The 144,179-nt window shown below is 35.8% G+C and overlaps 4 protein-coding genes and 4 long non-coding RNA genes across 22 annotated transcripts in view; 4 read left to right on the top strand and 4 right to left on the bottom strand.

Annotated features, from left to right (window-relative positions):
- LOC147517269 (protein transport protein SEC24 A-like) overlaps positions 1-4,696 on the bottom strand; it is a 13,712-nt gene extending 9,016 nt beyond the window's left edge. Inside the window, exons 1-9 of the mRNA XM_086589579.1 lie at positions 4,619-4,696; positions 3,165-4,064; positions 2,908-3,046; positions 2,292-2,482; positions 1,652-1,759; positions 1,302-1,505; positions 888-1,119; positions 222-371; positions 1-105 (exon numbers count right to left, since the gene is read on the bottom strand). The exon at positions 1-105 is cut by the window's left edge and continues 52 nt beyond it. Coding sequence (XP_086445705.1) covers positions 1-105; positions 222-371; positions 888-1,119; positions 1,302-1,505; positions 1,652-1,759; positions 2,292-2,482; positions 2,908-3,046; positions 3,165-4,034 — 1,999 coding nt within the window. The 5' untranslated portion in view covers positions 4,035-4,064; positions 4,619-4,696. The remainder of the gene's footprint in view (positions 106-221; positions 372-887; positions 1,120-1,301; positions 1,506-1,651; positions 1,760-2,291; positions 2,483-2,907; positions 3,047-3,164; positions 4,065-4,618) is intronic.
- A 31,433-nt stretch (positions 4,697-36,129) lies between these two features.
- Positions 36,130-47,004, top strand: LOC147517268 (serine/threonine-protein kinase PBL27-like). The gene is made up of 5 exons (XM_086589578.1): positions 36,130-36,556; positions 37,039-37,238; positions 37,379-37,568; positions 44,484-44,875; positions 45,810-47,004. Exons 1-5 carry the CDS (start codon positions 36,415-36,417, stop codon positions 46,449-46,451), a joined length of 1,566 nt encoding a protein of 521 aa, XP_086445704.1. The 5' UTR covers positions 36,130-36,414; the 3' UTR covers positions 46,452-47,004.
- Positions 47,005-60,316: 13,312 nt separating this feature from the next.
- On the top strand, positions 60,317-61,707 carry LOC147517267 (uncharacterized). Of its 5 annotated transcripts, none has more exons than XR_015211411.1 (3): positions 60,317-60,412; positions 61,051-61,103; positions 61,205-61,707. It is a non-coding gene; the product is annotated as an uncharacterized LOC147517267 (long non-coding RNA). The 5 variants fall into 5 exon arrangements; XR_015211409.1 differs by lacking the exon at positions 60,317-60,412 and adding an exon at positions 60,419-60,743; XR_015211410.1 differs by having other exon boundaries at positions 61,051-61,707.
- A 6,607-nt stretch (positions 61,708-68,314) lies between these two features.
- Positions 68,315-71,119, bottom strand: LOC147517266 (uncharacterized). The gene is made up of 3 exons (XR_015213827.1): positions 71,015-71,119; positions 70,833-70,931; positions 68,315-68,344 (listed from the first exon to the last, which is right to left on the bottom strand). It is a non-coding gene; the product is annotated as an uncharacterized LOC147517266 (long non-coding RNA).
- Positions 71,120-91,952: 20,833 nt separating this feature from the next.
- Positions 91,953-95,627, top strand: LOC147517265 (uncharacterized). 8 transcript variants are annotated; one of them, XR_015211404.1, is made up of 4 exons: positions 91,953-92,494; positions 92,981-93,117; positions 93,429-93,999; positions 94,102-95,627. It is a non-coding gene; the product is annotated as an uncharacterized LOC147517265 (long non-coding RNA). The 8 variants fall into 8 exon arrangements; XR_015211403.1 differs by having other exon boundaries at positions 93,253-93,999; XR_015211405.1 differs by having other exon boundaries at positions 92,981-93,999; positions 94,102-94,209; positions 94,299-95,627.
- Positions 95,628-100,988: 5,361 nt separating this feature from the next.
- LOC147517264 (uncharacterized) lies at positions 100,989-107,470 on the top strand. 3 transcript variants are annotated; one of them, XR_015211396.1, is made up of 6 exons: positions 100,989-101,063; positions 104,060-104,153; positions 104,743-105,117; positions 106,251-106,345; positions 106,574-106,658; positions 107,197-107,470. It is a non-coding gene; the product is annotated as an uncharacterized LOC147517264 (long non-coding RNA). The 3 variants fall into 3 exon arrangements; XR_015211395.1 differs by having other exon boundaries at positions 102,485-104,153; XR_015211397.1 differs by having other exon boundaries at positions 100,999-101,063; positions 104,060-104,101.
- Positions 107,471-109,035: 1,565 nt separating this feature from the next.
- ABH1 (ARM repeat superfamily protein) lies at positions 109,036-125,694 on the bottom strand. 2 transcript variants are annotated; one of them, XM_086589576.1, is made up of 19 exons: positions 125,521-125,694; positions 125,378-125,437; positions 125,247-125,303; positions 125,090-125,161; positions 124,949-125,011; positions 124,661-124,837; positions 121,971-122,102; positions 120,312-120,378; positions 119,166-119,365; positions 118,936-119,006; positions 117,523-117,607; positions 115,898-115,966; positions 115,554-115,672; positions 114,219-114,357; positions 111,835-112,335; positions 110,677-110,976; positions 109,724-109,896; positions 109,532-109,646; positions 109,036-109,387 (listed from the first exon to the last, which is right to left on the bottom strand). In XM_086589576.1, the coding sequence occupies exons 1-19, from the start codon at positions 125,602-125,604 to the stop codon at positions 109,277-109,279; spliced, it is 2,595 nt and encodes an 864-aa protein (XP_086445702.1). In that variant the 5' UTR covers positions 125,605-125,694; the 3' UTR covers positions 109,036-109,276. The 2 variants fall into 2 exon arrangements, with proteins under 2 accessions (XP_086445702.1, XP_086445703.1); XM_086589577.1 differs by lacking the exon at positions 115,898-115,966.
- A 1,281-nt stretch (positions 125,695-126,975) lies between these two features.
- On the bottom strand, positions 126,976-128,781 carry LOC147517262 (S-adenosyl-L-methionine-dependent methyltransferase). The gene has a single exon (XM_086594663.1). The coding sequence runs from the start codon at positions 128,503-128,505 to the stop codon at positions 127,129-127,131; it is 1,377 nt and encodes a 458-aa protein (XP_086450789.1). The 5' UTR covers positions 128,506-128,781; the 3' UTR covers positions 126,976-127,128.
- Between the last annotated feature and the right edge of the window lie 15,398 nt (positions 128,782-144,179).

Raw genomic sequence — 144,179 nt, 5'->3', positions numbered from 1 at the left:
TAGATAATTGAGCTCCAAAAGCTTTATCACAGTCTACAGCAGGCAGTGCCAGTAAATCCATTGATCTTAACATTAAGTTCCCATGATAAGTGGAAAACCGCACCCCTGAAGGGGAGAAAAAAAAGATATGCTTGAGACAAATTTAGAATTAACAAATACTTTCATGTTAATCAAACAGTACAGTGCAGACTCTCTGCAAACTGGAAAGCTTGATTTATTACCTTTCCCACATCTTATACGCATTACAGCTTCCCATGCAGTTTCCCTTGTCAGATCCCTAGCTAACTCATATTTCAACTTCTCTCCATGAATGTTACTGTCAAAGCTCGGATAATAGTACACCTGACCACCAGTATATTTTACTAGAGTGCCTAAAAAGGAAAAATATATTAAAATTGTGAAACTCAATAATAAAGACAATATTAATAATTATATTAAATTTGGGCATCCAACTCAAATCCAATTGGTGATGAGTGGAGCATCCCCAGGATTTAATTTAATTCATGGCCTTAGATACCCGATATGGGATTATAAATTTCAAAACGCACTCTCACATGTGGTGCACCTTAAGCCAAAAGTTTGAACAATTTCTTTACATGGGTGACGTGGAGTACATGAGCCCTTTAGGCCAGAGAAATTGCCTGCTCTGACACCTTATTAAATTTAAGCATCCAACTCAAAACTAATTGGTAATGAGTGGAGCGGCCCCATGATTTATTTTAAAGCATCATTTTAGAAACTCGAGATTGGGATGATAAATGTCAACAAATAATAACAATAATAATCACAAATAAAACTAACAATAACAGTACTAATAACTCAAATTACAACAGCAATAATTATACTAATAATGGTGATAATAACAATAATCTACAGCACAAACATACCTAGGGAAGCTATATCGTTGTACTTGTCACTGAAGGCATATACATTAACACCAATTTGGAACTTGTTGAAATTCGCAGCCATTTGCTTGTAAAAGGGATCTTCCGGTATTCTTAATGTGTGCTCTTTATCTGTCCCATAAACACGAGGATCATCTCCACGTAATCGTAGCCGTCCAATACCAAGAGAAGGTAGGGTTGACTGAAAGATCAATAATTTTCCTCCAAGTTTTCTCTGTTATCAGAGAACACTCCAGATTAGCATACTGAATAAAAAGAAAACCAGATAGAGAGTTAAACAATCAAAACACTGCTTTTGAAAGTCACTAAATAAACTGGTACCTGTCACATTTATAAAGGGCAAAAAAGATCATAAGACAGCAAATAAGACAATTGTTCTTAGAGAAGGCAACGTACCACGACCACGAATGCCGCTTTAAGAGCTGGACCTAAAGCCGACTCCATATTCACATTTTTCTGGAACATGGAAGGCAAACTATCAAGGAACACTTCAACCGTTCTTCTTGATTCAGACAGGTTGACGAGGAGATCATCTGGCGAGGGTAAAAAAACATCATCCAAGTCTGATACCACCATCATTTGAGGCTGTGTTAAGGATGACTGGTACAGGAAAAATAAGACATCATTAAATTGCTACACTGGAGAACATGTTCTCATCCTGGTTGAAGCAACGGTTGACCCAAGTGAAACAGGGAACAATATATAGTAGTGCTTCCATAAGAACAGTCAATATGTAAATATCTTGCCTTCATATTATAAAAATGTAATGTGCTGTCAAAAGTCAAAAATCCAATCTGTGTTCTTGGAGATCCCGGCAGCTGATCCAAACAGGACCTAATGGTCATTGCCACAATCTGCAAAATGATGATCAACAAGAAGATAAGCTCAAGAGCACCACTACAAAACAAATGCTAACTGAACAAATATAATATAAACACAGTAATAGATAAATACAATCTTTCGATAGACTAATCAGGACCCCATGAACAAATACATACTACCTAACATCACCCACTCTATCCAAGCATCCAGTTTATATGCATAAGTCATTAACTTCACAAAGAGACCTTACAGAGTGCAACCAGCCAAATTTAACAGAATCCTTTTTTACACAAAAATCAGGACATAAATGGAACAATTTTTTTGGTTTATCTCAAACTCATTTAACTTTCATTCTAATGGTAGTTATCGGCAAAGGATGTGATATGATAAAAACATACCAAGCAACGATACGACTATTCTTCAGTTGATTTGAATATTTTCTCATCTAACAAATAATTAGTATTGGCTACACTCAGAAGTCAGAACGAAAGCAAATGTACAAAGGTATAGAATGAGAACTCTGAACTACAAACTTGTTATAATTCATTTGAGCAGAGCATTTACCTCAATCATACCACTTCTGACTGCAGTTATCGATACATCAATGAGGAAGAAATATAGCGGTGGCATTTGCTGGCGCACCATATACTCAGCTGGAGCAACAAAGTCTACACTACCCTTTGAAAGTTCCGGACGTTGATTCCAATCAATTCTTCTACAGTTTGCATCTAAGTGGGAAAAATATTCTCCAGGAACTGAACAAGGAAGTTCAAATTGATTAGCACTTGCATACTGCAGCAACAAACACAAAGGTCGGCTAGCTGACTCAAATTAATTACTATAAAGTGTTAATGAAGTGTGGTTGGGCCACTCTTTTGGAGGCCCCAACCCATATTACCAACCTCCCAGTGAGAGGAAAAGGAAATATGGACAATCACCAAGTAATTTCATAAAGTTTAGAATAACTCTTCCAGATATTTGTGTCAGGGGTCTCAAATGACTATATATATCCTTAAATGTAGATTTTGGACTATTAGGACTATGATGAAGTTATATTAGAACATAATGCCTCAAGCACCAGTACCAAACATGTTTATAAAAACTACTAACACCATATGAAAAGATGGAGCCAAAGCTACGTGATGGAAATGATAATATTGTACAAGAGAGGTCGGTATACCTTCATTAACGAAATCGCATAAGTTGCAGCGCCACTTTCTTCCTGCATCTACAAATGTCACATAGGGATTCACGTAGGTGCGGCATCCTTTGCATCTAATAATGCCCATGGATCCAAAATTAACTACAGGCACTTCCTCCTAAACGTAAGAAACAAAGAATTTCACAGGAAAAAGGAGTTAGATGAACAGTTAAACAAATAGGGAGAGTAACCGATTACAGGATCATTAGCCTATTTGGGTTCATAGTGTAACACACCCCATCAGGAGTTTCCGCAAGAGGATGAATGATAGCTCCAAGAGGCAAATGCCACCTAGAAAACAATGATTTGGAATTTGGAATTGCACTGGTTGTAAGCCGAAGAAATCTAGAATGACAGTTCAAGGGGTACATCTCACCAGAGGATTTTGGCTCCACGTCACCATCCAATGGCCTTGGCAATACTTTGTGGTCAACTCCAGGATCCATGGATCCTGGAACGGACCCAATAGATAGTGACTCAAAATCCTCAACTAATCCTTGAAGGGGACCTAAAGGCGGTCCACTAGGATGCTGCAATTGTTCCCTAGAACTCAGGCCCATGGGAGCTGAGAAGGGCATAGGCGGTGCATAACCTCTTTGGTGAGCAAGAAAAGTTGGAGTTTGCAGTGGTGGATATTGAGTAACTGTATCAGCTTCCATGTAGGGTACATTCATCGATGATGGCATAAGGTTTACATTTTGAGGTTGAAATCCCATTGGTACAGAAGGAATAGGGGGCTGTGGATAGAAAGCAGATGGACGCAGAGGGTAGGAAACAAATGGTGGCGGAGGTTGTTGACCTGAAGAAGGTAGAACAGTTGCAGTTGACACTGGGGATCCTGCAAAAGGTAAACCAGCTGATCTAGGTAATTCTGGGTCTGAGAACTGCTGATACAGGCCTACATCATTATAAGTAAAAGATGGCTGTGGAGGAGGCACATAAGGACCATTAAATATAGTTGGTGAAGCAGCTTTATAAATAAAGGATTCCTCACCAACCGCAGGGACAGAGGATGCAAGGGGCATGGTAGTTTGGGGAGTAGAAGGTATTCGTAGAAAGTTTGGGACTCCAGGCTTTTCATTTCCCATGAGTTCTATATTACTCATGATCTCCTTATTTAATCGCAAGAACAAAACCTGCACACACAATATGAAGAATTATGCAACTAATTATAACAAGGTGAATATAGAAACACACCATCATAATGTAAGCTCGGTATGCGACATTCAGTGCATGGGACTTGTCAGATTCCAGAAGTGGTACTCAACATGAAATTTAACAGGATGGCTTTCAACATATAAACAACGTACAAATTTTTATTCGTTTTGACACTGTATTAGTCAGCATACAGAGTCAGACATCGATCTTAGTGTATCAATTTTAAGTTACCCCAAACCACAATGCACAAGGCAGGACAGTAAACTTTAGATGTTTGTGAGAAAGGCAAACAACCTATAGAAGAACTTATAATGTTCAAACGTTTGAGCTTCCACTCTCAACTTAAAAAAAGGTAGGAAAAAAAAATCATGATCCTAGCTTAAGTACAATCTTTCACAATGCCGACATTAAGTTCAATATCTAACCACAAAAAGCAAAAGTTAGTTTCTTTGTCGTCAAGTTTTTAATCTACCAATGCAAATAATACAAGTTAACGTTCAAATTTTAATAAAGCAAGAAAAATATTAATAACCTGTGACGTTGAATGGATGTAAGAGGTTTTGGTGTTTGGAGTTATTTTAGATTCTTCTGTTTTTTTTTGTTGTTTTTTTTCCTTTTTCCGGAAATAACGTACGTACATTAAACTGACAACATTTCAGGTTTCGATTCGGGTACAAACTAACCCGATGTATCGTAAGTTCTAAACCGGGTTGAATTTGTTTGTGGACCCGCCCAGTTACAAAAGGCCTAAATCCATGGGATTCTTTCATGCAACCATTGGTAAGAGCAAGTCCAATGGGGGCTATATGGGCCGCTAAATGCAAATATAGCACCCCAACCACAAAAATGTCATTCCAATGGGGCTGCTAAAAGGGTATTAAATTCGGAAGGAGTCAAAAACCCAGCCAAAGTTAAGACCTTCCCTAACAACTGCTATAATAAGTTCAGGAGATGGACTGCATAGTTTCTGCCGTCCGTGTATTAAATTTCGACGGACGGCATAAACTGTGTCGTCCGTCCAAAAAATATTCAACTTAAGTTACAAAATAATGGACGGACAGCAGAAACTATGTCGTCCGTATCATTTAGCACTTCAAAACAGAAAACACGATTGGATTGGTTTTTTGATTTTGGGGTGCCAAATTTGGCTGGGCAAGCTAAAATGCTTATGTGGCACATTTTAGCAACTCTCCATTGGACTTGCTTTAAGAGCATTCCCAATAATACAAGTTGTTACCTTCCACCTAGGTGCCACACAGAACTATTTCCCCTCAAAGTAACATTGTTGGTGAGAAGCTACTCGACATTGCCCAATACAAGAGTAACTTTAAAATTCGGTCGGAATGTTTTATCCTGAGCGGAAAAACAAATTCTTGATGTTGCTAGCGGAAAAAAAAAATTCTTGGCGGAAGCGTTCTATGGTAGGATTGTTGCTGGTCTCGAGAGAGAGTTTGATTTATCTGCTCGCCAAAAGGCAGTCATAGGATGCTTGCCGTCGGAACACGCAAAAGATTTTTTACTTGCTATTCCGATGGAGGGACTTGGACAGCGTATGTCGCCGGCGGAGTATCGTTCTATTCTCCGGTACCATCTCATGATTTCTTTGTACTTTGACGGTGGTTTATGCCATGTTTGCAAAAAGAGTAGATTATTTGATGCTTTTGGGGATGATAATCAGTGGTTTTAGGTTTGTTCTTTTGAGTCCAAAGTCCGTAAATCGTCCGACTAGTCAAGTTACCTTACTCATGTGGATTGGTAGCATAGATCGAGTAAGGGATCGTCCAAACCTTATGACTAGGCAAAGTTCACAACTGAAATTACAGCTTAAAGAGATTTAGTGAGTAGGATTTTAGGTTATTTCTTATGTTGCTCAATTAAAACTTGGAATACAAATTAATGTAAAATTACAAATATTGATTTCTTAGTAAACTAAATATAGAGAGATACAGGAAGAAGGTTAATCATAATCATGCAAGGTCAGTTACAATTTTTTAGAGTACCTTATCACTACAGCTTTAATCCGTCTCGAGTTCATAGACAAACCCGAAACAACATCGAGTATCGATCCCTAGTAAGATACATTCATTTCTGAGTTCATCTCACTAGCATGAAGAGTTGAATTAACATTCCATGAAGATGTTGGATCATATCTAGCAAAAGTTTTTTGTGCATTAGATATCATTGTCCTCAATGGATCAGGACGTATATATCTCGCAATCAATATATGTTCCTGATAAACACATCGAAAAGCTCAAGAATATCATCTTTACCACATTGTGATGTGATTGCTTGGATGCATGGACCACCATCTTAGTTGAAGTCTTCTTTTCCATTATATAAGTGTGCTACAATAATAAAGTTAGCCCCAAACCAAACTACCTACGCAAATTCACGTACAAAGAAGAAATGGTTAAGTTTGATGTTTTAGAGTGTTGAAACATAGGTAGCAAGCATTATCGACGATAAAGCGATGAAAAGTAAGGTGGTCTGTTGTAGACACAACTCCAGCCATGCACTGCCATAGGAAAACTCTCCACTCATAAGGCAAGTTGTCCTTCCAAATTCTTGTGAAGCTATAATTTCCTCACCACATCCAAGATAAATTAAATGAAAACACCCTCCAATTGTTAAGGACAAAATCAACTAATTAAAATAAGTATTTATGATTTAACACAAAACCTTTTCTTATTCGTAAGCATGCATGTCCATGTCTCTTACTGCTATTTCATTCATTGTCACATCTTGGTCAATTTTTATTACATTTGTATTCACCTGAAACAAAGCACAATCCTTAAACCACTTAATTTTAATAATGATTTAAATTCATCAGGGTTGATAATAGAGTTTAAGAAGCGATAATTAATAAAATGAATGGGGTTGCTATAATACTTTTGCAAATTAAAAAAGTGTTGAAATCAAACAATTGAAATATTCAAATATAATCTCACTGTGCATGGTATGAGTTATTAAGAACTGCTAAGCATAATCACAATCACAATCACTAAATAGCAAAGTCTCCATATACAGTAAGGTTATATTGATGGCATTTGTAAAGGTTCTAATTGGGCGAACCTTTCGTGTGTAGGAAATTTGGGGAGAATAATGTTGTGACTGAGTTCGAAGGATCGAACTGCCTACGTATCCAGTTCTCTGACGAATTGGAATCAAGTCGAACGTAGTTCATTGTTTGGATTCTATGATTGAATTATCGATGGCGAACGGAGAAGATGAAGAGTGGAGAAAAAACATAGAATTCTCCTATTTGTTAGAGAGTGGAGAGGAAATATATAGAATTCTCTCCCCCCTTTGGTGCTACATTGGTTAATGACATTTAGTATTGTATTGATAGCTATTATTGCTCTATGCATGTATTCATGTTTATTTTGTAACCATTTGGTAACTCATGACTCTTGAGATGACCAATTGTAATGATTCAATAAGTTAGTCTCAAGATATGATCAATGTCAATGACACATGTCGCATATTGATGACAATATATGTCACGCCCCGAATTTCGACAAAATTCGGAAAAACATTATTTGTCCCCGACCCTTCGATATCCGAGGTGCGACGCACTCTCAACTCCCAAAAACCCATAAACAATTTAAAATATGCGGATAATTAAAAACCAATAAAAAGTTTAACTTATACAAAGGTCATCTTCATTACCAATATTCTCAAATACGATTAGGTTACAAATCCCTTTTCAACAACTCTTTAATTAAAATTACAAATGAAAATACAAATAATATTGCCTCAACTGAAAATCTATATCACCTTACGGGAAAACAAAACCTATCTTGAAATGCAACGCGAACGCAAATCACAAGCAGCAACCACTCTTCTTCAACACTAAACCTGTCAAAACTTATCAACTATGTTCATTGAATGAACACCCCCGATAAGCAAACATGCAAATCGGGTCAGCATTATAAACAATGCTGGTGTGAGTAGCTCTAAAAATACAACATATAATTATACAAATATATACTCAATCCCTAAGGCAGTTAGTTCCTCCACCGAGGCGTCTTAACTTTCAACGACTAATACATCCTTAAGCATAATAACTAAGGCGTGTAGTTCCTCCAATCGAGGCCTTTAACTTCCCACTAACCACACAACATACTATACGCAATAATAAATAAGGCATGTAGTTCCTCCATCGAGGCGCCTTAGATTCTAACTAAACAAATAACCAACCAAGCATGTTACCATAATTATATTATTTAAGACTTTCTTTGCGTGTCCCTAAAATCACGTCGTATCTATGTCTTACCTAGTTTCCCGACTACCACAATCGCAACCCCAACGCCCGACATGTACATCCACATGCCTCCCTTACATAATGAGCCACTCCGCGTGCGTAACCCACCTTCGAAATGATGCCGCACACCGTAAATCCTCACACGGAAGCCAAATCTATGTAAGCACCGCCACTATTCGGCATAAAATATTATGATCATCGTTCTATTTTTGCGAACGGAATATATCAAGCCACTATTAAATTTCACGATTGCCCAACACATGGGTCAATCACATCTTATATATACACCCAACACATGGGTCAATCATATCACATAAGCCCACACAAGGCAAATCTCATGAGTTGTGGTAGTCGTTCTAGGATTTTCGATTACGTAATTTATTCAGGTCATCATATGCTTTATGACTCATAAGCATTTCTACTATACCACGTGCGGGGTCAATTACCTTATTGCACTAAGCCACAATACATAGAAATATCTCGGTTACCTCATAACCATTTTCATTATTCTTTCACGTGCCAATATATTATTGCACTACACCACACTCCCGTAAGCAAATATTCACCAATACTATATTAGCATCTCACATATAAAATAATGGAGTGTATATACATTTTTCCATGATATTGCAGTAATATAACTATCTCAACATATTATATTATGTCACAATGCTTCAACGATCGCATACATTTTATTATAACGTTATTAGGAATATAATATCTCCTAACATCTCAATATCGTCGCGGTCAAAAATACATAACATCAAGGTCAAATCTTTCTTAGATATTGACAACCACATATATACTAGCTTCCACAGCATTTTATTATTATATGTGTCCATATAATATACACATAAAACGTATCACAAATAAACAGTCCACAGTCCACAGTCCACAATCAAAGCCCAATATATATATATATGCTTTACACACTACTCACGTCAAATCTAAATTAGATAATGACAAACCAAGTTATATAATATCGACAACATTTTATTTCTATATTTATCCATATAGTCCAATATGTGAAAAAACTAGAAAAGTCAACATTCACAGTCAACGGTCAAAGTCAAACATCAAAGTCAACGGTCAACGGTCAACGGTCAAAGGTCACCACCTCATGGTCAAGGTCAAACTCAACATGTCATGGTCAAAGTCAGACTGTCATCGTCAAAGTCAAAGGTGAAAGTCAACCGTCCATGGTCAAAGGTCAAAGTCAAACTGTCCAAGTCAAAGTCAAACTGTCAAAGTCAAACTGTCGTTTCCGTGTTCGACAAGTCCAGGGTCATAGCCATAGTTCATGGCTAAGGTCAAAGGTGTATGGCTCATGGGCTCATGGCCAAGGTCACGGTCCGGACCAATCGCCAAGCCGGACCTTAGAACCCTAAGTCTAAAACGATGAAAGACCCATCCATAGATCTATTTTAAGTCCAATGGACTGGTCCATGCAATATTAGACAACTGGCCCAAAACAGTTAAGGGTTCGGTCTAAAAATACAAATGAAACGGGCCATAGACTAATATTAGAACTGGTCCCAAAACTTAAGTTAAACTGGGCCCAAACTAGACTTAATTAAACTGGTTCAAAGATTACAAAACAAATAGAAAAGGGCCCAACCACTTAAATTAGATTTCGGCCCACACAAACTAAAACTGAAATTTCGGCCAACCACCATCGAAATTTCGGCCAAACAACTTAAACTCAATCGGGCCCAACCAAACAATCTAAACCGGCCCAAACAAAAATTAAAACATTTCGGCCCAAGGCCCAAAATCGAAATCCACTGTTCATCATCTCTCTCCACCTACAGCAGCCCAAATCCGGCCACCACCATCTCCGACCGTCCGCCCATTTTGACCAATCGGTTTTACTCCTTGTACAAACCCCTACAACTTTACTAAAAACGAAATCCCCATATCTTAAACCCCCTTTTTCTCCAAAACTAGATCTGGGAGATCTTACACGCCATTAATGCATGTTACAAGCTTTTCCCAAGCATTAACAGCCCTCACTCGACCGCCACTACCACCCAACATCATCAAACCACCCACAACAATATCAATTAATCAACAACACAATCAAACATATAAAAACGATTTCTTCGAGGATCGCCCGAAGGCCCGCCATTGATGGACCTTCAAGCTCAACTCCTCCCAACCCGCATACAACAATAATAGCCCAACACAACCAAACAAACCAATCCAAAAACGACCCAACCACGGCCATTAGTCTTGAAATGAAAGACCGACCAAACTTCCACTAACACCAATCTCCAAACCAACAATAACCCACCCAAAACAAAACAACAAGATAATAAAGGCAAGAAGATAGAGTCATGGGCATGCTTCCCATGAATGCCTCGTTCACGCTTCGACAGCTTTAAAACGCAATGTAAATCAACAGTTATCGGGTTTAACGGTTTAATTACCAATCCAAATTCAATAAAGTTTCATAAAACGGATGGCACGAAAGTCTAATACAACGGATAATGAATAGTATAAAACGAAAACAATATCGGCCGATGTGTGTAAACTACAAATCCGGTGAAATAGCAAAATAGCTACTCACCAATGCGAGCGAATCCCTACTTAATTCCTCCGAAGTCCGAGCCGTCATCCCACCCTCCGAAATTCAAATTTTCATCTCTGCCTCCATTTTTAATATAATATTATTCTCTGAACCCTATTTTCTAGAAAAAGTGTTTATATACTTGGGTCCGAAACCCAAGCCCAACGCAGACTCGGGCCCAAAACCAGGCCCACATATCCCGAGCCCAATCCGACGAATTTTGAAAATAAATAAATAATTAATTTAATTAATTAATAAATAAATAGAAAAATACGTATTTAAAATACGGGCGTTACAATATATGTCTCTCACACAGCCCCCTCTCGCTAGGTCGTGCTTTCTTAAGAACGATATAACGAAAGAAATAATTTGACACGTGTCCAAGTGGAACAGTGAGCGTGTTGGAGCTCATGTGAGCGTTCTGCTCTAGTGAACGTAGGTTTCGGACCCTTAGTGCTTAAGTAAGCGTTCTGCTCGAGTGAGCGTAGGTTCAGGTACCATTTAGTGCTTATATAAGCGTTCTGCTTCCGTCAACTAGGTCAAGGACCATTTAACGTTTATGTAAGCGTTCTGCTACAGTAGGTCAAGGGACCTTTTAGCGCTTATGTAAACGTTCTACTCTAGTAGGTCAAGGGACCTTTTAGCGCTTATGTAAGCGTTATGCTCCAGTAGGTCAAGATACATTTTAGCGCTTATGGAAGCATTTTGATCGAATGAGCATAGGTCAAAGGACCATTGGTGCTTAAGTAAATATTATGCACTAAGTTAATCCTAGAAGTATAGGTCATCAACTAATGAGAAGTGGTGACGCTATGTAGCGATTGAGCTCGAGTAAGCGTTATACTCAGATGGGTGTCGTGACCCGAGTGAGTCTGCATGCTCTAGTGAGCGTCCTGATTTGGAGATCACCGTCGATAGCTAGCCCCAGTTTATTTTTTAAGTTTTAATTTATCTGTAAAATGCGAGATGGTACGAAAGAGTTAGTACGAACTAACGATAGTAATTATGGAGATGCATAGAGCATTGAGCTCAAATAATTAGTGCATATCAATGGTACTAAAACTTGGAGCCATTGTGTCATCTGAGTCATAGCTCGACATGTGTAGATGGTTATGCCACAACTTAGAGTGTAATCGGCCTGCAATAGGTCGAGCTGTAGACATAGAAGTTAGCATTATTATCAAGGTCGATGTTTGATCAAACTCTTGTAAATTTGGAGGCCGATCTTTTTCCTATGTAGGTTACTCCTTATAAGAAAAATGGTGGAATGTCTGCTGCTGTGAGTCTAAATGATCAACATATCAATAGATCTAAGAGTCACCACCAAGTGCGTTCTCAATGTTGAGAAAGCAATAAGCCATTGTCTTGCCTAGAAAATACATTGGCAAGCTGTACCAGATTTAGCTTCACGAGACACGAATTTTCGAGTTCTCACTTCGGTTATAGATCAAGCTGTGATATATCAGGTTGTAGTCATAGAAATTAGTAGTACAATCGAATCAAGGTCGATAATTTAATAGAATGCTTGCACATTCAAAATCAGAAATCAATTGGACTTTGCATAGTTCGGAGTGTAAGTAACTCACGATCGGGTGTTCTTTTGGAGCTAGTGGCCGGTTCCCTTACTGTAACTTGCAGTTACATTTGAGCCCATGTAATAATTTGTTAAATAAACAAACTTCTAGTAGCCCCTGTCAGAATGTGATCAACGTGCTGGAGAGGTCGCTTATCAAGATTGATAGTTCAATATAATGTTTGCAATGGTTAAGAGACCTCTAATTTGGAGTGTAATTAATAAACCTGTAACAGGTTTAGTTACACAAGGCAAAAAGCAATAGCTATCACGAATTTTTGAGTTCGCACTAGGTGGAGAATCAACCAGGTCGATCAGTTCTCCAACCAGTTTGGTAGCAACCCTTAGTGGTATGCTGCTTCTATAAACCAAAATGTTATAAGTGCATGCCTACCTTTGGTTGATCGAGGTTGCTACTATTGTAGAAACACTTTCAAAAATGCTAGTGTCTGGATTAGTAAAATAATTAAATGTTCATGATGCATACCAAAGTGTTTGAGCTGACTTTAATAAGAGTCTGCAAGCTAATGCATGGGTTGAGTTGTGAACATCAGGTCGCATTCATCGGTAGTGTAGTACTCTAACTGATTGATTGACACACCTTATGAAGTGTTGACCTCAATGAATTGAAAGTTGAAATAAGAAAACTTATCTAGCAACATATCTAAAGTTGCCAATATCACGACCTCAGATGAACCAATAGTGGAAAATACTAAAAATCAGGTCGCCAATATTAAGTCGTCCCATCTGTAGACTTGATATGCAAATAGAGAATTGGTAACTTGTTAACTCGGAGTAGGATAAAGCTTTTGTAAATCTAGTAGCTAGTGATCTTAACACAACTGATATAGCCCCCAACTTGGATAGCGTCAAGTCGAGTGATCACGGGTCTTGATTGATTCTTGAAACGGTCTAATTTCTGGTTGACACCATAGGCATCAATGAATAATCTTTCTAATGATCTGCATAGGCATGTCCCGACTCTTTATAGTAGAATGTCATTTGATTGCATGCCTCAAGGCGTAATGAAACTAAAGAATGGGGGTGGACTCTGAAACTAACTGTGTGAACAAATCAATTTAATTGCAAGAACTCATTGATGAATGCAATGGGATATGTATAAGAAAACAGTCGTGCTCTTCTCGTGGAAGTAAAGGCTAGCTTTTTAGCGAACTGAAATGATGTCACAGCCCGAATTTCTAAACAATTACAAAGTGAATATTTGAAATATAAATATCTCAAACATCGCTATGTTCAATTGTCTAAAAACCCAGGCTATGACGGGGTGAATACAACACATGCCAAAATCGAAAACCCACATCATAAAGAATCAGCTTAATAACAAAAATCTCCAAAATTTCTCTTATTATCACTTTATTAAAAGACTATCTTCTGTCCAAAAACCATCAAAACAAACTCTAAGAATAAAAGGTCTTCAACATCATATTCTCATTCCATGATGAATATGAAACTACGTTATTACATACTTCCAAAAAGATTAGACCTAATAAAAATAAACTCCCGGAATGCTCCATAAACAAATCCAAATCAAAACGCCTTGGTTTCACTGCTTTCCACCTATGTTCCCAAGAACACACCCATGTTGCCAAAACAAAGCAAACATGGGTCAGCAAAATGGGATTTGCTGGTATGAGTAGACTAACCACATAAAAACAATGTCATACTTTAATTATCCAAGCAAACACTTTATATTTTCCCATAACTTAATCATTCTCAGCTTGAAGGCGAGTAGTTTAGGTCATTTCAACCAAAGATAGTTTATTCCCAAGCAAGACTTCCATTCTATTAACTCATTATAATAACCCATCTTAATTACTTAATAATTGAATTAAACCTCACCGATATCCACTTCAGTATAAGGGTAGGGCAGCGTCCATGCACAAAAGATTATTAAGTCTTACCCTCCTGCAAACGGAAGTTAGAAATTCTAAACAACATATGTAGATATCCTATAAGTATTCAAATGCAAGTCCAAGCACGCCCGCACCATCAAATCAATACAACTAACCCGCAAGGCGAATACCTTAGTTCATCTCTAGGGCAATCCAAACAATCTAGTCATTCATAGCACATTCAATGAATACCCGGGTCATTTATGGCACAGTCAATGAATACCCAATTATAACGCTAACGGGCCATTTATGGCACATTCAATAAATGCCCACCTATCACATGACATCTTCAGTCATAAGTCTCATTTTCAAAACTTGATGCGTGGAGAGATCTAAAAGGGTGCGGTAAATTTGTTTACTCATTATTGAACTTTATTGCAATATTATTTCAGAGAACGAAAGAGTATCTTGTTTCATGTATTTTTGGTTTACACGTTATTAATTATATTGATGTCTAAGTGTCATTGAGTCGTATATCATAAAAGACTGAAATATCACATAGTAGTTAATACACATACACACATATATATATAAAAGGTCTTAGCCTAAAGCCAAGCACGCTAACAGCCCTAGACTTATCCTAATAAACCGAATCATAATCCGAGTTAAAAGTCAAATTGGGTCAACTGGTCAAAGTCAACCCTGATCAACAGTCAAAGTCAACCTGTCAAGGGTCAACATTAGTCAACCAGTCCTAAACTCCTTTAACCCAAAAGCCCAAAGACTAAGGCCCAAAGTCTAAAACTTAAGCCCAAAAGTGAAATCTGAAATCTAAAACACTCAAGCCCAATACTGAGTTCGGCCCAAGCCCAACCACAAACAAAAATCGCACTGTTCATCTTCCTCTCTCTCCCACTCTCCAGCGCCTCCACCACCACAGCAGCCCCCATACCCACCACTCGCCACCACTATTGAACCCATCGGTTTTCATCCCCACGAAAAACCCAACCTACCCATACCATCAACTCTCGATTCCCTTATACTGTGAAAATCACGATCGATGCCATTAATGCTCTGCAAAAGCTCCCAACAGCACCCCAAACCATATACATCGACCCAACCATCAAACCTTTACTCCCTAAACATCAATCATCATTCAAGCATCAATCAAAAACCAAATTAATAAAAGTTCACATAATCTACTGGCGATTTCTTTGCGCCACCATTAACAGAGTTACAAAGCTTCAACAGCCCCTCTGCCAACCTCCATTACACAACCAAACCAACATTCAACCATCACAGTTCACCCAACCACCAATTCTACACCCGACATCACCCACAAACCAAACAATCACAGTTAATTCAAATAACAACGCATATATAATTACCTATGTCGACCACGACATTTACAGTAACCATTAATCAATTATTTACTCGCTTTCAATGGATCGGGGCAGGTTTCCCGGAGACAAAGTTTATTCTTCAATCCATAAACGAGATATAAACACACTTAACATTAAATTGAATACAGCACTAAAACCAGTACTAAAACTGAAACAAAACACAGTATGAGCACAAACCATTGTCAGCATCGTGAAATCAACAGTAAACGAGAAATTTAGAAAATCCATAATAAAATATCTACTCACTATTTGTAAACCGAACAGCTAGATTTCCGAAAGCAGAAAAACCCTGAAAGACCAAAGTCGGTTGTCACGCGAAGAAGACGGTCTTTCTCGTTCGAAACTTTTTCTTTTTACTCCTACACAGCAACCCCTCACTGATGTTACTCTCCTTTCTATTTTATTTTCTTTTCTTTTCTTTTATGGGTAAAAACTCTCTGTGTTTTTAAAAACTTCGTGAACTCCTTTTTGTTTTCAAACTCCCCTAAAAATAAGGAATGTGTCACACCCCGAATTTCGACAGAATTCGGAAAAACATTATTTGTCCCCGACTCTTCGATCTCCGAGGTGTGACGCACTCTCTACTCCCAAAAACCCATAAACAGTTTTAAAATATGCGGATAATAAAAACCAATAAAATTTTTAACTTAAACAACAGTCATCTTCATTACCAAAAACAATTTACAAATGAAAATGCAAATAACCTTATCTCAACCGAAAATCTATATCACCTCGAGGGAAAACAAAACTTATCATGAGATGAACGCTAACGCAAAACCACAAGCAAAGAACCGATCTTCTTCAACACTAAACCCAAAACTTATCAACTATGTTCATTGAATGAACACACCCGATAAGCAAACATGCATATCGGGTCAAGATTATAAAAATGCCGCGTGAGTAGCCCTAAAACAACATATACTTATACAAATATATACATAATCCATACGGCAGCTTAGTTCCTCCACCGGTACTTTTAACTTTCAAATCGACTAATACAACATCCTTAAATTCAATAACTAAGGCGTAGTTCCTTCCATCGAGGCGCTTTTAACTTCCCCTAACCACACAACAAACTATACTCATAATAAATAAGGCATGTAGTTCCTCCATCGAGGCTCCTTAGGTTCTAACTAAACTATAACCAGCCAAGCATATACAATCATCTATATAAAGATACGTCATTAACCAATATATTACCATAATTAGATTATTTCAGACTTTCTTTGCGTGTCCCTAAAATCACGTCGTATCTATGTCTTACCTAGTTTCCCTGGCTACCACAATCGCAACCCAACGAACATGTACATCCACATGCCTCCCTTTACATAATGAGCCACTCCGTGCGTAACCACCACCCGAAATGATGCCGCACACCGTAAATCCTCACACGGAAGCCAAATCTATGTAAGCACCGCCACTATTCTAAGATAAAATATTGCGATCATCGCTCTATTTTGCGAACGGAATAATCAAGCCACTATTCGCTACGCCCGGAGGGTCACCCGAAGGCCATTCAAATTTTAACCGAAACGCCGTAGGGTCAGCCCATTCATTCATTATTAACCAAACGCCCGGAAGGCCAATCATACGAGTTGTGGTAGTCGTTCTAGGATTTTCGTTATGTAATTTATTCGGTGTCATACATTAATGACTCATAAACATTTCTACTATATCAATGCGGGTCAATTACCTTATTGCACTAAGCCATAATATCTAGAAACATCTCAATTATATCTCATAGTCACTTTCGTTCTTTCACGTGCCAATATATTATTGCACAACGCCACACTCCCGTGGGCAAATATTCACCAATGCTATATTAGCATTTCACATATAAAATAATAGAGTGTATATACATTTCTCCAAGATATTGCATTAATATAAATATCCCAACATATGATATCATGTCATAATACTTCAACGTATCACATACATTTTTATTATACCGTATTAGGAATATAATGTCTCCTAACATCTCAATATCATCACGTGTCAAAAATACACAACATCAAGGTCAAATCTTTCTTAGATAATGACCACCAAATATATACTAGCTTCCACAGCATTTTATTACTATATGTGTCCATATAATATACACATAAAACGTAGTACAATTAAACAGTCAAAAAGTCTACAATCAAAGCCCAATATTTATATATTTTACACACTACTCACGTCAAATCTTAATTAGATAATGACCAACCAAGTTATACAATATCAATAATATTTTCTTACTATATATATCCATATGATCAAATATGTGAAAAAACTGGAAAAGTCAACGGTCAAAGTCAACGGTCAACGGTCAAAGTCAACGGTCAACGGTCAACGGTCAACACCTCATGGTCAAGGTCAAACTCAACATGTCATGGTCAAAGTCAAACTGTCCTGGTCAAAGTCAACATGTCATGGTCAAAGTCAATGTGTCCCGGTCAAAGTCAAACTGTCTGGTCAAAGTCAATGTGTCCTGGTCAAAGTCAATGTGTCCCTCGGTCAAAAGTCAAACTGTTTTAGGTGTTCGACAAGTTCATGGTCATAGCCATGGTTCATGGCTAAGGTCAAAGGTGCATGGCTCATGGGCTCATGGCTAAGGTCATGGTTCGGACCTAACCGCCAAGCCCAAACCTTATTACCCTAAGTCTAAATTGGAAGGCCCATGTAGATCTATTTTAAGTCCAATGGATGGTCCATGCAATATTAGAACGGGCCCAAAACAAATCAAGTGGTTCGGTCCAAAAATACAAATGAAACGGGCCATAGACTAATATTAGAACCGGTCCCAAAACTTAAGTTAAACCGGGTCCACAACTTAATATGAAACCGGTCCAAACCAAGGGTTAATCCGCCCAATAACTAACTAGTGTTTAGGCCCAAAACTGAAACCGAACGGGCCCCAACAACTAATTAGTTTGGCCCAAATCGAATAGAACTTCGCCCACAACTAACACTAAACCAAATTTCGGTCCAACCACCACCGAAATTTCGCCCAAACAAACAAATCGGTTTTGGCCCAAATAACTTAACTTGGTTCGCCCAACCAAAAACATAACCTCGGGCCCAAATAAACCAACCCAGCCCAAGCCCAACCCGACATCTACTGCTTCATCATCTCCCTCAATTCTCTCCTCCACCACCTTCAAATCCGCCACCACTATCTCACCCCCCTCACATCGGTTTGACTCCCCATCATAAACCAACCAACTTTAATTAAGGCAAACACCTCAAATGTTTAAATCTAGATTCCACCAAAACTAGATTCGAGATTTCGGATTGCCATTAAAGCATGCTCCAAGCTCCAATCGACACCCACTACCACCATTCATCGCCCCCAACCCAAACAACAACAATATCAACAAAAACGCTCAATCAGAAAGTTCTTCGCGGTGTTTGGTTTGGGCAAAGCCGCCATTGATGGATGGATTAAGTCAAGCTTCGCAGAGCCCCATCTACCGCCCCACCCACTACAATCAACACTAAACAACCAAGCAAACCCAAAACCCAAAATTTCAACCACCGATTCGCCACCGCCATTCTCGCGATCTTGAAGTTTCACTCAACCCCCAAACTCCCCACTACCACCGATACTCAACCACATCCACAATCCATTTAAACTCTAACATCACAAGATAACCAAAAAAGGAGTTTCAACAAGACCATCGACGATTTGTCCCTCGTGGCTTGGCGACGTCTGTCGAGATTCAACAACCGAACGGTTTCACTACTAACCCAAAAACACTATACCAATATTTAACATACCAATATTTAACTAGTTTAAACAAAATAACGAAACAGACAAAAAAAGAATGAACAATAAAACAATTTTTGTATACCGGTGTAGTAGAAAACTAACTACTCACTAGATGAATGACTCGACGAATCCTCCTAGCCCGATTAAATCAAGGCCTCAACGCTCCAAAAAACCAGTTTCTCTGCCTCCATTTTTAATATATTTTTATTCTCCAGAACCCTATTTTCTAGAAAAAGTGTTTATATACTTGGGTCCGAAACCCAAGCCCAACACCGACTCGGGCCCAAAACCAGGCCCACGTATCCCGAGTCCGTCCAAATTTTGAAAATAAATAATTAAATTAATTAATAAATAATTAAATATGTATTTTAAAAATACGGGCGTTACAGCTATACACATCTCAAAAGAATCTCGTCCCGAGATTCGGAAGCAAGGTAAGCTATACGAACAAAAAACGTTGGTTATTAACTTAGAACCTATACAAGAATGCACGTTGATTTAAACTTAAGCAAGATAACATGGATATTAATTATTTTAAATAATACCCGAGTATATATCCTCATGCCAGTACAAAACCTATTACAGTTTAACTGTCTATATTAAAACAACTTTTTACTGTCACTTAAATACAAGATAAATATATCATTACTCATAAGCATGCAGTTTCTTGACACGTAGCAAACTCTACGGAAAAATAATATTCTACTTAACTAATCAATAATATGGAGAAAGTTCATCCTTGCATAAAACATAATGAAGTTTTCATTATCATGCATAAAAGAACATTAGTGTCCTAGCACACTTAAAACAAAAATTACTCATGTCATTGATACTAAAATAAAACTTCATATTTAATTTAGTCATGCTCTCAGAAATATTAAATTTTAAAACAACCCCCCTTGAATCCTAATTCATGCTTGCAACTGGATCAAATATAGCACGTATTCAAAAAATCATTTTTCATATTCCTCTATCAAAATCATATAGACTGAAACAAAACAATTAAGAGTAAATACTCGAATATGCCAAAATCATGTGAAACTAATTTAACGATATTAATCAATCATATACGCACGGTAATAGTTCACCTATATATAATAATATAAAAATGTGTATACGCAAGTATACACATCTCAAAAAGAATACACGTGTATACGCAAGTATACACATCTCAAAAAGAACACACGTGTATACGCCAGTATACACATCTCAAAAAGAATAAACGTGTATACGCAAGTATACACATCTCAAAAAGAATACACGTGTATACACAAGTATACACGTCTCAAAAAGAATACACGTATATTTTATTATATTATTCAGTCTATTTCTAACTAATCACCTCTAACAGATTAATCTCTTATACTTCAAAATACTATTCATCCATTAAAGTGTACGAGTGAGGCGAGATAGTTCCTCCAACACCGAGGCAATTAGTTCCTTACTTAGTACGTCACAAAGCCATCAGATAATACAACTCATTCAATATAGATTAAATATCTTATTATTTATTGAAAAATAACATAACACTCAAATACAAAGTTCACAAACATGTTATTGCACTTAATCCATAATCCATGTGAAAATGAACACAAACAATAAATCAATATTACAACAGCACAGCTCATTTTGATCAAATCCGTTAATAATTAACATATTACACATATAGCCACTCCTCATATGATAAGGAAAAATAAAAGCATTTCATATGCACTCCACAAGTAACTAATATAAATATACACATTACACATACAAACAAATCAAGAAAAATATTGACTCTCTTTATTTCTATATCTCTTTCATTCTTTTCTTTGTAAAAACAAAACGACTAGCGGAAATAGTTTTGAAAATATTACTTCTTAAACACTACCCATAAACCACGATCCGAGAATCACCTAGACTCACCTAAGTCTAAGCTAACCAAATGCTCTGATACCAAACTGTCACACCCCGAATTTCGACAGAATTCGGAAAAACATTATTTGTCCCCGACTCTTCGATCTCCGAGGTGTGACGCACTCTCTACTCCCAAAAACCCATAAACAGTTTTAAAATATGCGGATAATAAAAACCAATAAAATTTTTAACTTAAACAACAGTCATCTTCATTACCAAAAACAATTTACAAATGAAAATGCAAATAACCTTATCTCAAACTGAAAAATCTATATCACCTCAAGGGAAAACAAAACTTATCATGAGATGCAACGCTTAACGAAAACCACAAGCAAAGAACCGATCTTCTTCAACACTAAACCCGGCTAAAACTTATCAACTATGTTCATTGAATGAACACACCCGATAAGCAAACATGCATATCGGTCAAAGATTATAAAAATGCCGGTGTGAGTAGCCCTAAAAACAACATATACTTATACAAATATATACATAATCCATACGGCGCTTAGTTCCTCCACCGAGGCCTTTAACTTTCAAATCGACTAATACAACATCCTTAAATTCAATAACTAAAGGCGGTAGTTCCTTCACCGGAGGCGCTTTAACTTCCCCTAACCACACAACAAACTATACTCATAATAAATAAGGCATGTAGTTCCTCCATCGAGGCTTTAGGTTCTAACTAAACTATAACCAGCCAAAGATATACAATCATCTATATAAAGATACGTCATTAACCAATATATTACCATAATTAGATTATTTCGGACTTTCTTTGGTGTCCCTAAAATCACGTCAGATCTATGTCTTTACCTAGTTTCCTGGCTACCACAATCGCAACCCAACGCCAACATGTACATCCACATGCCTCCCTTTACATAATGAGCCACTCCGTGCGTAACTACCACCCGAAATGGGATGCCGCGACACCGTAAATCCTCACACCACGAAGCCAAATCTATGTAAGCACCGCCACTATTCGGCATAAAATATTATGCGATCATCGTTCTATTTTTTATGAACGGAATAATCAAGCCACTATTCGGGTTCGCCAGGAGGGTCGCCCGAAGGCCATTCAAATTTAACTGAACGCCGTAAGGGGCGAAGCCATTCAGATTAACCAAACGCCGGAAGGGCCAATCACATGAGTTGTGGTAGTCGTTCTGGATTTTCGTTATGTAATTTATTCAGTGTCATACATTAATGACTCATAAACATTTCTACTATATCACGTGGGTCAATTACCTTATTGCACTAAGCCATAATATCTAGAAACATCTCAATTATATCTCATAGTCACTTTCGTTCTTTCACGTGCCAATATATTATTGCACAACAACCACACACCCCGTGTAAATATTCACCAATGCTATATTAGCATTTCACATATAAAATAATAGAGTGTATATACATTTCTCCAAGATATTGCATTAATATAAATATCCCAACATATGATATCATGTCATAATACTTCAACGTATCACATACATTTTTATTATACCGTATTAGGAATATAATGTCTCCTAACATCTCAATATCATCACGTGTCAAAAATACACAACATCAAGGTCAAATCTTTCTTAGATAATGACCACCAAATATATACTAGCTTCCACAGCATTTTATTACTATATGTGTCCATATAATATACACATAAAACGTGAACATGATTAAACAAACAAAAAGTCTACAATCAAAGCCCAATATTTATATATTTTACACACTACTCACGTCAAATCTTAATTAGATAATGACCAACCAAGTTATACAATATCAATAATATTTTCTTACTATATATATCCATATGATCAAATATGTGAAAACTGGAAAGTCAACGGTCAAAGTCAATCGGTCAACGGTCAAAAGTCAACGGTCAACGGTCAAAGGTCAACACCTCATGGTCAAGGTCAAACTCAACATGTCATGGTCAAAGTCAAACTGTCCCCGTCAAAGTCAACAGGTCATGGTCAAAGTCAATGTGTCCCGGTCAAAGTCAAACCGTCCCGGTCAAAGTCAATGTGTCCCGGTCAAAGTCAACGTGTCCCCGTCAAAGTCAAACTGCCGCTTTAGGTGTTCGACAAAGTTCATGGTCATAGCCATGGTTCATGGCTAAGGTCAAAGGTGCATGGCTCATGGGCTCATGGCTAAGGTCATGGTTCGGACCTAACCGCCAAGCCCAAACCTTATTACCCTAAGTCTAAACAAGGAAGGCCCATGTAGATCTATTTTAAGTCCAATGGACCATTCCATGCAATATTAGAAACGGGCCCAAAACAAAATTGTGGTTCGGTCCAAAAATACAAATGAAACGGGCCATAGACTAATATTAGAACCGGTCCCAAAACTTAAGTTAAACCGGTCCACAACTTAATATGAAACCGGTCCAAACCAAGGGTTAATCCGCCCAATAACTAACTAGTGTTTAGGCCCAAAAACTGAAACCGAATCGGGCCCCAACAACTAATTAGTTTGGCCCAAATCCGAATAGAACTTCGCCCACAACTAACACTAAACTGAAATTTCGGTCCAACCACCACCGAAATTTCGCCCAAACAAACAAATCGGTTTTGGCCCAAATAACTTAACTTGGTTCGCCCAACCAAAACATAACCTCGGGCCCAAATAAACCAACCCAGTGCCCAAGCCCAACCCGACATCTACTGTTCATCATCTCCCCAATTCTCCTCCCACCAAATTTCTTCAAATCCGCCACCACTATCTCACCTCCCCTCACATCGGTTTGACTCCCCATCATAAACCAACCAACTTTAATTAAGGCAAACACCTCAAATGTTTAAATCTAGATTCCACCAAAACTAGATCTCGAGATTTGGATGCCATTAAAGCATGCTCCAAGCTCCAATCGACCACCACTACCACCATTCATCGTCCCCTCAACCCAAACAACAACAATATCAACAAAAAAAACGTTCAACTGTATTCTATCAAGTGTTTTTGTTTTGGGCAAGCCGCCATTGATGGATAAAGTGCAAGCTTCGGCAGCTCCCATCTACCGCCTCACCCACTACAATCAACACTAAACAACCAAGCAAACCCAAAACCGGTTCAACCACCGATTCGCCACCGCCATTCTCGCATCTTGAAGTTTCACTCAACCCCCAAACTCCCCACTACCACCGACAGTTCAACCACATCCACAATCCATTTAAACTCTAACATCACGGTAGATAACCAAAAAAAGGAGTTTCAACAAGACCATCGGACGATTTGTCCCTCGTGGCTTGGCGACGTCTGTCGAGATTCAACAACCGAAACGGTTTCACTACTAACCCAAAACACTATACCAATATTTAACATACCAATATTTAACTAGTTTAAACAAAATAACGAAACAGACAAAAAGAATGAACAATAAAACAATTTTTGTATACCGTGTAGTAGAAAACTAACTACTCACTAGTATGAGATGAATTCGGCGAATCCTCCTAGCCCGATTAAATCAAGGCCCAACGCCCCAAAGAAACCAGTTTCTCTCTGCCTCCATTTTTAATATATTTTATTCTCCAGGAACCCTATTTTCTAGAAAAAGTGTTTATATACTTGGGTCCGAAACCCAAGCCCAACACCGACTCGGGCCCAAAACCAGGCCCACGTATCCCGAGTCCAGTCCGACGAATTTTGAAAATAAATAATTAAATTAATTAATAAATAATTAAATATGTATTTTAAAAATACGGGCGTTACAGAATGAAAGTTTATCTCTTAACACTACTGGGTTTTCTATCCTTACTAATATATATCCTATATTTTGTTTTATCTATTATCTATTATCTATTATTATTATTATTATTATTATTATTATTAGGAAAAATAAAAGATAAAACACGGGGTGTTATAAATGAGGTGTAATACATGAGGTATAACACATGAGTACATATAAAATGACTATTGTGACGCCACCGACAACATTAATATGCATATGTACTGTTAAAGATAACACATGCATATATACTAATTGTTCAAGATGATTTGTTAGATTAACTTCATAAGGCTAAAGTTATTTGAAATTATATATGTTGATTAGTGTGATGCCATATTATCAATCTATCCAGGAAAAGAAACATATGATAGTTCATGTCTTCATGTTGATCGACAATAACCTTGACTATTTATCAAGAAAAACAAACTTAGCTCATATTGGCGAGGACTTTTGTCTTGTAAATTAGCATTCCAACAATGTAAAGGTTCGTTTTTGACTCCCTTATCGAATCGAATGCAATGAAACTCGGTATACTTTGAGTTTGACCATGGTGTTTTCCTGTTACCATGCTTCGGGGGCTTGAGAAGAACGAATGAAGAGTTTGATTTTCTCAAGTAATTCGACTCGCAGACGACGCCAATGTAAAGGTTCTAATTGGGCGAACCTTACATATGTAGGAAATTTGGGGAGAATGATGTTGTGACTGTTCGAAGGATCGAACTACCTATGTATCCAGTTCTTTGACAAACTAGAATCAAGTCTAATATAGTTCATTGTTTGGATTCTATGATCGAATGATCAATGGCGAACGGAGAAGATAGAGAGTGGAGAATAAGCATAGAATTCTTCTCTTTGTTAGAGAGTGGAGAGAAAATATATATAATTATCTCCCCCCTTTAGTGCTTCATTGGTTAATGACATTTAGTATTGCATTGATAGCTATTATTGCTCTATGCATGCATTCATGTTCATTTTGTAACAATTTGGTAACTTATGACTCTTAAGATAGCAAATTGTAATGATCCAATAAGTTAGTCTCAAGATATGATCAATGGCAATGACACGTGTCGCAAATATATTGATGACAATATATGTCCCTCACAGCATTTTACTTCAACGAATACTCTTTTAGTAATGGATTCATCCTGTGATTTGTTTCAAAGGGTTTTGCTATTTATTGTAAAAGCACTTCGATTCAATGGACTACCATTAAGGCATTACATGAATCTTGATTATTTTGATGTTCATTATAAATTATTGTCATGATCCCTCAACCCTTCTAATCGCTCTTTCGGCAAATCATTTTTCAGTGCGCTATGTGGCTCAACTATGAAATGTTTAATTAGGGTTCATACATTCATACCAACTTCTGCCAATCAAAACCTCATTATCAAAACACTTTCTTTCTTTTACTCCTAAGTGCCAATTGACTTTAAAACCATTTATTTGTATTAATTCTTTCTCTTATTCCTACGTTGCAATCGACTCTAACCTAGCTATATATACCAAGTGCTAGTGCTTTTTGTTCTCTAAAGAATAAATCGACAGTTTATTTAAGTTATAGACGTTGGTAAGTAAGTACGTAAGAATGAAGATTAAACTTTAGAGATCGAGCACCTACTTACCAAAATTTTCCCACGCAACTATAACTATTGAGCCGTGAAAAGTTCCCACAAATCAAATACACACCACTATTTTAACAAAGTATCCACCAATGAATCACAAATCTATATAATGTCCATAGCAATCTCTTTCCTGCCCACCCATATTAAGACCTCACTAACAATCCAATCAACAACCACATAAATATAATTGAAACACAAAACAAATAATCGGATATAATAAAACACCTAATACTAATCAAAAGTCCTTAGTCCTTACGAACCCCTTCATCTACTGTATCAAAAAAAGTAATTATCGAACAAAAAAAAACTCAAACAAAGTGAAACCAAAGAAAATAAAATAATAATTATATAATACTGAAATGTACACTAAATGAAAGAGAAAAGAATAAGAGCCACAAAGGTATATATATATATATCAAAGGACTTGGTTGTAGATAATTGAAAGCAAAACAAAGTTTCTTAAAACAGACTCATCGAGACATTCTAACAATCACTTAGACCCAATTGAATTCAACACAAACCTATCATATGCGTGACAGTGAACACACCTTTGTGTCATAATAGCTGAAGAAGTATAGGGTTATACAAAAAAATCACTAAAGTAACGCAACACGTACTGTCAATGATCTATATGTCAAGTTTAGATGGTGCAATAATAATTACTAGCTAAGTAGCATACAATCTTTTCATAACTTTTTTAGTAGTCAGTATAGGAGAAGTGGAAGAAGAAGGAATCTTCACCTTGTAGAAGGCATTAACGGACATACAAATAGTCATATGAAAGTTGGAGAAGAGGAATATAAAAAGCAAAAAGATTTTTAATTCTTTTAGCTGCAGGTTTTTGTAGGGGTTTAGTGTTTTGTTCGATGTGATATTTTTTTTACTTCCTATTTAGTTGCCTAATTTCTCACAATAACCTTGCTGACGTGGACATCCTCAATGAGCTTGAGAGGGGACTTAATACCCCATATGACGTGGACAACTTCAATGAGTTTGAAAAGGGACTGCTATTATATATATAGAGCCACTCCTGAGCCACTCTCAAAACGTACAAGGCCATATCGTATCCTACGAGTTGAATTAAGGGTTGATATATTGTAGATATGATTTTTCCATCATGAATAACATGCCCACCAAATTTCGGCTCATTCAAATATGTCTAACCTAATAAAATGTTATTATGAAATCGGAAAATTCTGGACCGTTAGATAAATGGTCAAAATTGAACACTAGTTTTCACAAGGTTAGACATATCCAAATAGGATGAAATTTTGTGGGCATGCTATCCATTGTGAGAAGATCATATCCACAAAAAATCGGGTCTTAATTCCATTTGTAAATCGATGGAGTGGCTTGGAAGTCTCTCTCTCTCTCTCTCTCTCTCTCGATCTCTCTCTTCTCTCTCTCTCTCAGGTTCCGTTCACTACACTTTTTATATTATAGTTTATATCATACCCTATAATTTTACCTTGAATTATAACCTAGTTTTCTGTGGATGTGCTCAACTAACTATGAACATCACGTCTATAAAATTTCAACTCATTTAATAATATTTAACTATGTCCAAAGATGATTGAAAAATAAAAAAATTTGAGTCGTTAAAAAAAAGTTAAAGTTGATAACGATTTTTAACTAGGTTAGAGATTTCCAAATGAGATAAATTTTTATGAAGATGTTATCTATGGTTAGTAGATTATATATACAAAATTATTAGCACTTAACTCATACTAGCTTTCGAACCCATCCTACGAACGGGTACCGTTATATTAAATTATTCTAAAAAATATTTGAATAATGTAGATAGATCCATTTGTGAGATATGAATATTACATTGGTCACTTATCCAAATTTCTTACAACATGAAAATCACACTCCAAAAAATAATGATAATAATAACGCATTTTTATAAAAACCCTTTGAGTTCTTTTTGTTGTTTAATAATAGAAGTTTGATAAAATTTTTGTAAGAATGCCCAATGAGGTGAAATTCATATTAAATATACTTGAATAGCAAGTCATTCCCAATCATATACTTGTTAAAACATTTCCACTACACATAAAACAACAATGTTTTGAGGTTAGTTCAGTGCATTAGCATTTAATTTATGATTTTCCGTTAAATATTTTTTGAGATCAATTCATTGCATTTGTATCCAGTTTTTTATTTTCTGTTAATTCATCTTTGAGGTTAGTTCAATGCAATTACATCCAGTTTCTGATTTCCCATTTTTCAATTTTCGTTAATTATTCTTTGAGGTTAGTCCATAAATTTGCACTTAGTTTTGGATTGCGCGTTAATAACTCTATGAGGTTAGATCAATGCATTTGCATCTAATTTCTTATTTCAAGTTAATTATCATTTGAGTTTAATTAGTTCAATGCATTTGCATCCAGTTTCAAATTTTCCGTTAATTATTTTTTAGGTTAGTTTAATGCATTTGCATCTAGTTTTTTATTTCCAGTTAATTATTCTTTGACGTTAGTTTGATGCATTCGCATCCAGTTTTCGATTACACCTGAATGATTATTTGAGATTAGTTCCACGCATTGGCATCCTGTTTCCGATTTGTCGTTAATTATTCATTGAGGTTAGTTCCATTCATTTGCATCTAGTTTCTGATTTCCTGTTAATTATTCTTTAAAGTTACTTCCTTGCAATTGCATCCAGTTTTCAATTTTCCGTTAATTATTATTTGAGGTTAGTTTGATGCAATTGCATCCATTTTCCATTTTTTTTCTGTTAATTTTTCTTTGGGGTTAGTTTGATACAGTTTCATGTTGTTTTCGATTATCCATTAATTATTCTTTGAGGTTAGTTTGATGCATTTGTATCCAGTTTCTGAGTTCCCGTTAATTATTCTTTGAGGTTTATTGAATGCATTTGTATCCATTTTCCGATTGTCTGTCAATTATTTTTTGAGGTTAATTAGTTCAATGCACTTGTATCCAGTTCCTGGTTTCATGTTAATTATTCTTTGAGGTTAGTTCATTGCAGTGTTATATCCAGTTTTCGATTTCCTGTTAATTATTCTATGAGGTTAGTTCATTGCAGTGTTGCATCCAATTTCCAATTTATCGTTAATTATTCTTTGAGGTTAGTTCATTACATTTGCATCCAATTTTCAATTTTCAACCCACTAATTATTTTTTGAGATTAGCTCAATGCATTTGTATTAAGTTTCTTATTTTTCGTTAATTATTCTTTGAGGTTAGTCGATGCATTTGCATATGGTTTCCGATTTCTCATTAATTGTTCTTTGAGGTTAGTTAGCTGGATTTGCATCCAGTTTTCGATGTCATGTTAATTGTTCTTTGGTTCAGTGCAGTTGCATCCAGCTTCTAATTTCTCGTTAATTATTCTTTAAGGTTAGTTAAATTCATTTGGATCCAGTTTCCAATTTCACGTCAATTATTCTTTGAGGATAGTTTAATGCATTTGCATCCAATTTTCTATTTCCCGTTAATTATTTCTTTGAGGTTAGTTTATACAGTTGCATATAGTTTTTGATTTTCCGTTAATTATTCTTTGAGGTTAGTTCAATGCATTTTTATCCAGTTTTTTATTTCTCGTTAACTTTTCTTTGGCGTTAGTTCAATACAGTTACATCCAGTCTCCAATTTTATACTAATTATTCTTTGAAGTTAGTTCGATGCATTTGCATCAAATTTTCAATTTCCCGTTAATTATTCTTTTAGTTTAGTTCAATGCAATGTTGCATCCAATTTTCGATTTCCCGTTAACTATTCTCTGAGGTTTCTTCAATGCATTTGCATTAAGTTTATGATTTCCCATTAATATTCTTTGACGTTGGTGGTTCAATGCATTTACATTCAATTTTTCAATTTTGCATTAATAATTCTTTGAAATTAGTTCGATGCATTTACATCCAGTCTCATATTTCCAGTTACCCTTTAATTATTCTTTGAGGTTAGTTCATTGCAGTGTTGCATCCAGTCTCCGATTTCCTGTTAATTATTATTTGAGGTTAGTTTGATGCACTCACATTCATTTTCCGGTTACCCATTAATTTTTCTTTGAGGTTTGTTCAATGCAGTATTGCATCCATTTTCCTATTTCCTGTTAATTATTTTGAGTTAGTTCAATGCAATGTTGCATCCATTTTTCGATTTCTCTTTAATCATTCTTTGAGGTTAGTTCAATGTTGTTGCATCCAACTTGCGATTTCTCATTATTATCCTATTTCCCGTTAATTATTATTTAGGGTTGGTTCAATGCATTTGTGTCCAATTTTTTATTTTCTTATAATTATCAAAGTTGGTGTGTAACCAATATTATTTATCGTTATATACAGTCCTCAAAGCAAATAATAAAAATGTTCACCGTTTGCTAATTCATGTTAGCACGTAAAAAGCATGAGCACTGATATGTTATTGATTCAATGACCATTTTTCCAAAAAAACTCAGGTACTCATCTTCATGGTTTAATATTTGAAAACTATAAGAGACAAATGTGGAATGTGGTCTATGATAGAATACAAATAAATACTTAATTTACTAATAATGCAATTACAAAAAAAAAATCACTCTTAAAAACATAAAAATTTCAAAACAAACCTGTGATAAAAATTTCAATTTTGTTATATGAAAGAAATCTATTAATTAGAACCCTATCACAAATTAAAGTGAAGTAAAGCATAAGAAATAATCAAATTAACACTGAATCACAGCATCACTCTATATTAGAAATGAATTCAGACTGCAACACTAACAAAAACAAAAAGTTTGATAAGTTGCCTTTAAATATATATCAGCTACTCTGTAGAGTCCATCATCGATAACTCGAGCATAGTTAAGCAAGATTCAAATGATAGCAATGAATTTCCGTAGACCTAGATATGGATCAGGCGTAATTTCCGCTATAAGCATCAATGAGTTGTCCAACCTTCAAGACTGAGCCATGACTTGGAGAACCAAGACCTTCAAATTCATACCCAAAATGAGATGATTTTTAAGATTTTTCGTCTTCGATTTGTTGCAAAAGAAACCAAGTGCTAAGAAATCCTTCCTTTTGTAATTGTAAGTGGGACGAAAGTACCAATGAAGTAGCTTAAGGCTAACAAAAATATAGTAAAGCAACACATGTGAAAGAAAATCAACATTATATTAGATTAATAGCACACCTGAATCTAAGAACATACAAAACAATCAGGTTGGAAAATCAATCAAACGTACCCAACTGGGTCGAAAAACGCAGTACCGATTGATTTAACTTTAAGATACATTAAACATTAACTTGTGAACCGAAAAATCAGGGAAACCGACTCTCACAAAATTTAAGAAATATCAAATATATATGAATTATGTTGTGTGCCTGAACTTCAATTTTAAGAAAATAAATCCATATGAGCATATTACTTAACTATTATGGTACATGATCATGGAACCTTTTGGTTTCCCTCAAGTATTTATATTATCATGTATATTTACATCATTTTAGTTTAAGTATGCATTTGAAGAATGGTAGTTTGAACGGCACAAATGTTCCAACATAGACATATGTACAAAATAAAATTAGTGCGACAAAAAAATTTAGAAGTACAAATTCAAGTTTTGAATATATAGTCCAACAACTTCACAAAACACAACCTAACTCGGTTATATCGTATTAGATTTGCAAGGTTTACTTATTATTATTATTATTATTATTATTATTATTATATATATATATATATATACCCTAAAAAATAAGAAAACCTTATTTAGTCTACTAACTCACCTTCTGTTGAAGAATCTCCTATTTGTGTTTCCATGTAAGAATCTCTTATTTTTGGCAGCGCCACTGACACTCCTTGAGAAATTTATCTATTCCAAAATACCATCGGCATGCAAACTACTAATACACAAATCTTAAACATGTACAAAGTAATTCATTCTCACTTGAGTACACTACTAACACCAAGAACCCCATTCAAAATTTAAACAACGACCATGAACTTATCAGATTATGCAAATATAACCAAATAACAACCATGAAAGTAAGTTTGGATTACTTCAACTTCTGAAGATATTATGGATAGAATCATTGATGTCTACCCATGCACGAATTGGTCTAGAAATTAATTGGTCTTAGGAAATTAAGAGTGAAGAATAAAAAATAACAACCACATATTGAAACAAATAAAAACAATATAGAATATGGGGAAAAAACACTTGGTTATCAGATCCATCAATAAGTAACTATATTTACATCTTTAGGATGCACTGAAATTTTATTATTATGTCAAAAGAAGTTTATCCGTTAGTATGGATGGGGCATGCTAATAACTATAGAAAAAGGAAATATAAGTCTTAAACACATTATATAAAATACATCTAGTAGATGAGGATTAGGTGAGTGAAAATAGTTACTTGAAAAAAATTTATTGATCAAGAATTGCTCATATGAAAGAGAAGTTCAAAGCTCCAAAACTATACATGTAAGGTTTAAAGCTTTAGATCCACTTACTAACGTTTTTATGGAATATACTAAAATATGTGGATAGTATATAGATAGTGACGACTAAAATAAATAACTTAACCTTCTCCCTAGATGAGGAAGTAGACTGAGTTGATAAACAGTTAGGGTTGGTATATATACGTAAAATGTATGGTTTGTCAATCTTAGACCTGTATTACCTTTTCCCTTAACACTCCAAACTTTATGGTAAACACAAATCAAAAGAAAGAAAACTTTTGAAATCAGCACATACTGGGGAGGTAGAGAAAGAAGGCTTGTAGAAAGAAGACTTTTGAAATCAGCACAATAGTTGTAAATTGAAAAACTCTAGAATATGGGATAGTTAGAAGTTCAAGAATTAGGACTTTTAGTTCCTATTTAGTTTTTTTTTCTCGCAACTTGTTTCTCTAACTTTTTTATAAGCAATTTTTCTCCTAATTTGAATAGAGTCTGTCCTGTAATATTTATTATTCTTTATTTGGATGTGTATAGATTAGGAACAATAAACATAATTAATTAAGACTCTTGAAGAAGAGAGTCTCTACTGTAATATTTATTATTTTTTGTTTGGATGTGTATAGATTAGGAGACAATAAACATAATTAATTAGGACTCTTGAAAAGATATTTAGTATATAAAGGAAACATAATTAATTGGGACTCTTACTTACTATTTTTTTTCTCCTATTTTTTCTTAATCCTCTGCTTACGTGGACCACCCCAATGAGCCCGAAAAGAGACTGCTATTATATATCTATATCTTAATATTAAAGCTCCCGCAAGGGGTATTTTTCGAGCTCTATTAAAATTCCACGTCATCTTCTATTAAAACGAGAATTTCTCTCCTATTTGAAAAACGAGAATTTCTCTTCTATTATAACAAGAATTCTTCTCATATTAAAACAAATTCTAACACTTTTAATTAAAGCGGGAATCCTTCTCCTATTAAAATGAGAATTCCTCCCCTATTGAAAATTAAGCGAAAATCTAGCGTATCTAATTAAAACGGGAATCATTCTCCTATTAAAACATAATCTATCTTCCAATTGAAAAAACAGGTTTTTAAAACTTAATTTAAAACAATTTGTTATAAAATTAAAAATAGTTAGCGACTAAAACGGTAGTCCCAATTTTTTTTTTAAAATATAAATGTTTTCAAAAGATTCCACAAGGGGTATTTTTCGAGCTCTATTAAAATTCCACGCCATCTCCTATTAAAACGAGAATTTCTCTCCTATTTAACGAGAATTCCTTTTCTATTAAACAAATTCTAGCACTTCTAATTAAACCGGAAATCATTCTCCTATTAAAATGGGAATTCCTCCACCATTGAAAAGGGAAAATCTAGCATATCTAATTAAAATGTGAATTATTTTTTTTATTAAAACAAAGATCTCTCTCCCAATTGAAAAAACGGTTTTTTAAAACTTAATTAAAACGGGTTAGCGACTAAAACCGAAGTCCCAATTTTCTAAAAAAAATCTAAATATTTTCAAAAGAGCCAGTGCGTATGCACGGGCATACAAGCTAGTCTTAATATTAAAGCTCCCACAAGGAGTATTTTTCGAGCTCTATTAAAATTCCACATCATCATCTCCTATTAAAACGGGAATTTCTCTTCTATTATAACGAGAATTATTCTCATATTAAAACAAATTCTAACATTTTTAATTAAAGCGGGAATCCTTCTCCTATTAAAATGAGAATTCCTCTCTTATTGAAAATTAAGCGAAAATCTATCGTATCTAATTAAAATGGGAATCATTCTCCTATTAAAAACAGAAACTCTCTTCCAATTTAAAAAATGGGTTTTTAAAACTCCATCTAAAATAATTTGTTAGAAAATTAAAACGGTGTTTAATAAAAACGGTAGTCCCAATTTTCTAAAAAAATATAAATGTTTTCAAAAAGAGCGTCTATATACACGGACTACAAGCTATATCTATATTTTAATATTAAAGCTCCTACAAGGGGTATTTTTCGAGTTCTATTAAAATTCCACGTCATCTCCTATTAAAACAAGAATTTCTCTCATATTTGAAAAACGGAAATTTCTTTTCTATTATAACGAGAATTATTCTTCTATTAAAACAAATTCTAACACTTTTAATTAAAGCGGGAATCCTTCTCCTATTAAAATGAAAATTCCTCCCCTATTGAAAATTAAGCGAAAATCTAACGTATCTAATTAAAACGGGAATCATTCTCCTATTAAAACAGAATATCTATCCCAATTGAAAAAACGGGTTTTTAAAGCTTAATTAAAACTTCATTTAAAACAATTTGTTAGAAAATTAAAACGGGTTAGCAACTAAAACGGTAGTCCCAATTTTCTAAAAAAAATAAAAATATTTTTAAAAGAGCCGGTGCGTATGCACGGGCCTATAAGCTAGTATATATATAAATTGTTGGGGAATATGGTATAAAAAGTGTGGTAAACAAAATTGCTCATTTAAACAAAATCTAATGTAGTATAGTACTAATAAATTGTATATATACTATTGTCATTCCTTTCCTACTCTTATTATACCTATAGAGATTTAGGAGCCATGCTAGTCTTCCTCAACTCCTTAGTCAAAACTCGATTGAATGAATGTTCTATAATACATACTTGTATGATTCCTCAATGGTATTTACAAATACAGAATTTTATATAATCCTAGATCTTCTACGTACCATAGAAGATGACTCCAGCTCCTCTAAATACTATTCATGTTCACACACAACTGAAAACGCTACATATCAACATCAGTTAGTGTACTAGCCTGCATAGACTTTCCTTGTCTCCTACTCCACACTCTACTACAAACTCATTCTCTCTTCACAAATATTAAATTTTTTTACCTCTCCATTTTTTCAACTCAAAACTCTCTTTCTCTCTCTCATAATTATTATTATCAATTAATAAATAAAATTAAAACAAAAATATATATATATATATATAAAAAGACTAAATTTGTTCTTCTTTAGTCTTTACTTTTTCCCTTTATTTCAATCGGTCTTCTTCGATTTGTTGATCTGCTCTCAAAACCATGTTCATCTTCTTCTCTCTTATTTCCCTATACTCAATTCCCCAACACTGTTGTTGATCCATTTTTCAAACTGTTTACATGAATTAGCTTCGGCTTCAAATTCTAAGACATGGGGCGGGTTTAGAATGATGAAATAGTGAGTGGGTATACTAAAGATTGTTTTTTTATATATTATTTTTGAGATGGGTAAGTGTTTTCCTTGTTTTGGATCTTCTGTAAAAAAAAATGAGAAAAATAGTAAAGATAGTGGGAAGAAGAAAGAGTTTGTTAATAAAGATGGTTCTGTTGCTCAGTCTCATCACAATATCACTAAACTCAATTCAGGTAATTTTTTTTTACTTTTTATTACTGTTGAAATTTTTATATGGTATTGTATGTTTTCATTTGGACTAGATTGGAATTTATTGGGTTGTGATGTATTTTGTAAGTGATCTGATCTTTATGAAATTTATAGATTATGGTAATTAAGATGTTGAGAAGTGGATATTAGCTTAGATATTGTCACTTTGTTTGTTAGTTTAGGATGAGAAGGTGAAATTGTAACATGTAGGTGATCCATTGGTTACTGTATTTATGTAATGAGCAACTTGAGATGGGTCTTGGGTACACTTAACCATCTAGACTAACTTGGTAGTGTGTACATTCACCTCTGAAGAGGTGTCGAATTGGAGTCTTGTTCTTGCCACATGGAAACATGCGGAAGTGTATATATGCAATGCATAAGCTTCTGTTGTTATATTGGGAAATTTTCTTTGTTCCATCTTATACTTTCCCTTTTGTTGGAGCTGATCTAATTAGTGATGCAGACAAATCAAAACCTCGAAATGGTTCTGACTCTAAGAAGGAAACAGGAGGTTCGAAAGATGGTTCCACTGCACATATAGCTGCACAGACTTTTACATTTAGAGAACTTGCTGCTGCCACTAAAAATTTTAGGCCAGAGTGCCTTTTGGGTGAAGGAGGGTTTGGAAGGGTATACAAAGGTCGATTGGAGAGCACTGGACAGGTTAGTTGGGAGTACTGTATTTTCAACTCATGGGTTCTACATTTTGTAACATTCATCTTGATCAAGTTGAGGGTTGTTTCTGAGCCAATTTACTCCATCGGAATGTGTCATGTCTTATGTAGGACTAATTGTGTTTGCAGGTAGTTGCAGTAAAGCAGCTTGATAGGAATGGCCTTCAAGGAAACAGGGAGTTCCTGGTGGAGGTTCTTATGCTTAGCCTCTTACACCATCCTAACCTTGTAAACTTGATTGGTTACTGTGCTGATGGAGACCAGCGCCTTCTTGTTTACGAGTTCATGCCATTGGGATCATTGGAAGATCACTTGCATGGTTAGTTTATGAACCATTTATATGAAGTTGGTTAGCTTGTTCGATATGAGATACCTCTCTAAACCTATATCTGTATTCTCATGCATAAGATGTTCTTTTAGTAAGAGTTATTTTTGTGCAGCAGTGTTATAACCAAGTATGTGGTAACGATTCCCACAAGCTTTACCTAATACGTAATCATAACGTCATTAATTTACAAACAACGCTGAGTAAAAAATTATAATATCAAACGATGGCATTTTACTAAGGCATTAAGTAATGACGTGCTGACCTTCTTTATGGATTATGAATTGCTGGTTATAGTACCACTAGTTTTGATACGGTTCATGTCACTCTAATCCCCGAAAAGGAAGGCACCGAGGGATCTTAAGGATTATAGACCTATTGGTCTCGTTGGGTCTATCTTCAAAATTATTACCAAAGTGTGAGCTTCAAGGTTGAAGGGGGTAATGGGGGGCATTATCTCCAATTTTCAAAACACTTCCTTAAGAAAATGAGCTAGTCAATGCAAAGAGGAAAATGGGAGGAGACATGTTATTCAAAGTGGACTTCATGAAGGCATATGATCATGTTTCTTGGAACTTCCTTGACTTCGCGAGGGAAAAGATGGGCTTTGGAATAGTGTGGTGAAAATGGATAAGGGTGTGTATCTCGATGGATCCATTCTCTACACTAATAAGTGGTGTGCCACGTTGGTTTTTTTCAAAGTGTCCACAGGTTTAAGGCAAGGTGACCCACTTTCACCTTTGTTGTTCATCATTGGCACCAATTGGTAGTTTATGGTCTTCTCAATGGGTTCAAGGCTGCAAATAGGGAGGGTGCTATCTCCATCTCTTAGCTACAATTTGTGGATGATACAATGCTCTTTGCTAGTGCAATGGTTTAGAATCTCTTTGCTTGGATGATCTCTAGTTTGAAGATTAATTTGTCTAAATCCAAAATTTATGGCGTGGCGTAGGTGAATAATTTAGTGGATATAAGCAAATGTCTTGGAGTGTGAGGTGGAGACGTTACCTACAAGTTACTTGGGAGCTAAAAGTAGGTCAAAAGTTATTTGAGGAAAGGTGATTGAGAAAACTGCTTTAAGCCTTGTGGGATGGAAGACTAAGTGCCTATCTAAAGGTAGAAGGTGTACTCTGGTCGAATCCACTTTGAGTAACATTTCTAGCTATTTCTTTTTCTTTGTATCCAATTCATGTGGGGGTGGTGAAGAAGCTTGAGAAGTTATTTGAGGGATTTGTTTGGGGTAGTGGTGGGGAGAAGAGAAAAATTCATCTAGTCAAGTGGGATATTTCTCAATCTTCCATATGAACAAGGAGAGTTGCGGTGTAAACATCTTTTGTCTATGAATAAAGCATTGATGACGAAGTGGTTGTGGATGTATGGGAGGAAGACGAGCATTTGTGGAGAAAGGCAGTGGTGGATAAATACGATGAGGGGGCTAGTAAGAAGCTTACTAAGGAACTTACAAATCTGTATGGGGTCACACTTTGGAGGGGCTTCGGTGGAATGATTTTCTCAAAGATGTTGCTTTCACCAGTTACAGAGGAGTCTATCTCTCTTTGGGATGACATTTGGGTGCAAGAGACCACATTGTGGGAGCAATTTGGCGAAATGTATACGTTGGCCGCTAACAAGAATGCAAAGGTAGAGTGGAATATGATGTTAACAAGGGATTTGAATTACAAGGAGATTGATACTTATGAATCTTTTATGTCTACTATTTATCAAGAGAGGAGGAAGTTGGGGGGGATACGAGGAGATGGGTGTGGGACAATAAAGAGGCGTTCTTAATGAAGTCATTCTACCAAGTGTTCCAAGAAAGCTTGTATTGGAAAACCTAAGAAGAGAGGAGGTGATCCATAACTTTCCTTACAAGAAGATATGGATTCGCTTCCTTTTAGGGTGGCTTTCTTTTGTTGGCTTGCGTTTTTGGAGAGAATTAAAACCATAGATATCTTGAATAGAAGAGGTATGGAACTCCTAAATATTTGTTCTTTGTGCAAAGAGGAAGAGGATAGTGAGGATCCTATTCTTCTCACTTGTGTTTTCTCAAAGAAGGTATGGGAGCTTTTTTCTCGTCTTAAGGGTACCGACTAACATCAAGGTGGTGCTTAGTAGATAGATAATTTTGCTACTGCTTTCTAGCAAGGCCACATGGATTTTGTGGAAAGAGAGAAACACAAGTGTTTTTGAGGAAATGGAACGATATGTTCACAAGGTTGTGGAAGGAATTAAAGGATTAAAGAGGAGCTACATGATTGGGCATGCGCAAATCCTTGCAACCAAGGGGTGACCTATCAAGATTTTATTTGTGTTTGGGACACTCTTGTCTTGTAAAATGGGTTTGTAATTGGGGAGGTAAGTTTGGTAGTTGGTTTCTTGTAGTGTCTTACTACGAGAACCAGTCCTTGTATACTTTTGTAATTTTTGAAGCTCAATGAGTGAATGAATTCTGCCGATAAAAAAAAGTACCACTACGTTTATGGTGCAAAGTTCCTTTGTTAGTTTGCATTGTACTCAATCTGATACTTGTACACCATGAGAAAGGAGATAATTCAGTTGAACTCTGCTACTGGTTTCTTTTCTTTTTCTCCTTCGTATTTAGTTTTTTCAAGAGTTAATGCCATCCCTGTCCTTGAGGATTGCCGTATCTCTGATTTTAAGAGGACAGTTAATGGTAATCTTGGTTTGAATCTGACATTTTATTGCGGGTGATACTGAGCTGATAAGGAGATTGAACCCCATATCTTCTCTAAGGCCAGGTTCAAGCTGTAGAATTTGGACTGTTGCGAAGAACACCAAGGTTCCCTTCAAGGTTATTGCATTTTACTTTTTGTTCGCATCTTGCAGCACATCACCTATCCCTTATTTTCCTAGTAATTGTGCTTGGAGGTTCAAGATCTCGCCTCATGCCTTGGTGTGCTGGACAAGTTTAAATCTTCACCATTTTGATATCATGTAGGGCCAGGAATTTGTGTTGTTAACATGTTGGCCATTTCCTTTTGGACGAGGAATCTTATTTTAGAACTTATTGCATCTCTGTATATGCAATTGGACCTTGTTCAGTTGTACTCTCATCCACCTTCCTTTTAGTTTTGCATGTTTCTTGTTTTTTTCTGTCCATTCGTTAGGGCTAAGGAGGGTGTTTTCCTGTCTGTTGAAAGATCATTGGCATCTTGATCCCCGAGAAGCCACTCCTTGGAGGATAAATTTTGGTGATTCTTCATTTTGCTATTATAAAAGACCTATGGTTGGAGAGAAACGTTAAACACTTTGAGAGAAAATATCTCCCTTTGGAGGAGTTGATCTTTTTTATTGAGGGTGTTATTTTGCTTTAGTTGAATGTCTGTGATTAGTAGAAAACCTTTACTTTGGCATTTGGATAAGAATCATAATAGTTGTCGATTGGAAGATGTCAGGCACGAACTGTAGTACTTGTTTCTTAGATGTTGTTTTGTTGGGTGCCTCTACCCCCCCAAACACACATACCAAGGTTTTGTAGGATAACTCATCTAAGAAACTTGAATCATAGATCAACAATCAACTTGTGTTTGGTGAATTTTCTTGTTTTTACTTTTCTAAAATGGGTATTGCAGGTCTTTGGTCTATTGAGGTTGGATATGGGGTAAAGGAAACACCTAAGCTCAGCGGGGTTGGTGATATTTTAAGTAGCTGTTTAGTTTGAAGATAGAAGAGAACAAACTCAAAGTTTGGACATCTTAGTATACACTATACAGTGTTGACTATTGTAGATTATACATCACTTAAGAATGCAAATATTTTTTAAAAGAGAATGCAGAAAAGTCCATGAATTGAAGACTGCTCTTATTCTTATAAAGATACCAAAGTAACACTTAATTCATTTCTTTCAAAAAAATTTGATGAGGTCGCGAGGAACCAATTTACTGGAGGAAAATCAGGTATTGACAAACAAATTTTGATGATAAGAAATAAAAGATGAAAATTTAAAAACCTGAGCTCAATTTTCTTTAGAATAAATGAATAATACAAACATCAAGATAGGTTTTCTAAAGAAATCTAATCATTTTCTTCTCATTCAAATTGTTATCCCATCTTCAGTAATTTATTCATAGAACAAGGGGAGTGCAAAATATATAGAAAAGGTACTGGAAGTTGAGAGGATCAAGAGCCACCATTAGAGAGATCACATTGCTTTACCAAATTTATCAATGTTTAGATAAGAATCATAAGAGTTGTCGATTGGAAGCTGTCAGGCTCGAACCATAGTACTTGTTTCTTAGATGTTGTTTTGTTGTCATAAATGATCTTTGCAACTTGTCAGATTTTTAATAAGAGAGAAGAAGTGTTATTGTTTTGCTTTTCTACAAAAACCGGTTAGGCAAGTCACCCTGTTTTATTATACATGTGTCATGTTTAAGAGGGTAGTTGACAGATCCCTCAACTCCCCAGTGGTGATTCATTTTGACCTATAAAAAACTGAAAAAAGTTGTTGTTCTACATAGCAGAAAGCATATCTCCATCCTTTTAGTCTGAGGGAATCTATACTTGTCATTGGAAGACATCAGATTTACTTTTAATCTTCATAGCACTTTGTTCCTTGTATCCATATACTTAATTATGTTGTTTTTCTTTTTTCTTTATCATGGTGGGATCGTAACATGGTATTACCTCTTAGTTGAAAGCCACCTAAGATTTAGGAAGTGTATTTGGGAGGATAAAGATGGATTTACTGTGAAATCTTTTACTTGATCTTGGCCAAGGATATGATTTGCTAAATCTTGGGGCTACAAAGAGAGTTATGGGTTTCCCACATAAAAAGATTTGGAAAAGTTCTGTTCCATTTATAGTATCCTTCTTTTGTTGGCTAACTCACTTGGAAAGGATCAAAAGAATTGATTATCTTAACCGAAGGGGCATGAATCTTCCAAATCTTTGCTCTTTGTGCAAGGGGATGGAAGAAAGTATCGATCATCTTCTTGTGAATGTCCCACTAACTACAGATGTATGGAGTTTATTCTTATATTCATTCCATAGACCTTGGGACTCCCCATCAGATGTTAAGAGGCTTTCATGGAATGGATTGTGGGTCCATTGTCTAGCAAGGCCAAGTGGTTAGTGGATCATATTGTTAGTGTGATTGTTTGGACAATATGGAAAGAGATAAATTTGAGGATCCCCGAGCATAAAGGGAAAGAATTACACGAGACAGTGGAAGAGGAGAGGTGCTGTTTGATTTGGCAAATGCTTGTCCAAGCTTTCGGGGAGTGGAAAGTAATTTGTAAGTCAAGGGTTTAACTGAGTATGATCTAGTAGCATCTTGTTACCGAAAATCTTCTTTTGTAACTTGTGTGATTTTCTACTTTGGAGTTGAATGGATTGAATGTTCACTGGTAAAAAAAGTTGAAAGCCATGTAAGGTGAGATTTCAACAATTAACCCGATCCATGGGTTGGGATTTTCAAGTGGTGGTAATGGGTAACTCATGTATAGTTATGAACCATTAAAAGTGAAACTGCCTACTTTTGTTATATCGTTTTCATTTCATTTTCATTTGTCATTTATGCTAGTCCTTGGTAACTTGAGAGGATGGTAGGGGTTCGGTTCAAACTTCAAAGTTGGCAAACATTTCATAGTTTCATTGTCTGGGTACATTGGAAAAGTGTGGGGGACTGGTACTATTGGTTGCAAAAACCAATGTGGATATCCTAACTTTAGTTGGAGGCTTGGTACACCAAATACTTTTGATAGAATCATATGGATCTATGATGCACGGATACGGATACGGATACGGGTACTGATACGGTGACATTGGTATGGGGTACGATACAACTTTTTTGAAATATTAGGATACGGGTACGGCCTATGGGTACGGCTAATTAATATGAATATTTTAAAATATATGTTGAAAATCATGTTAGTAGTTCTTTGAGTAAAGTTAGTCAAGAATATGTGAAAAACTATTATAACACATGTCAAAGTCAATACAGCTTGAAGCCTCAAGAACAATTTACATTTTAATGTTGTAGAACTATCGGATCAGGACTATTTCAGGGATTCCAGTACCCTAGAAGTATCCTAAAAGTATCCAGTACCCGTATCGGTATCGTACCCGACCGATACGGGTGCAATGGCATTTTAGGAGTATCCGTGCATCATTAGATATGGGTAGATTGCGTGCGTTCAAGGCTCAGTATATAAATGAGTGAAATTAAATTTAGATTTGGGTGAAATGGAGTTGGAGTTTCGTAGGAAAGTTTGCTAAGTTACTATTTGCTTATGAGGTTTCATCGGTTCTTGCACAAAAAAGTCTCACTGTTTGAATTTTTTTTTCTGGTACTATGTATATAATAATATAATATAAGAGAAAGAAAGCAATGGAAGCATAGAAAGCCCAATTTTTTTTCAACTAAGTAAGAGAACAAAGAGAACAACAATTTCACTAACTGAAGACAATGGTCTGAGTTTTTTTATAGAGGAAAAAACATGCTGTGTAATATATTCAGTAGTACTTGTATTTTTCTGATCGTTAAAATGTTTGAGCGTTAAACTTATCTTACTAACGACTAGATTGTTATCCCTATGGGTATTCAGTCTTTGATCCGTCTGAAATTGGATTGCTTTAACGTCTAATGGAGTTAGTGTTACATAGATACAATTTGTATCTCTTGTTTGACTGGGAATGATGTCTTCAAGTGCCCCAAATAAATTTATGATTTTTTTTTTTCTTTTTTCTTGATCGGTAAAATGTGAAGTGTATATGTATAATCATAAACCCAAACTTTGTAGGATGAGATATCCCACTCAGATAAAGGGAAAGACAAACATATATATATACAAGTTAATCTATGTACTAATAAAATAGGGATCCCAATAAAATAATTACAAGTTTCTTGTTCATCTAGATTATTTAACTGATTCTTTCTATTTTCAGATCTTCCACCCAACAAGGAAGCTCTGGATTGGAATACAAGGATGAAGATTGCAGCTGGGGCAGCTAAGGGTTTGGAATACTTGCATGATAAAGCAAACCCTCCTGTAATTTACAGGGACTTCAAATCTTCAAACATCCTTCTAGATGAAGAATATCATCCAAAGCTCTCAGATTTTGGGCTTGCAAAGCTAGGTCCTGTTGGTGACAAGACCCATGTTTCCACAAGAGTAATGGGAACCTATGGGTATTGTGCTCCAGAATATGCCATGACTGGCCAACTTACCTTGAAATCTGATGTGTACAGTTTTGGTGTGGTCTTCCTAGAACTGATCACAGGGCGTAAGGCAATCGACAACACCCGCGCTCCTGGAGAGAATAACCTGGTTGCATGGGTAAAGTGGCGTCTTCCCTCTTTACTTCCCTTTTTATTCCATCACTTGTTTTGGGAAATGAATCTATTTAGATCTATATTAGTAAGCAACGTCTTCATAATTACTTGGTGTAACGAAAATTTTCTCTTTTGCTTAAATGCAACTCTCTTTTATAGAAATGGTTTTTGGTTCTAAAAGTTGCTGTTGATTATATAGTTTTTGTTCAGTAACTCCTGTGAAAGATAAGATAACATCTTATATCATCAGATTTATTTAAGATAGTTTGTATGTATAGTAGGTTCTATTCTTTAATAGATTAAAGATGTTTTTTGTAATTACCAAAAAAATTACATCAACTCTTTATTTCATTAACCATTAGCAAGAAGAAATTATTTAACGACCCCAAACCCATACACCCAAGACAGTCCCACCTAAATCAACCAGCAAAGATGTCCCCAGAACACGACAATCAAAACACCTAAACCTAAATTAGCTTGTGGCAGTTGTCATGTCCCTTTCAAATGCTCATAATCTCTGATCCGTTTTGCAGCTATGAATCTATTAAAAACTCTTGCGAAGATAGTAAACTTCGCAATCATTTACTTAATATGTAACTTTATAGTTGTATTTTAATGATACTTCCCAAAGAAGTTTTACTTTATTCTTAAGATTTCCTCCATGCCTTTTAAGTTTGTAAGTGTAATTAATGAGCAATGATGGAAAGAAGATATAAGTATTGTTATTTGGGTTATTCATCTACTCTTTCAAGAAGTTCTTCGTTGTTTTTCTAGAACTTGTGTCTGTTTCTTGCTCTGATATTGTTAAAATCCTATGAAGTCACTGCTTCAACATCAAGTACTTCACTTGTGCTGTTCTCTTGTTTGACCGAAGTATTTTATAACTGAATCAGCATTTTTTTTTCTTTGTTCCATTCTCTGGGATACAACTTTTACAGGCCCGACCACTTTTCAAGGACCGCCGGAAATTTCCAAAGATGGCTGATCCACTATTGCAGGGCCGTTATCCAATGCGTGGTCTTTACCAAGCTCTCGCTGTTGCAGCAATGTGTCTGCAAGAGCAAGCTGCTACCCGGCCTCTTATTGGTGACGTTGTAACTGCTCTCACATATCTAGCTTCTCAAACATACGACCCAAACGCAGCTGCTGCTCAAAATAACAAAGTGGGCCCATCTACCCCCAGGAGCAAGGATGGTCACAAAAGCAGCTTTGGAAGTGGATCAAATTACCAAGATGAGGTTGTGAGTGGTGGACGACGTGGATCACAGTCCCCTCATCAAGATTCTCCAAATTTTAGACACAAAGATCTTGTCCGAGGGGTAAGCTTTGGTGCAGAGGTTGGGAGAGGTGAAACCGGTGGTGGGTCTGGGAGGAAATTTGGGTTGAATGAGACTGAGAGGCAGGACTCACAGAAGAACAGTCCTGCTTATGCAGGAAGAGCAAGGGATACACCAAAGCATTTCAATCGTGATGTAGATAGAGAACGTGCTGTTGCAGAGGCCAAAGTATGGGGTGAAAATTGGAGAGAGCGAAAGCGTTCAAATACAATGGGTAGCTTCGATAGTACAAATGAGCCATGAGGTAACTGATTCTCATACCTAAATCACAATTCATCTTGCTCTTGGCCATCAGGAGAGAAATACTCTTCTATCTTTTCCATCCATCCTTTGTTGTAAGGAAGAAGAAATGGTTATGTCTTGGTTTCATCTTCATCTACAACCAGGGAATAAGGGAGTCCTCCACATAGAGTATTGTTGTTTGACCTACAATTCCCCACTGCTGATGCTCCAGTTAACATGAAAGATTATTGAAAGTGAACAGATTGAGAAGGGCCAGAGGGAATATAAATGTGATTCTAGACACCACGGATAGCCGAAAGCATACATGCCAGACTAGTGTTCAATCTGTATTTAGGCATTTTATTTTATTTTTTATCTTTTCACCACGACAGATAAGAAGTGGATGTTGGATGAGAATTGATTTTCCCCATAAGCTCTCATCGGGTGTATTTAGGTCCGGTTTGGGTGACTTATTGTTCTATATTTATGCTTGTTACAGTGTTCTGTGTATGATTCTGTGTATGATTCTCAGACTCGTGATTTTGGGTTTATACATAATATTCTTCCTTTGAAATTGGCTTCTCTATTGAGTTGTACTAGATTTTGGACCCGGGCATACGCTCGGAATCTATTAAATATTTTGTGTGCTGAAAAGGCTTTACAAAATGTCTCACACAAATTTTCGAATCAGAATATATTTTTATTAAAAATAAATAGAAATACGTTAATGACCAGCGATTATGGTGCATAATTACTTGGAAACTAAGGGATCAAATTGAGATAGTCTCTTCACTTTGTGGTTTATGATATTAATCTGTAATTTTCAAATAAAATTATTTTAAATTCTATCTAGGTTGTATAATAGTTTTCTTAGATTTATGGTGATTTAGCGGCAAATTTTCAAATAAGAATATATTTTTATTGAAAATAAATCGAAATACGTTAATGAGCAACGATTATAGTGCATAAATACTTGGAAACTAAGGGTTCAAATTGAAATAGCCTCTTCACATTGTGGTTTAGAATATTAATCCGTAATTTTCAAATAAAATTATCTTAAACTCGATCTAGGTTGTATAATAGTTTTATTAGATTTATGGTGATTTAGCGGTAAATCATCATCATTTGGCTTACGTAATGTGTACAGATCATTAAAACAGATTGATTGTTTCCATATCCTCAAAGAATACACTACTCCCACTTGAAAAGATTTTTCACATGAGCGTGTCCTACGAACGGGTGTCATTATATTAAATTATTCTAAAAAATATTAGCAACTATGCATAGCTATGAGATATGAAAATTATACTAATTACTCTATAAAAAGGAAGCACCAAGCCTTGATAAAACTTATCGACTTCTTTTTATTGTTAGGTTTAATAATAGAAGTTTGATTGAAGCTTTGTGAGAATGCCCAATATGACAAATATAATATTGAAGCTACTTGAATAGCAAGACATTCCCAATTACAATAAAAGAATTATAATAAACACTATTTAAAATGCAAAACTATATTTGTCAAGACATTTATTCCCTCTACATATAATACAAATATGTTTTAGGATTATTAGTTCAATGCATTTGCATCAAGTTTTTTATTTTCCATTAATTATTCTTTAATGTTAGTTTAATGTAGTACGTTGCATCCAATTTCCAATTTCTCATTAATTATTCTTTGAGTTTAGTTCAATGCAATTGCATCAAGTTTCTAATTTTCCGTTAATTATTATTTGAGGTTAGTTCAGTGCAATTGCATCCACTTATTTATGATTTCCTGTTAGTTATCCATTAAGGTTAATTCAGTACAGTTGCATCAAGTTTTCGATGTTTCGTTAATTAGTCTTTGAGATTAGTTAATTGCATTTGCATCCAGGTTCCAATCTCCTGTTAATTACTCTTTGATGTTAGTTCAATACATCTGCATCCAGTTTCTGATTTCCCGTTAATTGCTTTTCTAAGTTAGTTCGATAGTTTACAATTTGTTTGCATAGATGTAAGAGTCTGTTTTTATAAACTCACTTTCGTTTTGGGTTCCTAATTACTCGTAATTACTAATGTGAGAAGGCTAAAAAAAGTGGACATTTATGCTTTGAGGTCAGTGTGATACAGTTACATCCGACTTTCGATTTCTAGTTAACTATTTTTTTAGATTATTTCAATGCATTTGCATCCAATTTCTGATTTCCCGTTAGTTAATTTCTGATTTTAGTTTAATGCAGTTGCATCCAGTTTTTGGTTTTCCATTAATTATTTTTTGAGGTTAGTTCAATGCAGTTGCATCCAATTTCCGATTTTATGTTAATTGTTCTTTGAGGTTAGTTCAATGCATTTGTATCAAGTTTTTGATTTCTCGTTAATTATTTTTTGAGATTAGTTCAATGCAATTACATCAAATTTATAATTTACCGTTAATTACTCATTTAGGTTAGTTCAGTGCAGTTTCATTTATTTTTCAATGTTTCATTAATTAGTCTTTGAGATTAGTTCATTGCATTTAGATCTAGTTTCCGATTTTCTATTAATAACTCTTTAAGATTAGTCCAATACATCTGCATCTAGTTTATAATTATTTATGTTTTGAGGTTAGTTCGATACAATTATATCCGATTTCTGATTTCCCGCTAACTATTCTTTAAAGTTATTTCAATGCATTTGCATTTAGTTTCCGATTTCCCACCAATTATTCTATGAGGTTAGTTCAATACAGTTGCATTCGGTTTTTGATTTTATGTTAATTATTTTTTGAGTTAAATTCAATGCATTTGCATCCAGTTTTCGGTTTCCCATTAATTATTATTTGAGGTTTGTTTGATGTATTTGCATACCGTTTCCGATTTTCCGTTAAATATTTTTCAAAGATTTGCATCCAATTTATAATTTCCCGTTAGTTATTCTCTGTCATTAGTTTAATGCAATTTGCATAAAGTTTCCGATTTCCCATTAATTACTCATTGAGCTCAGTTATGTATTTGAATCTAGTTTTCGATTTTCTTATAATTATCCAATGTGGTGTGTAATACAAATTTCTACTGATCCATCTGTAGTGTCATTGCAAACATGACATAAAAAATAAATTATGCTTAATTTACTATGTGGGATCATCGAAGATTATCCAGTTCCCGATTTCCCGTTAATTATTCTTTAAATTATGCATGACTCATTATGTGAAATCTTCAAAGATTATCTACGAAAGGGTGCTGTTATATTAATTATTCTGAAAAATATTTGCAAATATGTAAAACTATTATATATTGATATTATATGGATCACTCAACCAAATTTCTTATAACGTGAAAATCTCACTCTCCATTAAAAAAAAAACATAACTCGCATTTGATAAAACTCTTCAACTTCATTTTGTTGTTTAATAATAGAAGTTTGATTGAAGTTTTATGAGATTGCCTAATAAGAAGAAGTTCATATATATTGAAGCTACTCGAATAGCAAGGAGTTCTCAATCATACGGAAAGACATAATATAAACATCATTTTAAATGCAAAACTATACTTATCGAGACATTCCCATAACATATAACCCAACTATATTTTGAGGTTAGTTCAATGCATTTGCATACAGTTTCTGATTTTCCGTTATTTATATTTTGAGGTTAGTTCAATGCAGTTGCATCCAATTTTCTATTCCTGTTATTTATTTTTTGAGATCAGTTCAATGCAGTTGCATCCAGTTTCTGATTTCTCGTTAATTATTCTTTTCGGTTAGTTCAATACATTTGCATCCAATTTCCTGTTAATTGTTCTTTGATGTTAGTTCAATGCATTTGCATCCAGTTTTTGATTTTTCGTTAATTATTATGTGAGATTAGTTTAATGCATTTGCATCCAGTTTCCAATTTTTCGTTTATTATTTGATAAAGTTGCATTTGCATAAAGTTTCTGATTTCCTGTTAATTATTGTTTGAGGTTAGTTCAATGAATTTGCAACTAGTTTCCAATTTTCCGTTAATTATTTCTTGAGGTTTTGCATCCAGTGTATTTTTTGAGATTAGTTCAATGCAATTGCATCTGGTTTCCGATTTCTCATTAATTATTTTTTAAGATTAGTTCCACGCATTTGCATTATGTTTCCAATTTATAATTAATTTTTTTTTAGGTTAGTTTAATGCAGTTGCATCTAGTTTCCGATTTCTTGTTAATTTAATCTTTGAGGGTTAGCTCAATGCATTTACATCCATTTTCCGATTTTTAGACAATTATTTTTTGATGTTAGTTTGATGTATTTGCATTCAAGTTTTGATTTTCCATTAATTATTATTTGAGGTTAGTTTAATGCAGTTGTATCCATATTTCGATTTTCTATTAATTACTTTTTAAGATTAGTTTAATGATTGCATTTGCATTCAGTTTCCGATTTTCCGTTAAATATTATTTGAGGTTAGTTCGATACATTTGCATCCAGTTTTCGGTTCCCCATTAATTGTTTTTTGACGCTAGTTTTATTCAGTATTATACATATTTTAAAATATTTGTCATTATTGTTTTGCCGTTATTATTATTTTTATTTTTATTTTCTATTATATATTTTATGATGTTATTTTTTGTATAATTGTTTTTAACTATGTTTTGATGCTGTGTTAAGGATATATTTGTAATAAGTTAGTGTTTTATCATAGACACTAAAATTGTATGATTTGTAATAGAGAATTAGTTTTTACAAATCACCTATTTTTTAGCAATTTTTTTTATTTGATCAAATATATAAGAATTAGAACACTAAAAGTGTTTGATTCGTAATAGGAAATTATTTTCTACAAATCATTTAATTTTTAGCAATTTTGTTTTTTATTTGATCAAATATATAAGAATTGGAAATACACTCAAACTCTCCAAAGAGGTTCCATATATGTGGAATTGTAGGCTATTAGAAGATACTATCTTTCATATTGCCACATAGGATAGAGAAAAGACTAATTATCATATTAGAGTGCCACATAGGAGAGAGAAAATCTTCTTTTAAAGATATCTGCTTTAGTATATAGATAGTAGATAAGGATATATCTCTATTACTAAGAGCATCTCTAGCTGGTGGTAATATCATCTCCAAATTTGAAGGCGAAATTTGAAGAAATTGGACACAAATTTTGACTAACTCTAGGTGGTCGCAAATGTCGGACGCAAATTTGATTGTAGGGTTTACCACGCGCGCCATTGGTAATGTCGCGCACCAATATTACTGTCGTGCGCCATTAGTACTGTCGCGCGACTTTACCAATGTCTCGTGCTATGATTGTTTAAATGTCGTGTGACAGTCGGACTATTGTCATTTCACACATTTGTTTTCAACATAGTTTCTCTAGTTCTAACAAAAAAATGGATTCCGATGACGAATATGTCTATAATAACCAAACAAGATGGAGTGGTGATGGTGAGGAAGATCAAAACAATGGTAATAGTGCACTGGTTTGGAGCAATCCCATGGGTGATCTAGATGATGAACCAGGAACTTCTGGAGCTGGAAACCAGGGAGTTGAGCCGGATGATCCATTGCTGCTTCAGTATCAGCAAGCCGATTTTGAATTTCTTGCTAAGCCTATGGATTTCAGCCATCTTAGACTGGTATCTAGGAGGTGGCATGATAACCATGTCTCAAGAGTTGTTCTTGAACAACATATATGTATTTTAATTTTATATATTAGCAGTAGTATTTAACTTTAGTAGTTAAATACGTACATTTTTATTTTTATTTTTTTAATTTAGTTTCATTTTGCGTACATCAGAGATGCGTTATGTATTGGGTTCGGTGCACTCCACGTGCGCTTAAGATGTGGCGGGATGATATTAAAAAAGTCGGTGCACTTGACCATGTTAGAGCTTGCAATTCTAGCGACTCCCTTCGGTCATCTAGTTAACATACTTTACAATAAGATTGATGTTCAGGGAGTTATCAATGGTTTAATTGAAATATGGTGGGATAGTATGTACACATACTTTTCACTTCCCTCAGGGAGAGTTGGGCTTCATTCCACTAGATTTTTGTATGATATCTAGTTTGAGTATAGGATTAGGTCATCCGTTGAGATGTAGCACTAAATTTCAAAGTTGTGCCCAAATGATGACTTTCTTCCCTTGTCTGATTGAGGAGTCATATGACAATGCTAGTGTTAAGATTTCTGGTATCAAGGCTGCATAGATTACACCGTTGACTAATGATATGATGGGTTGCAGTTTTTAATAAACTATTTTTCACTTGATTCTGATGATGGTCAAACACATGTTGATGAGTATGTATTTGATGGGCGTCTTGTTTCTTCCTTCTGGCTATTCCACGATTAACTTGGGGTATCTAGCCAACTTTGAGCACTTGCATGAGTTAGGCGGTATTGATTTTGGTGGAGCCATATACTGTAATTTGTTGCATTATTTAGATAAGGCTTCTCGACAGACTGGTGCTGTCACTAGTTGATAAGCACCCAAAACTGTAATATTAAACCCCGATAGACATAACATTTTGGTCGATTATGTGTTTAATAATCATGTAATAATTATATTTTCGTACTTTTGCAGGTTTCCGCAATTAAAATGAATATAATGATAAAACATGCATCAAAGTACGGGAATACTGGAATATTTGAAGTTTCCCACTCAACCCTCGTGAAGCCCAACAAAGCTTGACTAAAGCCGAAGTTTCCAAAAGAACAAAACCAGTGCAGAACGGGTCCACATATAAAGAAGCAGCAAACTTCCGAAGCTCAAATCGGATAAATCTAGATGCCGACATTGGCTAGTGAAGCTGCCATAGCGACCCGGGCGACGAACTCTGCGCAAGGACAGAAAGTCATAAAAACGCCAAAATCGACGCCGCCACTGGACATACTAAGTGGACCCATTCTGCGGGCCCAAAGGCATGACGAGTCAGCATAGGCATGTGGCAAGTGATGAGTTCAATTTGGTGCCACCTTGCAAGAGGAAAGACACGTACCAATTCAATGTTTGAATTGAATTGGGCTAAAAGACGAAAATAAAACATATAAAGACAAAACCTTATAAGCTAAAGGACAAACTTTAATTACCTAATTGAAAAGTTCAAAACTGATTAATTGTTAGGATTTCAATTAGGTAACAAACAAACCTGATTAATTGTTAGGATTTCACGTGAAGGGTCTTCCGCCTATATATATGAGGGGGTAGCCTTCATTATTTTCCCTTCAGCATTTTCATGATTTAGCATCCGCTTAGCTTTAGTTCGTTTTCTTTCAGTACTTACATTCTGTCATTTCCATTTCAGCAGCTTAAATACTGTAAGTTATTTTACCCTTAATAGCAGTCATTTCTTTTCTAGTGTAATTCCTGTCATGCATTTATTTACTTAATGTATACAGCAAGTTTTATTATTCCATCTATGACCATGAGCTAATCCCCCCCTTCAAGGGGAGGGTTATCTTTGCTTCGATGTGAAAATCGGATTGACTCTTTAATATTCTAGAATCACTACTTAGGATTTAGGCATAGATTAGACATCCGGTCCCAAAATGACCGAGATCGTACCAATTTGAGATCTTTGATGCTCGAGCAGGTCGTCGTGACCTAAAATGTCTGTAGCGACTCTGCAGTGTCGACGACTCTCCAATTTGTCCAGCTGATGTGAAATCGAGCCAGGAGCTGAAATAATATACCAGAGATGAGATATTAGTTAAACTCCTTATGCTAGTGCAATGCGACCTAGAGATGTGGGCATGCGCTAGGGATCAATACTCGACGTCGTCTCCGAACAAGAGAGGAATTAGAGATGTAGTGATGTAATAGTAAACTGTTGAAAAATGATTCTTGCATGAGCATGATTAACTCTCTCTCCCTGTTTCTCCATCTTTGTTTACCTATATCAAAATCACCGTAGTAATTTACATTAATTGCACTACCGTTAATTTAATTAAATCCAACTAAAAAACCTAAAATCTTACTCACCAAAAGTTGTAATTCCAGTTGTGAACCTTTTCCGAGCCCTAAGGTTTGGACGATCCCTTACTCGACCTATCCTACCAAACCCACGTGAGTAAGGTAACTTGACTAAAATGTACGACTATACGGACGTTGAACTTTGGACTTTGGACTTGGGTCTTTGGACTTCGGACTTTGGACTGTGGACCTCGGACTTAAGAAAATATGTAACTGAAATCAATAAACGTGCATTATGAAGGTTTTATCACTAGTCCCCAGCTGGGAGGGTCATTCTCTTAGAGGTATGGTTTTATGAGTATTTCCGTGTTGCAAATCCTATCCTAACAGAGTACACCAATGAGAGGCCTAGGCTCAGGGCTTGGCACGGACCTCGTCAAGCTCGTCTAACTAGTGAGATTAGTTATAACATAACTTCTGTCCGAACCCAGATCGAGCTTAGCACACAGGCTTCTATTGTTTGGAGGCCTTGGCGGACATTTGTGCACGTCGACGCGAATGATTGTAGATACACATTGTTCATTTCTCATAGGAGAATGATATTCACTTGCGGGAGTGATATGGAGTGGTATTTATGGGATAGATGTTACAGACAGCTCACACCATGCTCTGGTATCTTGATCTGCTAACCCATGTATCAGAGGCTAAGGACATGACCGTATATCAAGTCATCGAAAGAAACGTGGATTGGAGTTGACCAGTAGCTTCTGACCTAGTTACATTGCAGACTTATGAGCAGTATTACCGTTATTGGTTTAAGGCATCTATTGGTCATTTGCTCCCAACTATGGGTTGTATAGGCAACATTCATATGGTTAACATAATGGGTGTCAGACGTGAATATCAGATTGGCCAGCCATCATAGCTGACGTTTTAGCAGGGACCTGTACACACATTGTTCCAGCGCCAGATCCCCCTTAGTCAGAGTGGCCTTGGGTTTTCAGTTTGAGTGATCTGAGTGGCCAGATGATTTACCATCTTATTTCTTCTATTGATGGCACTTGCGTCGTACAGTTAGAGCCTGACCTTGGACATCTACATCTGGTAATTATTTTTATTGGTTTTGGTTTATTATTTTTGTTTATTATGAAAATATCATAAATTATTAATGAATAATTATTCCAGGATGAGCTACGCACGAGATATGAGACAAGCATTAGTGTAAATGATGGCATGCGCTCCTCAGTATTCGCTTACAGTGTTGAGAGAGAGAGACTTCTTTCCTAGGCTCATGTGGATTATGATAATTTGCAACGCTAGGTTGATGAGTTACAGGTTCAGCTTGATCACACTACTGTACATCATGAGAGTTCATCACATGGATAGACAGAGAGTTTAGCACAAGGACAGTCGAGGAGGAGTTCACGACAGAGGAAGAGTATGTAAGAAGTGAAGACTTGATAATTTATAATATTAAGTTTGTTGTATGACGATTATTATTATGTTGTGTGATTTAGAACGGTTCATTTGATCATTTTGATAAGTTCTAATTTACTTCCTTTGATCAATTTAATTTAGTAAATGAATTACAATTTTTATTAATAGAACGACAACTAATACATGATTGCAAAAACATAAAATAAAAATAAATAAATAAAAGATAATTATTACATATCACCCTTATTACATACTACTAGAGTTACTCTAGTTATCAAGTTAGTCATCATTGACTCCTTCGTCCTCGGAAGCTTCATTTGTACTACTTGATCCAGCCATTTTTTTCATATTTAACTACAATTGTTTCTTGTTTTAGCTCTAAAACCCTTCACGTACGAGGATTGAGTTTGTTGAGTGACATTGCCAACAACTTAGTCTTATTTAATTTTCCTCCTTTCTAATACGGAGTTTTTCTTGCTTAAAAAAAAAAAAAAAATTGTCTTCTCTTGCTTCAATTTCATCATAGTTTGAAATTGCCTATCTAGAATCTCTTCTCTATGTCTTCGACTTTCTTTAAAAGCATGAAGAAATTCATCCATATTTTTAGCAGTGGATGCAACATTACCCTCGACAGTAGAATCAATTTTCTTGTTCTTCTCAATTTATTTGCTCTGCTTCCTACCAATCGACCTCTCCAAAAAACCTTTGGTACTGCTAGGATCGTATTCCGAGTACAGTGAAGGTGAAGGGTTAGAGTGAGGCGTTGAAGGGGTTGATAATGAAGAATCGAAGCCTTCAAGATCTCTGGATCTTGCTTTCTTCTTTAGTCTTGGAGAAAGCGTTTCGTTGCGAAACTGAGTTCTTTGCCACTTTGGCGTATGTATAACACCCTGAGTTTTATTAATTATATTTTCCTAGTACAATAAATAATAATAATAATAAAAATGGATAAAGATTATAAAGAGATAGGGTAAAGAGGATAAACTCCATTCCCTATTTTCGGGGGGTTTTCAAATAAAAAAAAAATGGAAAACACGTAAGAGTTTATGGGGAGAGTTTAAACACAGAGGGAAAAAAAAAAGAGTTATACTGAGAGAGGAAAAGGAAGATTTTTTTTTTCTGATAGCTGATATCAGTGGGTAGCAGGAGCGTATCACGGGTGAGTAGTTAGTTTTTCTACTTCACCGGTATACAGAAACAATTTTATTTTCCAATGTTTTCACTCAGTTTACTGTTCATTCTTCTTCGTCCTGTGTCGTTATTGTTAAACTGGTTAAATATTAGTATATTGTTTTGTTATTATTGAAACTGTCGGAACTGGTGGAACTCTGAAAATGAAGTGCTGAAGCTTTATGGGCCTGTTAATGGCGGCGCGAGACCAAACTAACATTTGTACTATATATCGTTGAAACTGCTATACTGTTGTTGTGTGGGTTGTTTTTTTTTATTTGGTTGATGTCGGGGGTTTAGAGATGGATGTCGGGTTTAGAATCGGTGGTTGGGTGTTGTTGGGTTGAAATTGGGTGGGCTGTTGGAGCTTGAAAGGCCGTTAATGGTGGCCAGAGAAATCGCCCAGTAGCTTAGATTATTTGAACTTTGTTGTTGTGGTTTTGGTTGAGTACTGGAATGGATTATGGGTGATGGGGTAGTGTAGTGTGTGTGTGAGGGCTATTAATGGTGCTGTTAAAGCTCCCAAGCTTTGTTAATGGCGCCGACCGCGAATTTGGAGGAGTGGGGGAATCGGGTTATGATGGTATCGATAGATGATGATTTTTCATGAGGTTAAAACCGTTGGGTTTAGAGGGGCCAGATATGGGTGGTTGATGGTGGTTGGTCAGTGGAAGTGGTGGAGGAGAGGCTGCTAGTGAGGGAGGAAGACGACCTATTTGGTCGGTTGGGCTTGGGCCTAACATTAGTTAGTTGTTAGGCCGGATTCTATTATTTTTGGGTTGGGCCTAAATCTATTTTTTTGTTTTGGGCCGAAACCTATTAGTTTTGGGCCAGTTCTATTTTGGATGGGTGATGTCCATAGAACTTAAAATAAATCCAAGTGGGTCAGGTTATAAATCTATGGGCTTAAGTTTAGATTGGGCTTGGAAAAGACTAAACACTTTAGGCCTTAGTCTTTGGGTTTTTGGTTAGATGAGTTTAGGACTGGTTGACTGCTGTTGACCCTTGGTAGGTTGACTTTGACCAGTTGACCAAGTTTGACCTTTGACTCGACAAATGATTAAGTCTATTATGATAGGACTAGGGCTATTAGCGTGTTTGGCGTTAGGCTAAGACTTTATATATATACGTGTGTACGTGTATTAACCAATATGTGATATATCAGTCTTTTATGATATACGACGCTATGACACTTAGACATCAATCTATATTAATAACGCGTAAACAATAATACAAGAAACAATATACTCTTCTGTTCTCTAAAATAACATATGCAATAAAATTCAATAGTGTTCTTAACAAATTTACCACACCCTTTTAGAATATCTCCATGCCCCAAGTTTTGGAAATGAGATTTTATGACTGAAGATGTCATGTGATGGGTGGGTATTCATTGACTGTGCCATGAATGACCTAGGTATTCATTGAATGTGACGAGCATGACCTAAGGTACATAGGTACTAAAGGGTGGGTGTATAAGAAAAGTAATTAACTAATTAATAAGAGAAATTAATTTGATTGTGCGAGTGTTCTTGGGTTTACATTTGAATACCTATATGATATCTACATATGTTATATAAAATTTCTAACTTTCATTTGCAGGAGGGTAGGACTTAATAATATTTTGTGCAGGGACGCTGTCCTACCATTATACTGAAGTGGATATCGGTGAGATTTAATTCAATTATTAAGTAATTAAGGTGGGTTATTATAATGAGTTAATAGAATGGAAGTCTTGCTTGGGAAGAAACTATGCCGGTTGAAATGACGGAACTACCTGTCTTCTAAGCTGAGAATGATTAAGTTATGGAAAAATATAAAGTGATTGTTTGGATAATTAAAGTATGACATTGTATTTATGTTGTTAGTCTACTCATACCAGCAAATTCCATTTTGCTGACCCATGTTTGCTCTGTTTTGGCAACGTGAGTGTGTTTTTAGGAACATAGGTGGAAGACAGTGGAACCACGGCGTTTGATTTGGATTTGTTTCCTGGAGCAGTCTGTTACTTCTTTTATTAGGTCTGATCTTTTTGGAAGTATGTAATAACGTAGTTTCATATTCATATGACATGAGAATATGATATTGAAGACTTTTATTCTTAGAGTTTGTTTGATGTTTTATTGGGACGGAAGATAGCCTTTTTATAAAGTGAAAAAGAGAAATTTTTGAGATGTTTTGTTGTTAAGTTGATTCTTTTGATGATGTGGGTTTTCGGTTTTGGCATGAGTTGTATCCACCCCGTCATAGCCTAGGTTTTTAGACAATTGAACATAGTGATGTTTGAGATATTTATATTTCAAATATTCACTTTGTAATTGTTTAGAAATTTGGGCTATGACAGTATGTTTGACTAGATTATAACAATCTTGCCATATCCATGGTTCCCAGTAGTAGCCGCATAAGTTGTTGTCGTGTCTGTAAGCTACGTTTATAAAAAAAACAAAAACAAAAACAATATCAAGTAGTATATAATAAAAATATAAAAGAAAATTAAGTATAAATTAAACGAAGTATAAACGAATCTTACAATGTCTTTGCATTCCCACCCGCTTGGAGGTTGTTATTCAAGCTTTTCTTAGTATAGCATGATATTTGTTCAAGAATGGTAAAAGAATCGACCAACGTTGTGAGACTCCCTTCCATTTACAGTTGTGGTTAAAACCTTGAATTTCATTCATCCTAGCCATAATTCGTTCCCAATAAACTTGTCCCGATTGATCATTTTCTACTATAGGATCTTCTCCAATCTCAATTCACGCTCTAGTAAGAGCAATATTTTCTTCATTTGTCCAACTTGGACCCCTACTTTGTTTTGGTTGTGACATTGAGAGTGTTGTGTGTGAAATAGTTGAGTTATTTGATAAGAATGTTTGAGTTGAGTGTATGTAAAATGAATAAGAAAATGAGTGTAGATATATAGATGTAGAATTCGGGCCGTTTTTGCCCGTTTGAGTACGCAACAGTGGCAATAGCGCGCGACATTAGTAATGGCGCGTAGTGTTGGTCAAAGTTAAAAAAAAAATTTAGAACGACATTTGCAATGCTGCATCCGCATCCGAAATCCCAAATTTGTTTCTACAGATGCGGCTAGACAGGTGATATACGACCGAATTTGCTTTCACCTAGAGTTGGATTTCCGTGAAATTCCGAGTTTTAGAAGGAAATTACTACCCCCTTAGAGATGCTGTAAAAGTGTAAAGTAGCTTTTAAATTGGACCAGTATTTTTTTCTACAACTAAAATACTCTTGGTCAAATATTAAAAGGGGTTGGTTAAACGAACTCCAACAATCGTGACTCCAATCTAACGCCGCCTATTGACCGTTAGATCTTAAATAATCTACCGTACAAGATTTGTTCAATTTATTTGTCTAATATGAATAGGGGTGTTTTCGTCCCTTATTAGCAAGTTAAAGAAAAAAAAACCCACGACTCCCACTTCGTTTTCTTCCCAACTCTCACATTTTTCTCTCTGGACCAAACAAATTCTATCTCTTTTCCAACTTCTTCTTCTCCAGCACACGGTCCCTCTCTTTCTCTCTCTCCCTATCGCGCTCAATCTAGATAGAAAATAAAAAGTATATCTAACTTGTTGATGAGATATGGATCTTGAGATGAATTGAAATCTCAAGTGTTTTATCATTTGAGCTAAAGATCCCATTTTCGTTAACTTGAGAAAATGAGAGGATTAAATACCACATTTTAGTTGGCAACTTATAACCTGAATACAAATTCCAAAAAAGAAAAGAAAAAAGATCAACAATCCGTACCAATCAATCCATAGTATGAGTTAGACGAATTTGTCTGTTGAAGCCCTATTAGATTACGATTATGAGTTTCTCTACAGATTTACAGGTTTTTGTTTTATTTGTTTAAAAAAAAATTTTAATATCAGAAACGCCCCTTTATAATTGAATGAATAGATCAAATAGATCCGGTTCGTTGGATCTCGCATAATCTGACGGCCTCAATGTGGCGTTAGATTGGAGTCACGATTGTTGGAGTTCGTTTAACCAACCCCATATTAAAACAAAATAAATATTGAATGCTTTTAATACCGATTGACTCTCCACCAATTCTTAAATATGCTGGTTTTACATCGCTCAATTAAGTGACTTTTGTTATCGGTGTGTTTAATTTCTCTTTTCTTGTTTCATTTCAGAAAATTTAATCGTCGGTCTAAGTGACTGTAACGTTCAATTAGGAAGGATTATTGTATGTTTGATCATTCACGTTGATTAAATAGTCTTTGCGTTATCATTAGCCAAGTTTTATGATTTCAATTTCCAAATTAATTGTTTATCAATTAAATGTAGAGTTGGAAGACTCATTTCCGGCCAGACCAAACGCTGGATACCAGATACAAGAAGGCCATGGCATTTATGACAACCATAAGGAATTTGAGGAGTAAGCTCCCAGCCATGTTAACAACAACTTGTCAGTCATTCCAGCAGCGATTCTTGCCAGTATCTAGTGGAGAGCATACGTAGATTTCCTCCCCAGGACAAGTTTGCAGATGCAGGGTTTCAGAAAGTTCAATATGAAAATATGGTGGGTGGTGTGGTTGCCATTCATTCTGGTCTGAAGCTTTAGGCGGTGCACGTTGTGGCAGTAAGGGATTTCATCTGTTCACGTTTACTTTGAACTCTGCAGTACATCAAGTTAATATCTAGAATTCGTTTATTTTTCATTTTTACCGTCAAGTTTTGTATTCCTTTGCAGCACTAGGTGTCTAATTACTGGTGCGGTGACACTATTTTATATTATCTGTTGGGATTGAGAATAATGATAGGATAACAATATCTTCATTGTTGCCCAATTTTGTAAGTAGCTGGATATCTCATATTGTTAAATGACTTTCATTTGCACATATATTGACATCATCAGAAATCTCCTAGAAAATAAGTGTAATTGCACGAGGAATGTCTCTGGCGCTGTAATCTCTTACCATGGATAATTTTCATGTCAGAGGCAAAGCTCGTAAGCGGTAAGCAGAGAGGGTATTGGTGCATTAGAGTATTTTGTCGTTGGAGAAAATTTCCCTTGGAATTTTTGTAAGATGATTAAGGCAAGTGAAATGTAGAAGGGAACTTCCTATACTGTAAACTGAGATGAACGTGGTGAAAACTCGCTTGTGTGATCAAGTAAATCCCAAAGAGAACCATGAACTGTGTCTAGCCAGCTTCGCACCAAGGCAACTTACTCAACTAACGTACAAGCTGCAAAATAATCGAGAAGCAGCAGTTACAAAAGGAGATTAGATGAAGAACACCAAATATTTGTTTCACCCCCTTTACTGCAGTGGGAGGCTTGTTTCTCTTTGATATATGGTTGAGCAAAAGTTTGCATAAGTGTCAGAGAATTTATTTCACTGTAATTCTTTTTTAGTTGTATACTCTAACACGACAGGGTGGAAGGGATTCTAAACCTCCATGAAAACTTGTCCACGACAAAAAAATTCAATGTATCAGAGGTAATTTTTTTTGAAATAGTTGTAGTTGACTGTTTAATTTTAAGTCTTAATGCTCAATACATGTTTGGACTGTTGTATGCTTCATAGAGCTCAAGTTAAGATATTATTGATAATTTTAAAGCATATATTAGTGTTGGTCAAATCTTCATGGTATGATTGGGTTTGTTTAAAGTGTCTTTCGCTATAACGAGTATCTATTTGACTCTAGATTCGTCATGCAAGTGGAAGTTTCAGTTAGGATTTTTTAAGACTTTGTTACTACATCCATCCCCAAAGTTTCAAATATTTATGCTTTGACCTTGTCCTCTTTGCATTTTGTAGAGATCCACCAATTTTTAATCCACTTATTTATCGTTGACACACTCATGGCTATCTTTAGGCTAGAGCTGGAATAAGAACTGTTAGTCGGGGTTTTATTGTATATCAGTTTTTCCTTTAACTATGCTCTTGAATACATTTGTTAATGGTAGTTTGTGCACTAAAGGTTCACTACTTCTCGTTCCCACTACACCATGGTAGTTTTAATCAATCACCAATGCATTTTGGAACATATATATCTTTTGTGATTGTCAATTGGGCCATTATATGTGAATATAGCTAACGGTTGGAAATTTTGTAGATTCTTTTGTACAATTGCTTCAGGAAAATTTAAATATTCTAGAATGATAGTTTCATGTGCTGAAAACTTCATGCACATAATAAAATTTTGGGTTAGTTAGACTTACCCCATTACTAGTTGCAATTAGTGTTATCCTCCTATTTTCAAAAATATTAGTGATACCCCCTATTTGTAAGATCCAACGGTCATGTTTCTTCATCTGATATATCGTAGCAGTTGGATCTTGCAATTGGGGTGGGGGGTAAGTCTAACTAACCCTAAAATTTTTATTTACTGCATTTCAAAAGTGTCTATGTACTCTACAAAATTTGGTGTTGATTAACAATACCCTTGGAGGATTTGATGACTTCTGTGAATAGTCTAAGTTCTTTGGTACTAAGCATTTAAATGATATAGGTAATGGTTATTGTATTGCCGAAGTTGCTTATGCACAATCCTGTCGACTATAGTTTTATACACAACCGCGGATAGTCAATACATAGGGCTGAGATTTTGACCAAGACAGTTAACAATATAATCAGCATATCTTGGTATTAAATGACGAGCGTGATAACATATATAATCAACATATCTTAGTAAAACTGTCCTAAAATGCATTGTTTTTCCGAAACTATTGTAGTGTGCTCTCAAGAGCTTGCTCTCTTAAAGCATAAATGTCTTGCATAATTCGTTATTGCTTATCATTTTCCTTATTGCTAGAAGCCTAGAATGAAAGCGTAGACAATGTATTAAAAATAAAATAGTAAAACCCCTCATAGTTGTTATTATATGGTTGGGTTCTTCACTTTCAACTTCTCTTTACTCTGTTATTTGTTCCCAAATTATTTTTCCTAATCATTTTTTCTTTCCTCTGTAATAGTGTGCTAACACAATGAACGACGGAACTGGGAACACCAACAAAGTTGAGTAGCACAAGCGATGCACTTCCAATGTAGGTTCCTTTAGTAGGTTTGGTTTTTCTTCTAATGGGTTTTAAATAGGATAGATTGGTATTTGGGATTTTTGTTTTTGACTGCGTACTTGATCTCTGGGTTGCAATCTCTTTAAGTTTTCTAGATTTCTATTATGAGATTGACCAAGGTGTATCAAAGAAAAAATTGAGATATGATGATTTATCTCTTTTAGTGTATTAAATATCTAGACCCCTTGATTTAATTTGTACATGAACTGCTCACATGATTGAACGGTTTAATGGTAAATCACAGTCAAAATATTTCTTCTCATCACCACGTCATTTTCTAATCATAAAAAAAAACGGTGAACAAAAACTGGCCTGGACAAGCCTCGGGTTCCCACAATCTCAAAAGAGAATTTTGGTGCGGCTTGAAAAATAAACATTACGAAACCTTGAGAAACCCAACGAAAATTCTCATTATCAACTAAATAGGCTTAAGGCTATTTGAAATTTTAGAAGAATACATCATGGGTTGCCGCATCGCAGATCATCTTGGAGCGAAAAGTTACAAGGTATTAAGGTATTAGTTAGTTTTCAATCAATGAATTTGGTTTTGATTTCCATTCTTCTATTTTATTAGGTTTTTTTTTTATATTTTTTGCATTTTGTTTTTCTAGTGGTTTAATGTGTTAGTGTTTAGATATATTCCAATGCACTGCACTATCCACTACCTTCTTTAATTGCTACATGTGCTAATAAGAAACAATGGTGTATTTCAGTAAGCTTATGCAAGCTGAGGTTAAGTATAAACTTTTCTTAAAGCTTTCTTTTCACGGTGAATAGCATGATATTGAATTTTTATTTATTTATTTATTTTTCCTTCCAAAGGTTTATATAGGAGTTACGAGAATACATGCAGACCATGCATGTTATTATTTTTCCTGTTCAACAACGTGGGGTCATTTTATAATTATTTTCTCTTCTATGGTCGTCTATGGGTTACGACCCATAGTTCACAACCTCTAGCTCACAACTATATATTTTTTCATCAGTTCATGGAAAAACTGATGTACTTGAGCAGTGTTGTGAAGCAGCTTGCATGGGAATTGCAGAGTTGCAGAAGATGCTCAGGTATGTGCGTATTAATATCCATGTGATAGTAATTTATTGTTCCATGATAGCTTAAGAAGTAACTGTCCATAAAGAGATGATGACTTGGTGGTTGTTTCAGTAGGTGACATTACTATATGAATCACCAATAAAGATTCATATGAAACATGGGGACATTCTTATAAACCAAGGTTGAAATCAAACTTGCCGAACATAATCTAAGGATTTTCCAGGACCAAATTAGAGTTGTATGTAATTTATTGGGTTTTGGCTGATGATTAATAAGATTGTATCTAATAAATGCTTAATCTGACCTAGAGTTAAGCCTATCACTGTAGTTGTTCGTTATTAATCTTATAGCATGTACTTTTTGGCATACAGGATGATAAATATTTTGATTAATGGGCTCTTTCCTGGATTGTGTGTTAGATGAAGAACCCCCTTTTGATGACAAAAGCAGCTCCTTTGACTCGCACAACTAAAAAAATGACTTGTGATGACGGCTTTTAGCCGTCATGAAACAGGTTTAATGACATTTTTTCATTAAAAAAACTACCGTCATTATAGAGCCCGTCATAAAAGTTAACCAAAAGCGTCATAATTTTGATGACGGTTCTAGAGAAGCTGACATCAAAGCTCGAATTTAATATGACAAAAACTCATTTATAAACGTCATAACTGGATCCTTTTGCATGACATGTTTTACTTAACCGTCATAATTTATTAGAAAAAGTGTCAAAAAATAAACCTTCATTTATGACTGTTTTTATTTAAGTGTCATCCTGAGAAACAAAAGCGTCAAGAAATTAACACTAAAAACTGTCAAGAATTGGTATGCCACACGACAGTTCTTTGGAAGCCGTCATAACTCCTCTTTTTTTTTTTTTTTTTTTTTTTTCCTGTAAATCTGAAAATTCCTATAAACCAATACATTCCGACACCACCAATACATTCGATTACTTGATGTACTAGAGTCCATTACGGAAACAAGAATCATACTTTTATTACTAACATAAATCATTCCAAGAACTTGTTCATATTACATGATTTATTCACGGAGAAAAAAAAAAATTAAATAACTTAAGCACTTGATTCAAAATCAAGTCTCATAATCCAACAACAATGTAATTTACATAACCCATCCAACAAATAATTGCTAATCAACCGATCCATCTCAAACAAACTTAATTGAGCTACCGTGCTATCTCACTTATAACCTAAAAACAATATGAAGAAGAATGTGTTAGTTTGTTTAATAAGTAAACTAAAAATATAATCATATAACAACTTCTACACGATTATTAAAAATACACAAACAATGTGTTAGCACACTAAGTCAATAACTACTAAATGAAAGAGATACAATCAACTATATATGACAGAGAATCATATTGGTTAAGCCCCAAATAACGCATTACACCACCGTAGGATATATCCGATATGTACTAACTAGCCGAAGCACTAAAAGGTATAGGTGCTACCACTCGAAAAAGGGAACTCAATCGCTAAAGCAAAGAATATAGGCAAAACCCGGAGGATACTTAAACATGAACCTCATTCTCCTATCTTAGGCCTTTAGGTGGCATAAAAGCCTTGGAACGGCTGCCACCGATTCGACTCACCATTATTAGATTAGGCCTCTTTGTCTGTGCATTACCCTACTTCCTTAATCCAAATAGCCATAGGAGAAGCTGAGCTAGCTAACCTAAGTCCGTAGCTAAAGTTCTCAAACAAGAGTTCCATTCCCCTTACTCATATTGCAGGCAAATCTCGTTACTAGTAGTTCGGGTTAGACCACTTGCTCTTGGAGTCTAAGACTTCTAACTTTTTAGCCTCATTGGACTCAAGGACATATCAAAGATGAACTAACCGTAAGAAGGAAAAAAAAACCTAACTGGAGGCGAACTCTTTTTAGTGAAATACTGACCCGATACTAGAAGAGATAGAGTAAGGAATTTCCAATCGAAGCATTAGAAGAAAGGATGACTCACTCATAGGGATAGAGGCAATGAGAATGGTTCAATCTAAGACTAGCAAGTGAAAACAAGAAGCTTACAGGGCCTTATTACACTCACCGGGAAAGAAGGACGGAAAGGAAGCAAAGCAAGGAAAATGGACAAGAACTAGATCATTACCCATGAAGTGGCCATCTCCCTCCTGCTAAGAGTCCAATGGATCGAACCTAAGCCCACCAATCGCCTTGTTCACCCAATCGTTAGCCCTTCACTCCTTTTCTCGCTTCTAATTTTGCAAGGGCATCCTTTAGGGTCTGAACTTCAATCTCAAAGATTTACTGCTCTTACCGACTCTGCAGCTACCTTTGCCTTGAGATTCGGCTCTCGGAGTCCATTCCGTCATCATCATGAAAATGGAGGCCTTTTCTAACCCTTCCTTCTCCTGATCCAAACAACTCATTGACGGGCAATCAATACCGATTAATCAAAATGGGTTCTGTGATTTGTTAGATAGGCTAACATTGATACTGATATTTTTGTATGGGCTCGAGAATTGAAGAAAGATAAACACTCCTTATGTTTCAGACTTTCGGTACCCACAATCACGAGTTCTAAGGCATTAAAAAAATGAATGTAAAAATAAATCCAAAGACTATCCGTTCAGTTCAATGATCAATATAACATGGAAGAGCACGAATCAAAAAGATATTGACGTAGGGTCTCGCCTCCCGCCTAGATCAACCAAAGTTAAAGAGCTCTGCCATGTTCTTCTTGATGTTTTCTCTGAGTCTCTCAGGCCCTCTGACAAGTCTGTAATTTCCAGTACAATTCTCTTGCTTGGCTACCCCAGGACATGGAGGAAGAACTTACACAACCATATAAAATAATTGCCATAACATCATCAGCGGTATGGTACAAAGAATAGTGTGTAGGTAATGAAATAGTGTGAAAATAATTCATACTCTGGTAATGAAATAGTGTCGTGGCAAACATTAAAGTCTGAGGATGGAATTCCACATGGTCTTGACCTTAGCTCACACTTAAAGTAATCATTCATCCTCTATGCTATAGATTCATGATCCAACAGATCTCCACACAGAAAAAATATGTAAGCCAATCAATACCTTCCTTTACACAAGTATATTCCTCGAGTCTAAGGTCCGAGCATTACAATATTTGGCCATTTGGTGTGACCAACCACGACACTTTCCTTCATGATCGTAATCATCCGGGATTATATCAAATTAACAATAGATCATAAAACAACGTTCTTAGGAAAAACAAGGACATGAGAATCTTGTAACTTGTAAGACAGATTAGCAATAACAATTTATTACCCACCCTTCCAATAGGCGGACCATACGCTTTCCATCCGGCGTGGAACATAAACGCTCTTCAACTTTCCTGATTCATTCAACAAGAGAGGAAAACAAATTCAGTTCTAAATTGCTCATTAAATTTCCGAGAATGGTGTTTGGATCCAACTCAAGGTTTCAAGCTACCATACAATTGATTTAGAGGATGAGAGGCGAAAAAATCACTGGTTCAATGAGTGGTCAAAATCATGACACGACTCTTTTTCTCTAATATTATAATACACGCCAACTTTTCTGTTTGGTAAGAGGATTTTGGATTTTTTGGATAACAGTTCATGTTGGATGGGACGAGGCTTATAGGTGACTCTTTCATCCGATGCACACGTAAGTACAAAGATCGACTTTGAGACCTGATTCTCAAACATAGAAACCTTTCTCTAAACACACAAAAACTTTTAGTATTCATCAACTCTAACTTGGCCTAAGGCCTACACCTCATTTTATAATCTAACACAATTTTCAAAATAGAAATCTAACCTAAAACCAATTCTAATCAAAATAGAAACTGAAATTCATAATTAAAATAATCCAAAAATAGTAATAGCCTAAAAGACCTAAAAATGCTAATTAAACTCAAATTCTACAAAACCTTGAAAATCTGAATTAAAATAGTAACTAATCAATGACATTGAGGGTTTGTAAACCCTAGGATGCATAATAACCATCCTTCGTGATTAAGTGCCCCGGGAAGGATTTGAAAACCAATTGCTTGAAGTGGTTGAATGGCCTCAAACCAGATTCCCTTATAACAATGCCCTTTATTGCCACCTTGTTTCATCACACTGAAAGCATATTAAACGAACAATATCCAAATATTCAAGGTTTCACTAAACCAGAAACCAGAATCCAAAAATGATACACTGTATTATGTCCATCCAATCTTAAACAGACAAATAATTTTAAAACTAAGCAACAAAACCCGAGTGAATTATTTTCAATAGTGAAATAGATCCCAATACTAGATTCGGAAAATTCAGTCGGTTAGTTGTAATTCAGTCAATTCAAGAGGGCGGGATCTAACCCATTTCAAACTCAAATGATATTCCCATGAAATATCTTAGTCATTATACATGGATTTAATCAAGTGCGGAGCGAATGTTTTCTGGCCTCTAGGGGTGTCCAGATTGTCACATGTTCATCTGACTATCTCGTTTTTTCTTCTTCACACTCTCATTTCTTTGCCCAAACTCAAATCTCTCCTTTTCCTTCTACTCAATAACTCCTCTCTTTCTTTCTCTCCACTGCTGCGCAGTTATTCAAGTGATACTAGAAATTTGAATCCTCAGTTAACAAAACGTATCTAACAATTAAGGCATAAGCCACCAAAAACATGACCCTGGTTCAGTGACCTAAAATAAGATATAGTTAAGACATAAAACCAGTGGTTCTTATTTGTAGAGAGAAAGGGACCATTTACCCTTGTTGCTTAAGAAAAAACTTCAGTTGCTATAACATTTGAGCAAATATGAAATTTATCTTGAAAAAAGATTGATTTAGATCTGTAGTGGACTCACTCTCCTAACCTATGACATAGTTTATGTAAAATATTATTGCCTTTGCATTTATGGTTTCACATAATATACGCATTCACATGATCCTGAATACATCCAAAACATGCAGAGTTGCAGACTATATAAACAAAGAAATCAAGAATACACAAATCAAGCTAAAAATTTGAAAGCTCTACTGTATGGACAAATGCAACCTTCCACAATATTCATGTCTGCCCATTCTCTTGGAAACATCGAAAACATGCAAAACCAAACGTAAGGGACAAATAAGACCTCCCACTATACACATCTGCCTATACTCTTGTATACATCCCAAACATGCAGCCTACATAATAATTTCAAACTAGTAGCACATTAGAAATCAAGTTGATGGATTAAATATTGTAATTTTAAGGTAGGCAATAGCTGGTATTATTTGTATTACATTACTATTCATATGCCTTTAACGGCCTCAATATCTAGAAAATCATACATTCATCCATTCTGAAAATCACAGGAAATTGATGGGAGAAGAGCTTTCTGGTCTGAGTGTCAAAGAGTTACAAAATCTGGAGAACCAGTTGGAAATAACTCTACATGGTGTTCAAGCGAGAAGGTCCAAAATACTAGATCCCAACACTAATTACTCTTGAGTCTTCTTATTATCTCCTTACTGAGAGAAAAGGTATAGACCTTAACAAGGTTTTGATTCCGGCGGGACCAACTTTTGACAAATGAAATACAAGAACTAAACAAAAGGTCTCTCGAACAATAACTACTATTCCTCCCATTTTACTTGCATCGAGGGTACTTAGATGACTAATTTCTAATGAATTAGTTCTGGGAACCTCATTCACCAAGAAAACATGGAACTGCACAAGAAGGTAAACCCGATTAGTCAAGAAAACATGGAATTGTATAAGAAGGTACTGGTTTATGATTCCACAACCTAATACAAACTTCCTGTGTCCCACAAAAAGCGTTATGCATACTCATTTCATTCACTTATTGATTTCATGCACATACCTATGCCGAGATAAATTTCTCGATGTACTCGATAAACTCCAGCCGAATTTCAATAAGGTCCGCGCTTGCATATGTCCTAGTGTTAGCCAACTCCATTAGCTACATAAGTCAACAAAGAAATTACAATCATCTCTGTTCTTTTTATATACTTGCAATTAGTATGAGAAATAACAACTATTAACCTTTGTTTTAAGTGATTGATTAGGGTTCTTCATAAAGTGTCTCATGAACCGCATGACGTAATATCCACATTCAAAATCTCCCCGGTTGTTTAGGGCACTACACACCAACATCAAAAATTGTTGATCAACATTCGATCGATAATGGACTATAATTTACATTGTATATTCATGTAATGCTTATTTACCTGGACATGTTGCCATTTTGGTTCCACTCTCTTTCCTTCACCCAATGCTAGTGTTTTGATCCCACTAAAGAAGAATTTCAATATGTTAAAAGATGTAGGCATATATACGTATCATACAAACATTAAAAATAAAAGTAAAAATCAACTCACGTGTTCACCATCACTTTTAGGTTTATATTCGGTTCACGTCCAATTGAATCAAGATAATATACTTCTTTTGCACTTACGTCAATCATTACCAAGACCCAATGATTCCTAAAATCATATATAAAACAATAGCATCACAAAATAATATAAAACAAAATTAATGAGATCCAACAGATCTTAATTAACATAGCCAACATGTTTACCCTGGGTTGTAAAGAAGGAAAATAACTTGGTCTCTTTGTCTTGCCTGTAATCTATTCAAGACAAAACGGCTCATCTCTTTCTTATCAAAGATAACGGCTGAAATCAGCGGGATAGCAAAATCCAAACCTTTGTTGAGAACTTTCATATTTCTCAAACAAATATCTAAAAGGGAAAGTAAACATTAGTACATCTACACATCGAAGAGGAGTAATCAAACAACCCATCAATCAAAAATATTTGACACACCTGATATAAGCAATAATGCAATTGGCATTCAACAAATTCTTAGGTTGACAAACATCCATGATCTCATCTTTGGCGATAAAAAATTGCAACTCACGCTCAAAAACCCTAGTGTCCATTTGACTTATGTGATTTCCTTTCATTACACTTCCCACCAAAACCCCAAACTCTTTCAGAGTACATTCATCGAACTCATCACATTCAACTTCATCAGTCTAACAAAAAAAAACAACTCATAATAAGAATAAATAGTTATAGGAAAAAAAAGAATAAATAGTTATAGATATATGTAAAAAGTGTTAAATGTTTTACCATATTTTCAAGCAAAGACAAAGTCACGAGGCCAAGCCACATGGTACCCAACCGCACCTCCAACAGTGGTAATGTCATCATCAAAAATCGGTCTTGGCAAAATGGCAGTTGCAAAAATTGCACGTACAATTTGAACACGCACAAAACCTTCCCCCAATCTAACATCATTTATCATTTCATCTGCTCCTAACCCCTCAATTAGACTAGCATCAGCAACAACATTGCCTTTTGACTCCAAAATTAACTTACACATTGGAAACTACGACAAACATAGCGATAATAGTAAGTTTGGAGACAATAGGGTACTATAGTCACTAATTATGGACATTACACAGAGTTTACCTTCGTATTTCCTGATTTAGACTTAGAGATTGGCATGTCCTTTTTGGCTTCAAGAACCTTGTTATTGTCCTTCGAGCGAAATAGCTTAACAAGCATAATAATAATGTTTTTAATAATATGGTGAGTGTATAACCTTTAGTAAACATGTTAACATCAAGTACCTGCTCATTTCCCGACTTAGGTTTTGATATTGCATTATCGCAAAGTAGCACAAATTCACGGAGGCCAAGCCACAATGTAACCAACCGCTCCTCCGACAAATGGTAACATCATCATCAAGAATTGGTCTTGGCAAAATGGCAGTTGCTGAAATTGCACGATAATATGAACACGCATATTATCCTTCCCCCAATGTAACGTTATGGATCTTCTCGTCTAGTCCTAACCCCTCAATGAGACTAGCATCAAGAACAACATTGTCTTTTTTGACTCCAAAGCCAGCTTACACTTTTAATATCAATGACAAATATAACAATAATGATAAGTTCAAATATCCTAGAATACCATGATAACTCACTATAGAAATTACACAACATTTACACCACATTTTTCGATTTAGGTTTTGGGATTGCCACATCACATTTTGAGCCCATAGCCTAATAAACACACAATGAAAATCATACACTAATATTGATAGTACAACTATTTATTGTAGTTTACACTAAAATAACAAGTACCTGCTCATTTCCTAGAGTAGGTTTCACGAATCGACCACTTTGCATTTGGTTTTAACAACACTCTTGTTTTTCAAGCCCATAGCCTAACAAAAAATAAAAGTAAAATTGAACAATTATATACATAAAATAACATTTACGGTTTAAAACATTAAGTAACATATACCTGCTCCTTTCCATATTTAGGTTTTGAGATTGCCTCATTAAACTTTTTGATTTAGCACGCTCTTTGTCTACGCATTGGATAGTTTGAGTTATTAAATATAATTACCTATTTGCATTATATAATCACAAGCATAAAAATTTACCTGTTTGCACTTCTTTCTCACATTTGCTTCAAGTTCAATGTTAAGACATTCATAATTTGTCTTGTTGTTAGCACCATTAGATAGTTGGTCACCCAATGGGCTTGACATTCGCTTTCTTCCCTCATTTTTAGAACTGTTAGAAGCAACTTTCTCTAGTTCTGGCACGTTGGTGGTAATTCCTTGTATAATACCTAATGCCTCTAACTGTCTCACTCTTTCCTTTAACGCCTTGTTCTCATCTTCTTTCTTACGGATCCTGGATTCCATCTCTGCTCTATGTGCCTTCGACCCCTTCTTCGGGATATTGAAGTAAGTTGTTGGAGTGACATACTTACCTCCTGCTCTTACCCTTCCACAATGTTCTGGAGTCCCTAGTGCCTTCGCAAGAACATCATCGCTTCCTTGGGTTACTAATTTCCCATTAGCCTCTTCTTTTTTTAGTTGGTCCTGCACGTCAGTTGAACTTTTACTTAATTAAAGTGACAATCGGAACATAAAAGAAACTTAAGGGGGTCTTATACTCTATCAGTGTAATACCCCGTATAATTTTATACTATATTCTAAGTATTCACTGTTTGTATGACACTAAATAAAGTATGTATGAGCTTATTTACTGGTTTGGGCTATATTAAATTTGGCCCATGAGTTAGGGTGGACTTAAGTTTGCATAGTTGCTAAACATGAGAAGTGGTTTGACTTGGTATTTGAAAACTAGTTAAGAGTGTTGTGCGCGGGATAGTTTGTGAGAGAGAAAAGGAGTTAGTTACAAAGGATAAAAGAAACAAAGAAGAATACTTTGGACTCTATTCATTATTCTTTCAAAACAAATAAGTAAAGACTGGTGGGTGAAAAGAGGAAATTAGTGTGCTGATTCATTTCTAAGGGGAAGAGTAATATTGTTTTAGTTCATCTTTTATTCCAGGCAAGTGATATCTATAACCCTCTTTTGTTTCTAGAATAGGATCGATTATTGAGAATGGGTAGTATGATCAATATTGTATAACATTATTGTTCTAATAAATGGGTATCACATGTTTTAATTCTCATGAATACTATTGTAGAATTTATGTCATGCTATATATGAGAATCTTGTTCCTTTCAATGATTTCCCATGTCGATAAATAAGTGGTGTATTACTTGTTTCTTGTTGATAAACTATCCTTGTTTTATATGACAAAGCATATATTGTATTAACCCATATTATACCTTATACTCTTGGTAGTAGACTAGAATTGGGGATGACACTACTCGGTTTACCATGTGCTGGCTATTGTACAATACATGTGTATTATATACACGAACGTATTGTTGTTGCAAAGCTATTTGGTTATGAGTTGATTTCTCCCTTAGTCTTACTGTCAATACTATGTACACAACTTTCAGATGCAAGGTATTTGTTTAGTACGTTGGTATATCCTTCATTAATGTTAGATAATCCTACTTATATGTGTATGCGTCTTTATTTGGTGTTATGTATACATTTGAGATGATCTCCTATATTTTATACAATGGAAGTTTGTAGACTTCACTTGTTGGGCGCGTAGCTCACTCCTTGTTTTATATATTTTTCAGGTGAACGCTGACTTAATACGGAGTGACGAGTAGAGTATTAGTTAGCTGGTTCTTAGAATCTTAATTCTTTCAAGTTGTAATAAGTAGAGGACTCATTAAGTCTTAAACCTTATTTATTCAGTTATTGGTTGTAAACAACATTTAATTTCCTCCAATCGTAGATCTATTTGACCTAATGAAGCTAAGGATTTTGATTCTACCTTTGTAAATGCAAGTGTCATGTTGATTTGACTGTTCTGCATTTGCTCCAAGAAATCCGGATTGTCAGACCGGCCGGCTGATAGCTATATGGATTCTAGGGCGTTACAAATTTGGAATCAGAGCCCTAGGTTCAAGTGTCCTAGAGGCGATTAAAATAATGTCTTAAACTGAAACTTATAGTTGAGTGAGGACGGTAGCTTTTAGATTTGATATATATAGTTGACATGGACTTTGGAAATATTTATGAAGTTCCCACCTTTGGGCGCAAGTACTAATTTTCCTTTTAAGCTTTTAATTCCGTATGGCGCTGGGGAAGACGTCTTCAGGCGGGTTCAAGGTCGGGTGGTAGGACAGGACTCGGTATTGGTAGAGAGGCAAATCCTATCCCACCACCACCACCTACTATAGTCGAAGTCACTCGCTAATATGATTAGACTTTTAGAGCGGGAGCCGAATCAAACGGTTAACCGCAAAGACCGAGAGAGAGTGACTAGGTTGGAACCGGGAGTACAAAGGCGTTCAGGTTAATGCGGGTAGTTCCAACAGCGGGAGATGTAGCACTAAGAAGACCTCGATCGGAGGATTGGAGTAAACAGGTTGAGAGGTTTCTTAAGATGGATCCACCTAAGTTTGGTGGTACAACCGATCCAAGTGAGGCTGAGAATTGGAAAGAAGATATGGAAACCCTTTTCTCGGTTATGGGGTACACCGGAATACGAAAGCGAGGTTGGCCACTGTATGCTTAAGAGGTGATGCTTCTATCCGGTGGAAATCGGTGAGCAGAGTGATGAGCATCTTTACTCACCGACGAGAATTTAAGCCAAAGATTTGATTTATGATTTTTCCACAAAGCCTTAGATCGGCCAAAGACTAGAGAGTTTATGGCTTTGAGGCGGGTATGATGACGGTGTTTGAGTATGAAACTCAGTTTCACCGATTATCACGACTTCGCTAATCGGGTCTATCTAGATGAAGCCGAAAAAGCCGACAATTTGAGGAGGGTTTAGCTGATTACTTGAGGCCACTTGTGAAAACTTCGCGAACACAAAACACTTCGTGAGGTTATTGACACCGCTAGAATTTTGGAACAAGATCATATAGATCATCCAACAACTATAGACACTAATAAATATGAGGGTGGTGACAAAGGAAAGCAAGTTCAGCGGTACCATCAAGGACAACACCATCGAAAAGGCAGAAAAACAGGAGCATCATCATCGCTCATCGCTATCAAATCTTTGCTAATACAGAGGACGGGCCGCCATTCTATGGTCATTGCTATAATTGTGGAGACCAGGGCCATGTTGCTAGGGACTGCAAGAAACCCAAAGTCTTGCAAAAACATGGACCAGAATGGGCATAGACGAGAATGGAAATAGGCGAAATGGGCGAGGCGAACGGATATAGACGGCAGGGATTCCACGGTGGTAGATGCGGAGGTGGTCAACCCGACAAAGCTATTGAGCCAAAGAGGGGACAAGCGTATGCCTTAGCACCCAGGGAGCCGATTCCTGCCATACCGATGCAACAAGTAGCTAAACAAGGACGAAGCTTTTGCAGTTTTATCTAGAGATAACGGAGCAAAACGGAGCGATAATAGAAGGTATATTTTTAATCCATCGTAGACATGCGAGAATACTTTTTTCGATTCCGTGCTTCTCATTCGTTTATATCACATACTTTCATGCTTGGGTTGGCTATTGTTCCCGATATGCTAGTATTGCCTTTAGAGGTTATAACCCGTTAGGTGAGACTACTATACTTGACCGAAGTTTGTAGGCGCAGTGTTGTTCGATATGGATGATCTAGAATTACCTATTGACTTGATTGTATTATGCATGTATGACTTTGATGTGATATTGGGTATGGACTGGCTTTCAAGTTATCATGTGAAGTTAGATTTGCTACATGAAGATCGAGTATTGAGCTCCCCGGGCGAGCCGGTGGTCATTACAACAGATTAAAGGTAATGATTTAGTAGATGCTTTTTAGCTTTTTGGAGGATGGAGAGCATGGTGTTGGAGTGCCACCGGTTGACGATATTCCGTGGTGGCTGAGTTCTTGGATGTCTTCGAGACATTCCAGGTTTGCCCCTTCTAGGGAGATTGATTTTTGTATTGATCTAGTCCCGGTACTACTCCTATTGCTCGAACTCCTTATCGTATGGCACCTACCGAGTTGAGAGAGTTGAAGGCCCAAATCCAAGACTTGTTGAAACAGGGTTTTATACAACGTAGTATATCTCCTTAGGGTGCACCAGTTTTGTTTGTTAAGAAGAAAAAGATGGTTAAACCGGTTATGTATTGATTTTCGTGAGTTGAACAAAGTTACTATTCGTAATAGGTATCCTTTGCCTAGAATAGATGACTTGTTTGACTTGTTGAGGGGAGCCAAATGGTTTTCTAAGATTGATTTGCGGACAGGTTTCTAGCAGTACGGAAGACTAATAGTATAGATGACTTGTGTAGGCTTTATATTCGGGAGATAGTTAAACTTGCATGGGGTACCAAGATTCTATTGTTTTAACAGAGATAGCCAGTTTACTTCAAGGTTTTGGAAGAGCTTTCAGAAAGCGTTGGGCACCACTTTAGATTTAAGTACGGCTTTTCATCCACAGACTGACGGACAGACTGAGAGAGTGAACCAGATACTCGAAGATATGTTGAGAGCATGTATTCTCGACTTTAAGGGTGGTTGGGAGGACCATTTACCCTTAGCTGAGTTTGCCTACAACAATAGTTATCAAGCAACTATTGGTATGGCACCATTTGAAGCTTTGTATGCTATCTATGTCCTTTTTTGTAGTAGTGGTTGATGGTCAAGTGGGGCTGGTGGAGGGCTTCGTCTGGAAAAACTTTACTTCCTAAAGGGGCTAGTAGAAAACTCTTTGTTTGCTATAGCAGCACACAACCTACTACATGTTTGCTATATCTAATAATATTACTACACATTACACATAAGTACATATACTCAAATATCTATAAAAGGATATAAACAACTTACAATTTTTCTCGCCACTTCCCTCAGATCATCATCATAATATCCACCATTCTTGTCTTGACGAGCTAAAAGCCACAAATTAGCTCTATCATCCTCATCAAAAGATTCTCCCAACTCTTCTTTCTATTATAAAACATATAAATAGGAAGTCCAATTATTTGTAGAGTATATGTTACGTTCAATATATAAATTGATATTTAAAAGATTTGTGCAAGTACTTACCAATTTATCTTCTAGGCCAAAGATATCCAAGCCTCACGATTCGGTGGTTATACTTATTCATTTTCCTTCGTGCTGATTGTAATTTGCTTCTCTCCTTTCAAAAATGGTTTACATGCATTCTTAGTATATATATTTCACAAGTATTATGAATAAACACAACCAATTTACTGAAAATTCTATTCTAATAAAATTTATGATATACCTGGAACTCTCCCGTTAATCTCGATTTCACAAATGCATGCCAGTCGGGTTTCCTTATCTTATATTTTTTAGGTGGATTTGTAAACGCATCTTGATCATCTTTAAAAGGGAAGATAAACTTCTTCGTAAGCATATTCTTGAAGGTCCTCCAACGAACTCCAATTGATTTCAAAACTGCCTTCCTATACTTAACATCTATATTGAATCTAATCGAAAATAATGAACAAACAAAAAAAATCAAGATACAAGCATGATAAGAAACAAACCAAAAAAGGAATTATACAAGATATATTTACCAGAATGCCGACCCACAAAAGATTTAGAAGCTCCTCGGGTGCTTTTTTCCCATGTTTGAAAAGCACTTAAAGGAATTAGGGCTCATAAAAATCACCTTCCCAACCGAAAAGCTGGTTAAGACCTTTTGACCTATAGGCTTACCTTTTCCATTAAATTCAACAATAATTATTATGCCATCCCACTTACGAGACAAGGCATGCATTATGGTCGCACCTCCTCTCTCACTTAGTGCTTCAGGTGTCACTTAGTTCTTCTTCGCCTTCGAATGGACAACCTCTTACGGATCCATCATTGAACTATGAATAACATATGGTAGTAATTAGTACGTAAGATAAACCATATTATCCACATTCAAACCATATTATCTACATTCAAACCATATTATATAGAGTAGTAAACTGAATGCAATAGTAAATAGACGATTAAAATGAATAAATACAAGATGGACTAACCACTTTTAAAAAAAAATCAATCAATTTGAAATTATTAAAAACACTTAATAAAAAGTCTTACAACCAAAAATTGCAATAAAGAGGAAAAACAAACACTAGGTTTTAGAAGAATCATTCTCGACCCATATTCCCTCCACAGTCTTTACGTTGAGAAAATTGGTTGAGATTCATCATTCACATCAAATGAATCAACACTTGGCACGACTTCAGCTGAACCCTATCTCCAATATCCCCATCAAACACGCCATTACCAATATCGCTAACATTATAACATCTTTTAGGAGCTGTTAGAGCAATCGACCATTTAGGATCAAGTTGATCGGGAACATAAAAGACTTGCTTGGCTTGAGAGGCTAAGATAAAGGGATCAGATTTATGCCCAACTCTACCAAGATCCACTAGTGTGAAACCCGGATCATCGGTCTTTATGCCATTCCCAATCGTCAACCCAATCACACTTGAACACTTTGGAATGTGAAACTGAAAATAATCAAGAAGCCATATTTCAACGACAACACCATAGAAGGACATGTTGGAAAAGTCTGGATTTTTGTCCTTTGCACTTGCAACTTGCATTGCTCCCCGCCACCAAGCTTACACCACTATTTTGATTCACTTTCGTGAAGCATCATCGACCTTTTGTGGAAAACCGATAACCATTGATGACATAACTCTCATATTTCAATGCATGCATTCGAGGTCCCCTGAGCTATCCAAGTTAACACACTTGAGATTTTGTTATTCGAATGCTTCGCTCTTACTCAAACCTATATTATGTTTAAAGTTAGTAACCAAAGCACACAAAATTATTACTTAACAATAGTTTATCTTACCCTTCCTTTCAGCCAATCACTAAAAGTACGGATGTGTTCTTCTTGTAACCAAGTTGGTTTCTTTGAGGAACGGGGTGTTTTTTTTTAGGTACTCCATGTGCTCCCTATTAAGTTTTAGAATGAATTAGTTATAGAATTTCTAAGCCAATGGAATAATCAACACGGAAACACTTAAAGAAATTTACCCAATGTAAGGTTCAACAACTCTTGTGTTTAGCAAAAGACATAAAGATGTGCTTGCTCTAAGGCGATACCATCAACTGCAGTGGCAACCCCCCCTGGAGTGATTCCTTCCGAAGCATATCATCGGTGTGATTTTAGAGTTGGCGGGAACTCCAATTGGGTCCAAATCAGATAAGAATTCACTACAAAACTCAATTGCTTCCTCTGCAATATAATTTTCAGCCATGCAACCTTCTCGGGCGATTGCGATTTAGTACATAACCCTTCAACACACTCATATACCTAAGACATTATAAGACAAAAAGATAGGATGATTCTCCATTTTTCATACATTATAAAGACAAAAAAAAGTGGGATAAAGTTTTTTACCTCTCAAATGGGTACATCCATCGGAAGAAAACTGGACCACAAAGTTTAACCTCTCTAACGAGATGGACGATGAGATGAACCATGATGTCGAAGAACGGCGGTGGAAAGTATTTCTCCAACAAACATAGTGTGACGACGACATCCCTTTGAATTTTACTCAACTGCATCACATCTATTACTTTCGCACAAAGTGCATTAAAGAAGAAGCACAGTCTAATAATTGTATACCTCACATGTTTCGGCAAGACAGACCGTATTGCCACTTTGGAAAGCAATTGTTTGCATCAAAACATGGCAATCATGTGACTTCAGCCCTTGTAACTTCAAGTCTTCCATTGAAACACGTGTCTTGAAATTAGAAGAGTATCCTTCTGGGACTTTCATCTCATGCAATGTTTGGCAAACCCTATGTTTTTCAGCTCTAGACAATGTGTAACAAGGTTTGGGGGTAAGAATGTCCTAGTTTTACCAATCTTTGGTGCTAGTTCATCCTTTCCCATGTCCTCAAGGTCCGTGACGACCATTGACCGGTGTCCTTTGTTTTCGAGGGAATGTTAAGCAATGTACCAATAATCTTTCACACACATTCTTCTCAATGTGCATGACATCCAAAATGTGTCGACAAGCAAAACTCCCAATAGTCCATTCAAAAAACACCGACTTCTTCTTCCAACATTTCTTAACAACCGTCGACTCCATCATCAACCTGTTTTGACCTTGGTGTGGTTGACCTCTTTGCTTGTCCTCCTACACCTTGTCGCTTCCTTTTACCCACTCGCTTTACTGATTTTCCTCCTGTGACCTTTTTCCCCCCTTTTGGCATTACTGATTTGCTCAAACCTGTGTTCTTCACTTTTTTCCCCCAAGAGACTTTGATCATGCTAACCTTTGCTTTTACTTTATCACCATCCAACACTTCTGGCTGTAACTCAAACTCTTGCTTGCCATAAAAAGCCTTCCTTTGTTTTCTAAATGGGTGGTTCTTTGGGAGGAATCTTCTGGTGGCCATGTATACATTTTTACAAGAATGCTTTAATCTAAAACGAGCGTGTTTTTCACCACATACTGGGACAAGCATAATACCCTTTAACACAACAACCGGATAGATTACCAAACGCTGGGAAATCATTTATTGTCCATAATAACACAGATCTCAATGTGAAGGTTTCTTGTCGGTAAGCATCATAAACATCAACCCGATTATTCCATAGAACTTTTAAGTCATCAATCAAAGGCTGCAAGTACACATCTATATCGTTTCACGGTTTATCGTGGACTGATATTAACATAGTTAACATCATGAACTTTCGTTTCACGCGCCAACCAAGGTGGAAGGTTGTAAGTGATCAACATAACAGCCAACAACTGTACTTCTTCGCTCAAAGAACCATGTGGGTTGAATCCATCGTAGAAAGGGCTAGGCGAAGATTCCTCGAATCTGGCGCAAACTCGGCCACATAGCATCTACAGACTTCCATGCCGGAATCTGGCGGGTGACCGAAGTTTGTCATCAACTTCTCTTTCATTGGCATGCCATGTCAAATCCTCGGCAGTTTTTGCTGATCAAACATCTTTCCGAACCTCGGGATGGGTGGAAAGTACCACATAACTTTTATATGGGCACACCTTTGCTTGTCTCAGTCATATTCTTATTCTCTTTAAACCTTGACACTCCACAAGTAGGACATGTAGTGCGGTCCTTATTAGCATCACCTCTATATAGTATGCAATCATTAGGACATGCATGTATCTTTTCATACTTCATTCCATAAACGGACAACATCTTTTTCACCTTCCCCATTGAAGAGGGTAGTAAATTACCTTCAGGAAGCCCGTCTCCAAACAATTTCAATAACTCAGAAAAAGACTTATCAGACCACCCACCCTTCGCTTTTAGATTGTACAATTTCACCACCATTGATAACTTGGTATACTTGGAACACCCTTCATATAATGGTTTCTCAAAGATCATTGAGCAGTTTTCCAAACTCTCCGGGATCCCCCGGATATTGTTCAAGTCCGGCTTGTAGCAAGTTTTTGTGCTTTCGCTACATTGTGCGGAGTTTCCATCCCGTGAAGGAAGGCATCCTGTCTATCAAAACAAGGAGTTGCACTAAGAATTTTCTCCCCATGAAATACCCATCTTGTGTATTGCTTATCAATCCGTGATGGAAAAGGTGATTTCTAACCACCTTTTGACTTAACTTCGCAAAGATTGACCACGGTGCTCACATGGACATCTCATACAAGTCTCCTCGATTCTCTGGGGTTTGCAAATAAAAGAAAATTTGCAACCCCTTGAATATATTCATCGACAACCTATCCTTGGACATCCACGATTTGTCCATTTAGTATCTAATAAGTATGTGCGTGGCAAGAAGTTCCCCAAGACATCCAAACAGAGCACTCAATTTTGCTAAAAATATAAATAAATAAAAATGCAAATACATAAAGGAAATACCTTAGATGAATTTGGTTTGTACATGTGGCTTTGTTGGGGTTCAAGGCAGTTTTTCCTTTGATGGAAAGCTCACTACTAATTCTTGGAATTACTATTTTAGGTGTAGTTTCTTGGTTGGTCTAATAATTATAGTAGATATGGGTGTTATGCTGAAAAATTAGATGTGAATATGAGAAGTAGAAGTGCAGATTTCTTACTGTTTTACTAGAGTTGGAATAGTATTCATATATCAAGGTTAGAATTTCGATTTATTAAATTTGTCTAAAGAATTGCTACTTTGGCTTGTAGTTGAGCAATACGCACTTTTGGCTTGGTGAGTCTCAGAGGGAAGAAACGAGAACCCAACAAATTGTTGAATGTGGTTTTATTAAACTGCTTTCTTTTCATGAAATATTTTATGCAAGAGAATGACTTTATTGTTTCCAAGCCTAGCTGGTAATGTCCTTAGTCAAAATAGGATGTTGTATACATGCAAAATCCATTAATTAGTATATTATTTGTTACTTGAGTAGGTTTTGGTTGTTGCATACTTTGGTAAAGACTAAGGGTAGGTGGTGTACCAGTATTTCCTTGGCTACTTTAATGGTTTTTATCTTTTCTTTTCACTTTTTAATAAGCGGACGCTTTGTTTACCTTTTATATGTTAAAGTTAGTAATTTAGAATTCATTTCAGTTGTTAAGCTTTATGTTAAGTTCTTTGTTCAATCTGACAGCCTTTTTACACACAAGTAGGACACACACACGCATGTACACACAACAAAACGTTAAAGCACTCACACTAAAGACCATCATGTACAGTACTCTATATATCTCTTCTTAACATCACCACTATCTATTCATCTTCACACACAACACTTCATTTGTACTCTCTCGGTTCATACAAACATGGTGTTATCTATTGTTCTTCTAAAGCTTGTTGAATGGCTCTTGTATCAACTTTTAGCTAACTCGTGTTACCAAGGGCACCAATACTGATTTTTAGACAATACCAATTTTACCAAGGGCACCACACACTAACCACAAGACAAACGAGTCCTAGCATTAGGAGTGAAAAGAATAATCTTTTAAAATAATTTAATAATCAAAACACAATTTTTCTTTCTAATATTCAAAATCAAACAAGAAAGATTTATAAATTTTATTTTTAATTGAAGATACTCATTGATTTATTTATTTTATTTTAAAAAAATTAATTGAATTATAAAATTTATCAAAGTTTGGAGGAACCCCAACATGAAAACAAATAAACAGTCTCATAATAATTTACTTAATCAAATCTATAATATTTTCTCCACATTATTACAATTGAAATCAAAGCAAAACTTTTAACTTAATTTATTCAATCACTCATTTGAATATACTCAATCAAAGCAAAGCAATATGACATAACACGAACCCTACCCAACTCGACCCATCCCTAGTTCAAGATCAAACACAATTTATTCAAGCCTGTACGATGAGAATAATTAACAAATTAATAAATATCTAAAGTAAAAGGAGGTTAACTTGAGCTCACTTTAATCTTTCCAATGCATAAAAATCTTGTTTTTATTGGGGGCTTTGTTCTTATTAGGAGAGTTGTAAAATCTTGTAAGCAGCAAAATAGCCTTCGCCCAAACATTACGCAAATTAAGCTGATGCCATACTGTGATAACTCTCCTTGAACCATAGAAGAATTTCAGTCGGATTAGATGCAAGAGACCGTAAATCCAGTTCAGTCTTAAACTAACAATTTGGTGAGAGCATAACTTGAGGTCTTCTTGTTGATGTGTTCCGAAAATGGGACAAAGTACCATAACTGTGCTAAGGAACGCGGGAGATGGGAAGATGGGAAGAACTCAAGTTCGTTCCAAAATGGCAAAGATGGTCTAGTTCATTTTATCAGACACTACATCAGCTGAAAAGTTAAACGTATTTTTCAGCTTTTGAAATATAATTGTATTGGCTTATAAAAAAGAAGTACGTCTTCCGACTCAACGTACTTAATCAGGGGACATTCAGACCTAGGATCAAGTGACCTGTGTTTTTTTTTCTCGAAGGAGAAAACTTATGTGTTAAAAAGTTTGGACAAGTACCAAAAGCACTGCTATCAGTCATCCCACCTCCCACGAGGATTGTTTGAAAGATCTTTGAAATGGCAAATCAAATACATCTCTTCTAACCAAAAGACAAAGAAACCAAATATTTGGTCCAAGAAATGAGATTCCAATGTCCTTTTACACGTACCTCCCTCCCTTCAAAGGGACTCCTCTGCCAAAATCTAATCCAACCAACCAACACGTTTCAATGATTTAATATCATCTCGTTGGCCCATAACCTTCTTATCGTCACCTCCCCGAACTTTTAGTGCATCTCCTACCCCACATCATGTCTAGGTTTATGTTGGCTTCTGATTCCTTTCATGAATCAAGATCCTATACACTCTCGAGTTAGATAGGAACCTATCTATCAAGTGGCCTTACATACACACATTAAGCATAAATAGGCAAAAAGAATAGAAAAAAACAATATGAAGCCTAGGAATAATCTCACCAGCAGCAGCCGTATTGTCCGTAATAAGGTGCGGCGTTTTAATTGTAAAGGCTTCTGTGCTAGCTTGCTGGAGAGTCACACTTACAAGTTACATCCGTAATGACTATATCTCAACTCTTGAATTTGTTGTTTAGATGCGCAAACGACGAACTTATATATAATGTGACATATTGCTGATGATTTGGTGCTGTTTCTGATAGATATTGCAGCCATTATTTTGATTAGAGGTCTTGCATTTTCCTAAACCTTGATGAGATACGTACATAAATTTTGGTTTAGAGATACAAACCAAAGGTTTTGTATACTATGGTTCAGCCACAAAACTTATACTTCAGAGGTCCCAATTAGCCACAGCCCACAAGTGCTGAGAGAATATTGGAATGAAGTAGCAAGGAGCAACTCAACGTCTCAACCCCCAGGATTACTAGATCGGGGTCGTCGTATATTTGATCTCTACCGATCTTAAGAATTGTATCTTTCTATCTACATCAAACATCAAAGTATAAATGTAGATAGATAGAGGTGTCAGAATTTGGTACAGTGCACCTGGGAAGGAGAAGGGAAGGGGTACTTACCTATTTTTATGACAAGGGGGACTATTCTCAAGTATGTTATAACCCAATCCTAACTATCAATTACGATTTATATGAAAAAAATGTACTGTCACAATAAACAACAACCAGTAACACCAGAACATGCATAAACAACGGCCATGAGTCATTGTTTGAATTATGATCGGAAAAGAGGTGGGATGAAATTACAAAAATAAGTGCTCATGGCTGTGTTGAAATAACAAGTGTTAATAGCCTCAGACTGAGGTTCTCATTGAAAACAAAAAATTCAAATGCAATAACAAATATTTCTACAAACAATTTAAACAAGAAAAAAGAGATAAACAAAAAAAATACTTACTTTTAGATTTCAGAAACCTTTGTTGTAGTAGTAATCAGACTGATCCCTTCTAGCTCAAACAAGTTTAAACGCTAAAGCAGTGAAGAAGTGAGTGTGCAAGAGACCAATGAGATGAAGAAAAAAAAAGGGCGTAATTGTTAGGGTTTGCCTGGAAGGGGAAGAAGGATATATAGGGGGTAACCCTAACATCAATCCCTTAATATCCGGCGAGAGGGAAAAGTAATTGGGGTGAGCGGGGATCATCGAGGGGAATTTCTCATTATTGCTGTTTCGATAAGATTTTTTTTTTTGATTCGATAAGTTTTTTTTTTGATAAATTAAAGTTGTTTCCATAAGAGAGGAGTATATTGACGGTTTAAGAAGGTATATTGACGGTTTAAGAAGGTTCAATTCTTACTAGAGTCCATTGATTTTGGTATTCTTTTTTTCGGTTAACTTGTTGACGGTTTAATTGAAAGGAAAATGGACCAAATCTAGTGCCCAAAAAACTGTGAGAAGGTTGGCGGTTTATTCTATTGCTAATTTGATCATTGTAAGAAATAATATTATATTTTCTTGACACTTGTGTCATACCGACATAATATTACAACAGCCGTCATAAAATTATTATATTTTCTTGGCTTGTGGTTTATTCTATTGCTAATTTGATTGTTGTAAGAAATACTATTATATTTTCTTGACACTTGTGTCATACGACATAATATTACAACAACAGCCGTCATAAAATTATTATATTTTCTTGACGCTTGTGCCATACACGACATAATGTTACAACAGCCGTCATGAATTTATTATATTTTCTTGACGCTTGTGTCATACACGACATAATGTTGCGATAGCCGTCATAAATTTATTATAATTTCGTGACGCTTGTGTCATACACGACATAATGTTGCAATAGCCGTCATAAAAATATTACTAAAACACCTATCTTGACGGTTTTTAACAAAGCCGTCAAGATAGATAAAAAACAAGCGTCATAATATGTCATTTTTTTAGTAGTGTCGAAACGTCATTCATGAACTATTATATAGTCACTAAAAAAACAGGAAAACACATATCATTATTGGCTTTATTTATAAGGAAAGCTCAATTGTTTTGTAGGCCATCTTCTCTTTGCGGGGTTAAAGCTTTTAAGTATATGATTGTATTACTTTTTCTGTAGGTAAAATCAATCTTTTAATGTGAGGTACCATCTCACTTTTGTTCTAATAGTGATGAAAGAATAGTAGGAACGTATCTGTGATCTATGTAAAAGGCGATATCACAGATCAATCGTCTCTAGGAAGCCTAGGATTTGTTTTGGGTAATCAGTTAGTAATACATACTATTATATTATGTCATTATCATTAGATGTGTTCACAGGTTCACGTACCTGTACAATTAGTAAGTAGCTTCTGAACTTCTTTTAATGAAAGATGTAGTTTCTTAAGACGAAATATGACAAAAATTAAATTATTTTGTGGTATGTTGACCTTAATTTGAGTATAATGCATTTTTATTTTAATTTGTATTTTGAACTGCAGTGCAGTCAACAGCTTTTGAACGCTTAGCATTTTACATTTTGTGCTCTTATCTGGGTCGAGTTCATACCAACCGAAGTGTTTGGTACCTTTTTGGTACTTCACACTGATTTATTCATGTAGGCTAGCATATGACTTTTTTCCATCTAAGTTTGTTTCTTAACTATGATTACCGTGAGCAAGGTTGTGAGTAACCGTTTGGCTCATCAAATCTATTTTTATCACATTAATGCACATGAATGGTTGTATTTAATGGATTGAATGCTACATTTTTGCATGTTAGGCGTGATGGTGATTAATATATAAGGTAACCAAGGGAGCTCAACTGACGTCGCTGTTGAAGTGTTTGTGTGATTAATATAGATTAAACTGGCGGAAGTTTCAGCTTATCAAATCTACTTTTGAATTAAATAAAACAACTAAAACTAAAACAAATTTTTGTTTCTCTTTGAAATATTCTCAATAACACAACTCTCCAGAACCCTAATTACAAGCCTGTTATTTATATTAATCTTAAAAACTATAAACCAATAGTAACACGACACGTGTCAGCAACTAAAATATAATAACTAAACTAGTGGGCTCACAACCCATGGGCTTTAGCCATACTGATGTCTGTATCACTCTCCCCATGTTGAAGAAGCTTGTCCACAAGCTTGTTGACATAAAAACCCACCAATATGCAAAAGTTCTTCAAACTTGTATACGTCACCCTCTCGAGATTCTGAGGAATTCGACCTCAAATCTTTTCCAAATATCGGCTCAAACAAATAATGTGATACTACAATGTTGCTAGTACTCCTTTTTTGAAACACAGTGAATACTGGAAGTTACGAAGTATGCGTTGAAGTGTTTTGTGGCTGCGAGCAAAAACCTTCTCAAATTTGGTTAGAAAAGGATCAATATAACCACCACGTTGTGCTTGCTGAGTTGGATGAACAAGATCTTCATAGATCTGGTCAACAGGACGTCTTTGTTGCAATGGAAGGTGATGAATTTGCTGATTTCATTTGTTATCACGCTCAAAACATGACACAACGTGATTAAAAGGTTCACGAACTAATGGAGGAACCTCGACTGGATGGTCATGCTGGAGCCATTGTTCAACTTCGTTTACGGCTGCTTTTGCAACCGTATCGATAAGACACTGGGTGAGGAGTCGGTGACCAGCCCGAACATCAAAAGGGCCTTAATGGTTGGTAATGGTCCACGCAACCCGCTTCTAGCAAGGCGATATCGTGGGTCTTTGAATTATCTTGTAGTGTCTGCGCAGTCGCGATAATAGTGACCAAGGTAGGGGGTGAGAGTATTGTAGTCACAATATGTGCACCCACCACTTCAAGACCTTGCGACGCTGGAGCAGTCTGAAGACGAGAAACCTCTTGCTGTGGACAGAATGAGTGAGGTGCATATCCCAGATTCGGGTTTGGCGTATAAAGAGGAACATAATGATATTGACTAGGGTTCCAAGACTGATAATAAGGAGAACAACCCTGATACATCATCTGCTGCTGATAGAGATCTGGATAATAGCCGAATGGCATAGAAACTGGCGGTGTCTGAAAACTCTGAGAATGCGCTATTAATGGTGGAACCTGTGACGGCTACTGAAAAGGTAAACTAACTTCTGGAGAAACCCTAGAATTTTGTTGTTGGGCGGCTAGAAGTGCATTCAAGGTTTCTTGCATAGCTTCAAACTTGGCATTCAAATTCTGATAATTTTTTTTCTAGGTGTTCCATCTCTTGTTTCTTGATATACGACATAAAAATTAAAACTTTAATTTTGAAAGAAGACAAAGACAGAAAAATAATTTTCGAGTGAACAGTAACGCGATGAATAGTGTTCCCGATGAACAGTGTTTCGTGAACACTGCCGATGAACAGTAATACAAAAATTCAAACGAATAAGAAAAAGGAAAATTGGATTTTACTCAGGAACGATTCGTGCTCTGATACCAAATGATGTAGATTAAACTGGCGGAAGCTTCAGTTTATCAAATCTACTATTGAATTAAACAAAACAACTAAAACTAAAACAAATCTTTATCTCTCTGAAATATTCTCAATAATACAACTCTCCAGAACCCTAATTACAAGCCCGTTATTTATATTAATCCTAAAAACTATAAACCAATAGTAACACGACACGTGTCAACAACTAAAATAGAATAACTAAACTAGTGGGCTAACAACCCATGGGCTTTGACCATACTGATGTCTGTATAGTATTATACCCCCTCTAGATGAACAATTGACTAAAATCATTGAGGAGGATGCAAGAGGAACAATCTATGTAAGATTTTGATTAAGGAATGCAGGTAGGGGTCCGCCTAACCCCATAGCTATCATTCAAAAAAAAAAAAAAATAAATAACTAAACTAGTGGGCTAACAACCCATGGGCTTTGACCATACTGATGTCCGTATAGTATCAGTTAGTAATACATAATCTACTATATGATAGCCGAGTATTTAGGAACCCCCTCTCCACTGTCGAGTAGGCAATTTGTAATCTTCATAGTTGCTCAATTTCGAAATACCTCCCTCACAAAAATTAGAACAAACCCCATATTTATTAATAATTTAGAAAAGCCTCCCTAATAACACTTAAATTATATAATTATCCCTAATTTCCCTCACTAATATTAGAACAAGCTCTCTTTTATTAATAATTTAGAAAAACCTTTCTAATGTCACTTAAATAACATAATTATTTTCTATTGAAAAAATAGATGAGCTTTTTCTACATAATTACAATTACCAATTACAATTAGAATCCAAAAAAATCATGTTAACTATCGAACTCGAGGGACGGGTTTCAAGACTTTAAGAGTTTAAAAAAAAAAAAAAAAAAAACCAATGCGCAGCATGGTTTGTATACCTGTATTATATTATGTCATTATCATTAGATATGTTCACAGGTTCACGTACCTGTACAATTAGTAAGTAGCTTCTGAACTTCTTTCAATGAAAGATGTAGTTTCTTAAGACGAAATATGACAAAAATTAAATTATTTTGTGGTATGTTGACCTTAATTTGAGTATAATGCATTTTTATTTTAATTTGCATTTTGAACTGCAGTGCAGTCAACAGCTTTTGAACGCTTAGCATTTTACATTTTGTGCTCTTCTATGGGTCGAGTTCATACCAACCGAAGTGTTTGGTACCTTTTTGGTACTTCACACTGATTTATTCATGTAGGCTAGCATATGACTTTTTTCCATCTAAGTTTGTTTCTTAACTATGATTACAGTGTGCAAGGTTGTGAGTAACCGTTTGGCTCATCAAATCTATTTTTATCACATTAAGGCACATGGTTGGTTGTATTTAATGGATTGAATGTTACATTTTTGCATGTTAGGCGTGATGGTGATTAATATAAGGTACCCAAGGGAGCTCAACTGACGTCGCTGTTGAAGTGTCTGTGTAAAAGGTTTTCTAAGTTTGTTAATGTTCAATTGTAAATAGAAGAATGCATTGTACAACCATTCTTACTATATATTTGCTTACCCTTGAGTTAAACTTTTAGTCACTTCATTTGTTCACTCTGCGCCTAAACCATTTCTCTTTTTAAGAAGTGACTGTCTATTGAGTGATCATGACTTGGTCGTGGATTCAGTAGGTTACATTACCATAGTGAATCACCAATAAAGATGATTTATAAAATATTGGGACATTCTTATATACCAAGGTTGAAAGTAAACTTGCGGGTTAATTTGATATATATAAGAAAAATATTGTCATGCATCAATAGAATAACATATCTTATATATAAAGCGGATACCAGATTTCTCAATTAGTTCCCGTATTTCCGGTTTTACACCAAGGTTTTTAATGGGAAGGGTACCGGAAAGTTAGACAGCCACTTATTTTTTGTTCTTCATTGAAAGGGTACATTTGTAATTAGCCTGTCACCCGAAAAATAACCCAAACAGACGCACCGCTTCGAGCAGTTTACCAAAACTAGAAAAGCTAAACTGTTCGGTCATCTTCTCTAAACCAATCTCTTTCTCAACTCTCTATCTCTGCGCCTTTACATTTTTTTTCATAATTGATTGATGCATCAAAGAGGCGATTCTTTGAGATAAATCCGTTTCATGAAGAACTGCAAAGTGATTGTGATTCCGTTCCGGATGTCCCAGATGCAGTGCCTCTTCATAGCGAAATCGGAATAGACTCAAATCCGGGATTCTTGGGGTGGGATGGCAATATTTTCGATCGATAGGTGGGATAAGAATAGGATGACCATTGGAGCATGATAATGACCGCTTTTCTGAGTTGAAGTTCAAGTATTTTGACACTATTCATGTACGTTATGTGTGTTCTGAAAACTGGTATTTGTTTGCTGCTTCTGAGTTTGGGGATCGTTAATTATATCAGTTTAGGGGAATTGAAATTGATGTAGACGTTGAATCTTCTTCATCCACGTTTATGGAAACTGAGTAAGGTCTTACAAGATTTGACAGAAATTTCAAAGCCTTGAGTTTTAGGTTTATTTATCGAGTTTGGATTTGTTTGGTTTGATGTCTGTTGTTTATTTTTGCTATGTTGGATCTGCACTTTGATGGGGTTTAGTTGGGGATTTTGGATATCTTTTCTGTTTCAGCAGGTTTGCTCAGCATTGTTGTTTTCTTTAAGCATGTTTATAAAGTGAAGTGTGTGTACGAAATTTAGTATGTTTATTATGTATTTTAGAATGTTTATTATGTATGGAACAGATTCTAAACTTCATAGTGCATTAGTTAGTTGAAAATAAATAAATTGGAGTTTTAACACATTTATTTGTTTTTTCAGTGGATAGGCCAACACCCATGGATGTTGATGGTGTTATTGAATGCCCAAAGCTTAATTCTTTGAAGTCCGGGATAAGTGTTTTGAATGACTTTCCATGTGTCAGCATTCCTTGCAATGCCCATGATAGCCACTACTAGGTAATGTTACTTCTAAAAAAAACTTTTGAAACAGTACCAGTATCATCCACTAGAAATTTTCTCAATGGCTTCCCTTAGCTGAATGGTTGTACAACACCACTTATCATGGCTCTTCGAAAACCACTCCTTTTGAAGCTATATATGGACAACCGCCTCCTCATCTACTGAGCTATGCATCTGGATCAACAAAAGTTGCTCATGTGGAGGATGAACTTAAAATAAAGGATCAAAAACTCCGTATGCTAAAAGAAAATCTTCATCATGCCCAATCAAGAATGAAACAACAAGCTGACCAACATCGTTCTGAACAGGAATTTCAAGTTGGTGAATGGGTATATTTAAAGTTGCAGCCATATAGACAAAGTTCAGTTGTGCTGCGAGCTTCAATGAAACTCTCTCCCCGATTTTATGGACCATTTCAAGTTCTCGACAAGATTGGAAAGGTTGCTTACCGGCTGTCCTTACCTGCTTCAGCCAAAATTCACCCTGTCTTTCGTGTTTCCCTACTAAGAAGAAGTTGGGAACTCATGCAGTTCAAGTATCTAAACTCCCAAACATTACCGATGACAATGTTTTGCAAATTCAGCCACATGTTGTACTTAAACGGAGGATGGTAAAGAAGGGTACTCGTGCTGTTACAGAGGTTTTAGTTCAATGGGAAAATGCTCCAGTTGAAGATGCAACATGGGAGGTTTGGGAATAGCTTAAAGAGCGATTTCCACTCTTTCAACCTTGAGGACAAGGTGTTTCTAAATAAACTGAATACTGAAAATAGTTGTGTCAAATGCTATTCGTGAAGAAGCCACACAAGTTTTCATGGCAGGACATATTACCAAAACATGTTATGTATTAGCTTTAGCACTGTGCAGAAGAGGATGTCAGGTTGGTGCACTTATTACTTCTTTCAATGAATAATTTCTCACAATAGTTTGTCGTCTTTGTTATATCTTATATGAATCCATGGAACCTTCTCAATTGGAACAGATCATTGTGCCACTCCCCGATGAACTCAAAAGGCTAAAGTCGAAAATTCCTTTAGAGTTCCACGACTGTGTGATTCCTGCAAGCAGTGCCAATAGATATAAATGCAAGGTACTAGATTTTCTTTAAATGTTTTAGCACAAAATGCAAAATAATAGATGGAATCTTCTTTAGGCAATTTAACCAGTTTTGGTTCGCAGAAGAGGAAGGGGAAATTAATATGTTGGGGTCTCCAAAACCATAAAATGTCGTAGTTTGCCTATGACGATGCTGGACCAGCTCATTGACTTTGCTTCTAATGCTTGGGGAACTCTGTAAAGGCTGCCTGTCGCTAAAAATATCTCTACATATTTATTTTAAAGACTTACAGGTTTGTCAAAAAAGATAGGCATCTGGAGGAGTGACCAGAACCTTTCATTCTTCTTCTTTACCATTGTAATGGGAGAAGAAGAAATAGAAGAACAATTGGCCATGCACTGAGAAGATATACAGCTCGAGCAGTTTAACTCACAACGGCGATCAGGCATTTGCATGCACTTGATGCATCTCATTTGTGCAGCTGTTGCTGCAAGGTAAGCAAATTCTGTAGTCAAGAGACTTGCAAGATTTGCTATCAGTGTATTCATAGAAACCTTGATTGCAAGGGTAAGGCGTGCAAATGCCAGGTGAGACCGCCATGGGGAGAGAAGAGGGGAAACCAAGACCCAAGCAGACAGGATGAAAAGATTGCTCAGCAGCAAGCTCATATACCTTAACTTCGCTTGGGGCTGGGCTGCTCTTATTTACTTGAAACCACGAACAAATAACCCCATGATCAGACAATCTAATTCCACAGGCATGAAACCTCCCTCCTATAACAGAAACCATTGGTTCCTTGGGAACTAAGTCCACATTATTGCCTTCGCCTGTAGAGGGCACAACATAGATTGCTTCATCCAAAACCAAACTCCTTCCCCAACAAAACACTCTAGAATCCTTACCTTCTACAACTCCACAACAATTATAGGTCAGTCAGGATGGCTGTAATACGAGTTCACAGCATGCTGGCTTGGACATCACTTCTGATGGGGGATTTCAAAGGCATAATGCAGGCACTTCCACCACAGTTAATAGGTGTTCTAAAAGCAAAGACAAAGGCAAGGGCTATGTGGTAGTGGGTGGATCTGGAAAGTAACTGATGAATGACGATTGTACTGTTTTATCGCTCAAGATAATGTATGTCTAAGAGGTTCAGGGGGCTAGATCAGATAGGTGTGCCAATTTAGTTATTTTTTTTTCCTGATTGAAGGTGTTGTGTGGTACTGGTTAATTCAGTCTCATACTTAGTCCAGCAGTATCTATTTAGCTTGGAGCTTTTGCCTTCAATGCTCCTAATCCAGGACATAAAACTGCGACTATTAATGGAAGTAGTTCATGATTGATCAAGATCCAAGACATGTCTTAATGTAATTGGTATGTATTACTTTTCTATAATAAGATTTATAGTACAAGTGAAACACAATGATGCCGCTCTCTGTCTCTCTTCTCGCGCTTTCTAGCGCAAACACACACCAATACAGCAATAATAAAGTTGAACTTCTACTAACAATGATCGCCATTTTCTTTGATTTGCTGCCATGTATTTGAGATACACAAAGAAGATTTTGTTTAAATATTCAAATTTTTGTTTGTCTACGTTCTCCAGCACATGTCATCATGTCAACAGATCGATGTTGTGAAATACCAGAGCCAACGTCCTCAGTCAAATAAAAGCAATTATTCAAAACCACCTCACCCGTTCACGCTCAACGAGCGTGCCCAAAAGGCTATATATAAATCTATTTGTACATGAACCATGCACAATGGCTAGGACTGCAACAACTAAACCTATTTGGAGACAATCAATGTGTCACTAAAGCCTTAACTGGAGGAACTACTGTAGTCAATTGGGAGTGTCAAATTGTCAATTGGGTTAAACAAATGTAATTCAGCGATGCAACTAGCTAGCATCTATAATTTCTTCCTTTTGTCGACTCCATACAGATGGTTTGAAAAAAATCAACACTCCATCATTTGACTCATTCAATCTCCATACACATAAAATAAGATCCACATTATATTGAAAGCTTTTAAATTGTAAACTTGCCACATAGCCATCTTCTGAAAAACTATTATTTACACATTCAATTCACTTCATATATTATATCCGACTTAATAGATATATAGAACAAATATTAAAAGTGTCCAATGCATTTTTTCTAATTGCTTTCCAATGTGTTCGTTTCTAAATAATAATAATAATAATAATAAATTGCTTTTGTTATCTAGCTACAAATTCTCTCTTTCCAAGCTACATACTTATTTAAACTGACAAAAAAAAAAGAGTTGATGGATTCGCTAGATTATTTTGATGACAATGATAAAAAAAAATGTTATTCTTCTTGCATTTTTCTTTAGATATTTTATTCTCCAGTGTAGAATAACAATTATGTTGCACACCATGATATAATATTTTTATATCTTATAGGTAGTACACTCATATGAATCCAACAATGTTCCTCAATCACATATAAATGCTCGACAAGATAATTACACAACTAGCAGCACAAATGTTAACTTCATTAACATAATACCTATTTTTTTGGTAAATTATTTTGTGACATATATAGTAATAATTATATATTGACTAAATTACAGATGGTTAAATACCTATTCGAATATATTTATTCGCAACATGGCAGAGCAGCAAAAAACGAAACGAACAAAGAGTACAACTAGCGTATTGAAATGTTTTTTTTTCTTATTTAAGTTTTTTGTTAGACCTCAACCTGTATTATTCTAAAACATTTTACATAATCCATTCAAACAAATGTAATGTGTTAGTATTCTAATTTAATTATATGCGTTCATTCCTTTGATTTTCTCCACCCCAATTTTGTAGATGAGGTTTTTATTCAACATGACACCTCTGACATACAGAAGTTCTGTCTATTGCAAGCAATATTAGAGTTTTTAATATCAGTCCAACAATTTTTTTATTATGAAGAACACTAGCATTTTTCCCAATACCTATTTTTATGTTAAATTAGTTTGTGACATATGCACTAATAATTATATATTTACTAAATTACAGGTGGTTAAATGCCTCTTCGAATATATTTATTCGCAACATTACAGAGCACAAAAAATCGAATCGAACAAAGAATACACCTAGCGTATTAAAGTGTTTTTTTTTTCTTATTGAAGTTTCATTCAGACAAATTTAATATGTAATATTTTACATTTTACATAATTCTTTCCTTTCATTTTTTCCGCCCCATTTTTCATTCCTAGCACGTGCAACGCACGTGCCCGTTTGCTAGTAATATATAATGAAAACAAGAAATAAGAAATATAAGAAACAATTCATTATATATTAGCCAGGTTGATGATGATCAAACCAAGTCTCGAACTACTCTTTACCAAAAAGAAGTCTTGAACTCTTCTTCAGACATGCTCAGGAAGCTGGCAAGATCCGCTTTGGATTTCTCTACCGTCTCTACTGATATTGGCTTTGTAACTCTTGCAGCACATTTCTCGGGAGTATCATTCCATAGGCTTGTTGAAGGAATACCTTCATCGTTGTCTGTGCATAGCTGAGGATGAATCTCAAATTCATCATAACAATTACCAAATATTATGTCGTCGTCGGTGTAAAGACAGTGCTGATGGTACGACTGATTGGCTGGAATATCATTGCCAGGTTGAGGCGGATCAAACATAGACTTAAGCTCTTCACAAAAGTCACTGTCAAATTCCCTATTGGGCGTGTTCATTGGTTCTTCCGTAGTAAACTTCGTTGCACGTTCCTTCTGGATACAGTTCAACCGAGGAGTGCATGAACTTGTGTCGCCACATTTTGCGCATAGCTGAGAGTTTTCATACCTATTAGCTACGTCGGCATGAGCACATGGCTGATAGGTAGTAAACTCTTCATTAGACGTGCCCAAGACACTGGAAAATTCGGAGTTTGATGTCTCTGGTGGTGCTGTCTCTTTAGTATTTTCTGTTCCACAGTCCTCCAGAATTTCATTCAATAGACTTGTCAAAGAAGACCATGAACTCGTATCATCATCACTATCTTCGTCGATCAATATTGGACTTGACAAACTTTGACCATGGTCTTGTGCTGATGCCGATGGAGACGTATAAGAAGTTCTAGCGCGTTTTTTCTCTAGCTCGTACGAAATATCATTATAAAACATATGCTCTTCTTTGGCAGGACTAAAATCGAAATCAACTGGTAATGCTTCTTTCTTCTCTTGATTAAAGATCGTCATCTCTCCTTAATTTGTGTATCTTGACACAGAACTGATTGAGGTTAATGAATTTGATGGTTTTGAATAGGATTATTTATAAGAAGTCCAAATCCGATTCTCTGTAGTTATCATTTTTTGAGTATATTTCTAACTCCTAAATTCAAATGGTTTCTACTTTTGTGCGGCTTGTGCATTACCGCCCATGAAAGTATCACTTCTCTATATTCACAGTGTCTGTCCTGTCCTAGGTGGCACTCTCCTACGAGAGAATATGATGACCACATGTTTCTGTTTTCTTAGTGGAAAAACTCAATTATTAAAACCCTCTCAAACAGTCAAACCCTTCGCCACTTTACACTTAAAACTTCGCCAGGAAAAAAAAAACTTTGCACTTCTTAAAACTTCTCAGACACTGAAAGAATTTCTAGGTCACTCTGCTTTTCGTGAATACGATCTCTTATCCGGCAAAGTAAGAAAACTTCAATGAACAATACCTGCTAGGGTGAGATGCCATTGCTAACCAATAAATAATTTCTTATATTTGCATTATTTGTATATTTTAGCGAACTCGAATCAATCACCACCAAGAATTAAGACCTATTCCATCGAGGGGTTTGGCACAAAGGTAAGATCACCTCTTTATTTTCTTTTTACTACGTTGTTTGTTAATTTCAGTATCTTATCATGCGTTTGTTGTCAAGATTTTGATTCGATTATCTATTACTAATTAGTTATATTTCGTTCTCCATCCAAGTATCATGACTATATAGTTGGTTAGATCCACTATGTGGAATATGTTCTAACGTATATGACCTACGTACAATTGGTAATCTCTATTAACAAATTTCCAATTCCCACCAATCAGCTCCGTAATAGGATTGCAATTTATCCATACCTTCTCTTTCCTAGCACGAAACCACTGATGAAGGAATTTTTCTAAACTTGCTAAACATTCTACTGGAAAAATTAACGATTTTGTAACTGTGTTCGGGTATCATCGAACAGCGAGCTGTTTCCCAGGGGGAACACAAATGAACTCAAAGCAAAATTGTATTTAGCAACTCAACGCAAAATTGTATTGGTGCGGGTGGGTAAAGACTTTTTTTTTTTACTTTTTTACTCGATACTTCCATTGGATGTCCTTGGGCGTAGTGCACTGCACTTAGCGTACACTGTCACCCCGACTTCACATATTACGCTTGGAAGATCTTTTGCAAAGTGATCATTGGACTTAGCTCTAGAGTGGCCAAGTGTAACTCATATTGCGAATCCCATAATTGTTATACCACATTAACAGATGATAATAGTCTGTATAAATATAATATAAGACTTGGATTGTAGATAGATGTAAAGTCCTGAATTATTATTAAGGGTATTTTTATAAATTTCATATTAAATCTAGGGTCGTTTATGTAAATTGGTCGTCGGGTTTATATTTCAAACATACGTAACTTAAGGAAACTTAACTCCGACTCCTAAGCCCCGTTAGATAAGCAAATCTTATACGAAAATTTGACCAAAAATGTCGGTTAGCGGTTTTCTGCGTTCGAAGCTGGCACGAGTTAACAGCTTACACGCATGAGTGGGTTATTGTTATAGCCTGCGGTGAGATAGAATATAGAAGATTAAATTTAGCGGGATGGGCCGAAAAATAATCACGAGGTTAAGTCAAATTAGTTAGTGGTTAGAAGTCTAATTATGCCTTAAGCCTAATTTGGTCATATTGGGCTTGGGCCTAATTAGCTAAACAAGAAAAGAAAAAAAAAACCCCCGTATCGCACTAAACCAAAAACGCACGAAACAAAAAAAACCAAAAATCGGCCCAAACCAAAAATCGCACCCAACTTCTTCTTCTTCCCCAATTTCGCACCTCTTAAACCCTAGGAGAGAGAAACCTAAATTCTCCCCAGTTCCATCGATTCAACCCTCAATTCTTCACACTCAAACCTAGAAACACTAAACAGAAGTGGGAGAATTCAAAATCTCCTTGAAATTCGAAATACCAAAGCTTAAATCGAAGTGAAAGGTGAGTTATTTTCGCCTCAATTAAATAGTTTAAACTCGATGTCGATAACTTGTGATGTATTGATGAAAATATTGAACGGGGTGTGTATTATTTCGGGCAAGAGCTTGATTGGAGAAGCTAGAATGGATCAAACCGATAGAGAAGAAAGCTAGAGAAGCGATTTTTGTTGCCGACTTGGTAAGAATTTTGGTTATTCATTTCAATTCGAAAGCAATTCATGTTAATTTATAACCTGTTTAAGACTTGAATGAGTAATGAGTGAGGGATAAGGAACACCCCGATATTATTGTTAGATTTAATATGAATCGAGGGGCTGGATTGGTTGTAGTTGAAATTTGGACTTGGAATTGGGATGTGATAGGATTGGCGCCGATATGAGGGCCCGCCATGACCGAAATAGCCGTAGAGACCGTCCGAGTAACAAAGATGCGAAATGGCCTCAGAGCTCTAATAACGTAAGTTAGATGAAAATTTATCCGAAACCCAATTCTTAACGCCGAGATTTCTTCTGGCTTACACACTAGTTAAGAATTCCTCGTTGTTCGATCAATTCTAACAACCGACGATATATGTATATCTTTGTTATAGGAGTGAATTCGAGTTGATTCGGTTAAGCGGGCTCGATTTGGTTAAGTGGGCTTGAGGAGAAGGAGCTTACTAAGGTAGGAACCTACATACCAATATATAGCATGCTTATTTTCATGCATGATTTGAATTGCTTAAATTGGAAATAGATAGTTGCGTATCAACCATGCATGTATATATGATATTCATGTTTTGCACTGTATTTCCTCGCTATAAACTATATATATAGATAGCTTTCGTGTGAAATGGGTTTTGTAAAATCGGGGTAGCGGAGATTTGTTTTATTTGTTAAAAGAGTAAAACTGGTTTTGGGAAGGGTTCTCGTCTCTTGTCTTTGTAATGAGACAGAGAGATGGATTTTGTAATGCGGGTAAGGATTACCCGGTTGTTTGTAAATATGTGTGAGGTTCTGGATTGTCCCCGGGATAGAGTTTTGTTGTAATTTACGATGATTCGCCGTTTGGGAATCATCGGTTGTCATTTACTATGACTGGCCCGTTTGGGAGTCATAGGTTGTATGTGATCGATGGGGAATCCAGAACTCACACATACGTAACCAACAGCTTTTTAAAGAAAAAAACTAAATATGTATCTATAGTATTTGGAAATAACCGTAGAAATAACCGTATATATATATATATATATATATATATATATATATATATATATATATATATATATATTATATGCTTATCACGAGGAGATTTGGAAAAGAATTGGTGAATTCCTATAAAGAAGGAACTGCTTGTCGCATTTCCTGGAGGCGGCAGTTAAGCTCTAGATTCTAACTGTGGTGTACACCTTTCGAGGTTGTGGGCCACCTTTAAAGGGATGCATCACAGGATGTAGTCCGGGAATTCCTTTTCTACTTTTCCGGATAACCATGTTTGTATGTGTCACTTATTTGTATGGTGATTAGCTTGTGTGAGGTTACATGCTACCTCGATGAGGTTTAGGACGCCGGTGAGTGAGAGTTTAGTCCACTCCGGATATGTGTCGAGATCCCGAAAGCAGTCTGATCGTCGAATCCGGTTGACCACCGTAAGTTAGGTGACGTTCCATTATGGGGTCGTGGTCACAGGGCCCACCGAGCCCTAAAAGCTTTGGGAATTTTGTGTGTACGAACACAACAACGGCATTTCAGCTCCCTGCCGGTAAAATCAGGAAAACAACGGTGCATGGTTCACACTGGAAAGTCTTGAACCGAGATTGCCTTTGTGATTGGGGGTCGAAAATTACGGTCGCACTTCTCACCATTCTAATAGGATGCAAATGTGCCACAATAGTTGTATGATGATTGTGAAAAACTATATTTTGTATATCAATGAAGCATGTCGAGATGATTTCTGCTAGTTAGTGATGTATATATATAGTCACGATATTTAAATACTTTTATGAAAACCCTGCATGTTTTAAATGTTTTCTATAAGTAACTATTTATTGCCTATGTGCGTTTCTAATGGGCATAGTTGTTTGCTCATCCTACTTAACATTTCAGACGAGCCAGTTGCGGAGGAGGTTTTCCCTAACCCTAGTGATGACGGTTATGGTGATTTGGGAGGATTTCCTTATGCTTGACGAGGACAGAGTCAAGTTCATATTTTGGGTTGTATAGAGATAGTTTAGTCCATTCTTTTGTTGTATATATTGAGAGCTAGCTCATTTTGGATGTAATACCCGATGTATTGTAGTGTAGTTAATCTTAAACATTTTGGATCTGTATATGGGCATCACAGTTGTGTATAGGGTGAAGATTTGGTATATATATGGTTGTTGGAAGGGTATTATGAAATGTCCAGGTTTATGACAGGTTTTAGGGTTTACGAATGTCGATTAAACAAAGGAAACTCTGCCGAAATTTCGGTAGAATTGGGATGGGTGTCAGTCTCGCGATTCACTCCTCGTCCTCGGGATGTGTGTGTTGGGTCTCGGGGCGTGACAATAGATAAGAACAGATCAATATAATGTTGTCTTCTTCTTAAACCACCAAACTTATTACCCCTGTTTTCTGAGAACATATGCACAAGTAAGAAGTCTATCGTTGCTGGATAAACACACAAATGGAAATCTGTTAATATTTTGGGAACATCTTTCTTCTATAAGGGGTTGACAATAGACATTACCATGTTTGATATTCTCCAGTATGATGGTTGTCCAGGGATCTTCTAACCAACATTGGTTTACTCTGCTATGGCTGTCGTTGGATGTTTTGGCATAATTGTTCTTAGACCTTTACTAGATTGGAATCTATCAAGTATGCTATCCTTCTCTTTATCAATGCCAAGCTTGCTATTAACCACGATCATCGTTCTGCCTTTGCGTGTCTTGGGCAATCCGCTTCTTTGCCATTGAGAAAACTGCCACTGAGAAAGGTAGTCTAGAGTCTAGACCAGCAGCAAAATTTTTGACATGTACACGTAACTGGAGCTCCAGGAGTGTGAACTGTTAGTTTGACACTTGGAAGGAATATGGGAATGTGGATTGAAACGAATTCTAGAGTTCTGGAGATGATAGGTTCTTATCATGTCCATACTCTCAATGAGGACCTTTTATGAATATGGATATGGACAATTTGGGAAGAGAGGGGCAGCCTGTAGTGTAGTTGTATGTTTGGAAGTTAGTCATCCGTTGGAGGAGGAGGTTAGCATGTTCTTCTAAGGGATGTAGCCTCTGGGAAGGTGTTCTCCAAGAAATAGATGTTTATATTTAGGATATGCGATAAGTGGAATTCTGTTTTAAGGTTTTTTCTAATGAAATTTCTTTGTTAGTTTGTTAGTTTTACTTCTATTGGTCTTCTTCACTTTTGATTCATGCACCTGTTTTAAACAGTTATTGAGCACAAACACACTTATTACTCGATTGGATTGGTATACTTGATAATAATTATAGAAAACAATGTTTAATTTGATAATTCTCAGATGCAAGCTTAATTTGATTTCTATATGGACAAATTCCATGCATTAGGCCGCCATTGTTATCTTGATAATTAAATCATAGTTAAATCCTAAAGCTTTCTTTGATAATGACTTATAACAATAATAAGAATTTAAAATTTTTGTTTGTGTTCTTCCAGATTTGGGTTAGTTTGGAGATCGCTTCAAATCAATTAGGAGTTGTAAGTTTATGCCATTCGATTATTTGAACTATACTTTTTAGTCTTCGCAAAGGTAAAAATCTATACTTAAATGGCTTATCCTCTTGGAGTTCCGCTCTTTTAAGTATTATACGAAGATTTGCAATTGATGAAACCTTAAGTCACTACATTAAGGTTTATTCTTAAAAATGCTTTTTATGGATTTGATATAGATGGTGATGAGTATAGGCAATCGAGTCGTTGTTTGTTGTAGATTTGGTCATACTCACCCCATCGAATGACACGGTTAGTTATTGATTCATATATATCCATACTACAACGAAAATATGGGTTTATGTGTTATATTGCAGAAAAGATAATTGAAAATTGTTAGTGCATATGTGAAATTATATAAATGCAGTTATTAGTATTTCTTACTCCTAACCAAATATCCTCTAAATTTATGATAATGACTACACACCATGTGTATGGAGTAGCAGGGGAGGGGTAATTGCCATGTTTGACCAATGTATGAAATATTTGACACAGTCTTCTTATTACCATCTATTTACTTCTTGATTGAATGTTATTTATTCATTTACTTCTAGGTTACATAAAATTTTAGCCTACATTGTCAACAATCTGTTCATTATTCACTATTGTTTGTAACAAAACTTATATAGGACAATATCTTGGTACAAGATGATCATGGTCGTCAGGTGCTTCTATACGTGAACTGTTTGTAACAACGCTTGTTGGCTTGACTATAGACATTGTGACGCTAGCTATTTGGACGGCGTCTAATAATTGGTCATTGGGATGCAATGGTGTCCTTGGTGGATTTGTTGCAATCACCTCTGGATGCTTGGTGTTTGTCGATCCATTGGAAGCAACGCAACTTCATGGTGGTTGTGGTGCATGGGGTCTAATATTTACGGGCCCTTTTTGCCAAGGAGGAGTTTATAGTTAAAACTTATATTATGATGCAGGGATCGCGTCAATTTGGAGTGTTGTTTGAGATTACCTATTTGAGAAGTTTGATTCTAATGTGTGCACAGGTAATTAATAATTCGTTCTAAATAATCATCTTCTTTTATCTAATTTAATTATCTTCTCAATTTTGATGTTGCATTTTAGTTCTGTAATTATCATATTCTCTATCTCCTATTTTTAGAAGTTTTATGAGTCCTTAAGTCTGTTTTAAACATTAAAACTTAGAGTATCTTGACTTAGGAGGTTAAGTGGGGAATCAGGAGAACTAAATAAAGAAGTGTTCGTATACTAGAAAAACCTAAACATAGGTTTATAACGTTATTGTTTTATATTTGGAAACACAATCTCCGCAAATGAAATTGCACAAAGGTTTCGTTCTCAAGAATCAATCTTTCAAACTTCAAACCAAAGGATTTCATATTGATGATGGAGAACTATACACAAATTTGAAAGGTTTGAAACCAAGGAGGCATGCAAGAAAGTTTAGGAGCTATTATTTCATTATTTTCTATCTATCAAAAGTCTGGTGAAAGGTACATTTTATTTTTTAACTATCAAAAGTTTGCATTGATTCTCACTATTTAGAATTAACTACTTTTAGCTATTATTTTTAGTATTTTTTACTACTTAGTAAGATTAATTCTCCCCCAATACTATTTTTAATTGCAAACACATTGTTTATATTCTAATCTTTCGCCAGAAAATAACAGTGATTCCAAATTTTAATACTCCATGTGATTATTTTCAATACTACATCTGTAGTAGGGACTTTAAATTATTAGTTCGGTTAAATAGTTACTCTTGAAATAAAATTGTCCAATATATTGTTGTTTATTGGTGTTTTTTCAAATTGATGGGTAGTCAGGCATGTTGAAGCTTCCCTTTCATCTATTTGTAGATAGTTGTACGCACTTTTCAAAATAATTTGTTTACTTATCAACTAGCACTCTTAGAATAAGTGTGATATATATGTCTTTGTGTTGGGAGTGGCTTATATAAACCAATTTCAATGTTTACGTAAAACTGTGTTTTGGTTCATGTCAGCAATGAGGTTCTGTTTGCATTTAATGTTGGATTGCTATTTTTTTTTTTTTTTTTTTTTTTTTTTTTTTTTTTTTTTTTTTCACTATATCATCTATATGGTTTCCATGAGTAAAGTCTTGGTTTGATAAAATTAATATGTAGTAATTGCTTGCAGATGCGACAACAATTGCTAAAGGGAAATGCATTATTGGGCTATTAACACTGGATCCCAATTAAATTACGAGCTGAGTAAAAAATGTATATCCTCAGGTATGTACCACTAATCCACTAGAATGCAATGGTATTTAAAATGCTGAAGATCCAAGCTTAGGCAATCTCCATGTACTATTATGGGTGTTTATGTGCAATAGTTTTGTATTATCGCTTGGTGTTTTTTATGTCTTTATTAGTTCACCTCAAATTAGCTGTCTTTATTGCATATTTGCCAAAAAATTTATTGACCATTCAACAAATTTTCGAGTGCTATTCATTTTTCAGGTAAAAAGAAGATGTTCAAAATGAATAGCAATTCTTTCGCCGTTAAGATTCGCTATCATGTTTTTTGGGATCTAATGACTCTCAGGTAAGCGCCCCCCTCCCCCTATATTCTTGTGCATTGCCATCTTTACAATACTATTAAGCCCCTCCCCCTCTATATCCTTGAGCTCATCTCAAAAGAACTTTGTGCATTGCCATCTTTACAATACTATTAAGCCTATATAATAATAAGCATGCAATGCTAGAAGATTGATATGACAACATCATTTAACCTTTTACTAATTTTTTATTTATTTATTTATTTATTTTTATTTATTTTTAATTTTTTTTTTAGCTTTAGTGGTGTAAGGTTTATCAGTGAATAAATGTCTACCCTTTTTGCAAAGGGCAAATGATCTAGGAGAACCAAAGCTCATTCAAAATTTTGTTGAAGATCACGCGTATACTAGCTAATAGTTCATTCAATATGCCTATATTAAATGTATAACCGGCATGTTTTTTTTTCGGGTCTAACATGATATGCTTAATTGGGTCTGTTTTGATCGCCCTAATAATTATAATCAATATGCATAATCAATCTTATTGAAATAAATCAGTGTTTAAAGACAAAATTTTTATTGAAGCACAAGCTAGAGCTGATATAGGAAATATGGAGTAGCGCTTGACAATCAGGGACCACGAGAAGGTGTCAGGTTGATTGTTGGATATGAGAATGCTTATGTTAAACTGATTTATTTCAAAGGGGAGTGCTATATGATCACTTTTCCAAGTTCTATTATCATGGTCTATAAGGTTTTATTTTGATTTTACTTGGGTCTTTCAAAGTTGTTTTTATGAATGTGCTTGATGTATTCATAAAATGTGATTGTTAAAGGTGTTCTTAATAGGATGGACATGTTTATACTTTGATTTGATTGCTTCACTTTTTCCTTTTATGGGAAAGGTTTCATTTTTTTTTTGGGATATCTAAAAGAGAGCCCGGCCATGGCCATATGGCCGGGTAAGATATTCGTGATTGCTGACTTGTCTATTTGTTAATGTTGCCACATAGGATTTGGTTTTAGGAAGAACTCTCAAGTCTTAACAGAGCTGGAGAGGATTTCTAGCTCATATATGTATGCGCGAAACATCTATTTACACAATTATTTTCCAAGTCCAACAAGGTCAGAAAGTACTAACATTTAAAGTAAAAACAAACGTAATGTTGCAATTACTTGTCCAACAAGTAAATATCTCTAAACCGTGTTGCAGCCAATTACTTGTCGAATCCAGTCACACCATGTTTTAGTTACCAATGAATTTCTGTAAACTTTCGGATTATAACTGAGTTTATACATACTAGCCATTGAAGATGTTATATTATTGGAGGGCCGATGGAAGATAATGTGATGGAAAATTCCGTCTCGGCAATACTTTAAGTTAGTATGTGATACGGTACCTATGTTACATATGAGTGCAGAATCTGCCTTGACCCTTGTGGCCCGGCGTTCAAGGTTTGAGTTGTTTGAAGATTCAGCTCCGAGTGCAGCTATACTCGGCGCATATATGTCTTTTACAAACAAGCTAGTTTTAGTGTTATGGTTCATCATTGGGACGGATTTGACAGAGTTGTGAAGTCCAGTTCTGGCTGCCAACAATAATTGAGAAATAAGCCTAAAGAAGAAGCATCACATGCTTTTTGAGACAGGCACACACCATGCCTTTCCACCACGAAGTTTATGGAAGTAAAAAGTTTAGCACCTCTTGTTCTCTTTTTATAGGATAGCTGAGAACTTGGAAGCCCCGGAATTGGTAATATGAATTCAGATCTCCTATAAGGATTTCTTTGAACAATCACTGGACGTTTATCATTCTCTACTCTGAAGAATGAGAGGCGTGTATAAACGAAGGCGCATACTGATCTACTAGGTTACTGCAAAGCAGTGGGGAGTGAGCGGAGCTGCGGAGAGAGAGGGAAGGGTTGTTGAGGAGAGAGAGTTTTGGGTACAGTGGGGAGTGAGCAGAGCTGGAGAGAGAGAGAGGGAAGGGTTGTTGAGGAGAGGGAGAGTTTTGGGTGAGTTTGGCGAAGAGAGAGTGGAGAAACATGTGCCAAGTGACAATTAGTGAGACTGGAAGAAATTTGAAGCTTCTGGGGTTGTGGGAGAGGTTGGTCTTACTGTTTCGTTGGCGGGGTTCGACCCCCAAACCTCTAGCATTCCTTGCCGTGAACCTGAAACAAAATTTCTCCAGTGTTTTCTAAGAAAAAGGCCATATTGGCAAATATAATACAGGAATGAATAAAAAATTTTAAGTTGCACTACGGCCAGTAAAACTTCATCCAGCAAGGCAAACATAACTCCATCTTTTGCAGAAACCTACAACATTGTTAAAGGTGGTACTACCGTACTATTGGGTCAAATATACGCAGTCATTGCTTAGCTCCTACGCGCTAAAGCCAAATTGGACCAGATCCTATTAGAGAATTTTACTTCAACCACTGCGTTGTATTGAATAAATCATCTGCATTTGTTTTCATTTTTCCAATTTGAGCGCATTCCCCACAATAATCTCAGTCTGGTTATACAAGATCTAGAAGAGGCAGAGTGAAACTTTTCTTTTCTGTGTTAGTATTGGACATTTCTTGGAAAAGTTTTTGAGTACATCTTGGTAAAACCTAAAGGCACATGACTAGCATACAATACAGCTAGAAGAAAATTTGCTCAATCAAGCTTTAGTGATCTGACGGCGCAAACCACTATAAACTACTCGGCGGAAAAGCGGATGCACATCTTCTGTAAATACCTCAGCATCCAACTTCTCAATGTGGGTCCAAATCTGCAAGAAGTAACAAGGAGTGTGAAGTGATAGTTTAAGAAAAGTAATTGCTATTGTAAACAAAATTGAATGCAAGTGCTATGGCTCTAAACACATATCATACTGACATACTGTCAAAAATCAAATTGGAAAAGCAGAAGTCACCTCCGTAGCATATTGTCTTGAAAATGCTTTGACATAGCCAAGAGTCGATGAACACCATTGCTCTTTTTCTCCCATGTTGTAACCATTACTTGATCTTGCCCCATTTGTCCGAATGCTGAGAGAAAGAACAGAAATTATAGAAAGTACTGAAGAAAATATTAAAAATTGAATACAACTTAACAAGACTCAAACCTTCTTTTGGGCCTTCCACTGTCTCTATCTACTTCCATTTCTGATGGTTCCTCAGCATCAACAGCCATTCTGTCTATATGAGCGTAGCCTTGCAGTGTTCCATCAATGGATTCATGAGTAAGACGTTCGTTGAGCACAATTGAGAAGCTCTTGTACAAAGAGATGAACAATGCCTGCGGAGCACAATTTCTTATTCAGTTCATTGTCCAAGTCTTTTAGAATTGGAGAACCAATCTTTTGATTCCTATTTCCTACACACACAATCTTATTCAGTTCTTACCTTGACCTCCTCTCCCCAACCCCACACAAAAACATAATAATATAAAACAATAATACATATAATAAATAGAAGTAACGAAGTAAAACAATAATACATATAATAATAGAAGTAACGAAATAAAACATTGGAAATATGGCCTACTGAAATCAAATCAGTCACCGATACATAGAGCATATTATTCTTGCACCAATCTACTATTGCTAACAAAAATGCAGGTTAAGACACGATGAAGCTGCTAACTCCAACCATTTTCCCCTAGAAACTCATGATCACCCACCTTGTTTCCATCCAAGTCACACTGTGGGTCACACCAATCTAATCAAGGGGCAAAAGAGTTTCTCCCATGTCATGACAATTTGTCCTTTCTATATCGTTTCACTTGAGGGACATTTTGTATATGGTCACTCTTTTTTAGGGCAGTTTTGAGTTAAATCACTATTTTCGTTTAATTAAATTTAGTCACTCTCCGTCACCAAAAACTGTTAAGAGCTGTTGGTCAATGTATCTGACTTCAGTTCACACTTACTGATAACAAGTAGTAATAATATATACGTTCTCAGGAAAACAAATAGTAATAAACTATAGCAATAACAATAATACCTTAATAACAATAATCAAAATTAAAATTTCTTTTCTAACAATCTATCATAACCAGGAAAATTAAAGTACATACCTCATTTTCACTAATAGCTCGGGCAAGAAGAGCCTCCTTGGCTTCTAAAGAGTCCCGTACGGATACCTCCTCCTCCTTTGTTTTCTCAGCTTCCGATTTCAAGCGTTTGATCTTCACCGGATTATCTCCTATGACCGGCTCACCATCCACTAGTGCAAGCTGTGTTTCTGCCGCCTCTAACTCTTTTTGGGCCTTTAATGCAGACTCCTCAGCTGATGCTACACCTTTCATAATAGATGAAATTTCTTTCCGTAGATCTGATATGCGATTGTACGTCTTGTTGACTGCATTCCTGAGAATCTGTACATAGAGATATACCCCAAGAAAACTCTTAAAGACAATGGAAATAATGTAATAATGTCTGAATGCCATGGATTATTCTGGCACCCACATTTTACACTGTTTACAACCCAACCCCACGTGCAGAGACATAGTAATGACTTAATTCTTTGAGGATGATCTCATCATCATGAAGACCATCCTCAAATAAGATATACCCATTGTGAAATTTCTAACCATACCACATAAATTTGGTACCTAATCCATGGTAAAGTATAATCGTGTTGCAGGTAAAAGATCTATCAAAACCATTTGGTTTCTGGTGAGAATGGTGTTCATGATGCAGAGATCATCCTCACCAAAGTCACCAACATTTTCTAATTTTACCACAGGAATTCAAATTTGAAAAACATGGCCACTCTAGACAGACCATTTTATCATGAAGTGCATACCACATTTAATGTGGTTAGAAATATCAAAGCCAGCAGATAACTGGAGAGAAGATAATCCTCATCAAAGTAACTCAGATCATAAATCACCTCCACATTTGTCCCATGAAATGGTTTTCAAAAGGGCACATCTGAAGTGAGTGTCATAAACTCATAATTTTTTTTTTTTTTTTTATTGGCAAGCCTGTTTTAAATGAGATCAGTAACTCTTTGATGCTGGCGGGGTTCGATCCCCAGACCTCTGGTATCATCACCTAAAGGTTTTACCGACTTTGCTGGTCGGCACCTGCAGTAATAAGTGAGTTTTTACCTTCGTCTAATTGTTGAGGCACTAGTAAGTGGTAACTCACTCATAAACTCATAATAACCTGCACTGAACACCCGCACACACCACCCAGCCATAAACCTACAGGAAATAGTAACTGCGCACCTCCCATGGGCGATCAGATGAATGAAATTGCTGAACATTAGCTGGCGAGAAAACCCAGCGGACAATAGCTAAGTTTGAGATTAGACGGTAACCCATCATCCTGTCAATTGTTAGAGCCGTCATTTGAGCACTGTTGTTCCAGTATGCACTGACTTCTTCTATCAGCATCACCTGCTTATCTTGATCAGGACATAACTTGGCAATGACTTGGCCATATCTCTCCAAAACAGTAATTAAATGAGTAAAACTTTTGGACCCAATGTCAAGAAGGGTCTGAATGGTAACTTCAAGCGCAGTTTTTAAGCCATGAACAGGGATTACTTTTTCATCTATCCATGAAATAACCTCACGAGCCATTACCCTTCCCTTTACCATGCTTCCTAGATCAGTAGATAGTAGATGCTCTTCTGTTCTCTCTCGACCATCTTGTACACTAAACTTAAAGCTGTACCCAATCTTCGGTGGAAGAAGATCCTCCAACTCGGAGGCATTGTCAATGCTCTGCATGAACACATTATAAAAGAACAAATCATAATTACTTTGTTTGTCAAATAATAGAACTTTATTAGTACATAAATTATTAGGTGTTAGGCCCTGTTTGGTACAATAAAATGGTCCCAACAATAAAATCATGGGGATATGTATGCCAAATCCCTCCCATATCTTTGAAGTTAGTTGGTGGGTGCAACACTTGCCTCCTAACATAATAGTGCACACTTTTAAGAAAATACAAACCGGAGCGCCTCGAAACATTTATTATAGCATGTTATTTACCTATTGCTCCACTATCATTGCTCTATACCATAACTCAGTGATCTGTGGAATAATAAGTGTGCATGGTAAGAAATCCTCAGAAAGGTATTTAAATGGTCCATTTGACTAGTATTACACTGTTATTACTATAGTACTTGAATTGCCAGTCTCTTCCATTTCCTATTTTTCTGATGGCATACATGACCTTACAACAAGTCAATAAGACACCCTTTCATGAATCCCATGAATCAGATTATCATACACATCCAAATTTTAGAGTGCAAAGTAAATGCAGAGAACACAAAAACCGGTACACAAAGATGAGAACAAATAAGAAGCTTCATTATTCTTTCCATACCTAATAAATCCTAGTAAAAATTTAGATGGGACTGGCCACTTATTCTACATTCTTGTAAGGAATCGGCCAAAATATGCTTTCAGAAAGCAACAAAAACAGTATAACACCAATGAAAGTCATGCTTAAGAAGCAAATGCTTGTTATCATCTGAGACCTTAGACCCATGAAGCGCCCATTCAAGCTCTCAGCACTATCAGATTCATGTCATGCTAAACATAAGGCTTCCTTATAATATGGAAGTCACTAAACCACCATACAGTGCCATAGGCTAACCTAGTTTGTTTGCAAGCACTAAATGGGTGTTACTAAAACTAAAAATTTGGACGTATACTAAACAATTGTATTGTTTTACAATTAATATTAAAAATGTTAACTTGCATAATCACAATATAATGTCATCATACAGTTCCTATCTAATAACGTGTTTCTTTAATCTTAATATTTATTTTAATTATTTGTATATAGAACCTGATTAAATATTTGATTTAACGTATTTGCATCTAAGTTTTTTGAAGTAGCTGCCTGCGAGGTATGCAAAGTGTAACGACCCGCCCCATCCTACCACGTCGATATTGTCCCCACTTAGCCACTGCGAACTTCCGACAGTGTGGGGTTTTCGGACTCCGGACAGTAGCTTCCCAGGAGGTCACCCATCCTTAGACTACTCCTGCCCGAGCACGCTTAACTGTGGAGTTCTCACCAACCCCACAACCAAACGATCTAGAAAAGGCCTCGACGTTAGGAATTGGTGGATCAATTACTCATAGCCAAGATCTTTTGACAGCCGCTTAAGCGAAGTGGGATCACACCATGGCGCAACCATCACCCATACCCGGGCTAGGCGCCTTTCAATCATACCCCCTCCTCGGGCCTCGCCCAGGGGTATCACGCAAAGTGTTCTTGATCTCATGTGACAGCCCCACTTAGGTGCACAAATGAAAGCTCAAAGTGGGCACTTTTTTAACTAAGTAGTTCACCAAGCTATGGGGAAATATTTAACCAGGTGTGTCCAATGTTGCACAAAAACAGGTGATGGCATGGTGAAGTTAGAGGGAGAGTGGTCGTCAGTATATAAGCCATTTCACTGTAGCAAATCCCCTCAGTTGCATTATACACAAAGATGACAAACATTATTCACATCACGGCATTTAAATGCATATACACAAAAACAGGCCTATCTGTGGCATCTATATCCAATTTACATATGCTGATATGTTTCACAAGAAAATGCCATTAATTGGGAGAATTATTAAGTTAAAACATTCAGCCTTACTTGTTTGATTTTGTCCCAGTATGATAATCGCACTTCTCTCTCCAGTACCTCCTGAACAAAGACCCTCTGTGGAGCCCATCTTGGGAGGTCGAGCACACATGCCCATTCATTCCATGGCCAAAAAAATTGAAAATTTGACCTGCAAAAACCAGATGGTAGACATGAAAAATTATCGCAAAAAAAATGAAAATATTGAACTTGTTGAAACTATGTCAAATTCAATATATATGACAAACTCAGAACTCATCCTAGCGTCCACATAATATATGTGGGTCAAGCTCCATAACACCCAGAGGCAGAGGCAGAATTTTGGTGCATGTAGGTATTCGTAGAAACTTATTTTCCCCTTTCAGACAACAGTTTTCCGCAAGGTCCAAAAAATTGCCGAGTCCAATTTGAGTTTACTCGGCAATATCAAGCTCAAAGCAACAGTTCCACAACTTGTTATCACAGCTCGCCAAGTCAAAGAAGTAGACTCGAACAGATTAGGTTGAGCCATCTTGCCGCAAGTTTAAACCATGTATAATAATCTGATTGTATATTGTTTTATAAGCATTTGTTTGTACTTTCATTGTTGAAATTTTATTGCCAGTGACTTTTATCGAAAAATAAGTGAAAATGATGTATCATGCTTATAAATGAGATTGGTATATACTCTATACTCTGCAGGATACATCTTTATCAAGACCTAATAAAAGCTAAGGTTCACTGTGTTGTTTGCAACAACACTGGTAATAAAACAGTCACCATTGGCCAACATTGGATAACAGATGCCCTCTTCTGAAATAAGTCAGAAGTAAGAATATGTTATCAAACTAGTAACAGATGCTCATGAGGAAACTAGTAACATTCCTTTTGAGCACTTTGTGTGTAGATGGGAAGATATTTTGATTTGAGAACGGTGTTTTCTGTTTTTTGTGTACATTTGATGTTGTTCTTTCTTTTAGGTGGTTTTCAATGTAAGGATACCTCATCCTACTATTTCTATGTTTTTATATTTTTATATCAATGAAATATCTATTTACCGATAAAAAAAAAAAAAAAAAAGAATATGTTATCAAACGAAGAGAAATTTCAATCTTAACCAAAGGAAATATCAAGTCACTCGTTTTGTTGTGACTTGCTCTTTATCCTTAAACTCTAACTCTGATAAGATGGTTATTGTAATTTGCTCTTTGATCTGTGGTATAACCAAAGTGAAAAAATGTAATTGGGGACATGCCCCAGGTCCCAACAAAAGGCTGCGCCAGTGTTGACACCCCTAAATGACTTCCCTACCCAAAAGTAGAACAAAACAATGATTCAGTGGCTGATTTTTGTAGAGAGACAACTTACAAGTGATGCGAAAACCACAAGATGAGCCGTATGCGGCACTCCATATCCAGATCAGATATTCTGTCAAATAGAGCACGGACAGCTGCAGCTATGACTGCTGGAAAAGCGCCTGGAAGAGCCTGAAATTAAACTTTGAAGTTAAAAAGAAACATACCAGTAATTGTGAAAAAAGAATATGTATTCTTTTAAGATAGGTAAAGTGATTTTACTGAAAAGGTCTTCAATGGAATGGTACATTTATAAAGCAAATTGGGGCATCAGGAACATTCTTCATAAGCAAGTTTTGTGTCATGAATTAACGTGTAAAGAAAGTTGGAGAATATTTAGAGAAGTTTTTACTTTACCTTACAAAGGTCAATAATTACTAAAGTGTAATAGATAGGCTTGAATCGAGGCTGAGGTAGTAAAAGTAACTGCAAGAAGAGACAGAAAAAATATTTTCCAGATCATCACTAAATGTGACCAAGAAGCCTACATATTATAATAACAGAGCCTGAGAAACTTGTGAAGATCATTTCAGAAAAGACGTGTGAGATTCTCATTTCAAAATTAAAGAGTGGCCACTCGATCTTTAAAATGGTACCAGTCGGAGAGTCATTTTCAAAATTCAAAAGGTGGTCCTATTGGGCCAAGTGGGAGATTGTTGCATATTTCATGTGGCCCAATAGTATTGAATGTTTTCATAAAGCCGATTGGATAATATTGTTGCTAAGAGAATAAATGTTAAGGGCATCTATAAGGTGGTCTAGATTTGGCCCATTGTCCTATGAGATTATGGTTGGGTGGTAAAGCCCATGGATATAGTCCATAGAGAAGTGTGGAACCCCACCTAGGGAATCCATGATGGGTAAGAAACCCTAGGTCTATGTTATTATAAATATAGTGGTAAATCCACCTTTACCACATGTTCTTGAGCAGCCCCATTGTATGCATTGTTGGTAAAGAGAGGTGCAGATCCCCTAGCTTCGCTTATTGGATATTCTTTATTGTCATCTTGTTGGAGCAATAAAAGGTAAATACATATTTTACTATATTGTATTTGATCATTGCTTATGTCTTCTCGTTAGCATTTATAAATGGATCTAGACATCAAAGCATGACATATAAGCATATGATCAAATACAATATAGTCAAATATTTATGTGCCTTTGATTGCTCTAACAAGATGACAATAAAGAATATCCAATACGCTAAGCTAGGGGATCTGCCCCCATATTTAAGAAAACATGCAATACAATTGGGCCACATGATATCCAACAATCTCCCACTTGGCCCAAGAATACCACCTTTTGAATTTTGAAAACAACTCTCAGACATGATGTACCGTTTTAAAGATCGAGTGACCATTCTTTAATTTTGAAAAAACCCTTCTTGCTGTAGAGATTAAGGTAGTGCGAGAATCTCTCTCCTCATTATTAAAAAAGTGATCTATTTATTCCATTCCAAAAAGCCCATTGCACTGGGGAGCACTCTATTTTTCGTTTAACCTTAATGGATGAAGGCTGAATGTTTGGAGTATTACCCAATGCTTCCAACATGTTTTAAGCATCAAATCAACTAAGAAACTTAAAAAAAGGTAAAATAATCTGAGATGAAAATCGGTCCCCCGAATCACTGACAAATCAGCTAGAAACAAATTAATGGTGACGACTTAGTGCAGATATGTTTTTCATCTTGATTGAGATAATTTCTACGATTTGGCTGTGTATGAGCAATTGAACTAAACTTTTGACTGATCAAACACCAAATAAATATTTAAATCCCTATAAACAAAAGAATGTTTCATGCCCCCGACCAATAAGCGAAGTTCTTTGACTGCACTAAATCAAATTGATAAACTTGAGTATATCCAAATTAGTCATATGTAAACCCTACTAAAATATTTTGAATCCCAGAAGTTTGAACCATTGCTTAATACTTCTATCGCCGCAGTAATGACCATATAAAGTTCGTGGTCAGGAAAACATACCTGAGAAAAAATTGTCTCTGCCATAAGATACTCGTATCGAAAGGGGACAGGCAAACCAACCATGAATGAGGCACATTCTTTGCGACTATCTTTGCATGAAACAAGAAAATAAAAATAAGATCTCTTAAATCTCATCTTTCTGTCAGTAGAAAAGTGAGGATAGAAAATAGACCGACTCAGGTAGTTGTATACTAAAGTTACATATAATTGTATTGGACTTCGCAGAATTCAAGTGCATAAAACAGATAGATTCTCCCCATTGTGATTACTATTTGATTGCAGTGAAATTAAATAGAAAATAAAATAATTTATAAAACTTCATCAATTTATTGTGGAACAAACCCAAATGCTAGTAGATGTCTTGTTCCTTTACATCTACAAGGATTTTTTCAACCAACAAAACTCTAGAAGGTCATGGTCTAATGGGCTAGTATGAAATTCACTGAGAGCTTCCTCCACTTGTCAACAGCACCATTCCAAGCAGTATCAGCTTATGATAGAATGATGTACCACAAGCAGACCACTCGGCCAGGTACAGCACAGAACTAAGCCCTCGGATACCAAAGGCAATGCCAAACAAGATATTCATTAACATGGGAATATTTGCTATGTTTGCTTCTCTTTTTCATTTTCTTGCTCAGAAATATCTCAATATTGTTAAAAGCTTAGAGTCAGGTGTAAGAAAGAGACGCTAAAGAGGTATGTCCAAAGTAACATAATTGAATTGGCCACAACTTCAGACTTAAAGATTCCCAATACCCAAAGTAACATATTATCGTTGAGAGGCGTATTGCCGATTAGATTTAGAAGTCTTATAGCAAACTTGTTTATGACATCACAGGCTGATAATATCTAGAGACCGAGAACTTCAAACTCAAGTTGATTAAAATAGTCGGAGCTTACCCTGACCGGTGAAAGAAAGATTTTTTAAACTTTATCACGGAGAACCTAGGCCTACTAGTTTCTGTCCTAAGTCCGAACTGCCTTGCCTTCCTCTTACTTTGGTTCTGACTGTAAAATTTATGTTATATGATTATATGATGCTCAACCTACAAGGCTACAGGAAGTGCAACATAATGGAGACTATTATCAGCAAAAAGCCCGTTCTAACAAGGATCAACTAACTTGCTCAAAAGTTTCATCACTCAAAAGACAACAATTTCAACAAAGGATGCTTTTGCCTTACACTCCGCTTTTAACCATTGTAAGTAGTAGAATATTTCATTTTGTCTGGATAACCCAACATTAAGTGTAAAAAACATGTCTTAATATATTTATCACTCAATTTTCTTTTGTGTAATCATTAATTATTGCACAATTATAAGTGAATGATCCCTTCCCAGTACAAAAGCATCAAATATAACGAAAAAATAATACTAACTGTAAAACATAAGGCCAGTAATATTTACGAACCATCCATTGAAAAAGAGAAGCACATCCAGCAAATACTCTTCTACAATGAAGCGATCTATGGGTTGTATATCCTGCCATCCACAAAGGCATATACGAGGAAATTAGGATATAACCAATTGCACCCAACATAACCAAATATTTAAATAACAGCCATCACCAACATAAATGACTAAAAACTGACCAGGAAAATAGTTATAATAAATGACTAAAATGTTAATCAACTGAGCTACCTCAAGTTTGTTAGCAGGAAATATATTAAGCCTACGAAGCCTTTGAGGATACTTCAATTCAGCTTCATGCTTTTGTTTGCCGCAAGCGTTCCCAGAAAGGGTTGAAGGGGGTTCAGGTTGCTCAGGGCAGCTGATGGGACCCAAGTCATATGACTGTCCAGAAACAAGTTGGGCTTCAAATGAAAGGTGAGGTCTTGGAACTACAAAGAAATGAGTTAAAAGTAGAATAAAATCATATAACAACAGGAAGCATAGAGATGACCATGAACAGAACTAATATTCTAACTTCATTTGATTTGGGGGGGTGGGGGTTAAGCACATTTCCATTGTAATTAACGAAGAAATAGTTACGGAATAAGAAACTTCATATAGTGGTAGCACATCCACACCCAAAACAACCAACATAAAGCTATTACTTTGAGATTGGCTCAAAATGAATTAAAAGGGTGAAAGAGATATCATGCTTGGTGTATGTTATAATCTCAACCCTAAAATAACCAATCTCCTTTATGTTTCCATGTAATATATTCTAGGCATGGGCTGGCAGTTACTCTACAAAACCATTTTTGGTTCGTTAATCACCGTTTGCTACTCAGGATGTTAGGAGTCAGAATAGTTTGTTCGGGGCCACATGAGCAGACATTATATGAAACCATTTTCAATTAATTTATTATTGTAAGCAGATATTATCACGAAATATTTTGGTCAATAAAACGAGAATTTATCAAGACATAGTGTGATGGAGAGATTCCGACTACAAACCAGCATACAAATGTATCACATTATAACTATGGCTTCCCAATTGTAACAATATTTTCGAAACTCATCCTCAACAGTAGGATGATGAGAGACCCATGCCCAAATTAAATACTTCCCATTACAGATAATGTGGTCAAGATCGCAAAAATGTCCTCGAAGATACTTTGGTTTTTCTCAAATCGCCAGTTGCTACTCAGACGCCACAAGATGGGTCATTAAACTAAAATATTTTTGCAATAGTCAAATTCTATATTAGCAGGGAGGACTGTTGGGAGTAAATAATAAGAATTGTATTCTACAGTTGGGATCGCTACAGGAGGAAATAATAATAATTGGCTTAGACTAGTCGTATTCTACAACACTATAATCGTATATAACACAACATACCACTATCTGCCTTCCATCCTTTGCCGGACAAAACTTTAATACGGTCCCATAAATCTTCTAAGAAATCCTGGTAAGAAAAATTGTTCATGAACTAAAACATAAGGAAGCCGTGAAGCAAGTAGATTCAACACATTATATCTAACAAGGACACTTTGTTATATAAGAATCCTTCATGCGGTATCGATTGCCTCAACCACTTGAGGAGACAGCGTGTACATATAAGGCACTTCATATCTGTGTCATTGTGACGTAGGTCAATACAGTGGAAATGGTTAGACATTATCCACAAATTGTAGATTCAGACACTCGTGAATTTCCACTCTAAATCATCAAAAATAATGAGCATCATTAGTCTGGACATTCAAAGCTAATAAAGCAAGTCATCTAAAGAGACAACAGCTAACTCATTTGAACTCGAAGCAATTACCGATCAAAAAGAAAGAAAAAACTTACAATTCAATTTTGTATAATTATATACAAAAGCAATTAGTATTCCAATTCTTATTTAGCGTTCTATCACACATCTTTAGCGTTCTATCACTATTTGTAGTTTTTCTTCTAGTATCGATCTTGTATTTGTTTTTTCCCTTCTGTTGTATCTGAGTGGGATATCTCATCCTATGAAGTTTGTTAACATTATGATTATATATAAATACACATCTCATTTTACCGATCAAAAAAATAAAAAATCTTATTTAGTGCCACATTTTTAAAAGACAGCAATGAAATGTGTGTCTCAGTCAACACATGATAAAGTAGAAAATAAAATATTTGAATCCACAATAGCATAAACTGATAAACATACATCAACAAACAACACGATACAATCTCAAAACATCATATAAAACGTATGAGCATTATTTGTCTGGAATCAGGATGCATAAAACTAATAGAGTTGGTCATTTTCTCATCCATTAAAGCCAATTATGTACCGGCTTTCCAGATAGTTGCTACTTTCCTTGAGACTTGATAGCTGTGTTGCATGGGTACAGGACGAGTGTCTGGTTTGGACACGGGTACGACGATTTGGACACGGCGAGATTTAAGAATTAGGGTACTGTTTTGCTTGTGTCCGGGTGTCCGTGTCCGTATCCATGTCCGCACGACACGGGTACGCGATACAGAGGAAATTAGGGCGTGCCCATACAACAGAGCTTGATAGATGGATCACATTGTTACATCAGACTATCAGAGTCGCCGTTGGCCTCTAGTTGCTTATGCTCTAGAGTGATCAGTTTTGAGCACCAGGAACAATGCGACATCCAGGAAGAAACCAGCTATGGTGGAAAACATGAAACTCAGCACCATACCGTTATTTTACCTCTGGATTTCTCAAGACAATGAATATAGAGGTCACACTTTCACAACAGTTACGGTGTACTAAGGGTTAAGTATGTGAAGTGTAACTTAAGTTTTTTCCCATCCTCTACTGTGTATTCTTGTCTCTCACCCTCCTCTTTTTAAGCAATGAATATTGTGTCGACCATCATCAAAAACAACAAATTGAACGAAAAACGAAGTAATGCATACAAGAATATAATATAGATGAAATTCAACAAAACAGCGACAAAATCACTCTCAAAAGTGGCATGAGAAAGAATATTACAACAATGAATAAACATCCCCTATTACATCAGACTACTACAGTGAAAGATATACCTTTTCATCAACAGATTTCTTGCTCTCATCGGCAAACTCGAAAACAGAGAAACCAGTATCATAAACATGTTTTCTAATGCTCAAATAAGCCTCAATACCAACCATAACTCTCTCAATCTCCTCAGGAACTTGCTGCAGGAACATAAATCTTTGTTATCAAAAGAAGAAGCTCAACCAATTTAAAACATAATCATGAACATGTAAACTATTTGAGTAGTGACACCATAAGGGGTTCATTTTGAACTTACGGAAACGAAACTATAATGCAGAAGAGTTGTATTTGAATTTGTTTTGTGAATCCCAAAACAGATCCTTTCAACCTCCTACAGTTCCCCTACTATTATCCTTCCCATCATGAATGGTAACCATTCTATAAATCATATGATCTTCTCCCCCTTCTCAATATGCTTGACCAATAAAAACCATTTTTCTAATACCTAAGGATTGAAATGGGTCACATCAATTCAGATTTGGCTAGAGCCCTATTTGATCCCAATTCATTGGCGACCAATTACAATCCTATATAATAAAATAAAAGCACTCAAGCCATTTTAACTCGAGCTCGGACTAGGTGCAGATATGAATTGAACCATAAGTGAGATGATTTGTTCTGTACCAAGGCATCAAGTTTTCACCTGCAGGAAGGCTCCATTATAAAATGAAAAGGGTTTCTACATATACGGAAATTAAAATTTTAAATTAGATGGTTAATTTTGATTCAGTTGAATTTAGGCAGGGATCTATATATATATATATATATATATATATATATATATATATATATATCAAAGTCGTACGATTCTCGACTTGAATCGTACGACTCGAGTCGAGTCGTAATTCAAAAGATCAGAATCGTACCAACAAATCGTTAGTGATAGGAATCGGTCAAAAATCGGGATTCGAATCGCAAAATCGTAGGAATCGGAAATAATAACGATTCCTTCGATTCCAAAAAACAGGAACAGGTACAGATCAAGAGAAAAAAAAAAAGAAAAAAAAAAAAGAGAAGAGAAAATAGAAAGAACTTACTAGGTACGTTTTTCTTCACCTTCTTCTTCTAATTCTTCTTCTTCTTCTATTCTCATTTCCTTTTTTTTTTTTTTGGAGGTGTCTCCTCAATTTTTTTTTTTCTTGAGAACGAAGGGTTATTAGAGTTATGGACCTGGGGTTAGGTTGTTCAGGTCCATGATTAGAGTTATGGACGTGCGTTATTAGAGTTTTGGAGTTATGGACCTGGGTTAGGTCCAATCCAACTTAATAAGACTTGGGTCAGGTCCATATAACTTAAGCCCATATTCTATTTCGAAAATTAGACAAATTTCATCCATTTTCAACGAAATTTCAGTAATTTTTCATAAATTTTGACCATAGAATAGAGATTTGGGGATTTTTCTTAGGATTTCTACTTTCTTATACTCCAAACTCCAAGTGATTAGTAGTTTTCTTATGGTATATTCATATATGTAAAAAATTTACAACCCCTATATATATTATGCTTGAATCTTACGATTTACGACTCGATACGATTTACGATTCGGTAAAAATGGAAAACGATTCCCGTTTCGATTCAGGAGTTGACAACATTGTATATATATATATATATATATATATATTTTTTTTTTTTTTTTTAGTGAAAATTTTATTGATAATGATAACGAGTTTTACAAATAATTAGGACAAGCGTGCAACAAGCTGCGCCGCAAGTCATTTAAATTATTCAAGTTTTACAAATAATTATTCGAGTTTTTTTTTTTTTTTTTTTGTAAACCTGTTTTAAATGAGATTAGTAACTCTTTGATGCTGGCGGGGTTCGATCCCCAGACCTCTAGTATCATCACCCAAAGGTTTTACTGACTTTGCTGGTCGGCACCTATATCAGTGTATCTGACCTACGCGAACAAAGTTTCTATACCAAGATACACAATTGCACTCACAGGACTGCTCCACAACCAAAATTAGATGAAAGTGGTCCTACCTAGAAACAAAAGTAAAATTGAAATAAAGATGCCTACTGTTGATTCAGTTGGACCTACGCATGGTCACATGGATCATTCTATATCACTATATCTGACCCAGATTTGAGAAGAAAAATGTTCTTAAAAAACATAATAGATCTGTTTTATCATTTGGACATACAATATTTCTTATAGTTCGTTCCCATTTTTTCCATGGATTTAAAACCATCAAAATGCTTTCACTTCATAACAGACTTTTGGTCGAAACAAATGCATTTTATGCTATCAAATGAAAACCCATGCGGGTGGTGGGGGAATGAAGGACTGAGAAGACCAATAGCAATAGCATAAGAGAAGAAAATTAACATCTACAAACTTTTCTTTGACCAATTAAAGATAACAAGATATATACAATCCAGAAAAAAAATGACATGTCTTGCACATAAGAATCAGGTAACAAATTGGCATGTGTAAATTTGTATACACAGCCAAGCCAATTCGAACAGCACCTGTCCTACTCACTACCAGGCTGAAATACTGATCTTCCGAAACTTTGGAATGTTCCGCCTTTCCTAACAAAGAGGTTAACGTTTCTCGAATTTCATTCTAGCTATCCTCTAGAACAGCGTTAAAATCTGTTTCTTATTCTTAGATGAATAGTTTGACTCAATATAAATTAGGCAACAAGGTAAAAGTAAAGGTTTTAAGCTTTGAAAAAGAAAAAAAAAACAGTACCTCGATCAACTCTGCACCTCCCCAAGGAAGACAGGATAGAACACAAGTAACATAAAAATCAGCACGTGCTTGCCAAGAAGGATTTCCAGTTTCCTCATCTACAGTTGTGGCAGCTGATGACAAAAATGTTTCAAATAAGACCACTAGAGAAGCTGGTTGAAGGACTTTGCTACACATCTACAGATAATGCAATGTAAGCTGGTTAGAACCATAATATCTCAGAGAGCTAGTTATACAAAACACACACACACACACACACACACACACACACACACACACAATTCATACCAGAGCTGTTGAAAACCGCATCAAAATACGAATCTTGTCACAATCCTCTGAATCCAAAGCATCCTGCAAATTTAAAAGAAACACATAACTATCGAATAGCAAATAAAGACACAAAATAACTAATAATAACAACTAGCTCACCTGCAAATTGATTTGCGTAGCCTCCACTATTTGTTTAGCAAAATTCTCGTTTTCCAAACTCAACAAACCAACCTACAAACAATCAAATAATAATAATTATCAAACTACACATATAATATATGCCACGATAAAATAAAATAAAAAAATGAGACCCTACCATAGTTGCAAAGAAAGGAATCTTGTGAGGCAATTGTTCCGCGCATTGAAGTATAAACTGTAAACAATAAAAATACAAATATAAATTTCACAATTCTAATTAAACTTAAACACCAATAAATTATTACTTACAGATAAGATATCGTCGCGAGACTGATCAAGTTCACGTAAGAGTACACCGTAGCAAATTTCCTACAGTGGTAAAAAAAAAAAAACGTTAATAAAATTACGAGTTTAAAAAAAAAAAAAAAAATAAGGAAAGTGGGAATACTAACAATGTGTTCTTTAAAGTCATTATTTCCACCGTATTCGGTACATTTGTCACCGATACGGAGAAGAAGAGCTCTCCAACTACTCATATTAAATTATTATTATCTATATGAGTACACACAATAATGAGATTGAGATAGTGAGTATTAGGGTTCAGGGTTTTGAAATGAAGAGAGAGATTAGAATTTGGGTTTTAAAGGTTTATTTATTCTACATTTTGGATGGATCGTATCTTATCTAGCCCATGGGCCCAACCCATGTAAAATTCACGATAATTTCAATTTCTCAGACCCATTTGTTTCCTCAACCAATTAAACTGGAAATATTGTATCTCTAACATGATATATGTATTATGTGCAGAGTCCAGGTCGCAAATTTTCCACTGCCACTTTCTCCGATGAGAGGAAAAGTCTAGAAAGAACATAGATATTAACAAAAAAGAAACGCAACTCACCTTCAAAAAAAAATAAAAAAAAAGGTTCAGTGTCTCAGTCAATGAAAAGATTGTTATTAACTGAAAGCATAGTTATTTCAAAGTGTCAAAAACACTTTACTTGTGTAGCCTTATCATAGCTGCTTCCTTCTTTAGTGACACCTAAAACTGCAACTCGTTGTCGACATAGAGGCTTTCTTAGTTAAAAACTAAATCTCCATACTACTATGAAGCCAAGCTATGAAATAGGGCGCCAGTGATTGTTCAGTGGACCAGAAAAACAGTGATTGTTCAGTGGACCAGAAAAAATTGGTATAGCAGTTGAAAGTTCAAGATTTGAAGAGCGCTTTAAAGTGGAGCACATGTGCGTTGCAATCCAAGGAGTTCAAGTTGGTTTGTAAATTATACTGGATTCGAGGACATTACCTTGCCGGATTCAACAGTGAAACAAATTAAGTTCATGAAAATTTTGAACATCTGGCCTTGTTGGATACGTGAAGCTGGCATGCTGAAATTCAATCTCGCCCTTCAAATTTTCCAATGTATTCCCAGTCCCCAGTAATCCCAGAGTTGTCGCTGGGATCTATATTTGACTTCCTGTCAAGAATTGCAAAAACGGACATCACATCCCCGCCAGTATAGCCGTTCTTAATTATCATCAGGGAACCAAACCATGCTGCTAAACCATTGGTACAAAATATAATAAACATAACCATGCCAAGACCTATTCCTACAGCCAAGCCCTCTTGTACGCTTGACTTATAAGAAGTATCAAGAGACCTATTGTAGCGATTTATAGCTTGTCTTTCCCCTGTAAATGATGCAACCTGTGTGTTGACTATGTTACAAAATATTGATCATAACTTATTGAATAAAAATCTGAAGCAGTTATGTTAAGCCCATACCTATTCAAGGACGCCATGCAGTAGCAAATCTGTTTTCATCTAAGAAATTAAAGAAATAAAATACATCTTTGGTAGGGAAGAAGAGTGAAAAACATGCACGAGAATAAATTGCAAGGAGAAAATTACAGGAATCCAACTATAAAAGGAAGAGGATTACAAGATTTCATTATTCCAAAAAGACATGAATATAATGAGGTCAGAACATGTAGTAATTTCGTTACACAGAGATCAAATAGAAACTAAAAGAGTAGGTTTCAATGGTTTCATTACTTCAGTCATAGAGATCTAGGAGGTTTCTCCAATAATGCAGAAAGATAAACTTCATCCTTTGCTTTAGGAGAAATTACCCACTTGTGCTTTTTGTATCTGAACTGCAGAAACATGTACATGTAGTCATCCAGATCCTTCCTATTGCAAAAAAATCTGTCAATCCAGAGCAACCCTCCTGGTCTCAAAATCCGATCCCAATCAAACAAGATGAAGTCCATTAGTTGCATGTCGATCCAGCTATCCAAAAACCCAGTAGTATGAATCAAGTCCATTGTGTTATCGAAGAATGGAAGTCGTTGATTCAAAGTAACATATAGAGGAACAAGACCTCTAAGTGCAATCATCTCATTAAACGGGGCACCAAGGTTCAGAGCAGTTGTTATAATAGTCACATTTTTTTCTCTCATCCTTGCAGCAAAAGTACCAGTACCTACACCAAAATCCAGTCCTATCCTTATCTCACCTGGTTTGATTGTAAAAACATCACCAATAAGAAAATCTGCAGGAACTGAAGTGTAACTGACCCACTTAACGCTTTCCTTGTCCATTTCAAAACATCCAGTACATTTGGAATACCCTCGCTTAGGGTTCTTGCTAGATAGACATTCAAAGTTCCTGCACACGTAATTGCTCCATCGAACATTCCTATGATCTGGTATCTTCCATAATGACTCGTTAATCGAATAAGGCTTCTGATAAAGTTTGGACGCCCTAGTCAAGCACCGTCTCCGTGGCAAAGGATCACATCCGTTAATCATAAGCTTCTGCGCTAAATTCCAGTCATCTTTACAGTAAGAACCTATGTCATAATTCATATACTCATCCAATTCCTTCTTCATTAACACACAAGCATGCCCAATCGTGTTATAAATTTTCTCTGTTCCATATATATTCAGCTTCCCCAGTCTATTCTTCTTAGGAGTTATATACTTGCGAATCTCCTCAATCGAAAATGAATTAATCAACGGGTCTTCCATCATCGTCGCATTCTCAACCCCTTCAAATTTAGGAATCCGAATTTGTCTAAGAGAAATATGAGCACTATAAAGAGGCCTAATCACCTCCTCTTCTAAAAACTTCTTAGAAATACTCGCGTTTTTCTCCTTCTCCATCTTTTGTACCGTCAATTCAAGCTTCTTCTGCAAATTCGCCATCTTCAAAAGTACTTCTTCAAACCGATTACTCAGAGCTTTAAAATCAAACTTTTCTCCATAAACATCCTTAACGCCATAAAAATGACGACAAATATCATCATCACGCATGAAAAAACCCGCCGAGTAAAATCTAAAGAGACTAGTTAAACTTACTATTATAACTAACCCTCCTAAAAAAATCTGAAGCAGACCCATTATTCTAGAAACTCTACAACAGAATCTCCCCATACTTGATTATCAAGTAAACATAAAATTTACCAAGATGGAGAACTCGAATGAAACTGATCTGGCGAAGAAAGAAAAACTTTTTGAGGTTTGCTTGAAATATAATAGTCTCAAGTGCGAGCTGTGGATGCTTGAATAAGAAGCTTTTGAAACGTCGAAGCTTTATAAGATCGGTTGTTTGATTGGTTAGTTGAATATTAAGTGAAGGGATAAATGCTCGGTTCGAGTACAAGCTCGAAATCGTAAGGAGTAATGAAGGTTTTTTTAATGATACAAATGTGGAAAGAGTTGACTGAGAGTGTGGGTTAGGTTTTCCATCAGCGCCAAATGTGGACGTTTTCGAATTGTTTAAACTTTTAACTTTAAACATTAACCAAACTGGGTGTGGGGATTTTACTGCATTTGTTTCTCGAGTGTTCAAGTTTACTGCCGCGTAAAATCAAATAGTTGAGACTTCAGACTTCGGAAAAATAAAGAGGAAGGCCAGATATGGCGGTCTCACATCACGGGACCCAATGTTTTCAAAACCGAACCGGTGGCCGAACCATGGTTCCACTCGGTCAGACCGATTGATTCTTAGCAAATCTTTTAATAATTACAATAATAAAATGAATAAATACATGTTTTAATTCAATATTAATTGGTATTATATATCAAAATGAACTTTTTATATAAGAAACACATAGTAGCATGTTGGTTTGGAGTTTAGACTTTCTTGTTTAGGCACAGATCAGTAACTCTTTGATGCTGGCGGGGTTCGAGCCCTATACCTCTGGTATCATCACCCAAAGGTTTTACCGATTTTGTTTTCTTTAGCTGTGAAAGACATTACATTTCTGCCTTGCCAAGTTTTATGGAAATTATATTTTTGATTTCGTCCTTTTTTTTATTACAATTTTGCATTTTTTTTTTCTAAAAAGTAAGAAAAGTTTTAAAATTTTTAATCATTTTTGTAAGTACTAAAAATATTTTAATTGAGTGGTCTAATGTTAATTTTTCTATTTACTTAGTCAATTTTTATTGTGAACTATACATTCTCTCGATTTATTTTCTGAGTTCAGTGATAGCTGAGAACTTGCTTTAGTACATCAGGGGCGGCTATTAGGGAGCGACCAGGGGCCATGTTATAAGGGACCCAATATTTTTGTGGCAAGTAATATAGTAATATATGGAAGAAAAATTATGAGACGTATAAAATTCCTAAAATGTAGCATCTAAATCCTTGAATTGCTGTGATTTATGAGTCAGAATTTGTTCACCAGCACTTTGGCTGGTAGAAACTACTAGCGCTCCCAGTGTAGAGGTGTAAAACGGGTCGGGCTGGGCCAGCCCGACCCTCAAACCATGAAGCCCGTATGATTTGAGGGGCAGGCATATGAGGGCCAATGCTAAAATTGTGAAGCCCTAACCCTCACCTCAACCCTCTATTTAGAGAATTGAGGGTCGGGCCAGAGGGTTGGGTTTGAGGGTCGAGATAGAGGGTTGAGTTCGATTACTCTCTTTAACTCTTTATTTAAAGTATAATCTTGTTAAATTGTTACGTGATAAATTAATTATCACGTTTAAATAATAAGTTTTCTCAATCTTGACTTTGGTTAATGTACTTAATTAATAATTTAACTAAAATTTATAAGATAATAAAATTCAAAAGTTTCGTTCTTATGTTTGATGTGCTGATGTATTACATGAATCAATAAGAAATGTATATGAGACCAAAAATATGATGTGGTGTTGTAGGTTGTAGAATAACTTGTGTTTGATTAGTTGAAGTTGATTAAAAACTTCATTACCATATATCAAGGATCATATCGCATCACTCTGATTTATATTTTATTCTTGTTTATATATGGTGAAGTGACCCGGGTTCATATCCCGACAAGGGAACAATTTGTTAGTTTGAACTAGATTTTTCATGTAACTTTGGAGGAGCCTACACAAAGCACTAACTTATGTAAAACATATTTTTCATTTTGCTATTTAATTTATACAATTACATACTTTTTAACAAAATATAAATGAAATTACATATAAAAGTTGTGAGGACTTTAATGTGGGCCTTGTGAGGGCCTTTGAGGGTCGCCTTCATGCTTTCAAATCTAGGCCCTTACCCTCCCTTCAGAACGTGAGGGTCGGGCGGGGCCGACCTTCAAATTACATGAGGGCTTAAATTTGAGGGCTTTTTTGCCCCATGGGCCGGGCCGAGCGGGCTGAGGGCTTGAAGGCCTTTTTTACACCCTACCCCAGTGGACCACGTGTCCAGCCAACAGCTATTGATAATCCGTAAAAACACTACTATATTACTCTAACTTTATTCTTACGGTATCAATTATTTATTTCCTACTCTCACATATATATTCATGCAATATATAGAGTACGGAATCGTTCTACTCTTAAACTAGCAAGACATAAGTGAATTCAATTAATCAAACACAAGGAAACAATGGTGAGAACAATGAGAGTAGTGTTGTGATTTATTTAAACTAAAACAAATTATAAATTTAACTAATTTAACTAATTTAACTAAGCAATTAAAAGGTGAATTTAATGAATTGGAAGAACATAGAGGAGGGAAATTCCACCATGCAATTCGATTGGCTATTAGTTAGTCATCGAATCGAATATTAATCTTTAGTGAATACCAAGTCCTCTCGAATCAAAGTTCCATTAGCATGAGAGTTTAGCTCCACCACAAATCTCTTTGATGGTGGCTCTAAACTCTAGTTCATCATTATGATGTTTATCTCTAAACACTCATAATAATTAATTTGAAATTCTATTCTAAATAACAACTATTCTAACAAGCAATCATCCTCACATGGCTTATTTAACCTCTTCTAATTGAGTTTTTAGCCTAGTTTCATTGGATTCATTGACAATAAACAATAATAGGAAGACATAATTAAATTAAACTAAACCTGATTAAAATAAACTTGAAATAAACTTGATTAAACGAATAGAACAAATTGTCTAAGAATCAACATGAATTAAAACTGAAATTAAAACTAATGTAGAACTAAGATTATGAATAACTAATTATAAATTTAAGACAAACTAAATCTATGAATCAAATATTGAATTAGAAGCTAAAACTTGAAATACAAACTAATTATTGATTCTAAAAAGTAAATCTTGTTCTAAACACTAATTTGATGCTAATTAACTAGATCTAAAACTAACTATTGGTACTAGACTAAGTAAAACTAATTAAAAACTAAGTAACTTAAGAGCTAAGCTTTTGTCTCTTGATATGGAGGAGACAAGATCCACAAATTCGTGCATGGGTTGAGGAGCCATGTTTTGGGCTGAAAAATCGAGCCCAAAACCTCATTTCCACAAAGGGGTTTTCAGCTAGAAATGACTTCAACAACCTTTTCATCCATTTCTGCTTCTCTGATTGGGTCAAGGCTTAGACCATTGGAAATCTCTTTCCGAGCCGGTCGTTTTGATGTAGGGTAGGCCCAATTCCGAGGTCTGAGTCCAAAGATACGGCTTTCGAAAGTTCTCACGACTTTTTATCTTACTTGTTTAAATGCGCGTTGACTTTGACTTTTCAGCTTTGACCGGGTTTTAAAAGGCTTTTTCTCCTTGAATCTTGGCCTTTTATCATAGAAACTTCTTAAGAACCAACCCTTGCTCCTTTATCTCAAAAAGGGCATTTACTCGCATACATATTCGACTCCAATGCTTGAAATACATAAGAACACGATAACAATACTAACTGTTACTTATTAATCACATAATTGGTCAAAAGCAATATTGTTAAAGGGGTTAAAACTACAATTTTGGGCTCTTATCAAACCACCCCCAAACAGCATTTTGCTTGTCATCAAGCAAATATGAGAAATTAGAATAAGTGACCAAAAATGGAGTTCTAACTAATCTCGTTTCGCCGAGTGCGATTGCATTGACCATATGCAACAAGGCCTTAAACCACTAGGAATTCCCTAGTGGACAAGTTATAGCCTCGTGAGAGTTTTCCAGTGAAGGTACACACAAACTTCATCTATACTACAACGACTAAGAAATAAAACTATTGTTTCCTTATTTATGTCTCAATGATCTATACATCTCACTAGTATTTAAACAAGAATGATCATTCTAAAACTTAAACTAATACATGCATAATAATCAAATCATCTTAAGATAAACAACTATACAATGAACTATGATATGAAATGCAATGGCAGGTCCGTTTCTGAAACTTTTGGGTAGCGTGCCTAATTAGGTTCTCACAAGGAATGTGTCAAAACACATAACACTCTGATTTTTCCACTCAAGTTTGCTAACTCCAGTGTGCAGTGGGCACACGTTTCCTCACAATCTCAATGACAATCCAAGAAAGCTGAGGTCGATCAAACACATCTACCACTTACTATCACACCAACCTATTCCTAATTGAGCTAGAGGTCTTTATTAGGTGATACGGGGCGTAGGTATTGGTTAAAGAATGACAGAAATGGATATTCAAAAAGATAAGTATGAGAAAATAGGGTCTTCATATTATGTAACTAGAGAAAACCTTGTTCTTTTGCTTCTACACTTTGTTTCCATCCGTAGCCTTTTTATTTTGGCTTTTTGACTCATTTTATTCTATTTTTGGAGTTTTTATTTTTATTTTATTTTCTTTGGATGGAAACTTATTTTCTTTTTCTTTTTATTTATTTATTTATTTTTTATGAAGCAACTAACTAATTTTTGTTTACACAGGTTTTTCTCTTTTCTTTTCTTCACTCATCCTATTTCTCAGACTTATCTAGATAGGTAGGCTGATTTTATTTTTTATTTTGTTTTATTGAGTAAAGGATTTGTAGTTTGTGAAAAGGCTAATGAAAGGCTCCGTGGGGCAACTAGCGGATAATAAATTTCATATAGATGTGAATTTCTAGCTATATCGATCCAAAGAGGGCCTAAATTCTCGCTTAGGATATGGTGTGGTGTTCAAGCAAGTGGATGTGCGATTTCTTTACTCGAAATTTACTTCTCCCTTGTGTCATCACTCAGATATTTCACTCTTATGAGGCTTTTAGGCTAGATGTTCACAGGATATGTATTAAGTACTCTAACCTAGGTCTCAGAAAAATACTGCCAAGCACAATCAAATATGCTCATAAAAGATGTTCATGAAAAGATGCAATAACTATTACCTATATATTAATCTATGTTTCAAAAATTAAATCCTAATTCAAGTACTACGTGAGATTTCTAGACTAATATCATCATGGAGAAGGGAACAATACTATTATCACTAAGTGCCTAGTATAAATAATATTTATGATTTTTAATTTTTTATAAAGAAAAGTGCGTAATTTACATCCTAAAAGTGTCTAATATTTGCAAATGTTTCTATCCCACCCCCAAACAATCGAACGCTTTGTTCTCAAAGTGTAAAGAGATAAGGAAAGAATTTATCATAGAAACGTGGCAAAAATTGGCAGTACCTGTAATAGAAATATTGTAAAGATGATATGATAACATGAAGCACAATTAAACTGTTACGTACTAACTAACACAAACTCTACTGGAGCAAACATGACAGGCAAAGGGTGGCAAAAAGATTTGAAATGAAATACCAAAATATGCCACCCCCAAACAAAATTGGAAAACTCTTTTTAAGTTTGAAAATGTTTGTTTGGCCTATACTCCAGAAAGGTGGTATGTTACAAAAAAATATATGGGTCTTTTTAAGTCAGATTCCCTAGACTTAATGTGATATATATGTATTAGCATGCAGTTTACCATACATCAATAATCTAAATAATTGTGGATCTTTCCATAAATAGTTAACACGTAATGCACCACCAAATAGAATTAAGTACCAAGATTTTCTATGGCATGGCTTAGTAGAATGGGAGTGAATTCTGATGGATCTAGAACCTAATCGAGCATAAAGTTTTTTCTTTTTCTTTGAACGAAAAGGCGTCTAAGTGAATGATCGTGAGAAAATGGATGTTTGTGGAAGATATGTAGGGTATGGATAAGTTTTAGATTGAAGGAATGGAAAAAATGAGTGCGTAGTTTTAGCATAAAACTTATTGGTGGCATGGGTTGGTATTAGCACACATCTGAAAATGAAGGTATCAGGTGGCTCTTTAGGTAGTTCTTGAGAGGGTGGATCATCACAAACTCTTAGAAACTCATCGAATTCCTCATTTAGGTTGTTCACATCCATATAATTATGGTATTCATCTCCATCTTTGAGGAATTCATCTATCTCGTCTATTGTGAGGTTTACTCCATCTCTTGTAGTGTCGGAAGGCAGGGTGGAAAATTCTTTCGCTAGTTCAGTTATGTTCAAGGAGTCAAAATTGTGATCTTTGTCTTCTTCCATAAGAGGGGTATCTACTAGTGTGGGGACAAGATCGTCGGAAGCAGTAATATGATATACAAAACTCTCAATAGACTTAACTTCACCTTCTACAGGAAAACCTAGTTGTCTCTGCTTTTGTCTAAACATGTTAACTTCCACAGAAAGATTTCCAAAAGAAAGAGTCATTGAGCCATCCCGACAATTGATTTAGGCATTGGCGGTTGCCAAAAAAGGACGCCCTAAAATGATGGGAATGGAATCATGAGCAACTTCTGTGTCGAGAATAACAAAGTCGGCTGGATAGTAAAAATCCTGAACTTTAACGAGAATGTTTTCAACTACACCCCTGGGATACTTAATAGAACGATCGACTAACCGCAAAGTCATTTTGGTTGGTTGAAGTTTTGTTAGACCTAGTTGTTTATATAAATAAAAGGGGAGTAAGTTAACACTCGCTCCCGTGTCTAATAAAGCAGTTTGTTATGAAGGTATCACCTAAGGTGCATTATCTGATGGGATCTACCGTGGTCCTTGTACTTAACAATTCCGTTATGTTCAGATAAAGAGGAATATTGTTCAGTTAAGAAGGCTTCATTGGGTATGTTGGTTTTCCTCTTCTTGGTGCACAACTCTTTTAGAAACTTAGCGTGTCCAGGTAGACTTTTTATAGCATCTAGAAAAGGTAGGTTTATAGTCAAATTTTTAAACACTTCCCTAATCTCATCAAAATTCTCGTCCTTTTTAAACACAACTAGTCTCTGGGGATATGGTGGTTTATCGCTATATTTAGCAGAAGGGTTAAAAATATTATTAGTCTTTGCTTTATCTCTAGCCGTTTTCCATCTAGGTGTCCATATTGGAACCTCTACAGGTGTAGGGTCTTCAATTTCTATTATTGGGTCTTGTAATGTTTTCCACTTTTGGTTGTGGTTTAACCGGGTAATTTCTACTAGTTGTAGGGTCTTTGGTTTCTATTATAGTATTTGGTATGGTATCATTTTTAGTTTCTTGGGTGATCTTTAGGCATAGTCACTTGGTTATCAACTACTCGAACGAAGGGTAGTGACTGCCTGTAGGTCCCCTTGGTTTATATTACCATTACAGTGAATACTGTTTATTTCAAAGGCAGTGTTTGTTGACTTAGGATTAGGCATTGCTTGACCTGAAAATACGCCGGTTTGGTTATTATTTTGGTTAGAAGACATGTCAATAACCTTTTGGCACAAAGACTGCATCATTTGCATCGTTTGTTTCATCATATTAGAGTTTTGATCATGCTGATCTTTCATTAAGTTAGTGTTTTGTTGCATAATTTGATTTTGTTTCTCCAACAAGGTCACTACTACTTTGTCTGTAGATGGTTGGACTGGAATTAAAGCTTGTTGAGTGTTCATGTCTTGATGTTGATAGTTGTGGGTCATGGGCACTAAACCTCTATTCTGGTCACCTAAGTTTCCTTGTCCTTGATATTGAGTTAACTGGTTAAAGTGTGATGGTTGTGGTGGTGGTTGTGTATAGACAAGAGGACAATAGAAGTCGGAATGCTCAAGACTAAAACAGACATTACAACGAATAGAATTAATCTTCATGACTGGAGTGGGTTATTGTTAAACAGATAGGGCATCTACTTTTTTTAGTGAGGGCATCGATAAGAGTTTTAAGCTCAGGATCATTTTTAACCTCAAAAGAAGAAGGAGTGGAGCGGGAAGATTCGTTACCTCCCCAATTGTTGTTCCTCTTAGATTGATCTTCTAAGAATTTATAAGCCTCCAAGGCTCCTTTACTAAGAAAACTACCCCCAGTCATGATATCTAGAACCTCCTTATGACGATGTAAAAGCCCCTTGAAGAAGGCATAGACAAGCGTGTCTTTCGCAAGATTATGATGCGGGCATTCAATGAGAAGATCAGTGAAACGATTCCAGGCCTCTGAAAAGGATTTATGAGGATTCTGGCAGAAGAAATGAATCTTTTGAAGCATTTCATTTGTCTTCAGTGGTGGGTAAAATTGTTCCATGAACAATTGAACAAGATTAGCCTATGAGTCCATAGAGTTTGGCGTTTGGGCAGTTAACCAAGACGCCGCCTTGTCGGCTAGGGTGAATGGAAACACTCTAAATTTAACTTGATCCAGACTTACGCTAGGATGATGGAATGTAGTGAGAACTTATTCTATCCTACGCATATGCTGGTAAGGCTTCTCGTGGTCGAAACCATGAAAAACCAGTAACAAGTTAAATATATTAGGGGGAATTCGAAAATCCCCCACTAGGTCTGCAAGAACGATGTATGACTTAGGGCCATCGTTTAGGGCTTTATAAAAATCAGAGAGAGGAGTCTCTTGTTCTTTAGCCATTGATGTAGGTGTAGTGTGTGAAATTCTAAATAGGCGTGTGGTATTTATGTCTACGAAAAACAAGCTTGATTATACTAGAATTGAAACTCTTCTGACAGAAGAGGCGAGGAGTGGAAGAAGGAGTACCTTAATGCCTCCTTGCTATGCGTATGAATAGCATCTTGTATACGCAATCTCAGTGTATTGAGGAAGTTAGAAACACCGAATAACTTGAAGAAATGGAAGTTTGAACTAACCTGTGAAAATTGGGCTGCTCCAGAAGAGGGCGCGGGGTGCTCTTAGAATTTGCCTGTGAAGGGCGCAGGTCGTGCTCATGCCTAAGGCAATTTTCAGTGAGTTGAGCATGGGGGGCGCTTAGAATTTGCCTGTGAAGGGCGTAGGTCGCGCTCGTGCCTGAGGCGATTTCCAGTGAGTTGAGCGCGGGGGGCGCTCATAATTTGCTTGACACGGGCGGAGGTCGCGCTCTTGCCTTTGGCAATGTCCAGTAAGTTTAACGTACTCTAAAAAATTTGAAATTTTTACAGTAGTTTGATAAGACGTCTATTCAGTAGCCTGTAAAATTTCAGATCAATCGGAGCTATGAAAGTCATTTTACTGCCCTTCAAAGTTTGTGAAACAGTTTTTGGACACAATACAAACAACCGAATGGTTAACCAATCAAAACAGAGCCAAAAATCGCCAAAATTTTAATGGAGACTCTTGACAAATCCTACTTGTTTATGTAAAATATTTAGAGCAATTGGAGTGCTACAAACCTTCTTTATTGGCTGGTGTTCCAGAAATTAAGTGTTTGCAAAACAGCGGAAACACACTGAAAACAATCTACTAGTTAGGTGGTCAAAACAAATCCAAAACTCGTCAAATTTTTACTGAAAACTCTTGACTTATGATAGATCCTCCTGTAAAAAATTTAGAATTTTTAGAACTTCCTAAGTAACCTTACTCGACAGTTTTTCCCGACACTTACGGTGTGAAAGCTAAATTACAGCAGTGTAAAGATTGTAATAGTTCATTAGGTAAAACAACTAGGAAAAATCTGAAAATATTTCAGTAAATCAATAACACCTTTATGATTATGGCTGCAAAATTTCCGAATTTTTTGAAATTTAACAGTACCTTTACTGCAGTATTCTTCACTGTGATTCTGTAGGCTCAAGGGAGGGCGGACGCGCTCTGAACAAGGCAAAAGGGATGGCGTGCGCCCTTGTGCTTAAAACAGTGAACAGTAACGAAAATATGAGAAAAAAAAAATGAAAAATGAAAAGGGTGGGTGGGTAGAGAATGGGAGATTGCCCCTTGGATTCAAGCAATTGAATTCTTGTCTTGAATGAGATTAAGGTGGCAGCGGCGCCATTTGATAACCCGTAAAAACACGACTAGATTACTTTAACTTTATTCTTACAGTATCAATTATTTATTTCCTACTCTCACATATATATATATTCATGCAATATATAGAGTACGGAATCGTTCCACTCTTAAACTAGCAAGACATAAGTGAATTCAATTAATCAAATACAAGGAAACAATGGTGAAAACAATGAGAGTAGTATTATGATTTAGTTAAACTAAAACTAATTATAAATTAAACTAATTTAACTAAGTAATTAAAAGGTGAATTTAATGAATTGGAAGAACATAGAGGAGGGAAATTCCACCATGCAATTCGATTGGCTATTAGTTAGTCATCGAATCAAATATTAATCCCTAGTGAATACCAAGTCTTCTCGAATCAAGGTTCCACTAGTATGAGAGTTTAGCTCCACCGCAAATCTCTTTGATGGTGGCTCTAAACTCTAGTTCATCATTATGAGGTTTATCTCTAAACACTCATAATAATGAACTTGAAATTCTATTCTAAATAACAACTATTCTAACAAGCAATCATCCTCACATGACTTCTTTAACCTCCTCTAATGGAGTTTTTAGCCTAGTTTCATTGGATTCATTGACAATAAACAATAATAGGAAGACATAATTAAACTAAACTAAACTTGATTAAAATAAACTTGAAATAAACTTGATTAAACGAATAGAACAAATAGTCTAAGAATCAACATGAATTAAAACTGAAATTAAAACTAATGTAGAACTAAGATTATGAATAACTAATTATAAATTTAAGACAAACTAAATCTATGAATCAAATATTGAATTAGAAACTAAAACTTGAAATACAAACTAATTATTGATTCTAAAAAGTAAATCTTGTTCTAAACACTAATTTGATGCTAATTAACTAGATCTAAAACTAACTATTAGATCTAGACTAAGTAAAACTATTAAAAACTAAGTAACTTAAGAGCTAAGCTTTTGTCTCTTGATATGGAGGAGACAAGATCCACAAATTCGTGCATAGGCTGAGGAGCCATGTTTTGGGCCGAAAAATCGAGCCCAAAACCTCATTACTTCAGTCCACAAAGGGGTTTTCAACAGGAAATTACTTCAACAGCCTTTTCATCTACTTCTACTTCTCTGATTGGGTCAAGGCTTAGACCATTGGAAAGCTCTTTCCGAACCGGTTGTTTTGACGTAAGGTAGGCCCAATTCCGAGGTCTGAGTTCAAAGATACGGTCAGAAGTTCTGTTGACTTTTGTACATTGTTTCTGCCCGCGTTGACTTTGACTTTTCAGCTTTGACCGAGCTTTAAAAAAGCTTTTTCTCCTTGAATCTTGGCCTTTTATCATAAAAATTCTTAGCAACCAACCCTTGCTCCTTTATCTCGCAAAAGGGGAACATTTCTGCACATATTCGACTCCAATGCCTGAAAAACATAAGAACACGATAACAATACTAACTCTTACTTATTAATCACATAATTGGTCAAAAACAATATTGTTAAAGGGGTTATAACTACAGTTTTGGGCTCTTATCAGCTATCATTAATTTTTTTTTCCTTTTTCTTTTATTTTAACAAATCAATTAGCTAATAATTGAAATAAAAAGAAAAATCAATTTTCCCTAAGAATCTTTCCTACCATTCTTTGTTCTGACTTCTTTCTCTCTCTTCGTTCCTCTTTTTCGTGGTTTAAAACCAAAATAAAACAGCAAAAAAAAAAAAAGACTTTTGACTGCGTAGATAATGTTAATTGATGAAAAATAAGAGAATGTGAAGTTGTTATGGAAATTTGAAATGTTGAATTGATTGATGAGCAACAATGGCAAGTACCACAAAAAAAGGGTTCGAAGCCATTAAAATTAGCTTAATAATAATTTACTTGAAGTTGTTTGAACTACAATTTTATTGAAAGTTCCATTGGGAAGCTTAGCAAATGAGGTATGTACATGCAATCTATTTATACAAACTAGCAATTATGCACCTGCCTTGCACATGGATAACAATAAAACTTATTGAAGAGTATTATGCTAACGTAATTCCGGTTTCTAAAACATAGCCACATAGGGATTAAAGAATAATTGCTTCATCTAAATTTGAATACGAAAAGATACAACAATTACTCCCACCATAGTCATGAGGAAAGGGAAAAAAATAATATGTAAAAGCTTCAACAAAATAACCAATCCTCAAGAGTAGACATGGGATTCTTCACTACAACTCGTGATTTTGAAGGATCTAGAAAACAAACAAAGTGTGGATTCGATACCATCTTCTTCAGATTCTGAAGCTCATCAAATATGTATTCAACTATTTGTGTACATAGGTCATTGCTAACTGGTGGAGAAATGAAACATATATTGATCTTAAACCGCTTGGACCAATTAGGGGCATGACAGATTTAGACCAAAGTGTGTTATCAGATTGCCTAAACCATGATAACTACAGATCTTTAATGTTTAAGCACCATGGTGACCCTACAACTTTCATGATTCATGTACAACAACAAATGAAGACAAAAGAAGAAAAGATTAAAGTGTTAAGGATTAACATTAAGATGAGCATTTTTCATAGTTTCCAAACCACCAATAGGTGTGAATATCCATTGTGGGTGAGTTGGTGTTTCACTACTTTACTCGAAGTTCTTGGCTTACACTTCAAACATGGTACATCTTCAAGCATAAAGAAATTCCATGAATTCATTTACGAGGGAAAAAAAGTCCATGAAATATCTGACTCTTTTCTTCAAAAAAATCTTGTTGGCTTTTCCCGGTCATCTTCTTCATCTCTATAGAATATTAGTGCATACTTAAATACAGTTAGATGCTGATCTCTACAACCCCCTGAGCGATAATGCAAAATCAAACCTCGATGAACTTGTTAGAAATTGGGCCAATTAAATAGTGATTTCTCAAGATCATAGTCGTAGAAAGTACAAAATGTATGACCCAGAAGAGAACAATACCAAACACATCTTAAATTTGTGACAAATTTAGACAAATATTGAAATGTTTAAACAACCAACATATCAAACGCTCGCCTTAAGCGGCCCATCAACATAACTTCAACACCCATCCTGTGTGATCTTCTTTTTCATAAGAATCTGAGATAAGGGGTTATATAGCTCGCCTCACTCAACAACAAAAATTGTCAGTTATATAACTAACTTAAGATAACTGCCTTTCAATAACAAAGGCTTATCTTTTCCACTCAGATAAATAATTAACACTACCATATGGTTGGTCTCTCTAATCAGGTAAAAAACTCTATTAAGGAGTGGTACTTAAAATTTAGAGTGTGCAGAAGTAGCTCCACTAAATCCGAGATCATTAGAAATACAGTGTGTGAAGTAGTCCATGGCGTTGGGTTGAGAGGTAAAAAGAACCAAGAACAGGTGTATGAATGCCCCACATTTCAGCTCAAGCATTTTTAACTCTATGAAGCTATACTTTGGTCAAAATATAACCGGAAGTCCAAGATTCTGTTAAGATGCATGCCGTAGAATCTAAGTTTCGAGGTCAATTCTAAGCAAAGTATCTCTCGATGGTGCAAAATGAGACCGAACCCGATACTCAATAATCGATGGATCAATGAAGGAGTGAAATGCAAGGTCCGAAGGACTACCTTGAGGATGTATGCATAGCAGTTAATGTAGTGAACATAGTTCCGATCCTGTGAACCACCAGATCCCTAATATAGATGTCACCTACTTAGTGTAGTGAACATAGTTGCGTGTTAATTATACATCCCTTTAGGGATGAATGGCAGCTCAAGCAAGGACTTAGTCTTATATCACGAACTAATGGTGGTAGCTACTGGTATGGAAGGAGCAGGCTTAATGGTATTGAGAAGCTCAAAGTGGTCCCAGATTCTCTAACGTCTGTGAACATTATATTATGCACATGCCATAACTTATTTAGTATTATTACTATTTATTTACTTTTTTATTATCATTATTATTAATTTTCTAAAAAAACATTACATTGTATTAAAATGTAAATAATGAAGAAATATTATCCTAAACAATAACAATTTCACGAGTAAATCTAACTTACAGATTGGCTTGTAGAGAAAATAGCTTATCTATTCTCCAAGTGGCGGACATAAGAGTTAGATGTAAATAATGTGTAATATGCTCGGTCTTGACCTGCCAAGGACGCAATCAATGGGTGAGAATGGTATTATTGACAACCACCATGGCACGTAAAAACATAAATCAAGCAAAATGAATGTATCACCTTTTCTAAATATATTTCGTTGAGTACCCTATTTCAAAATGCAATAGATTAAACAAAGATAAACAAAAACACTTTGCACCTTTCATCAAAGTAGATTACTTAAAGATAATTAAATTAACAGTTAAAAAGAATAGAATGAAGAAAAAAAAATAGATTGAAACCAATAACCACTACTATGTCAAATTGATTTCATCAATGTTAACATTCATGTGAAATAAGTGAAACAACAGTATTGTGATAAAGCAAATAAATGTCTTACTAATAAACAAATAATACCTTCACATTCATAATAACAACTCTTTCAGCAGACCAAAGTAAGCCATAAGCCATAAGCCATAAACATTAACATAGACTCCAGCATGACAATGTCAAGCTTACATTTCGCAACTGATTAATCTATTGAAAAATTATTGCTATGATCTTGCAACTATAATGAGAGGGAAAATAGATTTTTACTAAAGTTACACTACCCATAGAGGGGTAATCATTCAAAATATTCAATAACAAAATGAAGGAGCAGGGATTATATACACTGTCATACCTAGTCAGCCATTAAAATAGTATTAAAAATAACTGGAGTTGCATGACCTAGTTCGAATTCCTTATATTTGCACCTGTGCAAATCAAAATGAAACCATGCCACTATGAAGTTGCAGAGCCCAATACAACAAACCTATTTTGCAAAAAATTTAATTACTTCATTAGTTATTCTCAAGTAGGTTGCAAACGAAAAAATGTATTAAACAGATTAAGGTTACAATGCTTAGGTTAACTCATTTATTTAGTTTGTGTAATGACATACTCAAAACCTTGACTTGTGTTCCATAGCAACAGAAAAATTAAAATAATACATTGAAGCCAGAAACAAAGATAACCTAATGCAACGCCGCCTGGATTTATTAAATAGAGAGAAAAAAATAACTGGGTTTGAAAGTTTAGTGCAAAGTTGTTGGCTAAATTGTAATAACCAATCAACAAACTATGTGTGTCCTCGACTTTTATTAATTTATCGAATTTTTTTGATGGAACTGAAAAATGGCAAACAAACGTAAAGCAATTAGATCCAGTGGCGCTAGATGGATGCCTTTGACTGAATTATCGAAGTATTGAATATATGTTGTGGAGTGAAAACCTACCCAACCTAGTAAGAACAACCTTAATGTCCTTTAGAAATCACATATCCAACACTACATATATATCTACCCCAGCTGAACAATAGCATGTGAATGCTATATATATCTCAATTATAGGCAATGGTGCCCATGATATAGCACAAACGAACCTTAAATAATAGGATCCATTATTTTGTGTTGTATCTTAAGGATCAATAAAATAGTTTGTGCCCTCGAACGATAAACTTTAAGGTTAAAGACAACAGATTTCAAAATTTTCAATTCAAAAAATTTTCAAAAGGAAGAAAAAGTAGATGGAAGAAACTTTT

The sequence above is a fragment of the Coptis chinensis genome, chromosome 2, assembly GCF_015680905.1.
Source record: "Coptis chinensis isolate HL-2020 chromosome 2, ASM1568090v1, whole genome shotgun sequence".
NCBI lineage: Eukaryota > Viridiplantae > Streptophyta > Magnoliopsida > Ranunculales > Ranunculaceae > Coptis > Coptis chinensis.
This window is presented reverse-complemented; position numbering and strand designations above follow the sequence as displayed.

What these genes read in the sequence shown, in the direction of transcription:
- LOC147517268 (XM_086589578.1), top strand. Translation starts at nt 36,415, where the DNA reads ATGGGTAAGTGTTTTCCTTGTTTTGGATCTTCTGTAAAAAAAAATGAG. An exon ending in GATTGGAGAGCACTGGACAG is followed by an intron (nt 37,239 to 37,378) that starts GTTAGTTGGGAG and finishes TTGTGTTTGCAG; the next exon opens with GTAGTTGCAGTAAAGCAGCT. An exon ending in ATTGGAAGATCACTTGCATG is followed by an intron (nt 37,569 to 44,483) that starts GTTAGTTTATGA and finishes TTCTATTTTCAG; the next exon opens with ATCTTCCACCCAACAAGGAA.
- ABH1 (XM_086589576.1), bottom strand. Translation starts at nt 125,604, where the DNA reads ATGAGTAGTTGGAGAGCTCTTCTTCTCCGTATCGGTGACAAATGTACC. An exon ending in AGAAATCTGTTGATGAAAAG is followed by an intron (nt 120,379 to 121,970) that starts GTATATCTTTCA and finishes TTTTCTTACCAG; the next exon opens with GATTTCTTAGAAGATTTATG. An exon ending in AGGATGGAAGGCAGATAGTG is followed by an intron (nt 119,366 to 120,311) that starts GTATGTTGTGTT and finishes ATTTCTTTGTAG; the next exon opens with TTCCAAGACCTCACCTTTCA.
- LOC147517262 (XM_086594663.1), bottom strand. Translation starts at nt 128,505, where the DNA reads ATGGGGAGATTCTGTTGTAGAGTTTCTAGAATAATGGGTCTGCTTCAG.